The following is a 144179-nucleotide window of genomic DNA, read 5'->3' as shown; positions in this document are numbered from 1 at the left end:
TGAGTGTGAGGTGGTGAGAGTGAAGCAAGGCGGGAGCTCTATTAAGGGTATAATCCCTTTGTAAACTACTTCTTGTTTTGAAGTACTAAATCCATTGAGTGGCTGCTTTCCCGTGGACGTAGCCCACATTGGGTGAACCACGTATGTCGTGTGTACTCTCTCTCTCTCCCTCTACTCTATAATCTCGTGTATGTAAATTTGTCTCTCTCCATTAAGTAATCTACTCAATTATCTATTTAACTACGTTTTATTTCCTAACAATTGGTATCAGAGCAAGGTTTGCTCGTAGCTAAATTATCTCAAGGAATGGATTCCTTGAATTGAGTGGGAGTTATGGCGGAGGAAGGGAAGCTCAAGATTGAGAAGTTCAACGGCAAAAACTACCAACATTGGATGCAGATTGAAGACTATCTCTACTAGAAGGACCTCTATTTGCCACTAGGCGGTCTTGCAAAGAAGCCCACAACGATGGCAGATGAAGCATGGATTGTCCTTGATCGAAAGGCACTGGGAACAATCCGGTTAAGCTTGGCTTCAACGGTGGCCTTCAATGTTTCGGAGATGAAGACCAGGGAGGACTTGATGAAGTCCCTTGACGACTTCTACGAGAAACCATCGGCATCCAATAAGGTATTTCTTATGAAGCGCTTATTCAATCTAAAGATGGCAGAGAATGGTTCAATTGCAGAACACCTAAATGACTTTAATACAAACATAAGTCAACTTCGATCGGTGAAAATCGACTTTGATGATGAAGTGTGAGCTCTTCTTATACTATCATCTCTACCGGATAGTTGGGACAGCCTTGTGATGGCTATAAGTAATTCTATCTCCGGTACAAATACTCTTAAGTTTAATGATGTTGTGGGTGTTCTCCTAAGAGAGGAAATGCGAAGGAGAAGTACAGGAGAATCATCAAGTGCTGCACTATCAGTGGAAACAAGAGGAAGGCCTAAGGAAAGGTTCAAAAACCAAAAGGGTCGTGATCGCTCAAGGCGGAGCAAGTCACGTACAAACTCAGTTCTTGAATGTTGGAACTGCGGCAAGAAGGGCCACGTCAAGAAGGATTGTTGATCCAAGAAGAAGAAGGAGATAGAGTCTCAAGACAACAAGCCAACATCGGAGGCCAATGTGGCAGGTAAAGTAGAGCAGGATGCTCTAATTCTCTCATTAGACATTGTGTCTAATTCCTGGATAGTAGATTCCGGGGCTTCATTCCATGCGACACCACACAAGAAACATTTCCAAGACTACACCAAAGGTAATTTTGGGTATGTATACTTGGGAGATGATGAAGCTTGTGAGATTGTCGGCAAAGATACAGTTTTTGTCAAAACTGCTAACGGAAATGAATGGAAGCTAAAAGATGTTAGGCATGTTCCTTCTCTTCGCAAAAATTTGATCTCTACAAGACAATTGGATGATGAAGGTCACAACATTGCATTCGGACACAAACGGTGGAAGATCTCAAAGGGATCTTTGGTGGTTGCCAAGGGAGAAAAAGTCGGTACACTTTACTTGTGTACTGTTAGCACGCAACCTTCATCTTGTGCAGCAACTACAGAAGTTGACAATGCGGTGTGGCACTACCGACTTGGGCATATGAGTGCCAAAGGAATGCAAATCCTTCAAACAAAGAAGCTTCTACCAGGTTTGAAAGAAGTGGACTTAGAGTTCTGTGAAGATTGTGTTTATGGTAAACAAAAGAGGGTAAAATTTCAAAAATCACGAAATGAAAGAAAAAATAAAAAACTTGAGTTGGTTCATTCTGATGTTTGGGGTCCTGCAAGTACACCATCACTTGGTGGCTCATTGTACTATGTAACATTCATAGACGATGCGACTAGAAAAACATGGGTTTATGTCATGAAGAATAAATCCGATGTATTTTCCATATTTCAAAGGTGGAAAGCCTTTGTGGAGAATGAAACAGGTACCAAGGTTAAATGCCTCAGATCCGACAATGGAGGCGAATATTGCAGCCAAGCTTTTGAAAGATTTTGTGCTAGCAATGGCATTCGGAGGCAAAGGACAACCCCAAGGACACCTCAACAAAATGGGATTTTGGAAAGGATGAACAAGACAATCATGGAGCGAGCACGAAGCATGCGGCTACATGCTGGCCTACCGCTTGAGCTTTGGGCGGAAGCTGTAAGTACGTCTGTGTACTTAATCAATCGGTCACCCTCAACGGCATTGGATGGGGGAGTTCCAGAAGAGGCATGGACAGGTAAACCGGTGAATCATGCATTTCTCAAAGTGTTTGGGTGTGAGGCTTTCATGCACATAGATAGAAGCCTAAGATCAAAGCTAGATGCAAAGTCCAAAAAGTGTTTCTTCATTGGCTATGGAGAAGGTGACTTTGGGTATCGCCTATGGAATCCTGAAGATGGTAAAATCTTAAGGAGTAGGGATGTAATTTTTAACGAACAAAATATGTACAAAGATTACTTGGAAAGAAATCAAACAAAAGAAACAGGTGATGAGTACATGGAGCTTGAGGACGGTGAAGACTCAAGGACTGCAAACGGTTACAATGTGCAACAACGTCAACCAAATAAGGAGCCTCAACCTATTCCCCAAAGATCTATAAGAGCAAGTAGACCTCCAGAAAGGTTTGTTCCTTCCTTCAACCATCTCTTGATCTCAGATTCTAAAGAGCCGGAATCATACGAAGAAGCTATGCAACATGAATCCAAAGAAGAATGGACGAAGAGCATGCAAGTGGAGATGGACTCACTACATTGCAACCAAACATGGGAATTGGTTGCGTTGCCTAAAGGTAAGCGGGCACTTCAAAACAAATGGGTGTACAATGTGAAGGAAGAAGAAGGTGGGAAGAAAAGGTACAAGTCTAGGCTTGTGTTAAAAGGTTTTTCTCAAAAGAAAGGTATTGACTTCAATGAAATATTTTCTCCTGTTGTAAAAATGAACTCAATTAGGCTTGTCTTAAGCCTTGTGGTTGCTCATGATCTAAATCTCGAGCAAATGGATGTAAATACGGCATTCCCTCATGGTGACTTAGAGGAGGAAATCTATATGCTTCAACCAAAGGGGTATGAAGTAAAAGGTAAGGAGAAAATGGTTTGCAGATTAAAGAAGAGATTGTATGGTTTAAAGCAAGCATCAAGAAAATGGTACTTGAAGTTTGATCGATGGATGTTGGATCATGGATTCACAAGATGCAACTCGGATCACTGCGTCTACACGAAGAATTTGGGAGATGGAATTCATCATCCTAATGTTGTATGTTGATGACATGTTGATTGCAAGTGATAACATGTAGGACATCAAAGACCTAAAGAGGAGCTGTCTAAATCTTCTTAGGTGCTGCAAAGAGGATACTTGGTATGAAAATATCAAGGGACATGACGAAGAAGACAATAAAGCTATCTCAAGAAGATTACATCAAGAAGGTACTAGAAAGGTTTGCAATGCAAAATGCAAAACCAGTTTCTACACCTTTGGCTGGTCATTTTAAACTAACGAAGGATATGTGTCCAAAGACACAAGAGGAGATAGACTATATGTCTAAAGTTCCATATGCTGCAGTGGTAGGTTCTCTAATGTATGCTATGGTCTGGACAAGGCCAGACATTGCACATGTAGTGGGAGTTGTGAGTAGGTTCATGGACAACCCAGGTAAAGAGCATTGGCAAGCTATGAAGTGGATACTTAGGTATCTAAAAGGGACAACAACAAATGCTTTGTATTTTGGAGGAACTGATATTTTTCTAGAAGGGTATGCTGATGCAGATATGCAGGTGACAAAGATACTGGAAGGAGCACTACTGGCTATGTGTTCACGGTTGGAGACACAGCAGTAAGCTGGGCTTCAAAGCTGCAGAAAGTGGTTTCACTTTCTACCACGGAAGCAGAGTATGTAGCAATGACGGAGGCAAGCAAAGAAATTCTGTGGCTTCACAGATTCTTAGAAGAGCTTGGATTCAAACAAGACAATTGTGTCTTGTACAGTGATAGCCAAAGCGCTATCCATCTTGCGAAGAACTCAGCCTTTCATTCAAGGAAAAAGCACATTGAGTTGAGATATCACTTCATACGCACTCTTTTGGAAGAGGGACAACTAAAGCTAGGAAAGGTGCATACAAGTGAAAATCCTGCAACATGTTCACAAAGGTGGTCAACAAGGAGAAGTTGAGCTTTTGCTCATCTTCAATCGGCATTCAAGGATAAGAAGCCAGAATGGCAAGCAGTCACAGGTTTGGTTTTGAGATCAATCTCCAAGTGGGAGATTGTTAAGTATGGAGCTTGATTTACCCTTGTAATTTTCTGTGGTGAAAGCGCACATTTGTAAGGCCCCCATTATGAGGAGAAGCCATCGTGCGTGAAGGAAAATCACTCGTCGAAAACCAAAATTTTCATGGCCAAAAATCAGGGGCAACTTTAGGGGCCTCGGGGACGGAAGCCCCCGAGACTTATTTTTCCCCCTCGCCGGAATATTCCTTTTCATCGGAATATTATGGCCGGATGGCGGTAGGAAAGTGGTTGAAAAACAACCGTCGGTTGGCCGTTGGCCAGCCGTTGGCTAGTAGTCAATGGCCAGTGGCCGGTGGTCGGAAGTCAATGGCCATTGGCCGGTGGCCGAATTCAATGGCCGGTGGTTGGATTCAAAAGCGGACTTGTCTTCTCAAGGGCGGCCACACATTGGCGGATTGAAGGGTCCGCCGACTTGGACTTATTTACACAAGGGCGGCTACACATGGCTGCCTCTCATGAGAGAGGGTAGCCCTTTTGGCCTATAAAAGGAGGCCATTTCTACACACATTTGAGAGTGTGAAGTTGATGCAACAAGGTGAGTGTGAGGTGGTGAGAGTGAAGCAAGGCGGGAGCTCCATTAAGGGTATAATCCCTTTGTAAACTACTTCTTGTTTTGAAGTACTAAAGCCATTGAGTGGCTGCTTTCCCGTGGACGTAGCCCACATTGGGTGAACCACGTATATCGTGTGTACTCTCTCTCTCTCTCTCTCTCTCTCTCTCTACTCTATAATCTCGTGTATGTAAATCTGTCTCTCTCCATTAAGTAATCTACTCAATTATCTATTTAGCTACGTCTTATTTCCTAACAAATAGAAAGCCTTCTATTGAGAACATGCGTGTTTTTGGCTGTTTGGCATATGCTTTGGTGCCACAAACACAGCGCAAAAAATTGGATGATAAGGCTATTAAATGTATTTTTTTTTGTTATAGTACTGAAAGAAAAAGTTATAGGTTATATCATTTGCAATCAAAGCGTATTCTAGTTTCAAGGGATGTAGTGTTTGTGGAAGATTCTGTTCAGCCCTTGCTGTCATGTACTAGAGACAATAATGTAAGCTCACAAGACATTTATGACACTTTGTTGCCTCTTTTCAATGGTGGAAATATGAATGTAATTTTCAATGAGGCAAATGTACAGCCTATGGGGGTTTTTAAAAATGTTACAGATCAGCCTATTACTGATGCAGATGTACATGATGTACTTGATGAGGAAAGGGCTGAAAATAAGCAGGCTAGAGGTATGTTAAAATGGCTGGTGCACACTTTGCGTGATAGTAAATTGGATGCACCTTTGTCTAGTCGTACTCGTTCAGGCTCTCTCCATGCATCTTATGCATCAGATTTTTATGCTTTGGCTGTGTCTAGCTTACATGATGTTGAGGAGCCTCTGTCTTTTGATGAAGCACAGAATTGAGAAAATTGGATGGCTGCCATGCAATCAGAATATGATGCACTTATAGAAAATGACACATGGACTTTATGTGATTTGCCTACTGGAAAAAAGGCCATTGGTACAAAGTGGGTTTACAAGTTGAAACCCAAGCCGGAGGGTGAGATCGATCACCATAAGGCTCGACTTGTTGCAAAGGGTTATGCACAATAAAAAGGCATAAATTATGAAGAGACTTTTGCTCCCACTTGTCGTATGACTACTGTGCATTTTCTATGTGCATTGGTAGCTCATTTTGGTTGGGATGTACATCAATCAGACATTGTTACTGCTTTCTTGAATGGTGACATATTTGAGGAAGTTTATGTAACGTAGCCTCGCGGTTTTGTCATAAAAGGACAAGAGGACAAAGTGTGCAGATGTAAGAAGGCTTTGTATGGGTTGAAGCAATCTCCTCGTGCTTGGTATGAGAAAGCTGACACTCATTTGGTCAACCAAGGCTTTTGTAACAGTCCAACAGAAATCACATTGTATGTAAAGTGTGAGGGTGATGTACTTCTCATTGTGGTTCTTTATGTAGATGATTTGCTGATCATTGGACCAAATGAGAGACATATTGCTGAATTTAAGGCTGATTTGAATGCTACTTTCAAAATGAAAGATTTGGGGCTGTTGCATCATTACTTGGGTATACAGTTTAAGCAGTGTGATGGTGGTATTGCCTTGCGTCAGAAAAGTCACATAGAGACATTGCTATGTAAATTTGGATTTGAGGATTGCAAACCTATTGCCACTCCCATGGAAACAGGTTTGAAGTTAAGTCTACATGATGCTGGCGATGTCACTCTTTACCAAAATGCTGTTGGCTGCCTCATTTATGTATGCAACACGAGGTCGGACATTCAGTTTGCAGTCTCATAGGTCAATAGATTTATGCATAGCCCAGAGTCTAAGCATTGGTAGGCTGTCAAGAGGATTTTCCACTACCTTAGTGGCACTTTACATCTTGGCTTGTTTTATCCCAAGGGGGGATCATTGCCGCCAGATTTACATGCTTTTTCGGACTCAGATTGGGCTGGTTGTTTTGACACGCGAGTGTCCACAAGTGGTTTTTGTTTCATGCTTGGCAGTTCATGCATATCATGGTTGAGCAAGAAGCAACCTACTGTGGCCACTTCGAGTTGTGAGGCTGAGTATAGGGCAGTCTTCACAGCTACAGTTGAGTGTGTATGGCTCAGACGCCTTATGGATGATTTGGGTGTTGGACAGGACACTGCCAACACTATCTACACTGACAGTCAGAGCACATTGGTAGTTGCGAGGAACCCAGTTTTTCATGCTCGCACAAAGCACATTGAGGTGCATTACCACTATGTCAGGGAGAGCCTGTCACTCAGCAGAAGAGATCAACTTGGCTTATGTGCCAACAAAGGACAACCTTGTAGATATTTTCACAAAGGCATTGTCTCGTGAGAAGCTTGAAGCTTTCCGCAAAGCTTTGGGCTTACTCCCCTTTGTGGACTGATCATGTCCTCAGGGCATGGCACTTCACTTTACTCATGTGCCAGCTCTTGTTCACCGCATCACTCCAGGGGGGATTTGTTACCATATACATGTGGTAGTGATGTGTGTGAACACATTAGGACCGCCGAGGCATTTTTTCCCTCTTTAGGAGGTTTTTTCCCCCGAGCATTGTATATACGCCCATCACTCTGGGGCTATCTATCATTATATTGCACACTAAGTAATACACTCTATATTGTGTGCCTTGAGCTTCCTTTGTCTTCCCCAAGCTGTGTGCCTTTCTCTGCAACCCTACTTCCAACAAAACAAAGAGAGTAAATCAAGTTTTGGAACAGTATCTCCGTTGTACTATCAATTATCACTAGGATACTTGGGTTGAGCTCCTATCACTAGCAAAATTCTCCTACAATAATAGTTTTCATGCCTCCACCCGCCGTCACACTCCATTCTTTGCTAATTATGGTTTACATCTCAAACAGGATATCCACAGACACGATCAAATCAAGAATCTAGTTGCTATTCATCTTGCACAACAGTTATCTGCAATTCACAAAGAACTTACAATTCATATCAAAGAAGCTCAATCCAAGTATAGGAAAGTGCAAATGTACATCACCTGAAGCATCCAAAATACAAAGAGGGGGATATAGTGTGGCTCCTTCAGCGTGATCTGCGTTCATCTTGTCCCTGACAAAAGCTCAATCATGGAAGGCTTGGCCCATTTAAGATTATCCGTCAAGTCAATCTAGTCACCTATCGACTCCAATTGCCCTCATCCATGAAAATCCATCCGGCCTTTCATGTTTCAGTCCTAGAACCTTGTCACACATCTAACATCCCAAGAAGAGTCCTATAACCACCTCCTCTAGTTGAGATTCAAGGACATGACAAATATGAAGTCAAGAAAGTCCTAGATTCTCGAGTTTTGCATGGTAGGTTACAGTACTTGGTCCATTGGAAAGGCTATGATGTCAGTGAAAGAATCTGGGAACAAGAACACAATCTTCAACATGCACCTCTCAAAGTCCAAGAGTTCCATCAACAACATCCATGGAAGCCCCAGCCAAGGAACACCACCGCTCCTCGTGGAACTCGTTGCTAGAGGAGGGGGTAATGTCATGGATGCTTGAGAGTCATCACTGATGTCATCGCCTGCATCATTGCCTATGTCATTGCCCGCATCATCACTAGAAGACTCTAGAAGGTCTAGAAGGATCTAGAATATTCTAGAAGTATCAAGGAGATTCTAGAAGATTGGAGAAGATTTCGAAAGAATCTAAAAGTTTTTGGAAAGCTCTAGAAAGTTGAAGAAGGATCTAGAAGGTTCTAGAAGAACTGCAAGGAACAAGAAGGTTCTAGAAGCTTGGAGAAGATTTCGGAAGAATCTAGAGGTTTTTGGAAAGCTCTAGAAAATTGAAGAAGGTTCTAGAAGATTCTAACCTCCTCAAGAAGAACCTAGAAAGTTCTAACCTCCTCAAGTAACTTCCTCAAGCACTAGTATAAATAGGGGTCTTGGGCCCTAAGCCCCTCAGTCTTGCCAACCCCAGTTGTGAGGCTCCTATGAGGAAAGCCCTCTTCTAGTTCTTGTGTTATGTTCAAGTCTTGTCCTTGCAATCAAGCCTTGTGTTGTACTCAAGTCATGTAATCCAAGTCCTGTATCTAGCTCTCTTAATAAAGTATTAAGTCTTGTAATCAACATAAGCTTATCATCAAGTCCCAAGTTCTTGTACATTGAGAGTACCTCCTCTTGATCTCTTCTAGCTCTATACGTGCTCATAACACACTCAACATTTTTGCTTCTTGGGTCGCATGTAATTGACCTTCTCATTCTTCTTCTCCGCCTTTGTGTGCATTTTGCCAACCTATAGTTTCCAGCACGATTTCCCATCAAATTTTCAAAAACTTATTTGTTTTTTGATAGTTCCTCGTATTCTACAAGAAATGCTCAAATTTTGCCCCAAGAAGAGTAAAATTGTGATAAAAATAATCCATTAATGTACCCAATCTTTCTCCCATTCATTTTCTATGTTTTCCTTTGCAGCCATTATGTGGGCCACCAACATGCATACTGCTCACTCTCGCTTGTGACATCAAGTATTTTCCCTAGCCCCAATTCATTTTCTAAGAATAAAAATATTCTTTTGGTCTGGGAAGCTTTCAAAGACAACGAACAAGATGAAGCATATTTGCAATAATCTCCCTCCTCCGATCTAAATTCCTACCAATAAGCCCCTTATTGTTTAGTTTGATGCTTCTGAAGAAGTTTGGGGAGGAATTCTGTGTGAATTAAATAATGATACTCCTATCATATGCAGATGGGCTTCCGATCGCTTCAAAGACGCTGAGCTGCACTATCATTCCATTCAACGTGAACTCCTTGCAGGTGTGAATGTAGTCCTATCCTTTGAGTTCCATGCCAAAGCAGAGGCTAGAGGACTTCAAAATTTTTATGTTTGAGGATCTTGGTGTGTGGATATTCATATGGATGAACTCAATCGAACCTGGAGAGTGCCCGCAAAAGTGGACAAGTGTAATACACAAGAAGATTCCAAACTGGTCAATGAGCTCTCGGCTGCAAGACAAAATATACAACCTAGAAGCGACAAACTACAATAGGTGAAACTAGGCAATCGTCTGCTATAGGAGGTGTTGCCCACTTATGTTGGACCCCCCCTGTGATTTTCTTTTTCTAGTGAACTACTGACTATATTCCCTTGTATACGATTATTTACCTCCCATATTTTTCAACAAAGAACGGTTGTATACTTTTGTGGACCCTATCTAGTTAACTATTGATGAATCTCTACATAATTTTGACTTGACAATGTCTTTATGACTTTAAAATTTAATTAAACAGGATTTGCATATCTTTGTGGTCCTACCACATAATCTATTGTAGGTGTAATTGGACTTGAATAAATCAATAGTTGAGCATGACCAAGAGTTGTAGATAGAACACACTTTATTATGTCATAAAGAACAGAAATTGGATAATTCACAGGGTACTTAAAAGATTGACCCTTTCTTAAAAAATAATTAGCAAGGTTTTTTACAAAATGGGTAAAAAAACCCCTCTTGTTATTATATCTCTGTTAAATTTCTTAAAATTTTAAAGATATAAAACCCTTTCTATTGAACTCACATGGTATATTAACATGATAATATAGTGAACCCCCCAAGGTGTAATTGCACTACATTTATGACATAGTTGACCAAAGGACAGAGGTGTGTGAATTTGCTATATGTCAAATGGCATGATGCTGTAGATGTTCTCTTCAACCTCCTCATCCATCCTATATAGATTTGGCTCTCCTGGTATTGGATCCATCTGAAGCTCGATGGTCCACACAAGGTGAGAATACATCAATACACGTGGCCTATCAATAAGAAAATACCTGACATCATCATGAATTCCATCATAATAGTATTAGCATATATATATAAAGAATTACCCCAATTGTCACTTTGTGAACTTCCAATTTTGGTCTTTACCACTATGCACTCGATGACTAAGAAGTACTTCCTCTGTATTAATTAAAAAAACATCTCCCACAAACAAGAAATAGCTTAAGACATCTAGATGCCTTGTATACAAGGGTGCATTCCCCTCATCCTTATCACTTTTGTCACTATCGCTTGATGCTCATACAATTAACGGATGAATAGTGTAGTACTTTCATCTTGGTACGTGTCTCTTGTTCTTACATCTTCTCCATTGCCCATCTATGCATTCGTCACAAAAGCACTAACTTGTGCATGTCCTAAGGCTTATTTAATTCCTTATCCTTTGTCTTACCATTCTTGCTTACTTCGTAGCCCATTTTAGGCCAAGTACAAATACTCTCTCTCTCTCTCTCTCTCTCTCTCTCTCTCTCTCTCTAGGCTAGACAAACAAAATTACTCATCTAGCATTAGATTTTCATTTTTATCACTCTAAAATATCTTTGAGAGATCAAAACGACTCTTTATTATTTTTAAGGTTATTTACACTTGCCAAAAAATATATTTGGTGACACTAATGTTATCTATGACATGAACATTCATGATGCATTCATCTCTTCTATCCAGTTTTGTCATACACATCTTAGAGATTTTTGTCGAGACTGATGACTGGATGAGAAATAGACAACTTTGGTGAATAGACAAGTTTTAACTCATTTTATTATGGCTCTCTAAGAGCTTGCAACGTATTGTAGGCAGCCATATAAATTTTCATACCACAACAAAGGTGATTGATAACACAAAGTTGACTAAGATTATAGTACATTTCCGCAAGCAACAATATTTATAGCTTTAACATTCATAAAAAAATGTTGGTGTGCCATCATCCATGCTCCAAGCTTTCTATTGGAGGTGCCAAAATTAAGAACATTGCGTATAAGCATAAATAGAAATGTCGAGTTGGGAACCTTTACTTTATATAGGGTGTTGTTGGCACTAAAGAATCATTTTATGATGATAGATTGTTTGGATACAAAGATCAAAAGATTCAATATGTCCAATTAATGAACATTAACATATGACATAAACAAATTGAACAAAATAAACATATGACAGAAACAAAATAATCGAGGAACCCAAACTTTATGAGTTCCTTGAAGTGGCCATTTGTATACATCTTTGTAAGCAAGGAGTGAATGAAGTGTCATGGCTCTATTTCTATCTACCTCTGCATAGGGTGAACATAAGAGAGGAATTCGTCCAAGAAAGCAAGTAATTTGACCTTACTGTCCTTGTTTTGAAGGGGGACGATGAAGGAGGAGAGATGAATCATCATGAGTTTCACGAGCAAAATTTGGGATTTTGAAAGGAAAAATTTTAGGGTGTAAATACCAAATTTCCACAAAATGGAGAAAAAATGGCACTTTGGCCTTCTCCTGCTTAGAGAATTGCCTAGAAGAATGGCTAGCAAGTACTCTTTCTTTCTTTATTGCAATGTGTGTGTGTGTTTCTTTCACCAAAAACTGTTCCGATCTCATGCACACATGGCTATGCTGATGCGAGAAGAATATATTTTCTTTGGCAATTTAAGAATTTTGTGTGGCCTTCCATATCTCCTACCAAACATTGTGGCCTCAAACATGTATCAAACTTTCAACAATTGGTGAATTAACTTGTAAACCACCACCTAGAAGTATTCACTCTTCTTTGATATTTTACAAGTCTCGTGCAAGATCAGCTCTAAGTATGGAAATGATCACTCACATAGAAAAAGGAGTAGTGATGACAAACCTTCTATACTATTATAAAAGGGGGACACATGGTAGCTTTTCCTTCAACCGGCTAGCTCTGATGGTGTGTGCCCTGCAACCTAGCTGCTGAGAGAGAGAGAGAGAGAGAGAGAGAGAGAGAGAGAGAGAGAGAGAGAGAGAGAGAGAGAGGCGGTCGAAGGCTGTGGGCAGTACTAGTCTTAATAATTGGTAATGTGTTTCAATCATGTGTGGAGGTGTGTGTGTATACAAGCATGTATGGCTTTGGAGAAAGAGTTTTTGTTAGCACATTTCTAGTCTCTCTCAAGCGTGGTAGATTGGTTATCATGTTTTGTTTTGGAGTAACAGGTCTTGAGTTCAAAGCTAGTCGGATAGATCTATAAAGTCTCTTGGGAATGTTTCTAAGACATTTTCTTCTTCTCTCATTGACTCTCTCTCTCCTCTCTCTCTCTCTCTCTCTCTCTCACACACACACACACACACACACACACACACACACACACCACCACCACCAAATCCCATGGGGTCTCTCTCTCTCTCTCTCTCTCTCTCTCTCTCTCTCTCTCTCTCAACCCCCCCCCCCCCCCCCCCCACACACACACACACACAACACTAAATCCCATGGGGTCTTTAATGAAGGCCTGATGATGGGATTGACAGGCAGGAGCTAAGCGTGCAGATCTCAAGGCGGACGGATGGTAAGCAAACTGTGCACATGGGCGGGGTACTAGGAATTCGAATCCATCACCTAGCCAAAGTGAACTATGTTGGGCAAAAGTAAACTAGAAGTTAGAACAAAAAACGTGAAGTCAAACAAGTCCCTTTAAAATCAAACGGTCGAGTCTACGTCGCATCCCGCACGCTTCACTCCTCGTCGTTGATCCCATGAGGAGGTCTTGAAAAAAGGCCCCGTGGGATTTAGTGTTGAAGCACACACACAAGGAAAGCTATAACTCAACCTACTAGTTAGCATGCAAGGACTTGGCCAATGATGTTAAGCATAGTGTCTATCAATCACATGTTGTACGGGGGAATGCACAATTGCTGTTGGCCACAAAGCAATATAGCATGTGTCAAATTTTCAAGAGAACTAAAGCACATCTTATCTCCCTGGCTCTGCTTCGTCCCTCGCTAGACTTGTATGAACAAGCTATAGTATGGCCCCAGACAGAGTACAAGTGCTGAGCTCATGGGCCAGCATGTTTGGCATGCGGGTCGTTATTGCCCTTAACGAGAAGGGCATCCCCTACGAGTTCCTAGCGCAGGACCTTCAACACAAGAGCAAGCTCTTGCTCGAGTCGAACCCCATCCACAAGAAAGTCCCTGTGCTCATCCACAACGGAAAGCCCCCCCTCTGTGAGTCCCTGATCATAGTGCAGTACATCGACAAAGCTTGGCCCTCTCCTCATGTCTCCTTTCTTCCCAAGGACCCCTCCGACCGCGCCGTTGCCCGCTTCTGGGCCGACTACATCAACAAGGTATACTTCCATTGCCCAATTCTGTGATTGCAAAGTAGTGTATGATCTCCCCATTTTGCCTGTCTTTGCGTGTATGGGCCTGCCAATTGCAACATGTGCAATATCTTGGGTAACTCATGCTGAGAAGGACACCTACACAAGAAGTTTTGGACAAATTTTCACAATAATTTCCACATTGTGACTTACTTCCACATCATGAGCTTCTGTGAGCGAGGCACGGCATACCTAGCTAGGTACGATTGGGGGCGGGGGACTGCCGGCCCGGTGGGGGGGCCGGTGGTCCCCTGCCCCCAATCGTACCTAGCTAGGTATGCATACCTAGCTAAGTACGATTGGGGGCGGGGGATTGCCAGCCCGGTGGGGGGGCCGGGGGCTGGCCGGTGGTCCCCTGCCCCCAATCGTACCTAGCTAGGTATGCGGTGCCTCTCGAGTAGAAGCTCATGATGTTATTCATTGTATGAAAAACACTGGAAAAGACTCCGTTTTCCTACATGAAAAAATTTCGAAATCTTCTTGTGTTAGGGTATCTCTCAACTTTTGAGTGCTCATGCTTGGCACAGTTGGACGATGCCGGAACACAGATCATCAAATACTCACAGGGAGAGCAGAGAGAGCAAGGCAAGAAGGACTTGATAGAGGTGGTGGAGAGACTTGATGGGGCGCTTCGCGACGTGTTTGGCGGAGGACCGTTTTTCGGAGGGCAGAGCATAGGGCTTGTTGACATAGCCTTGGCTCCTTTCCTCTGCTGGTTTGAAGCCTATGAGGCCCTGGGAGAGTTCAAGATCTGGGAAGATGCCAAATGCCCAGAGCTGGCCAAGTGGGCAGAGGCAGTGTGGGAGGTGCCAAGTGTGAAAGAGGCCCTTGCACCCCCTTCAAAGGTGGTGGAGTTTTCACACGTCTTAAGAAAGAGGTTAAATCAGGCAGCTTAATTAGCTCAGTCTCATCGCCTCAAAATCATTTCACTTTAGAGAAAATCAATTTACCTTAGGGATGCCAAATACACTAAGGGTGAAATGTTTTGAGTATGACAAATGTGTGAAGCTTGTTCATGAACGAAATTGTACGGCTGAAAATAAGTCATAATTTGGAAATTTTGTAACATTTAAAAAGTTGGTTTACTATGATGCTAAGCGGCGTAAGGCAATGCTTACGTGCATCGCTCAGTACAGCTAAGCCTTATAAATGTATCTAAACAAACTAGTTTGCCTTGATTGCTTCATTATGTGTGCACCACAGTAAATAAAGAGAAAATAGAGATTCCCTCTACAGATGCTCTCTCTCTCTCTCTCTCTCTCTCTCTCTCTCTCTCTGTCTCTCGCTCGAATGGAGACCGAATCGGGTTAACTAATAGGATTTTTTATTGCACGAGCCATTATACTATCCAAAATGGTAAGAATTTAAAAAGTGCATTATTGTTGTACTTTTCACTTTTTATCATAGGTTGCTCTTGAAGCTTTGTAGCATCTCTCCATCTCTCATCTCATTATGCATCTTGAAGGAGTAATTCTCTACAAAAACCACTACAGACACCACTACATCGTCAGGAAATTTATTCAAACACTCCTTGAACTATTCAGCTTGTAGTTGTGTTTGATAAAATTCCCCAATTTTCTTTGAAGCAAGGAAATAAAACTCATCGGACTAATCTAGAGAACCAGAGGTCTTTTGGAGCTTTTCTTGTATTTGTCTTGTCCACTTCTTGTGTAGGAACCTCCTCAAAAAGCTTCACAATTATCAAAGAGATGCCATCACTGTGTACACTTGGACACAATGAGAGCCTTTCAATGCCACAACTGTTGGCATGTTCTCAAAAGAAATTTTCTAATGTGATAAGCACAATCAATGGGCTTTGGGCACAACATAGACTCCCATAGGTCTATTAAACTTGGAAATGTGGCACTTGATGCTATGCACTATGCTGTTTCACCAAGGGGGCTGCAAACAAGGCACCTACAAAAGCATGACTTTCCATGCAGTCCTTGGTGCATGTAATTGAAGGATTCCTTAAGGTAGACAATTTGAGCATGGTATCCACAACAACAAGTGTTGCAACCGTTTAGCTTGGATGTAAAGTATGGCTTTAGACCCTCAATGCATATGAGGGAGATCCCTATGTTAGGATGAGTCTCCTGGAACCGCATGTGGAAGTCTCTCTATAAACACAATAAGACACATCTGGGTACCTCTGACATGATTTTGGAAGTAATTGAAAGCCTCAGAAGCGCGCGGAAGCACACAGAGTCAATCAGAAGCACACATAACTAATTGGCAGCATTTGAAGGAGCATGGGAGTAATCGGAATCACTTTAGAGCACTTCAAATACTCAAAATCATTTGTAGAAGCACTTAGAGTCTTTCTAAAGCACCTAGAGAGTAATTAGAAGCACTCAAAGATACTTAGAAGCACATATAGTCACATACAAGTCACACATAAGCACTTGAAAGAAATAAGAATCACTTGGAAGAACTAGAAAACCCTTGAAGTAGTTTGAAGCACTTGGAGCACTTGACCGACTCAGAATCATCCATCAGCATCTGGGATCACTAGTGACCTCTTGAAAGCACTCATTAGTATCCTGAAGCATGCCTTTGGAAGCATTTGAGAGCACTGAGAAGCATTTATAAGCACTTGACAGATGTGGAAAGCACTAAGAATCATTCTGAAATACGAATATACTTAAAGCACTCTAAGCCACTTGAAAGCACTTACAATCGCTCAAAGTCACTTAGAAGCACATAGAGTCCTTCACAAGCACTTAAAAGTAATTAGAATCACTTGGAAGCACTAGAAAGCACTACAAAGCATGCGGAAGCAATCGGAAGCATTGTAAAAAGCACTTGGAATCTCTTTGAAGCACTTGCCCGATTCAGAATCACCCATGAGCACATACAAGCACCTGGGATCACTTATGACCTCTTGAAAGCACCTATAGGTATTCGAAAGCAAGCCTTTAATTGCACCTGAGAGAACTTAGAAGCATTTATAAGCATTTTAAAGCACTTGACAGATGTGAAAAGCACTCAGAAGCATTTTGAAATATGAGTATACTTAAAGCACTTGGAGGCACTCGAAAGCACTTACAAGCTCTTAAAGGGAAAAAATATTTTGCATTTGGGGTGCTCTTTTGGAGAAGAAGAGAGGCCGTAGAGGAGGCCTCACAGAGGAGCTCTCGAGGCTTCTTTTGGAGGAGGCGAGAGAGCTCTCAAGGACTGTTTTTGGCAAAAGGCGAGCTCAACGAGGAGCTATGACGGGGTCTCTCAAGGGCTTTTGGAGCATGATTTGAAGCCAATGGAGGTGTATTTAAGGACATTTTTGGCCGTGCTCTCAGCAAGGAGAGATGCATGATGGTGAAGCCAGAAGTGCCCAATCTTTTGCGCTTGATGTTGCCATACCAAACCGTTTGTAGTCGAGGTTTCATGGTGTTTGTAGATAAGTTTTCTTGCCATAATTGATGCAAACAAAGTCAGATTCTTGTGCCGTTTCTTCCCCTTTCCCCCCTTCTTCTCTTTGCTCTATTACAATCATCTGGTGCTTGAGATGTGCGTGCCTCCTTGGGCCTCTATGTGTGTGAGAGAGAAAGAGAGAGCGGTGTGTGCTGCGGCACGGCGTAAAAGGGCAAAAATTGGTGTGGTTTTCTATCGATTGTGTGATTTTTGAAGGTGAATTCTAGTGGATTGGGGTGTAGATGTTATCTTGGGCTATAGAGAGGCAGACTGTTTGGGTTTTGAATGTGTTCCCCTTTCCCCCTATCCAATGTTGTCTAGTCCTTTTTTTTTTGAAAAGTGGCTCTTGTAGCAGCAATGTGTATAATGCATCAAACTTGAAAACTTATGGATTTCCTTGGTTCATAAGTCTCCAAGTACTATCGAAAGTCTGGTAAGAATATGGCAAAGCATCAAGAATAGTCTGCACAAGGGAACTGTTAGAAATGACATTGCCCGTAGAAATAAATTGCTCCTTGATATCCTTGACACCAGCTAGGAAAGTGTCCATCTCATCTTCCTCATTCATAATCTTAAACTCCATCTCTTAACGTAGCAATGCAATTTTAGCCTCATTGCGACTTGCATAAAAACTAGCTAGAATATCCCAAGCTTGTTTTGCAGATTCTGTTGAATGATTATGAGGAGTAATAGTGCGCTTCACAGACAACACAATGAAAGCATGAGCATGTGCATCTTTTACATCCCAAGAAGCTTGCTCAACCGTAGGCAAAACAGCTCTTGCAGCAACAATCCTACCACCAAAACCTGCAGCATTCTCAACATCGCCTACATCCTTAGAACGAGGACGTACATCTATGCCCTGCACAATATTCCAAATGCCCTTTGACACAAGGACATGTTGCATCGTATAAGCCCACATAGGGTAATTGTCCCCATCCTCAGCAACAAACATCTTGAACACATCTGTGTTGTTGTCATCCATACAAATATTGCACTTGATGTGAAAACATGACTACCCAAAAAGAGGAGAAACAAAGCGATAAAAACACGTGCTATCTAGCACAAACTGTAGAAGACTGTAAGGGACCTGTTATGAAAAAAATGGCACTAATAAAAATTATGCACAAAATGACAAAATTGCCTATGCACCATTGACTATAGTGGAAATGGTTGGGATTTCATGCCAAATTTTGAAATTTTTTGCTAAATTTAGAGATTTACGGCAATGTGGTCAAGATTTGAGGTCCAAATGACTTGAAACTCTAGGGTTAGGTTATCCTTGATGTTTGGGATCAATTGATATGGTCTTTGCTGGTATAGCATGTAGGGGGTCATGGATTGCGATCCATGTTCAACAACATCTTGGGATGAAATTTTGGGGCTTGTTCCTGTAGTCTATCCTAACACACTGGTGAAGTTCTTTTCAAATTTGGACAAGTTTATCTCTATTTTTTCCAGTTTCCCAATTTATGCTCTAATTTGGTCCGACCTACTATAAGTGGGTTTGAATGGCACTTTAGATCCTTGATAGTGATCAATCTGTCTAACGTTTGACTTTGTTGATGATTTGGAATTGAAGTTGTACCCCAATCACAATTTCCTGATGAGTTGTATTTGATTTGAAGTTTGTTTGGACCCTTTAGGCTCTCTGGCAAGTTGGAGTCCATTCTCAAGCAATTTTGATCATTCTTTTGGTCAACCAAGTTATTAAAACTCTCCTTTAGTGTTTCAATTTGTTCAAAATCACAATATCCACTCTGACTTTGCTCACTTTGACATAGAAGGTCCTTTACAACAACCACAATTTGATACATTTTCCTACTTTAAATCATAGCAACCCTTTTGCACTAAAATTATGGTCAATCTGCTAATTAATATATATATATATATATATATATATATATATATATATATATATATATATATATATATATTGTGAGAGAACTACTACTTAGCCTCTGTTTGTGTCTTTGCCTCTCTTTATCTTCGTGCATTGGCAACACAAGTGCTCTTGCCCTCTCTTTCTCTCTTGAGGACTTACGGAAGTGTTTGAAAAAAGCCTAGGTTTAGTGTAATTCCACCAACAAATTTTGAGAGTTACTGTTAGGTTTTGAATTTGAAGGTGAAAACCTACAAAATTTAAAGAAATTTAGTGTAAAAACCTTTCAATATAGTCAATCTATCTTTTGTCCCAATGCTAGTGTGAATCACCCCAATGTGAGTCATCCCTTCTTGGCTTTGGTTGACCACCATGAACGGTTGAATTTTGTACTCGAACCTTTCTCTCTGCTGCAAGATCTCTCTCTCTCTCTCTCTAGTGTTGAGAGCATTATTGGTCAGCCTCTCTTTGTCTCTTTGCCTCCCTCTCTCTATCTTTGTGCACTGGCAACACAAAGTTCTCTCGCCATCTCTTTCTCACTTGAGTACTTGCACTAGTGCTTGAAAAACAATCTAGGTCTAGTGTAATTCAACCTACAAATTTGACATTTACCCTGCTAAATTTCAAATTTGAAGGGGAGAAAACCTACAAAGTTTAGGGAAATTTAGTGTTAAAACCTTTCAATATAGTCAATTCAACTATGGCGGCAATTCTTGTGCTAATCACCCTAGTACCTCAATGGTGCTAAATTTTAAATTTGAAGGTGAGAAAACCTACAAAATTTAGAGAAATTTAGTGTAAAAGCCTTTCAATATAGTCAATTTAACTATTGCCCTGCTGCTTTGATGCTTGTGCTAATCACCCTGATGGTGCCACTAAATTAATCTAAATTTCAACGTGAGAAAAACTACAATATTCATAGAAATTTAGTGTAAAAACCTTAAATATAGGCAATTTAATTATTGCCCCGATGCTTGTCCCAATCACTCTGATGGGAGCCATCCCTTCCTGGTCAGCCGCCATGAACCATCGACTATCATTGAATGCAACTTTGAACCTTTCTCTCTAATGTCCATGCGAGCAAGATTTTGGCGGGAGTTTTTTGCCCCTCTCCCTCTCTCTATCTCCATGTACCAACAACACAAGTGCTCTTGCTCTCTCTTTCTCTCTTGTGTAAAAACCATTTAGTATAGTCAATTACCTATAAAAAATCTTATATGCAGGTTTTTGAAGTTTTTGGAAAAATGATTCCAAGCTCTCACTCTCTTTCTCTCTTGTGTAAAAACCTTCAAAAAATTACCAAAATACCCCTCTAATTTGTGGAAATTCCCAAAATGCACCTCAAATTTCAAGAATCCCCTAAATACCCTTGTATCTATTTTGATTAGATTGTTCAAGATTTTCTAATATTTATTCCTTTTCTACATTTGAGATCCATTTTTAGTGCTTAGCATGTAATTTGTCACAAATTACCTCGTTAAAAAAGGCAATTAGGTCTAAAAATAATGACATAGAATACATAATCAACTCACAGCGATTAGCAATTAGCAATCCCTCTCTCCGAGTAGATTCTCTTGACTGATGGATATGAGCTGTTGCTATGGAAAAAACTAGTTCTTGACGGTCAGCCATATTAGGATAGATACACCCGAGAGCAAATAAGCTGGGTATAGTAACGCAGGAAAAGTTACTCCATACCAATACTATGGACTTTGTTGTGTAAAAATGTCATCTATCTTATAGAACCGCCTTTTGACTTCAAGACAAAATTGGAAATAATAAATGATTACTTCAAATCACCGTTTTTGTGTAGAGTAACTCACACCGGTAAGATCGGGGCATGGATACTGTACCCTAGTGGAGTACTGTATGACATAAAACTCAGTATAGGTTCTGTAGTATGGATAACGGGTTGTGTATCATCAACCTGGGGGTTTGGTACAATAATCACATAATGGATTTCAGACCATATATCGACCATGTGAGCGGTGTTTTATCGGTTGCCAGGGTGTAATTGAGGAGAAGGGGACTGGACCTTGCATTTAACTTAATAAAAATCTCAGCTTTATACACAATAAGATCTTTATACACAATAGTGTACTATGTAGCGTTTAAACTCTTCTCTCCATTTAGTAGTCGTGCTTCCTGCAGCATGCTACCGCAGGTGGGCTAGGGTTTGGTCGGCATGAGACAGTAGCAGCGAATGTGGTGCGACACTATCTTGAGCATCCGTATCTCTAGCTGATGAAAATCCCTGAGTATATGGCCCGTATGGGCAACCTCGAGTGGCGGAAGCCTATCCGAGTCTGGCGTATTGTCTTCTGGTGGACATCAACATATATAAAAGCCTCTTAAAAGTGAGTATTCATACTCATTTAGCATTGTGCTTTGTATTCACTTGTGTGAGCATTTTATACTGTGTGTGTTAGAACCTATTTTACTATTGTATGCTCAACATGCCAAAAAATAATGGGAAGGACATCGTGGAGGCATCTACGTCTCCTAATCTATAGGTCAAACAGAAAATATTTCTTGCTCTAGAGACTGTCAATTGATATTATGAAGCTATGCTGAAAAAAAGTTTTGAATGGCTTTGAAAAACCAGTAATATAGATTTTTTTAAAGAAAAAATGTTCCAAAAACTATTCTTACTGGTCTATGAGAGAAATATGAGTGGGAGTATATGTCTGCTCTGGGACAAATGGGAAATTGTAATTCTCTTTGACTAATGTGTTTGTTTTTGTAAAATAAACAAAAAATATATATATAACCTGGTTCTGGAAACAGACTCTTACTGGTTAGGGGAAGAAGTGTGAATGGCTCAGTTAAACTGAGAACTACCTAGTTTTTTTCAATGATGGTAGTAATATGTCTGGTTTCCGTAAAATGTGTTGTAAAACTGGTTTTTTGAGGAAAAATCTGTAATTTTAAAAAAGAAAAAAGAAAAATGGGGATACTACCAGGTATGAGTGATTATGGCTGCTGAGAAAAGAGGATGGTATGGTACTTAAAGGAAAGGATTTGTATATATGGGTGATGATGGTATGTTCTATTAAAAAGCTACTCAATAGATGTAATGTACTCTTGAAAGGGATACTGCAGATCCGGAAAAAAACCAGAATTTCACAAAAAATGAGCTGTAGTGATCTTATAAGATTTAAAAGATATTTTGTTTTATTGTAACACTACATTGCTGAGGTCCTTTGAGTAAGAGGACAATCCCTAGACTGATTCACTTTCTAGTTCTGGTGCCTATTCTATTGAATCCGCTGAAGATTATTCTGAGGGCACTAAATACAGGTTTCGGAAATGGTGTCGTGTCTTCTAATATTAGGTAGGTAGTAAGTGGTATCACATACCCACTTGTAGGAGTAAATATTGTTTTTGCAAATTGACTTAACCTTTTTTACCATATTACATCACCTACTAGTAAGATTGAACTGTTTTTTAGAGCAGATGCCTATCTCACTGAATCGGCTAAAAGTTATTTTGTATTTACTAAGTACTAGCTTCTGATATGTTTTCCTTTCTCTGATTTTTTATAGAGCTAAGAGTGGCAACACATACGGGATTGATTAAAAAAAAGTTGGTTTCAAATTTACTTGATCTTTTTTACATCACATACTATGAAGATTAGTGATAGTGTTCGGTGACTTATCATTACTTCAACATAGTGACTGAGTTCTGAAGGTCTTGGTTGGTTTGACCCTCGGCTATTCAATAAAATTTTCTTGTCATCATCTGCTCGCCTCCTAATTTCACTCAAGTATATATGAACTGATCCTTATCTACCATCTTGCAGTATATACAAAAAAGCTATTAGAAGTTGGTTTAAAGGATCTTGGTATTATAAGGAAAGTCATATATTTTCCTTTAGCTGATCTTTGCTGGTTAATCTTTTGTCGTATCTTTCCCGGACAAGGTCTGAGTTGGATCTAGGGACTGACTCGTCTAGGGTTTTATGATATGAAAAACAGTTTATAACTGGCTTGGGCTACAGTATGTCAGACATGACATAATAAACATAGACATTTCTTGAGAAATAAAGTTTTTTTTACATTTTTAAAAAAAGGGGGGATCTCAGGTTTATAAATTTGTTAATTCTTAGAAGTTTCTTTGAAGATATCTCAGTGTGCTTATAAAAGGGTTCTTGAAGTAGGATCTGTTCCAAAAGATTGTTTTTTTTCTATACTTCAAACCACAAGGATGAGGTGGTCCTTAATAGAACTATGATCTGGCTTGAGATTAACTATGCCTACCGCTATAGAGTGAAATTCTCTCCAGTCAGATAAAAAAAGAAGTTTTCTTTTTCCTTAAAACTTAAGTGTAGAAAAGAAAGTTTTTTTTTATAAAAATATATATATATAATCGAGGAATAACCAGATACATAGCTGCTTTAAGGGTTTTCACTTTCCTTTATCAGATTGGCAAAAATGCCAAGGAACTTTTTTTCAAAAAAGAACAATATACTAGTTAAGAACTATGTGTTTTTTTAAGGTGACATGGATAACAACTGGGATGCCCAACATCACCTGCGTACAGTCACGTTCTAACGAATAAATTTCTTGTGGCTATGGGTGCAGGTGAGGGCTACCTTCCTTGATTAAAATGTCCAGTTCTTAACAAATGGTGGATCTCTTAGTGTGACACAAAATTTCCCAGACTTTGGGTTTATGGATTCTTGAGCTGTATTTTGTTATCTTCATTACCTTTGTACAAAATTTATTTTCAACTGTAAATAAATTATTGTGCAATGCCACTGTACTTTTCTAGAATTGTTAGTCTGTGAACACTTAGTGTTCGTTTGCATGTATATATATAGATTTAGAACTGCTACACACACACACACACACACACACACACACACACACACACACACAACCGACTCGACTAATGTCAAGTTACCAACCTTCAAGAGTCCAGGGCCAGGATGTCTCTCTCTCTCTCTCTCTCTCTCGCTCTCTCTCTCACACACACACACACACACACACACACACACACACACACACACACACACACACACACACTCATGTGCATTGTGTCTACTGCCAATCATCTCTCTCTCTCTCTCTCTCTCTCTCTCTCTCTCTCTCTCTCTCTCTCTCTCAAACGTTATGTATGGCTGAAAATTATGACACCAAAAAGAGCACCCATTTTTGTAGCCGGTTGCTACATTCCTCATCATGATTCCCCCTTTGATGCTTGCATGGATAGAGATCATCCATTTTTTGATTTAGAAGAGGACATTGCTTATTTCAAAGGTGAAGGTGATGTTATTGTATCTGCGGATATGAATGCTCGCACAAAAACATTGCAACATGATACTCAACCATTTGATATGCCATACAATTCAAGGGATGGAGGAAGTTCACTTGTATGATCGTTCTTCAATGGATGAGAAAGAGTTGGATCACTATGGAAAGTTACTTTTACACATGTGTAATAGCACGGGTATGCTCATTGCCAATGGTGTATCTTTGTGGAGTGGAACCAATGGATTTACACGTAGGAGACATAATGGGGACAATGTGATTGACTATATGCTACTCTGTAAAGCCATCATGTATCACATAAAGAGTTTTATGTTTGGCCACTAAACCTCCGAATCCGACCATCACACCTTATGTATTGACCTTTCATATGGAGAAGCAACTAAGCGTGATAATCTCAGCCAAAGGAAAGAAAAATTATCACTATGTATGGATTTCAAACATGCACCAATGTACATTGAAATGGTTGAGCAAAAATGATGGATGAAGAAGCTTCAATATGATGCACCATTGGAAACTAAATGGGAAGCTTTCAAGAAGTTTGTTTGTTCTTGTGCCGAAGAATGCTTTGCTATAAATCATCTCCATGGTATCAACAAAGATAGATCACGCAAAAGGTGGTTTGATAAAGAATGTCAAGATACTCAAAAGTCCTTGATAAAGATTGATGCAACTATGGACAAAGAAAACTATCAAAGTCATTTGCATACATACAAGGCATTGATTCAAAACAAGAGAAGAAGATGGGAAGTACAACTTTTTCAAGTCCAAGAAAAGGCACATGCATGTGGAAGATTTTGGAGAAACTTGAGCGGCAAGCGGGTTGAGAAATTTGGTACATTGACTCTTGTGGATATGTACACACATTGTAGGAAATTATAGGAGCAAGCAAATGCTAAAAAAATACCATTTTATGGTTCACTCCCATGTATGCCCTCTTTTTTTACTATTGAGGATGTATGCGGTGGGCTTGAAAAGATGGCCACTCGTAAAGCGGGAGATCTTCATGGTATCAAGGCGGAGATGATCAAATGGACGGGAGATTTTACCCATGAGGGGTTCATCCTTGCACTTCAACATGGTATGCCTTATGATTGTACTAATTGGGTTAAGCCTTTGCATAAAGGAGGGGATGTAAAGAATGTAAACAACTACCAGACTATAATGATTGGGTTTCTTATGGAAAATTTGTCTAGGTGCATAATGGAGATGAAATTGAGTGATTGGGCTGAAGATAATGACAAGATGATCAATGGTGCTATGGCATCAATGGAAACCCGCTTCTTCGTGTTCTCATGGAGGAAAGTTGGTTGAAATGAAAGCGATAGTATTGTTGTTTTGTGGACTTTAAGAAATCCTTTGATATGATTCCACATAACAATTTGTGGAGAAGGATGGAAGAACTCCAAGTACCAAGTGAGTTTATGCTTGCGGTTTCTCGAATCTATGAGAAGGTGGTTTGTCAATTGCGCATGGAAAGAGAAATTTTAAAAAAAATTGTACGCGCTATTGGGGTTAAACAAGGATGTCTGTTGTCACCAACTATCTTTGGTGTATTCATTGATCAATTGGAACAAATGGTACTTGACTTTATGCAAGAAGAAGGCATTGAAGAGGTCAGTATTTGCAATGCGGTAATCATGATTTTTTGTTGTATGCGGATGATGTAGTGCTTCTAGCACACACTTTAGAAGATGCACTAAAGCTTATGGTTGTCCTTGAGAACTTTTTCTTGCATAGTGGGTTGATTGTGAATGAATCCAGAACAAAGGTTATGCTTGTGAAAACCAACCATAAGGAGAAGCCATGCATATTTACAACTATGAGACACTTGAAGTTGTTCAGAGCTTTAAGTACCTTGGCCTTGAGGTTCCATCCAATCACAAGTGGCATGAATGTGCTATGCGTCGTTTGGAAGTAGAAAAGAGAGCATATTATGCATTTGAGAACATGTGTAATGTGGGAAGCATCAAGTGTTGGGTTCTCAAGAAGTATCTTTTTGATGCATTGGTGACACGAGTTCTTCTTTATGGAGTTGAAGTGTGGGGCGGGAGCATCTCAAAGTCTACTTGGAAAGATTTTGAGAATGTCCAAAAGATTTTTCTTACAAAATTTCCCCAAGTGAAGACACAAACACCATATATGCTCTTACTTCTTGAGTCAGGATGTCTTCCAATTGAGGTTATGGGCATGGAAAGGGTTGTGGAGTACATGATAAAGATGTGTCAAAACCCCTCACATCGACTTCCTACAATTGCATGGGAAGCAAGAAAAAAAGTTCAAACGATGCATATAAGCAAAATCTTGAGCACGGGATGGATGTGAGACATAAAGAAGTGGTTTGGGGGATGGGATGCATTACACTTGCTACATGATGCTTCAATTGACTCCCAAGTGAATGATGCTTTTCTACAACGCCAATGTATTACGGCTTGAGAGAAATCTAGTGGGTCACGCTTCATACATTACACCACCGAGATTGCCTCCAACTACAAAATCATGATCTTTGCTGAAAGAGGAAATCGTACTCACACTTACATGCTTGAGCCTATTCCCTTGTCTCGACGATACGCACTATTGCAGCCATTCGGCTTAGCTCCCATTTCCTTCGATCCAAGATAGGTCGTTGGGGCAATGGAGAAGAGTCAAATCAATTGTGCACATTATGCTCACTGCAAGTTCGAGAGTTTGAGTACCACTCACTACTAGAGTGCTTAGCTTTTGGTCACATCCGAACTTGCTTCTCTCACATTTTCAGCCACAACTTAGACCTACACACTTTCCTCTCCCAGCCAAAGTGTGGGCTCTCCATTGCGACTCTCACAGTTTTGGAGCATCGAGAGTCACTCATTAGCCATACACATACTACATTTGGTCCCGCAAGGCTTGGCATCTCCGTCTCCTGCGAAGCGAGACTTATGAATTCACATGTAACTTTGGTCCCATAGGTCATATTTGACCTCCGAGGATGGTAATAAAATATCTCTCTCTCTCTCTCTCTCTCTCTCTCTCTCTCTCTCTCTCTCTCTCTCTCTCTCTCTCTCTCTCTCTCTCTCTCTCTCTCATACCCTCCCTCGTCTCCTCGCTGTCCAGCATTTCATGTTATTCTTTACCTTTCAAGCTCACACTATGACACATTAAAAACCCTAGGCGGCCTTTCCCACCCCGAGCCTACGGATAGCCCACCTCCGGGTCTTCTAAACAACAGAGATGGCCACTCGAGCTTCATCCCGCAGCAAGCTCACTTTTGCAGGAGTTGTAGCAACACCCTTGAATCAGGAAAATGTCGTCGGCCTTCAAAATGAAGTCAGACAGCTTCGCAAGGAGAATGAGGAGCTCAAGCTAAGACTTGCCACGATCGAGACACGGCTTGCTGCAATGGAAAACTGCAAGAAAGAAGAGATGGAAGTCAAGTTCAACAAAACAAAGGCGGAAGTGGAGACCATACTCACGAAGGAGGTCAAAAATCAAGTGCACGAAGTAATCTTTCGCAAGGTCAAGGACCGTGTGACATCCACACTATGCGAGCGACAACAACAAGAGGACATCTCCCTCAATGTCCACATCGGCGAGCTCCCAAGTGACTGGAAAGGGGAGGGAGATCACAAGTTTCACAAGTACTTTGCCCGTATCCAAGCAGTAACCCCTTTGGTACAATGGGATCCAACAACAATCACCTTTCTTAAACATGAGCATCGCACCAATCATGCAATCCTAACTTTTAAGACCAAGGCGGATCGAACCGAACTCCTCGAACAATCAAAATTTGGTTTGCAGAATATCTCACACCCGCCCAACTCAAAAAAAAAAAGGAAAAACTCCAGAAGATGCTAGAAGCACGCACATTAGGGAAATGGGCAGTCTATCGAGGAGATAAAGCCATTATCCAGGAGTTTCGAACTCCCAAGCTGCCCCCCCCCCCCCCCCCGACCTTCCCCTTCTTAGTTCTTAGTTTTGTTCATTTCAACCTTTCCTTTTCCTTTGACACCTCTTTAGACCCTCAGTCCTTAACTGAGATGTATCTCATGATCCCCCCTGTTTAGAAGATCCCCTTTGTAATGTTTTGATTTCGGTCCCATGGGTCATATTTGACCTCCACGGATGATAATTCAATCAATCAATCTATCTCTCTCTCTCTCTCTCTCTCTCTCTCTATATATATATATATATATATATATATATATATATATATATATATATATATACACACACACACACACACACACACACACACACACACACACACACACACATATAGCGCGTAGGCTGTGTGGCATTGAGCGTGCAAACTCCAATCGTATCTCTCTCTCTCTCTCTCTCTCTCTCTCTCTCTCTCTCTCTCTTTGGAATACGGGAATTGGCATTGACGAGCTTACCAATGACTCCGATGTGATACTTCTTATCAAAACAAGGGGGCATGATGTGCAACAAATTCTTGGATTTGACAAATACGATGTGCATTCTTTGATGTGGCTCAAAAATGCAAAGCAATGTAGAGGCCAAGGAGGCATAGCATGTTTGACCAAAAAGGGTTTGAAAGATGTTTCCATTGTCAAAGAAGATAAGTATAAATGCTACTTATGGCTGAAAATCAGTCCACCAAATGGTCAAGTCATGTTTGTGGCTGGTTGCTACATTCCTCACTATGACTCCAACTTTTATGCTCGCTTGGATATGGATAGAGATCAGCCCTTTGTTGAACTAGAGAAAGACATTGCTCATTACAAGGACCAGGGTGAAGTCATTGTCTTTGGAGACATGAACGCTCGCACAAATACGTATTTGGTGGATGCAGGCATATAAAGGTGTATGCACACCAAACCTTGTAAACACTCTATTGTTTCGAAGAAAGCCATGTAATTCAGCCTAGGATGAGTTTTAACCATGATGTAACTAGACAATACCCTCTTTACTTCTCTGAGTCTACACCCTTGTAAGAGGCAGGATGGTCATGGGAAAGCCCCCTTAACTTTTAAAGTCAAAACCCTTAGTTTGGAGAAAAGAATTATCATTAGTTTGAAGAATAAAAAACGTGCATTGGGGAGGCCTCTAAATGCTTCAACTTTTATTCTTATTTTCTCTTGAGCTGGTAATCAGAATTCATTTCCGAATAGCACATTGCGTTCCTTGTCTCTTGCTCTACACTCTAAGTGTAATCATTTTCAATTCTGCTATGGTTCGCAATGCATTGTTTGTGAGCTAAATGCATTGATTTGGAGGTTAAGATGGTTGTTTTTTGATGTTTTGACCATGAATAAGTGTTTCTATCCTTAAGGAAGACCTTTCCAAGTACTTCTGTTTCAGTTTTTGCACATTTTTTGTGATGGATCGTGATTTATGTACCTTCCCAAATGGTGACAGAACTTGGTAGGATTGAGCCCATGTTGTGATACATGTCCTTAAGTTTCGTGGCGTTCTGGATTCGTTTGGATGTCGAAAAGGCGTGATGACCTAGAGTGGTGAGATTGAACGCATACTGATTGTCTAACTAGGAAGTGGTTGATTTTCTTTTGTCATAGAACGAGTAGCCCCTGAGTTCACTTTTGTGAGATTGACACCCTCATTAAGTCTTCGTGTGCCCCATCGCGAGTCGGTTCCTGGAGAGATGTTGGGACGTAGAAAAAAGAGGAGCAACACTGAAGAGCGCGCCACACCAAAGAAAAAAGCTAAGTTTGCATCCGAGCCTCGAGAGCCTACTCTAGGAGGTAAAAAATCCAAGGAGCCTTCATCTGCTTGGAAAAAGACTAACCTCCAAGCACCCAACCTTAAACCTCCCAAACCAAAGTCCCGCAAGAAACTTCTGTAGCCCCTATTAACCTTTTGTGCTTTGTAGCCTCTTTGTAATTTGGTCTTTGTACCCTCATTTAATGATAATGAAACGACGGCTTTATTTTTTGTTCACTAGTTGTTTATTTCTCATTGATTGTCTATTTATTGTACTCATATTGTTCATTGACTGTCTATTTATTGTACTCGTATTGTTCTTTCCAACATCATCATGAGCATTTTCAAGTAGAGCTTATTTTTTCTCCAGTGTCTCCCTCCAAGTGGACTGTTGTTGCCATAGAAGTTCAGGAAATCAATGAAATGGAAATCAATAGCCTGGAAGGTATACTTTTCAAGTGTATTTTGAAAAGGTTAATATGTCAGTCTGATTGAGGTTTTTAAGGCATGGTACTTGTCTATGGCAGAACTTAGCTGGATTGGAGATGTTCAAGAACGCAATGAGAAGGTTGAAGACATAGCAGCTAAGAAGGATGCAGAGCAGGATGCAGATGTAGCACTAGATAAAGTAGAGGAAGACCAAGAACCAGCAGTTTGCCCCAAAATTGAGGAGATTTTGCCAAACTGCCCTGGATGGGGATATCTTGTTTTGAATTTTTGCAAGATCAAAAAGCTCATCATCCTTGATCTCGATGGACTATTCGTGAAACGAGATGTAAGAAAATGTGATCCAAAGACTCGAAAACTTAAACACCCTCCACGTCCAGCTTCCGACAGAGTTAAACTAAAAAGAGTGGACGAGAAGTTGTGGATCTACTACCGTAGAGATTTTGAGCAATTTGTTTGGGATTTGAGGCAAATAGCAGATGCAATGATTTGGAGCACTTTTACTGCTGCTAACATTGAGCTAATCCTCAGTACATGTTGGCCAGACATATGGGAACATATGACTTATTACTTTAGGGATCTCTTCTCAAACTAGCAATGTGAGAAGTGGTCGTATTTTGAAGAGATTGCTGGAGCTCCAAGAGACCTTGCAGGTGAACTTGTGTCTTTCAAGTCCCTTTACCATGTCTGGAACAAGTTTCCAGAATATGACTCCTCTCGGACATTGCTGGTAGATGACTCCAGACATAAAAATATGCGCAATGTCTGGGACAACTGTATATGTCCACCCACCTTTGATCCTCTTGATGAAGACCAAGACCCTGATTACCTCACGCGCACACTGTTTCCATGGCTGTGCAGATGGACACTAACCCCCAATTCCCAGGAGTATACAAAGGCAAACCCCATCAGCAACCCCAAAGATGAACTTTTGAGTCTAGTCTTTGAGCAATTTGTTATAAATGGAGATGAATGAGATTGTACATTTGTAATTTAAGAAATGTTATATATTGTACATTCTTGGTGGATATGTAGATGTTTCTGGATAATTGTTGTAATATAATTTTTGTAATATACAGAAGTTTTGGCACTTTACATGTCTCTGCACTATACATGTCTCTACACTTCTGAATGTCTCAGAACCAATTTTTAGTGGTGCTAAACCCCTAAAATGTGGTTAAATTTTATTGTGTTATTGCAACACTTTTTATGGAATTGCAACACCATTTAATGGTGGTGATGTTCAGGGGGAGTGGTGAAGCATTCTTAACCACTTTTTAGTGGTGCTAAACCACTTTAGCAACCACTAAAAAGTGGTAAATTTTTATTGAGTTTTTTTGGAACTACAACACTTTTTAGTGGTGATGTTTGGGGGGGGAGGGGGGAGTGGTGAAGCATTCTCAAAAACCAACATGTCAATTTCATCGTACGTTTACACCAATTCCATCTTGTTCAATCTTTCACTAGATGATAAAAAATCAGATTTGATTTACAATTCAAAGGGCATGCTATTCTATATTGCCTCATGGTTTTCATTGGAAAGTTCGAACACTTCTCCTATGCCATCGAGCACTACAGGCTCCATAGGGAACTTTATTGCCCTTATCAAGTGGGAGTATATGAAAACTACTGGCTTGTTATCCCACAGCTCATACAAGTTTGCTTGTAGGGATTTATACCAATGGCCCGTGACCATATAAGTATGCTTCTCTATCTTGTTGCCCCATGCATCAATTTGCTCGTTAGTTGTTAGGCCCTTAGCTACTACACACTTCAAAATGTAGAAGTCAACAGCCTCCTCATTATTCTCTTCAGAATTGACAGCAAAATTGTCTCTAGGTGTGAGAGCATCGCTTAAGGAGTCATAATGATCTGCATAAGTGGCACCATGGAACTCCTCATCATCTGAGTCTCCGTATGACTAGGAATCATTAGCAAGTGGCTCCAAAGTGTGATATTGCCATGTCTCCACATGTGATCTGTTCATACACCTTCTCCAATGGCCAAGCCTGCAAGGAAAACAAAAGCACGACAACCGTTTTGATCGCAATGCACAAGTGTTGTTCTCAGAATACCCATTCACACAGTGCATTTCTCTTGAGCCCTTCAATGGTTTGCAGACCCATTGATGGGATCGCTAAACATCGCCTAGCTTGACCTCCCAGAACACCCTATTGACCTCCCTCTTTTGCTTGTCGTACATAGCAGTTGCTCTAGTACTGAGATGCATTCTCAAAAAAGAGACAACTTCAACTGCACAAGTCAACCGCACGCTATTTTTCTTCAATTTCTCATGAGTTAGAGCCCTTTTAATGACAGCCCCAGCCCCATCATGTTCCCCCTTTCCATGTCTTGAGCAAAAAAAATTCCAATTCATTTCCATGCCAGTAAGGCTCCAATATCTAGCAACAAAGTAAAACGGTCGCTTTACTTTAAATTGTGAAGCTGTGCCATCTGACCAAACCCAATGCTTTTAAAAGATTAGCCCTTGAACTCTCAACCATTGAGCATGTAAGAGAAAAGCATGCTGCACAAATAAGGTTTATTGTTGTTTATCATCTGAGACAAAAAAGTGCATGGTCTTCTTTATTGCACTTGATGCGATGCGGAAATAAGTAATCAGGACAAAGATAGTGACCTGCTTAGTGTACCAATGCATTGACTGGATCTCATTTTGCTCCTTGAAGGAGTAGTTCTCTTCAAAGTCAATGACGGAGACAACCACATCATCTGGAAACAAAGAAATGCAGTCCTTGAATTGTTGTGCTTGCCACCTAAATATAAAATTGTGAGTGACATACTTCTTCAAGTGGTCTTGGTACACTCGCAAAAGTTCTCTAGGCAGCATTTTCTTGTGGACAATTTCTTTCACAGTGCTCTTTCTAGCTTCATTGTTTAATCCAGTAGCACCCACTATATTTTCAAAAAACTTCATAGATACTTGCTTACTTTGCTCAACTTCTTCTCTTGGACAGATCTGAATATTACCTACACTGCATGCATTGCATGTTCCCATTAAGCATTGGTAGCTATGGAAACTATGTTCTGCAAGTATAGGGCAGAGTATAGACTCCAACAGTGAAGTGGTACTCATACTTGCATTTTTGTATGCAAGACATCCATGGTTGACAACTTCATCATGATGAAGGCATATAGGGCAGCTGTACATGCAGCAAGAACCATGAAGATCAAAACTTCGAGTCCGCATGTGATTTACTGCCTCTTTAAGGAAAATCATTTGTACATGCACAATACAACAGCAGGCGTAGTGATCCCTCAATTTTCGGACAAAGAACGGTTTCATAGACTCGAAGCAACGTTGCGAAATCTACATGCTTTGTCTTGAATCTTAAATAAAGCTCCACCTGCAATATACATGTATACAAATGTTAAAAATAAACTTAGCATTCAAAACTGGTTAAATTGTTTCAAAACATTAAAAAGTGATTCTATATCACTAAAAACTGGTGTGCACCACTAAAAACTAGTAATGATACATTCAGTAGTATTGTTTTACCTATGAAAATAATGCACCACAAATACAAATTAGTGTAGAAACTAGTAACCATACAAAAAGGTAGAATATTAAGAGGTTTTGTGAGGACAACTTAATAGTGGTGAGAAACCGCATTCAGTGTAACTAAAAAGTGGTTTGGCACGACTTAAAAGTGAATTCAAACCACTTGTTGACGGTGATGAACCGCCAATAAAAAATGGTGTGCACTGCTTGAATATGGTGGGCAACGATTAAAAAGTGGTGAGTAAGGACATGAAAGTTCTGGGGAAGTTCAGAACTAGCACTTAAAAAGTAGCTGGGAGGGACAAAATACTAGGCGATAGACTAGCATTAGCACTAGATAGTAGTCCAACACAACTTGAAAGTGGAGGAGCTCTTGTGAAAAGTGTTTGATGACCACTTTAGAGTTGTGAGCGACTAGTTCAAAGTGGCCAGTCACCAATTAAAATCTAGCACTTAAAAAGTAGTTGGGAGGGACAAAATACTAGGCGACAGACCAGCATCAGAACTAGATAGTGGTCCAACACAACTTGGAAGTGGAGGAGCTCTTGTGAAAAGTGCTTGATGACCACTTGAGAGTGGTGAGCAACTAGCTCAAAGTGGGCAGTCACCACTTGAACGCGGATTCTGGTCACTTGAATGCAGTTTCTGGCCACTTGAAAGCGGGAACTTGCCGCTTGATTGCAGTGACAAGGTTTTAGCTACCACTTGAAAGTGGTGTCTCGCCACTTGGGAGTGGTGCCTCATCACTTGCATGGAGTGATGAGGCACATGAAAGTGGTGTCTCATCACTTGAGGACCACTTGAAATTAGTGAGCAACTACTTCAAAGTGGGCAGTCACCACTTGAACGCTGATTCTGGTCACTTGAATGCAGTGTCTGGCCACTTGAAAGCGGGAGCTTGCCGCTTGATTGCAGTGACAAGGTTTAAGCTACCACTTGAAAGTGGTATCTCACCACTTGATGACCACTTGAGAATGGTGAGAAACTAGTTCAAAGTGGGTAGTCACCACTTGAACGCGGATTCTGGTCATTGGAATGCGGTGTTTGGCCACTTGAAAGTGGTGTCTCACCACTTGGGAGTGGTGTCTCACCACTTGCATGGAGTGATGACTAACGTAGTGACTTTGCACATGAAAGTGGTGTCTCACCACTTGATGACCACTTGAGAGTGGTGAGAAACTAGTTCAAAGTGGGCAGTCACCACTTTAACGCGTTTTTTGGTCACTTGAATGCGGTGTTTGGCCACTTGAAAGCGGGAACTTTTCGCTTGATTGCAGTGACAAGGTTTTAGTTACTACTTGAAAGTGGTGTCACACCACTTGGGAGTGGTGCCTCACCACTTTCATGGAGTGATGGACTGACGTAGTGACTTAGCACATGAAAGTGGCTTCTCACCACTTGAATGCGATCAGACACCACGTGAAAGTGGTTTTTATACGTGTAAGTGTTGTGTGCACCGCTTCATTGTGGTGTGATAGCACTTGTAAGTGTTTACTAACAAAATGTGTTCAAACTCCACTAATATGGTTTTGGTTACCATCATAATGTGGTGGGCACCATTCGTGTAGCAGCTCTACTATAACTATTGCACCATGACTAAAAGCTGCTACATCACTTGGAAAAAGTGAGCTGCACCACCAAAAACGTTTGCACCTGTAACACCCCTACGAGTTTTTAAAACACGTCTGTTAGCATTGGGTAAACAAGACTTTTTACTGGGTGAACACCAGTTTGTAGGGTTAACGGTGAAGCGTTGGTGCATTTCTAGTAAAAACTGTTTCTTAGACATTAAAACCTGCTGCAAAACATTAAAAACTGGTTCAAACACACTAAAAAGTGGTGTGGAAACACAAGTAAAAGTGCTTCAAAAACATTTAGAACTATTGATCAAATTTTAGAAGTGGTTCAGATACAATTAGAGACCAGTATAGTAATGTTTCACAACTCTTTAATGTTGTATTACCACTAGAAAGTGGTGCAAAACACCAAAACAAGCTGTAGCACTAATAAAAAAAAGTATAGAAACATAATGTTGTGACAGTAATGAGTTGTAGCACCAATAAAAAGTGGTATAGAAACATAATGTTGTAGCAGGAATATGAGTTGTAGCACCAATAAAAAGTGCTAAAAAAATATATCAATTACTTGAGGCTCCTTAAGAAGGTGCATTGGATGCTTTACATATGAACATCTAGCTAGTCTCTTACTACAAACATCTTTCTTGTTGGGGGACACCCTCGTCTCATCCGTCCAAAATTAAAAGACTATGTCTTTAACAGTTTGAGTGATGTGAGTTCTCCGTGCATCATCTCTATGACACGCAGATTGTTGGAATTAGGGTTGCAGAGAAACACACACAGCTTGGAGAAGACGAAGGAAGCTCAAGGCACACAATAGAGAGTGTGTTACTTAGTGTGCAATGGAAAGATAGATAGCCCTAGAGTGATGGGCGTATATACAATGCACGGGGGAAAAAACCTCCTAAAGAGGGAAAAAATGCCCCGGCGGTCCTAGTGTGTTCACACACATCACTACCACATGTATATGGTAACAAATCCCCCCTGGAGTGATGCGGTGAACGAGAGCTGGCACATGAGTAAAGGGAAGTGCCATGCCCTAAGGACAGGATCAGTCCACAAAGGGGAGTAAGCCCAAAGCTTTGCGGAAAGCTTCAAGCTTCTCACGAGACAATGCCTTTGTGAAAAGATCTGCAAGGTTGTCCTGTGTTGGCACATAAGCCAAGCTGATCTCTCCTGCTGAGAGCCTCTCCCTGACATAGTGGTAATGCACCTCAATGTGCTTTGTGCGAGCATGAAAAACTGGGTTCCTCGCAACTGCCAATGCGCTCTGACTGTCAGTGTAGATAGTGTTGGCAGTGTCCTGTCCAACACCCAAGTCAGCCATAAGGCGTCTGAGCCATACACACTCAACCGTAGCTGTGAAGACTGCCTTGTACTCAGCCTCACAACTCGAAGTGGCCACAATAGGTTGCTTCTTGCTCAACCATGATATACATGAACTGCCAAGCATGAAGCAAAAACCACTTGTGGACACTCGCGTGTCAAAACAACCAGCCCAATCTGAGTCCGAAAAAGCATGTAAGTCTGGCGGCAATGATCCCCCCTTGGGATAAAACAAGCCAAGATGTAAAGTGCCACTAAGGTAGCGGAAAATCCTCTTGACAGCCTGCCAATGCTTAGACCCTGGGCTATGCATAAATCTGCTGACCTGCGAGACTGCAAACTGAATATCTGGCCTTGTGTTGCATACATAAATGAGGCAGCCAACAGCAGTTTGGTAAAGAGTGACATCAGCAGGATCGCCAGCATCATGTAGACTCAACTTCAAACCTGTTTCCATGGGAGTGGCAATAGGTTTGCAATCCTCAAGTCCAAACTTACATAGCAATGTCTCTATGTAACTTTTCTGACACAAGGCAATACCACCATCACACTGCTTAAACTGTATACCCAAGTAATGATGCAACAGCCCCAAATCTTTCATCTTGAAAGTAGCATTCAAATCAGCCTTAAATTCAGCAATATGTCTCTCATTTGGTCCAGTGATCAGCAAATCATCAACATAAAGAACCACAATGAGAAATACATCATCCTCACGCTTTACATACAATGTGCTTTCTGTTGGACTGTTACGAAAGCCTCGTTTAACCAAATGAGTGTCAGCTTTCTCATACCAAGCACGAGGAGATTGCTTCAACCCATACAAAGCCTTCTTACATTTGCACACTTTGTCCTCTTGTCCTTTTATGACAAAACCGCGAGGCTGCGTTACATAAACTTCCTCAAATATGTCACCATTCAAGAAAGAAGTAACAATGTCTGATTGATGTACATCCCAACCAAAATGAGCTGCCAATGCACATAGAAAACACACAGTAGTCATACGACAAGTGGGAGCAAAAGTCTCTTCATAATCTATGCCTTTTTGTTGTGCATAACCCTTTGCAACAAGTCGAGCTTTATGGCGATCGATCTCACCATCCGGCTTGCGTTTCAACTTGTAAACCCACTTCGTACCAATGGCCTTTTTGCCAGGAGGAAAATCACATAAAGTCCATGTGTCATTCTCTATAAGTGCATCATATTCTGATTTCATGGCAGCAATCCAATTTTCTGAATTCTGTGCTTCATCAAAAGACAGAGGCTCCTCAACATCATGTAAGCTAGACACAGCCAAAGCATAACAATCTGATGCATAAGATGCATGGCGAGAGCCTGAACGAGTACGACTAGATAAAGGTGCATCCAATTTACTGTCACGCAAAGTGTGCACCAGCCATTTTGGCATACCTCTAGCCTGCTCATTTTCAGCCCTTTCCTCATCAAGTACATCATGTACATCTGCATCAGTAATAGGCTGTTCTAAAACATTTTCAGAAACCCCCATAGGCTGTACATTTGCCTCATTGGAACTTACATTCGTATTTCCACCACTGAAAAGAGGCAACAAAGTGTCATAAATGTCCTGTGAGCTTACATTACTGTCTCTAGTACATGACAACAAGGGTTGAACAGAATCTTCCACAAACACTACATCCCGTGAAACCAAAATACGTTTTGTTTGCGGATGATACAACCTGTAACCTTTGCTTTCAGCACTATAACCAACAAAAATACATTTGACAGCCTTATCATCCAATTTTCTGCGCTGCACTTGTGGCACCAAAGCATATGCCAAACAGCCAAAAACACGCATGTGCTCAATAGAAGGTTTTCTATCATGCCATGCTTCATATGGAGTAATAGACTGCAAAGCTTTCGTAGGACACCTGTTAAGTACATAAGTGGCACACATGATGGCCTCAAGCCAAAAAGAATGCGGCAAAGCTTGACTTTTGACCATACATCGTGCCATTCCCGTTAGTGACCTGTTTTTCCTCTCAGCAACACCATTTTGCTGAGGTGTATAAGGCACTGTACATTGGTGTTTTATCCCACGACTAGCCAGAAATGCATTAAATTCATGAGACATATACTCCCCCCCTCGATCGGAACGGAGGGTGCCCATAGTACATTTCGAGACATTTTCAGCCATAGCCAAAAATTGTTTGAAGCACATAAAAACTTCGGACTTTGCTTTAAGCGGAAATACCCATGCATGCCTGGAGTAATCATCAATGAAAGTCACGAAGTACAGGTAATTGCCCAAGGACGGAGTTTGCATGGGCCCACAAACATCACTATGCACAAGCTGCAACCTGCATGTGGCCCTAACTGAACCATCCTTTGGAAACTTAGAACGCTGCATTTTACCCAGAATACAGCCTTCACAAACATGTTTGATAGGTGCTTCAAGAGGCGGCAAAGAAGCAACCATATCAGATTTCTGCAAACGCAGCAAACTGGCAAAATTCAGATGACCAAAACGTGCATGCCAAAGTTTTGCATCTGAAATAGCCCTTGAATCTGCAACAGCATTTGCAAAATTTTGTCCACACTTGTCATACAAAGTGAGCTTATACAGCCCACGGCACAAAAGCCCAGATGCAACAATTTCATCACCAAAACTGAGATCATGAACTGTACATCTGTCATCCACAAATTTGACTACAAGTCCAAGTCTAGCAAGTGCGGATACAGACAATAGATTCTTCTTGATCCCAGGTACATAAAGTGCATCAACAAGTGTGAAGGAACTGCCATTAGCAGCAGTGAGCACAATCTTTCCAACTCCCTGAACTGGATAAGAGGCGTTGTTGGCACAAGTGACTGAATTCCCATGAGGGACAGACTCGAGAGAGGTAAACAATTCACGATGTGAGGTAATGTGCTTTGTAGCACCACTGTCGAAATACCACACATGTGAATCTGTAGCAACTGACAAGCATGCATCATGGACAACAGGATTGTAAGTGCACTCTGCGCTAAAAGCCCATTCTGCATCAACATCAGCATCAAAATCTCCTTTCACAGAAGACTCAACAATGGCTGCATTTGTAGTGGAACCAGCATTTGCAGTGGAACCACCCTCTTTCTTCTTAGCCTCTTTGGCCTTCAACTTAGGACACGACTTGATCAAGTGATCATTGGCTTTACAATAATGGCAACGCATCTTCTTTTTGCCCTTATCACCAGAATTGCCAGACGAAGTGCTGCCAGCAGAAGCATTAGGAACAGAATTTTTGCCACTCGCAGCAGAACCATAAGAAGTGGCTGCATTACTGTTACCACCCTTTCTTTGAGAAGCAATAAAAGCCTGTTCAACTGCACGCTGCCTAGTCCTGTTTTTTCTAGAAAGTGACTCTTGCAACAGCAATGTGCATAATGCATCAAACTTGACAACTTCAGGATTTCCTTGGGTCATCAGTCTCCAAGTACTAGCAAAAGTCTGGTAGGAATCTGGTAAGGCATCAAGAACAGTCTGCACAAGGGAACTGTCAGAAATGACTTCACCTGCAGAAATGAGTTGCTCATTGATATCCTTGACACTAGCAAGGAAAGTGTCTATATCATCTTCCTCATGCATAATCTTCGACTCTAGCTCTTTACGCAGCAAAGCAATTTTAGCCTCATTGCGGCTTGCATAAAGACCTGCTAGAATATCCCAAGCCTGTTTTGCAGATTTTGCTGAACGGATGTGAGGAATAATGGTGCGCTTCACAGACAACGCAATCAATGCATGAGCCTGCGCATCCTTAACATCCCAACGAGCTTGTTCTGCTGTAGGCAAAACAACTCTAACAGCTGCAATCCTTGCAGCAAGACCTGCAACATCCTCAATATCGCCTACATCTTCAGAACCAGGACGTACATCAATGCCCTGCACAATGTTCCAGACACCTTTTGACACAAGAACGTGTTGCATCATATAAGCCCACATAGGGTAGTTGTCCCCATCCAACCTGTCCTCAGCAGCAAACATCTTGAACACATCTGTGTTGTTGTTGTCAGCCATGGTAAATGCTGCACCTGATGTGAAAACTGCCCGAAAATAGGAGAAATGGAGCGGGAACAACTTGTGCTATATAGCACAAACCGTAGAAGACTATAAGGCACCTGTTATGCAGAAAACGGCACTGACAGAAAATCAGCACAAAATGACGAAATAACCTGTGCAGTACTGCCCGTAGTGGAACGGAGGCCGAAATGAGCCCAAATCAAAATTCTGAGCAGACCAAGCTCTTCGAGATCTCCCAAAAGATTTGTCGACCTGCGAACGCTTGCCAAAGCTCACTGAAATCGGAGAAAGTGAGCAGGCGTGTGCTGGAGCAGCTGGCGACTAAGCCCGGGAGGACGTGACCTGCTCTGATACCAACTGTTGGAATTAGGGTTGCAGAGAAACACACACAGCTTGGAGAAGACGAAGGAAGCTCAAGGCACACAATAGAGAGTGTGTTACTTAGTGTGCAATGGAAAGATAGATAGCCCTAGAGTGATGGGCGTATATACAATGCACGGGGGAAAAAACCTCCTAAAGAGGGAAAAAATGCCCCGGCGGTCCTAGTGTGTTCACACACATCACTACCACATGTATATGGTAACACAGATGCAGAGAACGAACCATCGGATTCACTTGACACTATTAAGTGATGTTTGGATGAATATAAGTTTCTTTGGTGGATCCCCATAAGCTTGGAAACTTGCGGTATGCTCATGTCAGTGTTTTGCTCCTTGCTTCCACCATTCACCAACATCAACATTGCTGATTTCTTCACAAAAAACTTGTCTGAAGATCTTGGGACCTTCACATGATTCAAAGTGTTGCGGATGTTTCTCAGCATAATTGCTTCCAACTCTTTGGATTTACTCTGCATAGAAAGGAAGCAAGTGCATCCATTCCCATGGTTAATGTATCAAAGTGTTGTACCATAGATTGACATATCCTTCGTTTCTTTCTTTCATCTATCTCCCCCGTATTGCTTTCCGTCACAAAGTTGACCGTTGCCTTACGTTGCTTTTGTTTCTGAGCATCCCAATATTCCCTCATTAATTTTCTGTGCTGAAGTTGAGCTTCTCTACTCAATGACGATGAGCTGATAGACAGTTCTTCACTGTGCTCCATTGTTGCAGTACTTTCAAAGGATTGCTCTACAAGAAATACAGTACAAATCATAACTACACGCTATACTTTTAAATAATACATGGCACTTCTTGCACTAATTAGCAAGATACTAACAAAGCATAATAAGTGTTTACATACCTCAAGAATCATCAAGTAGAAGAGGAACCGATAGAGATAGAGTTCGTGAGAGAGAGAGAGAAAGAGTGCTGAGAGAGAGAGAGATGAGTGCGAGCTCAGACACAAGAGGAGCCATGCTTAGAGAGAGAAAGAGACAGAGAGAGAGGGGGCTGAGCGATACAGAAAGCTCAGAAGAGACAAAGAAAACTCAAAGCAGAGAGAAATATGTAATTCAAGCCACGGTAGCCCAATAACAATTGGACTACTTGGGCTTTGTATAAGATTGAACGCTATTCTTGAAACATGCTGCTTCAATGTTACTTCTATGGGGCGAGTTTCATACCTGACATCCCCTGAAGAGACGGGATGACCATCAATGACTTCTACAGTTGCTAGATTAGACTTCTCCACAAGTGGTATGCCTTGTTCTTTTGCAAATTCTTTGTCCATGAAGCACGTCGTTGCGCCTGAATCTAGTAATGCTTCACAATCCATGTGCCTACCCGGCATATGGATCTTGACTGGTAGCATAAAACTTGAAGTGGAATCAACGGGGAGCAAGAGACCTTTTTTTGCTTGTCTTTTGTCCAACCGGTTGGTCTCTATTGGGGTTGGACGTCCATGTTTTCCAAACACGTTGAGGCCATTGCACCATGAACCTTCATCCTTCTCTTCCTTGGACACTGTTGAACTATCTGCCCCTGCTCTCCGTAGTACATACATAAGCCATTAACATGTCACCTTTGCTTCTCCTGGGCTGAGAGAGAGGTTGAAATCGTCGACAAGCATAACATAAACTTGAAGAAAGCTTTAACTATCCCAAGCCTCAGGTCCAAGACCTCAAACACCTTCGAAGGTGGAGAGATCTAGCAGGGAATGAGGGTAGAGAAGAGGAAGAAGAAACATTTCATAGGAGAAAGAATTAGTTCCTCACTTATCATAACTCTTCTTGCTAGAATATATAATAGCATAGTAATGAAGATGGAGAAGATGGGAAGCTCAAGCACTGAAGCATGGCTCTTGGGTTGGATTTACACTCCATAGCCAAGAGTGTTGGTGTAGGCTCTCAACTTCTCAAGGAGATTGGAGAAGGAGATGGAGCTCTTGCACTTTGCATAGCACATAATGAGAGTGTTTTTGAGTGTGTGTGTGTGTGAGAGAGAGAGAGAGTATACCCCATAAGAAACCCCCTAGCTTTCTTGGGTCGACCCCCCTTATAGCTCATGCTTGAAGCTCATTGGACCCCTCCAGGCCTAGCCAAGCACAAGCAATATGTTGAGATGTCGAGCTCTACATCTTGAGCTGGCATCCACTACGGGTCTTGGCCGCTTAGGGCATTTACTCACTGGCACGTTAGGTGACCGACACGGAGGATCTCTGCCAGTGATTCTACAGCTGGACTACACTTTTAGTGCCAGCCTAGTATGCTTCTAGCGAGTTCACACTTAGTGACCGCATGTACATATGTGCTACTTTTTAGCTTTAACACTTAGTCATTTTTGTACTCTCTTTTCTGTGAAGAAGAAGAAGAAGCTTTCCATCTTTCTGTGCTTTGTGCTTGTCTTGTGTAGCTCTCTTGCATCCTCATTCTTTACATGGTATCAGAGCCTGGTGTAGGCAAGAGAGGCTAAGAGAGCAAGAGCATCACAATCCCTTCGTTCGCAATCCACGACCAGATGCCTTTATGAAGAGGTCTCCAAAGTTTCTAAAGAGATATCCAAAGTGCAGTGCATAGAGATTTACTGTACAAGTACAGTGGTTGTATGTACGCTTGATTGTGGACACTTGTTGAGTGTAGAAAGCGTTACAGGTACCACGATAGCAGGTTCAATAGATTTGCAGGTTTTTGCAGATTGCAGCTATTTTGTCTTAGTGCTTCAAGATGTCTGACGGTTTCAGTCAGATTGTTACTGAGAAGCTTGAGAAAAGTAACTACCTTGCATGGAAGTTCAGAATAACTAATTTCCTAAAAGGAAAAGGTTATTGGGACTATGTAGAAGGAGACAATGAAAAGGAACCAGAGATTCCGGAGGCAAATGCTACAGCAGAACAAAGAAAAGCTTTGAGGGACTGGCAGCAAGGCCAGAGCAAAGTGATGTATTGGCTTTCTATGAGCATCACAGATGGCATGATGGGCTATCTACAGGATGCTGAAACCCCCGCCATTGCATGGAAAAACTTAGGCAGAGTGTTCGAGGTGAATACCAAGGCCAGGAAGCTTCAACTAAAGTCGGAGCTAAATCAGGTTAAGAGGAACAACCTCTCAATCAATGATTATGCCTTGAAGATCAAGAGTATCATTGAGGCTCTTGGATCTATTAAAGTCTCACTGGAAGACGATGACATTGTCCGTGCATGCTTGGATGGCCTAGGAGATGAGTATGTACATTTCAGGTCTTCCATGAATACAAGAGACGACATCCCCATGTTCCAAGATTTGATTTCTATGCTTATTCTTGAGGAGAAGAACCTTGACACATCTTCTTCTCATGGCAGAAATAATTCTGAACAGGCCTTCTATTCTAACTCCAACAGAGGTAGAGGTAGAGGTCATGGTCGAGGCCCAAGGGGTTGCAGGGGCCAATTTCTAGAAGGTCAATCAAATCAAAACAATACAAGTGGCAGGGGAAACTAGTCTCAAGGCAGGGGGAGTCAAAGAGGTCGTGGTGCAAGATCAAGCAGGCAGCAACATACTCCAGATAGCAGAGAATGTTGGACTTGTGGTGAAAGAGGTCACATGTCACGTGACTGTCCAAAGGGAAAAGCAAGTGGAAAGAGAGAACAGGGCAACTATGCATCTACTAGTAGAGATGCAGATGACAACAAAAACGAGCGCATGCAGCATGTAATGAATACAATGACTGCAGAGAATTCCACCCAAGATGATGTTTGGTATGTGGATTCAGGTGCCTCTAATCACATGACGTCTCGTGGAGAGTGGTTTAGAGATATGAGCAAACCAGATGTGTCAGGCTATGTGCAGACAGGAGATGACACAGCTCACCCCATTGCTCATGTAGGGGACATACCCCTAAATACAAAGAGTGGGAAATCAAAGTACTTAGCAGATGTACTTCATGTCCCAAACATTACAAAGAATCTTGTTTCTGTTGGACAAATGGTTGAGCAGGGTTTGCAGGTTCGCTTCAATCCGAATGGCTGTTATGTAGAAGATTTCCAGAATGGCTGTAAGCTCATCACAGAGGGCAAATGTGTGGGCAGAATGTTTACGCTGAATGTAGACATGCCTGAGGTAAAAGCTGCATTATTTACACAGGGCACATGTGTTGTGGCTGATGTTGACATTTGGCACAAACGCATTGGCCATGTCAATGAGCAAAGATTGCGCAGCATGCAATCAAAACAGATTGTAAAAGGTTTGCCCAAATTCAAGGTGGTAGGAATGCATAAAGTGTGTGCAACATGCCAGTTTGGAAAACAGTCAAAGGGCTCATTTCCACATGAGCGCAATGTATGTAAAAATCCACTTGAGGTGGTGCACACAAATGTTTGGGGTCCAACTGATACTGCAAGTATACATGGTTGCAGGTATTATGTCTCTTTCATTGATGACCATACAAGAAAAGTATGGGTCTACTTCATGCGTAACAAAAGTGAAGTGTTTGGTCACTTCAGGACTTCAAAGTCATGATTGAGAAGGAGACAGATATGCAAATCAAGACATTGAGGTCAGATGGAGGGGGAGAGTACTTCTCCAATGATTTTTCAGATTTTCTGCGAATGCATGGTATACGCAGGCAGTTTACATGCAGATATACTCCACAACAGAATGGGGTCGCAGAAAGGAAAAACAGGCACATTGCAGAGGTTGCACGTGCATTGATGAATGAGAAGCACATGCCTCATCATTTTTGGGCTGAAGCTGTAAATACAGCTGTGTACATTATGAACAGGACACCTACAGCTGCGGTGCATGATGTAACGCCTGAGGAAAAGTTTACAGGTACAAAGCCTGATTTGGCACACTTGAAAGTGTTTGGATGCATAGCTTACGTGCATGTACCAGATGAGTTGCGTAGGAAATTGGATCCTAAAGCAGAGAAATGTATTCTTGTGGGATATTCCCTTGAACAAAAGGGGTACAGGTGCTACAATCCTACTACACGAGAATTACGAGTGAGCAGAGATGTAGTCTTTGATGAGATGAGCAGCTGGTACAGTAATGCACATGGCACTATTGGGGCTGATGTAAAAGATGATGTGGTCGTACAAAATGTGAGGCCACAGTAACAGGTTTTGAGTGGACCACAAGAGTCCTCTTCTGACCGACTCTCGACTAATTCCTAAAGAGGTCTCTACCCAATGTCTAAGCTACAACCTTCAGGAGTGTATAAGAGGAGATTTCCTACAACGCTTCCAAGAGCCAAATACCCATCAAACATTCTCGAAACGCCACAGAACTTGAAGGAGACCCTACTAACACCAATAGGTTGCTCTCCCTAAGGTCCGTGAACCAAAATCCCAACCCTAAACACGTGGTGCAAAATCACATAGGATGTCTGGCCAAAATCTGCAGGTCGTCATTTCCAAAAACTAAAGTGCCTAATGTATAGCTCTACTCGATGAGAACGCGTGGATATGCTGAAATGTAAAAACGGACAACGTATGCTCACCGAATCACCAGACGAAGCTCGTGGGTCGAGCTCGCAAAACCAGACCGTACGCCTGCAATGTAGGTATTGATGCATAGCTCTCGTCAGGGGCAACATGCTGCACTTCTCCGCACTCGATTCCGACCACCGGTGCGCGCGTAGCCTCAAGATGAAACTCTCACTCTCTCTCGTACACAGTACGCTCACTCAGAGACAAAACGTTTTTAAAAATGACAAAGGTTCTTCCATTAAGGTCAAAAGTGGTATAAATACCTTACAATCTCAAACCCTAATGTTCCAATTTAACCATCTACTCAATCTAAATGTCAAAAATGGGATACAATCGGGAAGCTTCTGTAAGCCCCAATATTTACAAAGGTGAAATGTCGGTTTTTCTCAAAGAATAGTTACAAAAAATAATATTCCGTCGAGCTCCGTAGGGTGTGTCTAGCTGCTAACACTCCCCCCCTCCTTGTTCATGTCGTCCTCGACATGGCAGTTGAGTTGCTTCTTCAGTGTAGGCTTTCTCTCATCTTGAGAAGGGACTCATATCTCGCATGCTGAGCCAGTAGTGTCAGGCCGAATATATATGTGCTGATTGTGAAGAAGCCGGTGTAGAAGGGTTCTTCAAAGGCCTGGAGGTGATACAAAGGCAAAAACATGATTCTCTGATATAATGCATGTATCACCTCCTGGGAAGGCTGAGCAGACAGATCGTATGCACATCTGTATGTATCTTGAAAGAAAAGATAATGTCTGTCACCTGGCCTGGTTTGAAGGTTTTGAAGACTGCCAAATTTAGGGTTTTACATATCTTTCTCATCATGATGCAAGATAGGTTAGGCGAGCCAGTGAACAATTTGATGGCGCCCGTTAGGGTTTTCACCATGTATTTCTCACTTATTCTCTCGCTTGCCTTCAAGCCTGGCAGATTTGGGTAATTGAGCCAAGTGGGTTGGCTTCTCTACAATAGCTCGTGGGCTTTCCATGTCCTCATCCTTGGTAGAGGACAAAAACTGTTGTTATCTCTGATCACTTTAGGTGCCTCTACCAGATGGATTAGATATTGCGGATATTTTGTGAGCCATGCCTTTCTCCACCTGGGCTGCAAATCCACTATCAGCTTGACCCCTTCAGGTTTGGAGATATCTGCTTTGTACATTGGCACTGTTGACTCCTCTTTTATTCATTTGTTGATCGTAGCAGCTTCATACTTTAGCAGAGGATATGGGAGGGAGGTATGTAGCCATTCATGCCAAAGGGTATTGGCATCTATCTTCTGAATTGTCATCGATTTAAACACCCTCTGCTCCCACTCCAATGCTTCTCTGGCTGTGTCTTTTAGTGCCGCTTCTATGGCCTTATATAGCTTTTCTTCTTCTTCTTGTGTTAGATCCTGGGGCTCTTGTGAGGGTCCCACAAGGATTTACTCTTGCATGGTGGTGTCCACTGGATCTAACACATTCTCTATGTCAATCCCCTCCATTGCGGTTGGCTCGGTGCTAAACTGTTGCTCTTCCGTTTGCTGGGCCTCTCAGCTCTTCTATCTGCTTCTGAAGTGTCTTCTTTTCCTCTTCGGCTTGCTCTCCCATGTTTACTAGGATGTCATTTAGATTTGCATTTATTTTCTCTACCTCCTCGAGCTTTCTCTTGATGGCTTCTAGCGCATTCTTCATGGCCTGATTTTCTTCTTCTAGGCGGTTTTGCATTACCATAGATCCCTCGGCCAGCATCAGCCTTTGCCTCTTCTCTAGTGTTAACTCCTTTTGGAGCTCCTTCATTTTTTATTTATATAGCTCATTCTCTGAAGTGGTGCCAGTCGAGAGCTAGTAGCTCTGACTCTAGCAGGAGATGCCCTCAGCCTTTGGATGGTTTGGTCTTTGACTTTAATCTGATCTTTCAGCTCGATCACTTCATCCTGGCTCGCTTCATGCTCTATCGCTGCCTTTTCTTTGGCATTCCTCAGGGTTTCCACTTCTTTGGACTCTTCAGCAAGTTGTAGAGTCAGGTTGTCCCTTTATCTCTCTGCATCTGTTAATGACTTGCTGATTTTCTTGTATTCTTCTTCAGCTCTTTGAAGCTTGTTTTTTGCTGCCTGATTTTGCCGTTCCATCTCCTGGAATCTTTGTAATGCCGCGTCCAGACTGGCTTGCAGCTTTGTTTGTTTCTCTATATGATCTTGGCCCTATTTTTGTCGTGTGTCGACTTCAGCCTTGATCTCAACTTCATTGGTTTTGAGATTAGCAATCTCACTCTCCGTGGCCATTGATCTTGCCCTGAGCCCGGTTAGCTTTTGCATCACCACATCCCAATCATTGGTAGGTGGTTGTAGGTCCACCGTATCGGTGGCCATCTCTTTCAATTCCACTAATCGAAGGCTCTGCATCTGTTCTTTTGGCCTTGTGCTTGCCAGCTCAAATGCTACCGTAGCTGCCTCTTCTCTAGAGTAACCCGCAGCTTGTAGATCAAGAAATATTTTGCAATTCTCTCTTCTGGATCTAGCTTTTCCACTTTTGGTTCAGCTTCTTCTTTCTGCTCTTTCTCTTGGCTCTTTTCTTGCTTGGAATCTTCTTGTTCATCCTCCTTTTGTTGGGTTTGTGGAGGGCTAAGAGGAGGTGGTGATGGCGGTGGGCTGGACTCCCTGCTTGACGGTGGAGTTGCTGGCTTCTTCTTGAAGTCCCGGTCCACCTTGGTCTTTCTCTCTCTTTCTTGGCCTTCCTGCTCTTCTAGAATCTGCCGTCGTACTTTGTCCACTTCTTCTTCTGTAAATGGGATATTAGGTATATTCTCTGTCGTAGCATCTAAAATCTCAAAATTTTTGATGTAGTCTTCAAACCGATCTCTGTGCACCGTTCGAGATGATCCCGACATGGCTTCAAGGGACGGCTTCCACAACTCACTCAAATATCCATTGATTGCTCTCTTGGCTCTGAAGCTTTCCATTAGTCGTTCTAGCCGTGCTGCTTTCTATGACTTGGTCTCTTTGATCGGCACTTGTAGACTTTCTTTCTTTCCTTTCTTCGACTATGGCGGCTCTTCTAGCATGGTTTCTAACCGGCGCTTCAAACGTGTGGCTACTCTGGGTGCCTTGGGAGGTTCTTCTTCTTTATTTTCTTTCAGCTTTAGCCAATCATTCTGTGAAGGAGGTTCATGCCAATTTCCTTTGGCGTGCAATGCTCCATAGACCACTTTTGTTATTAGCTCACCAGGTACAATGTAGGTGGGGTTTTTGTTTCCCATCTTCACCAGGTTCTCATGGATATAAGCAGCATAATTTATCACTTTTGGATTCCTCTTCTGCATTGCCCAGGTGAAGGTGGTGGCAATGGCTCCAGGTGGCATCTTGTACATTTGTGGCCGCTTTGTACACATGTGGAAGTATTGGTTGTAGAGTTGGCTCATGATAGCCACTTTTGGGTTTGCAATATCTTCAAAAGTGTAGTTGTTCTTCTTTTCTGAGTACACCTTGACTTCATCTCGCCTCTTTGTCACACTATCCCCCTTGTTGGAGATGTCGAGTGTGGCTACCACCATCCTCTCTCTAATGAAAATCATGGTATCTGGCTTGCCTTGCAGATCGGTGACTCGGGGCCACTCCATCTTCTTTGATTGTAGTTACAAATTCCCACACTCTTTTGATGTCAATTCCTGCTGGCAAAGCTTCAAAGTAGTTATGTAGATCAAGCTTTTCCAGGTAATCTCCCATCTTGCTTCTGAAAAATTCATTGAGCTCCCGTGGTATCATGGGTAGCTCCACTGCATTTCCTTCAGGATCTTTGAGCACGCCTTGGTAGATCTTCAAATCATTGGACTCTAGAAAATCATCTTGAATCCATGTGCTGGTTGGCTTCAGGGTTCCTTCTGGGATCACAAATGGCTCTACTTCTTCAAGTAGTTTTTAATTGTCATCCTCTTCTTCTTTGCAGGTGATTTTGCGGCTGCCATGGATCTTGTTGCACTCAGTAGTCCGAAGTTAGTGTTTTTTCCATATCAGCTCTAATAAACTGAGTTCTAACTATCCAAATGACTTGACAATTGAAAATAAAATTTAAAGGAACTAGGGAAACTCTCCATTTTCCCACAACATCTTTCTGGCCAAAAATTATCATTTAGACATCCTACGCATAGGATGCCTATCTTGCCTGTTTTTGGGAAAACTTGGTATGGTGGTGGCCCTTGACCTGTGCAACATGGCTATGTGATTGGAATTGGGTTGGGAATCAAAAAGTGCATTTTTGGGCAGATTCAGGCTTTAGGCTCACAAATTGGGTAGGATGTCCTCAACAGGTAGAAAATGATATTCAAATGGGTTGAAAGTTGATATACAGGCTCCTTGCACCATGTTAATGGCCCCTATGAAGTCAGTTCTTGCACAGTAGGTCAAAATCATAATGGAGACATCCTATGCGTAGGATGTCTATTTCATCAAATGACTTGGAGTTGGTTTTGTGGATAGCTCTTGGCATGTGGAACATGGCCCTGCTCTTGGATTTTGATTTGGACAAGAATTGGTGTTGGTAAGAGCATGTGTAGTGTTTTTAGGCTCAAAAAGTGCATCTTGGAGATGTTGGGGGCCAAATGTGATGAGAATGGCTTGAAACTTGATATATGAGCTTAGGAAGGTGTTATAAGGAGATGTGGAACTGAAAAATGCCAGTTGGGGGCCAAATTGGTCATTTAGACATCCTACGTGTAGGATGTCTATTTTTCACATATGACCCCATAGATAGCTTGGCAATGTGCTCATGAGTATATTGTGCAAGTTACATATGATTTGGACAAGTTTTGGTAGTTGTATGGCCCATTATAGCCTCTATCATTAGGAGAAATATGGACCTTGCATGGGCCTTGTAAGGAATCCTAATTTTTAGGAATTAAGGCTAATGGTGTGTAGGGTTAAGGGGACAAGGGCATTCAAGAAGCTAGTTTTGAGTAGGCTTTTCTAGCCTTTTTTTAGACACATGTAGGATGTGGACCTAGGAGGTCACCTTCTCTCTCTACCTTTTTGAAAGTGAAGGGAGTAAAGAGGTGTGGCCACATCATCAAGAACGTGGATCACTAAGAGCCAAAATTTACTTATTTTTGACTTAAAACTCCCCCCCAACATATATCCATATCAAAAAAGTATTTTTGTACCTTTTTTTAAACTTACAAGCACTAAAAGTCCAATTTTTCAAAAAAAAAACTCCCCCCAAAAAAAAACCTTTGTTCTCTCTTCCTCCTCTCTCCTTTCTCCCTCTCCTCTCCCTCCCTACCCCCTTCTCTCCTCCTCCTCCCCTCTCTCTCCCTCTCCCCCACTGTCCCCTTCTCTCCTCCCATGTTCCTCCCTCTCCCTCCCTGCCCCGTTCTCTCCTCCTTCTCCACTCTCTCTCTCTCTCTCTCTCCCCCACTACCCCCTTGTCTCCTCCCATGTTCCTCTCTCTCCCTCCCCCCTCTCTCTTTTCATCCTTTGCTTCCTCACACAACAGCTACCATGGTGCTCAAGGACATCACAAATCATATGCATACATATTTGCTTGTTCGCAACGTTTGCACCGAAGGCCGCACATGAGGGTGATCAGAGGTCATCCCAGGAACGTGGTACCACCGGTGAGATGAATGTTCATGGTTCTTCAATATCTTGCCAATACCATCACATATTTGAATAAAACACCCCTTTATGCAAGGTAACAATATACTTCTTACTTTTGATTGTGTTCTTCTTATCATAGACTTTGAACTCTAAGGTGTTGCCTCTACTTGTTTTATAGTGCTTAGCACAAAGGTTGCTTTTATGCAAAAATAGTGAAAGGCTGCAGGTTAGAGAGGCCAAGTGTCACCACCTTTCCTCTAAAACAGTCTTCTTTGTTACATCTTGCAGGTAGGTGCTTCAAATCCATGCTTATTAGGGATGGTAATCTCATCCTAATGTATATTTTAGGATTGTTTATTTCTAGTTAGATAGAAATACTTGCAAATTTGTACAACATATACTTAACAAGTGTCTTTATTATACACCTTGCAAATGTTGAATTCATACAAGTTTTTGTTACAAGGTGACCTCTTGCTATGCTAGTTGAGTGGCATTGTTTGCAAGAATGGATCAAGGAGCTGGAATAATATGAAGCTTTTACGGTGGCACAAAGCTCTCCTCTGCGGCAATGTGGCTCCCACTACACCAAAAATCATTATGCTAACATGGAGAGATCCCTAGTAGGACAATGCAAAAAATTTTCATCAACAGCAACACACCCTTTCCTAACATGAGGGCACTCCTACCAAAGATATTTTTATGTGATAGGTCACCCCATGAGCATACCATGTCATGGAATGGATGTAAGAACTATGACCGCACTACTCCTTGGAAGTTGTCCACAGATGTATGCTTATCAAAGTTAATGAGAAGAAATTTGGACTTTTTTGTTTGTTGATGTGTAAGAGCACTCTAGGTCTACCATATTTTAGATTGTTTGATAAGTTAAATAAGATTTGTATTCATTTAAAGTGTAAGTTTGTTTTTGTTTGGTAAGATTGTACATGAGAAGACATGATAAAGTATAAGAGATCTTGACGGAATAAACCTCGATTAGATTCCTACCATGCATTTGTGACACCAGACCTCTCCTTGAACCCTTTGATTTCTATTGTTGTGGGAAGTCCAAGGGTAGTCTATTTTCAAATTTTTAGCAATAACTTTTTTTTAAAGGAAATTTTGGTTATTTTAAAGTTTGTACACAGTGTAGGAGTTCATTCTGATTGTTTTCCTTCAGTTTCAATTTTTGATTGAGGGCACTCCTTGGAAGCCACTTTTGAAGGTGTTAGGGTGAGATTTTGAGAAAGTTTTGTATGTAGGAAATACAGTCCTTAACACAATAAAAAACATTGGCTGTTTGAGTATTTTCAGATTCCATGGTTTAATGCTCGTTCGAGCCCGTAGATTCCATGTGGCCTTGTGGCCCCTCTTGTTGAGGGTCCCTGGGACCCTAAAATGACAAGTATATGCTTTTTTTAATGCATGGCCATGAGATAGAACTGGGCAGCTTAATGTGTTCATTGCAAGCCCCCCCCCCCCCATTGGCAGATACCTAAACCTTGTATCATGCTTATCAAAACCATTTTTTACTTCCTTGTGTCCATCCCCTGTTCTTGGAAATATCTTGGCCCCTATTTGTCCCTGGATGGCCATTCTGCACGCCGTTGTGGTCCCTCTTGTTGAGGGTCCCTGGGGCTTCAAAATGAAAAATAGGGGCTTTGTTTTAATGTATGGCCATGAGATAGAGGTGTAGTGTTTGTTGTCCGGAGTATTCACAATGTAAAATTTTCATATATCATGTGCGTTCACCACAATGGATTGAAAGTAGCCCTTATAGGTCTTACCTACACATGTTTCTGTAACTTTACAAGAATATAAATTCCCTTCTGTTGAACGCATGTGTTATGTTACATATACTTTAGTGAACTCCCAAGGTCAAAGGCCTCACAAATTTTGTGCACTCAGAACATTTAGCACTAGAAATCAACCAAACAAGGAGCCAATGTTTACTTCCTTGTGTTCACCTCGTGTTCTTGGGAATGTTTTGGTTAAGCCATTTCTTTGGTATTTGAAACCACATGTGACCCCTATTGTTATAGTATCCAACCAAAGGTTTCTTGTTTAGCAGTTATATAGGTTCGAGTGATACATATCTTCTATGTTAATTGTTACCATATACATGTGGTAGTGATGTGTGTGAACACACTAGGACCGCCGGGGCATTTTTTCTCTCTTTAGGAGTTTTTTTCCCCCGTGCATTGTATATACGCCCATCACTCTAGGGCTATCCATCTTTCCATTGCACACTAAGAAACACACTCTCAATTGTGTGCCTTGAGCTTCCTTCATCTTCTCCAAGCTGTGTGTGTTTCTCTGCAACCCTAATTCCAACAATTGGTATCAGAGCAGGTCACGTCCTGCCGGGCTTAGTCGCCAGCTACTCCAGCACACGCGTGCTCACTTTCTCCGATTTCAATGAGCTTTGGCGAGCGTTCGCAGGTCGAAAATTTTTTTGGGCAAGCTCAAAGAGCTTGGTCTGCTCAGAATTTTGATTTGGGCTCATTTCGGCCTCCGTTTCCACTATAGGCAGTACTGCACACACTATTTCGTCATTTTGTGCAGAATTTCTGTCAGTGCCGTTTTCTGCATAACAGGTGCCTTATAGTCTTCTACGGTTTGTGCTATATAGCACAGGTTGTTCCCGCTCCATTTCTCCTATTTTCGGGCAGTTTTCACATCAGGTGCAACATTTACCATGGCTGATAACAACAACACAGATGTGTTCAAGATGTTTGCTGTTGAGGACAGGTTGGATGGGGACAGCTACCCTATGTGGGCTTATATGATGCAAGATGTTCTTGTGTCAAAGGGTGTCTGGAACATTGTGAAGGGCATTGATGTACGTCATGGTTCTGAGGATGTAGGCGATGTTGAGGATGTTGCAGGTCTTGCTGCAAGGATTGCAGCTCTTAGAGTTGTTTTGCCTACGGCAGAACAAGCTCGTTGGGATGTTAAGGATGCACAGGCTCATGCATTGATTGCGTTGTCTATGAAGCGCACCATTGTTCCTCACATCCGTTCAACGAAATCTGCAAAACAGGCTTGGGATATTCTAGCAGGTCTTTATGCAAAGCCGCAATGAGGCTAAAATTGCTTTGCTGCGTAAAGAGCTAGAGTCGAAGATTATGCATGAGGAAGATGATATGGACACTTTCCTTGCTAGTATCAAGGATATCAATGAGTAGCTTATTTTTGCAGGTGAAGTCATTTCAAATAGTTCCCTTGTGCAGACTGTTCTTGATGCCTTACCAGATTCCTACCAAACCTTTGCTAGTACTTGGAGACTTATGACCCAAGGAAATCCTGAAGTTTTCAAGTTTGATGCATTATGCACATTGTTGTTGCAAGATTCACATTCTAGAAAAAACAGGACCAGGCAGCGTGCAGTTGAACAGGCTTTTATTGCTTCTCAAAGAAAGGGTGGTAATAGTAATGCAGCCACTTCTTATGGTTCTGCTGCGAGTAGCAAAAATTATGTTCAAAATGCTTCTGTTGGCAGCAATTCGTCTGGAAATTCTGGTGATAAGGGCAAAAAGAAGATGCGTTGCCATTATTGTAAAGCCAATGATCACTTGATCAAGTCGTGTCCTAAGTTGAAGGCCAAAGAGGCTAAGAAGAAAGAGGGTGGTTCCACTGCAAATGCTAGTTCCACTACAAATGCAGCCATTGTTGAGTCTTCTGTGAAAGGAGACTGTAATGCTGATGTTGATGTAGAATGGGCTTTTAGCGCACAATGCACTTACAATCCTGTTGTCCATGATGCATGCTTGTTAGTTGCTGTAGATTCACATGTGTGGTATTTCGACAGTGGTGCTACAAAGCACATTACCTCACATCGTGAATTTTTTACCTCTCTTGAGTCTGGGAATTCAGTCACTTGTGCCAACAACGCCTCTTACCCAGTTCAAGGAGTTGGAAAGATTGTGCTCACTGCTGCTAATGGTAGTTCCTTCACACTTGTGAGCTGCCAATGCACATAGAAAACGTACATTAGTCATAGGACAAGTGGGAGCAAAAGTCTCTTCATAGTCTATGCTTTTTTGCTATGCATAACCTTTTGCAACAAATCCAGCCTTATGGCGATCGATCTCACCATCCGGCTTGCATTTCAACTTGTAAACCCACTTCGTACCAATGGCCTTTTTTCCAGGAGGCAAATCACATAAAGTCCATGTGTCATTTTCTATAAGTGCATCATATTCTGATTGCATGGCAGCCATCCAATTTTCTGAATTCTGTGCTTCATCAAAAGATAGAGGCTCCTCAACATCATGTAAACTAGACACAGCCAAAGAATAACAATCTGATGCATAAGATGCATGGCGAGAGCCTGAACGAGTACGACTAGACAAAGGTGCATCCAATTTACTGTCACGCAAAGTGTACATCAGCCATTTTGGCATACCTCTAGCCTGCTCATTTTCAGCCCTTTCCTCATCAAGTACATCATGTACATCTACATCAGTAATAGGCTGATCTAGAACATTTTCAGAAACCCCCATAGGCTGTACATTTGCCTCATTGGAACTTACATTCGTATTTCCACCACTGAAAAGAGGCAACAAAGTGTCATAAATGTCTTGTGAGCTTACATTACTGTCTCTGGTACATGACAGCAAGGGCTGAATAGAATCTTCCACAAACACTACATCCCGTGAAACCAGAATACGTTTTGTTTGCGGATGATACAACCTGTAACCTTTGATTTAAGCACTATAACCAACAAAAATACATTTGACAGCCTTATCATCCAATTTTCTGCGCTGCACTTGTGGCACCAAAGCATATGCCAAACAACCAAAAACACGCATGTGCTCAATAGAAGGCTTTCTATCATGCCATGCTTCATATGGAGTAATAGACTGCAAAGCTTTCGTAGAACACCTGTTAAGTACATAAGTGGCACACATAATGGCCTCAAGCCAAAAAGAATGCGGAAAAGCTTGACTTTTGACCATACATAGTGCCATTTCCGTCAGTGACCTGTTTTTCCTCTCAGCAACACCATTTTGCTGCGGTGTATAAGGCACTGTACATTGGTGTTTTATCCCACGACTAGCCAGAAATGCATTAAATTCATGAGACATATACTCCCCCCCTCGATCAAAACAGAGGGTGCCCATAGTACATTTCGAGACATTTTCAGCCATAGCCAGAAATTGTTTGAAGCACATAAAAACTTCGAATTTCGCTTTAAGCGGAAATACCCATGCATGCATGGAGTAGTCATCAATGAAAGTCACGAAGTACAGGTAATTGCCCAAGGACGGAGTTTGCATGGGCCCACAAACATCACTATGCACAAGCTGCAACCTGCATTTGGCCCGATCTAAACCATCCTTTGGAAATTTAGAACGCTGCATCTTACCCAAAATACAGCCTTCACAAACATGTTTGACAGGTGCTTCAAGAGGCGGCAAAGAAGTAACCATATCAGATTTTTGCAAACGCAGCAAACTGGCAAAATTCAGATGACCAAAACGTGCATGCCAAAGTTTTGCATCTAAAATAGCCCTTGAATATGCAACAGCATTTGTAAAATTTTGTCCACACTTGTCATACAAAGTGAGCATATACAACCCACGGCACAAAAGGCCAGATGCAACAATTTCATCACCAAAACTGAGATCATGAACTGTACATCTGTCATCCACAAATTTGACTACAAGTCCAAGTCTAGCAAGTGCGGATACAGACAAGAGATTCTTCTCGATCCCAGGTACATAAAGTGCATCAATCAGACATTGTTACTGCTTTCTTGAATGGTGACATATTTGAGGAAGTTTATGTAACGCAGCCTTGCGGTTTTTTCATAAAAGGACAAGAGGCCAAAGTGTGCAAATGTAACAAGGCTTTGTATGGGTTGAAGCAATCTCCTCGTGCTTGGTATGAGAAAGCTGACACTCATTTGGTCAATCAAGGCTTTCGTAACAGTCCAACAGAAAGCACATTGTATGTAAAGCGTGAGGGTGATGTACTTCTCATTGTGGTTCTTTATGTTGATAATTTGCTGATCACTGGACCAAATGAGAGACATATTGATGAATTTAAGGCTGATTAGAATGCTACTTTCAAAATGAAAGATTTGGGGTGTTGCATCATTATTTGGGTATACAGTTTAAGCAGTGTGATGGTGGTATTGCCTTGTGTCAGAAAAGTTACATAGAGACATTGCTATGTAAGTTTGGACTTGAGGATTGCAAACCTATTGCCACTCCCATGGAAACAGGTTTGAAGTTGAGTCTACATGATGCTCGCGATCTTGCTGATGTCACTCTTTATCAAACTGTTGTTGACTGCCTCATTTATGTATGCAACACGAGGCCGGATATTCAGTTTGCAGTCTCACAGGTCAGCAAATTTATGCATAGCCCAGGGTCTAAGCATTGGCAGGCTGTCAAGAGGATTTTCCGCTACCTTAGTGGCACTTTACATCTTGGCTTGTTTTATCCCAAGGGGGGATCATTGCCGTCAGACTTACATGCTTTTTCGGACTCAGATTGGGCTGGTTGTTTTGACACGCGAGTGTCCACAAGTGGTTTTTGTTTCATGCTTGGCAGTTCATGTATATCATGGTTGAGCAAGAAGAAACCTACTGTGGCCACTTCGAGTTGTGAGGCCGAGTACAGGGCAGTCTTCACAGCTACGGTTGAGTGTGTATGGCTTAGATGCCTTATGGCTGATTTGGGTGTTGGACAGGACACTGCCAACACTATCTACATTGACAGTTAGAGCGCATTGGCAGTTGCGAGGAACCCAGTTTTTCATGCTCGCACAAAGCACTTTGAGGTGCATTACCACTATGTCAGGTAGAGGCTCTCAGCAGGAGAGATTAGCTTGGCTTATGTGCCAACACAGGACAACCTTGCAGATCTTTTCACAAAGGCATTGTCTCGTGAGAAGCTTGAAGCTTTCCGCAAAGCTTTGGGATTACTCCCCTTTGTGGACTGGTCATGTCCTCAGGGCATGGCACTTCCCTTTACTCATGTGCCAGCTCTCGTTCACCGCATCACTCCAAGGGGGATTTGTTACCATATACATGTGGTAGTGATGTGTGTGAACACACTAGGACCGCCGGGGCATTTTTTCCCTCTTTAGGAGGTTTTTCCCCCCATGCATTGTATATACGCCCATCACTCTAGGGCTATTCATCTTTCCATTGCACACTAAGAAACACACTCTCAATTGTGTGCCTTGAGCTTCCTTCGTCTTCTCCAAGCTGTGTGTGTTTCTCTGCAACCCTAATTCCAACATTAACAATGCATGTATCTATAATTTATGTTTACACTTTCTCTATCCAAATGAGCTACATAGTAAAAATCAAATCCACAATTCAACAATTAAGTTCACAAGGTGATAGCTGTTGGTATGATCTTTAGCAATACCAAATAAATAGCTACCAACGGCGAATGAATAGGGATATTTAAGAAGGTTTGATACCAAAAACTTTTCAACACTACTCAAAAAGGTGGAAACTCAAAGGCTTTATAATATATATGATGAAACAAGAATCAATAATAAGTCACCCCCATATATCTACACCTCCATCTCAAGTTGTCATTTCTCTAAGTCAAGCTTGGCATAGGCATAGTATGGAAACAATAACATTTTGGAAAGCAAGAATTTAGCTTTCTCAACTTTTGAAATGTTGCTATTGATATATATTCAACATCCCCAAACGAGGACATCTTGACAAAGGTTATGATCCACTTTAATAAGAATAACCATTAGTGATTAAACTTTCAAATCAAAATATTGCATGAATTTCTTCATGGTGGAATGATTAGACTTGAGTCTTCAAACATCTTACAGGCAAATCAGAAAATCCATAAAAATCAACAATATTTCTCAAATCTGTATGAAACTCCAGTAATCTAAATTAAATACCCTCACTCAGTGCGACACCATTTAACAAAAAGAAATATTTATATTGCATTTATAGAGGAATCCAGTCTCATAAAAATAATTACAAACGGAGACAATGTTGTTGTTGTTAGGCTTCTCTTACAAGTATTTGTCTTTCTCATCTAGAGATTCATATACACGAGTATTTGTGTGTCTATGACACTAGGGAAGATAGTAGTACTATAGGGATGGCTTTTCTAAGAGCTCCTAGAGAGTACCTATTGGTTCAAGATTCTACAAAAATCCTACTATTCTTATCAAAATCTTTTAACATGGTAGTGAAAGGTTCCTCACGGAACAAAAATAGGGTGATTTCCATCTCTGCACATGGTTGCTTGCTCATGTACTCTCAAAACAAGTTGACTCTATAAGTAAACAACAGATTATGTGAGCACAAAGTTATAAAGTACAAAATGATATCATTATGATAATCTAATGACAACTATACAAAGAATAAATTATAAGAAAAATCTTTGATGACTCCATAGATAACACAACTTACTTACATTGTGAGACTCAATCACATGCTACAAAACTATAGATGGCGCACCAAAGCCATCAACAAAATAGCACCACCCAATGTTATGAGGTGTGAAGCCTAAACATTGAAAGCCATAAAGAGGTTAATTCCCTCCAGCAGGATAAACTTAAAGATGGAGATGATCTTAAGCTCTGAATGTAAGCTACAAGGGTAGTTTTCTCACCATTCTATCTTTATGTTGGAGATGAATCCTTGCAATTCCCATGCACTATTCACACCTCCTATTCTTGTGGTATGCAAGTCATGTGAGTTGATGCTTTTTCCACCTTCGGGAGTAGAGGTTTCCATGTAGTGCGAGTGAATGAAAGTAGAAGGAGTAGAATCTTGTTTCATGTTGTAATGGAGGTGAGAGAAAGAAGAGGAGCTAGCTTGGTGTGGAACTATGTGGTGGACAAGGGGAAGATGAGATGGGGGAGAAGCTTTCTTGGTACTACAATGGAGATGGGAGAAAGCTAGTAGAGAGATAATGTTTGACTATAGGGGGTGCATGTGGTTGTTGCAGCCATGGAGAGCTTGGAAAAGGGTTCGTAGAGAGAGAAAATCACTTTTTAGCTATAGAATAGGTTTGGAAAGACTTTGGAGGGTGGAAAATGATGTTTTGAATTTTTTGGAAATTTTTAATTTTTTTGAATTTTTTAGTGCACGTTTTGACTTTTGGAGGTCAAAAATGCTTTTTTGACCATGAAATAGGTTAGGGGACCTTTTAAGGAGGGAAAACTTGAAATTTGAAATTTTTTGAAAATTTGAAATTTTTTGTGTATTTTTAAATCTAGGCCAAAAAGTGGGGGAAAAGAGGTCAAAGTGGTCCCTCCCCCCCCCCCCCCCCCCCCCCCCCCCTTTCCCCTAGCCACCTCCCTTACCTTCTCACTAGGTAAGAGGCCATTAAGAGGTGTAAGGCTACCTTGTCCCCCTACTTTTTTGAGGGTATAGAGTGTGTCCACCACCCTCTTCCTATTGGCTGACCTCTAATTAACCTTAATCCCAAAGGGCCCGTAGAGGGTTCATATTTTTCCTAATGTGCTCTGACTTTGCGTTTTTTAATGTGTATGAGCTCAATTTTTGCCCAAATGTGATGAAACTTGGTGGCTAGCTTGTACAGGTTATTCAGAAGTTGTGTGTGATAAGAGATGTTGAGTTTGGTGTCCAAATTTGGCCTTGAGACATCCTACGTTGTCGAGAAATTTGCGGTCTTGCCAGGAAAGCACCGGGCTTATGGCTGTGAGAGTTTGTGAGAGAACTCAACAAAAACTATATGAAGGAGTTAAACCATAGATGCCATGAAGACTAGGGTTTGGAAAGAAGTGCAATCAAAGAAGACTCACCCTTTCTCTCTTGCACTCACACACACACAAAGAAAGAACGCAAAAGAGAATGTCAAAACAATACGAAGATGAAAACATCAAGGCTATGGTCATATCGTATCATGGGTAATATGAAAGGGTTAATGGATGAGTTAATGGCATTCAATCTTGGCTGACCAAATAGGCTACGAATTGTTCTTTGGAATTGTAGTTTTGTGCTTACCATAATATATATATTTTGTCTAGTGATTGGGATTAATTGGGTGTACAAATCCTCTTGGTTCATAGCAAGATAACTACGCTTACATCAAAAGAAAAATTATAGTCTATGAGAGGTAGTATGATGGGATCCGGTGATAGAAGTATTTCATTGAGCCTTTCAGGGCCGAAGAGAAACACTATACGTTGTTGAAAGTGTATTTTAGGGCTAATCCATACGTTAATTCTAATAGATCGTACAGAGTGAAAGCGATAGAAATGATCAATGTGGGTTATTCATCTAGGATAGTATGTGAGAAATGTAGATATGAGAGAAGTGAAGAGATGAGAAGTTTCCCTCCCAAGCCCTATTCTTGCCCGTAGGCAATAAGGATACTACGGGGAGAGATGTACCTGTAGCAAAGAGAACCTAGAGAGGATGAATGAATGAGAGAGATAGGTTTGGTTAAGGAGGTGAGATTAGATACATATATATATGTTGGATTAGAGATGAAAATGAAAACAACAAGAAATCAAGAAAACATCAATGTAGAACATATCTTACTTGAAACCCTTCGGCACCATTATTGATGGAGAGAGAAGAAGAGTGGATAATTCCACTTTGATTGATACTCCAAGTACAACACCTTATTTGATTAGAGTTGATCCTCCAAGGATGGCGTACAAGAATGGCTAGTTTTCCTCTAGGAGAAAGTGTAGGCTTGGGCTTATGTTAATGGGGCTAAGTACAATTAGGCATTACTACTCACTCCCTCAAGAATTCCTCTCATCAATGGCTTGAATGCTTGAGTTCCTTCCAAGGAAGAAGAGGTCCCCTTTTATAGGTGAAGGGAACCCACAAGGGTTTACACAAGAAGAGAGGAGCCAGTGTGAACAGGAATTGGAAAAGTTGGAAATGAGCTGTCCCTGCATGATGTGGGCAGACTGGGGTCCAGTATTTTGATCATATCTCCTCAACCGTAGCTCCAAATAAAAAAATAAAAATATGGGCAGAAACTTCAGCTCATTAACTACGATTTTCATTTTAAAATAATTCTCCAATTCGGATTGGAACCTTGTGTAAAAAATTCATCAAAATAGGGTCCATTTATGGCAGCAAAAGTCTTCATGTGGTCTCCTTAGCCTTGACTTTCATTTAATTCCCAAGGACACCTCATGCCATATGAAAGCATGACATTTCTCCTTGACAAAGTTTTGTAACCATGCTTGCAATAATGCATTAAAATAAGTGTATCTTTGAAATCATGCCACCTAGTGTCCCACTAGGATTTGATTCTCTCCTAGTAGCTATTTAAAAAGAAATATAAGAAAAGTATAAAAAATACATAGAATATATATATATTGGAGTTTACCCTAGATATAGGATCTAGCTAGGGTGTGAGATGATAATGAAATAGTAGAAATAAAGAATCAATGCTTTTTGCCCCAAGTTAAAGAGGCGGAGCTATTGACACTTTTCCCATAGTATTTTTTGATGGTAAAGTAAGAATACATTACCCTTGAGATAAATAATAAGATGAGATAGAAAGCTTATTTTTATACTTACATATGCATATGTACATTATAGGAAATATAATTATGTATCTAAAAAGTTACAAGATATCTATTGTAGCATGTGTTCCCACTATGTACATGTCACAACACGACATCCACCCCCTCTAAACCTGCACATCCTCCGGTATGTGCCACATTGTCTCTTTGTAAGATTAGACCTCTTGTACATCTTCCTTATCTTCATCTTCACTGGATGATTCCAGAGCTTCATTTTCACTTTGATCTTCACCTGTGTTTTGCTCTTCTTCCTCATCAGCATTTTCTGGATCATTGTCTCCTCTTCTCTTAAACATTTTGATCCTTTTTCCTGCAATGGGAATCTTTACTTCTGTACCATCTAGTTCAGACAAGCTGTAAGTAGCATTTTCATGCACATGCTTTACAACATACGGTCCAAACCATCTTTTTGAGAACTTACGCATGACTGTATGCTGGTTATCAAGGCTACTATCATACACTAAAACCCAGTCACCTTTGTCAATTGCTTTGCTCCTGAGCCGATGTCGCTTATCAAAGTAGTCCTTGTTTTTCAATCTTGCATTTTTGAGTCGTTCTTTTGCAGCCTCAATGTCTCCAGGTCTTCTCTCTAGTTGCCTTATGCGCAATGCAAGGAGATCTTCCCTACTAAGCTCCTCTTGCCATGGTAGTACATTCCATGTGGGAATTGTATCCTCAATCGGCATCACTGGCTTTTGACCATGCATTAGCTCCGCAGGCATGTAGCCAGTTACTGAGCTATGTGTTGTACGATCAGCCCATAAAGCGTATGGTAACAGTTTTGGCCACTCACCAACTCTTCCTTCGCAAGCCTTGGCCAAAGCTTTGATGATAGGAGTGTGCCCTCTTTCACTCTTTCCATTGCCTTCAGGGTTGTAAGCTGTAGTAAGAGAAAGCTTGATTCCTAATCTAGAAAAGAACTCCCTTGCTTCTTCGGCATCCAGTTCACCTCTGTCTGCAGTGATCTTTCCCACACAACCATAACGGCAAATCACCTCATCAAGAAGGAATTTGCACACAGCTTCTGTGGTTTTAGCTCTTAATGCTCTTCCTTTAACCTGATTAGTTAGGTCCTCTCGTGCAAGAACCAAGTACCTCATCTGCCAGAGTCCTAAAGGCATCGTGACTAGATCCACAACCCATTTATAGTGCATGGCTAGTGGATATGTAGGGTGAAATCCATCACGGTGTCGAACATTTGAATACATTTGACAAGTTACACATGACTCTACAAACTGAGATACATCTTTATACATACCCTTCCACAAGTATTTTTCTTTCAACTTGGAGAAGGTTGCCCACACACCCCTGTGTCCAGCCCATAGACTCTCATGAAACTCTTGCATGAGCTTTACTTGAGTCTCTTTTTTACATATAACCCTTTGTGGTGTAGCACCCTTTTGCTTAGGATGCTTCCACAAGTAACCATCCCTTAAAAAGTACCCATATGCTTTCCTGCGTATCCTCTTGAATTCTTGTTCAGACCAATCATCCTGTTTTGTTAGAGTACTCAAGTAGCTTCCAATAAGAAGCCAATCACCTTCATAAAGATCTTTCAAGAACAATTCAAGTGAATTAGTCATGCAGACATTGTTACCTTTGACATGAGAGATAGAATAGAATTTTGTGCCTACATCATCTCCCTCATCAATCATTTGTGACTCATCTTCATACCTTGCCCTTGATAGCATATCTGCCACTGTATTGTCTTTACCTGCAATGTGCTTAAACTCGGGATTTAAGGACTTAATGTAGGCAATCCACCGCAACATAGCAATGTCTGGTGTTGAGCAGCTTGTAATCATCCCAAGAAGTGGTAGACAATCTGTTTCTACAACCACACATGCACCAATTAGGTACTCTTTTCCACTTTTCAAGGCTGTAACCATACCCCATAACTCTCTCTTTATCTGTGGATAGTTTCTTTGGCGAGCACTTAGTACCTTTGCTCCAAATCTTACCACATACCTATGTCCTTCTTTGTCATCTTGCCCTATTGCCCATCCAATCCCTGTAGGACTGGTATCTACTGTCACAATCACTGGCCTTTGACACTCATAGTCTACCTTTCTCAAAGTCGTTGCTGACTGGAGTAACTCCTTTAGCTTTTTCATGGATTTTACATGTGCTTCTGTCCATTTAAACTTTTGATTCTTTCTAAGCAGCTGATAAAGAGGATCAGCTACATGTGCATAATGTGGAATCCAAATAACATAGAAGACACATGCTCCCAGAAACCTTCTAACCTCAGTGATGCTAGTGCATGTTTCTTTCATTCTTTGGATGGCATCTACCTTTGATGGACAAGGTTTCCTACCATATGGCCCGCACATGTGCCCCACAATGAGCACTTCTTTGACACCAAACATAGACTTTTTCCCTGACAATGTAAGATTCACTTCTTCCAACCTAGACAAAATTTTATCACAATCATTTATGTGATTTGCCACAAACCTGCGACATCCCTTGAGATCCAAAGCTTCATCTTTGTCACTTTCTTCACATCCTTTGATAGGCAAATCATCAATGAAAGGCATTGTGATTTGAGGAATAAAGTCACGTAAGACCTTATTCATCCCATTCATCATATGTGCAACCGAGTTGGTTGCTCCCTGTGGCAAGGTACACATCCTTACCAAACCCAAAGGTGTCCTCATGGTTGTCAAGTCTCTGCTTTCGATTGCAAGCTGAAATTGATCATACCCTGAGTAGAGATCCCCCATTGAGTAGATTGCCCTCCCTGCAAACGCCTCTGCAAATTCATCCACAATTGGACCTGTTCCTATATTTCTAATTGTCACCTTGTTCACTGGTTGCATATCTTGGATGAAGCGTAGAGAACCATTCTTCTTTGGAATTGTGAACCACCTGTTTGAGTATGGAGCACAAGAAGGCTCCAAGATTCCCATTTTGATTTTCTCATTCAGTAGCTCTACTAACTTTGGCAAATGAGCCTTTGGAACCGGAATAGGCCGCAGATTCCAAGGCACATGAGGTATTGTGAAAATTACCATAGGAGCTACAATATAAGGATCAACACATCCTATCTCATGTGGCTCAAATGCAAAAGTCTTACCATGCTTTGAAAGCATTTCTTTGAAGCACTTTGTCTCCTCCTGTGTTAGAAAATCCTCGCAACCAATCTGCAACTCTTGAAAAGACTCCTTTGTGAAGGTATGCCCGATCTTTTTAGGATTCCGCATACTTGGTTGTAAAGAAGCCTGTTCAATCTTTTCCCTGTTGTTGGGTGGTAAGGGTGAAGCTACTGGTTTCACCTTCTTTGCTACACTCTTGTAATTAGTTTCAACATGGACTTCTGGGCCTACTGTTTGGCTTTCTTTAAAGGCTTCTATTACTTGATACATTTCCATAGAGCAAACTTCCACAACTTCATTTTCAAGATGCAAACTAGACCTCATTATAGCATCAAGCTCACCCATAGTATCTACAAAAGAAACTTGTTCACACAAACCCAAAACATTTTCAGTAGGCTCTAGCAACCCACTCTTTTTCATGCCTATTTGTACATTATGCACATATTGCTTCTCACATCTCTTCAAATCTTCAAGTTTTGTAAAACATATTGATCCATTCTTTGTTACCAAGGAGCTCGTTGAAAATGCTTCACCTATTTTTGGATCAGGCGAGACCCTTTTTCTTTCTGTACCATTGCAATCCCGCTTTACAATGGTACTTGGCCAAAACCCATCATTTCTCTATGATCATGAAACTCTTTGCTCACCTTTGGTAGAGGATGTTCTCTGAGGTTGTCACGATTTCTTTCATGGTTTACACAAACTGTGAGGAATTGGACAGCACGTTTACCATCTTTGCTACGTATCCTAGCATATGCTGAACCATCGTCCATTACCTTTGTTTCCATTCGAACTCCCACAATGTAGGGCTGTCCAAGGATGAGATGATATGAAGATGTATCCTGTACAAAGAAGTTTTGGTCAATCTTTACATCACCTATTGTTACCTTCACACCTGGACATGCTTCATACAATTCACCGGATGAATTGTTTGCCACTTTTACCATCCAGCCATGATCTGTGTCCATCGGCCATTTGCACTTGTTGTAGAGACTCTTTGACATTATGTTTATTTCTGAACCATGGTCAATCAAGGCAACAAATGGCTCTTCAAGATCACCTACCTTGACCAAAGTTTCTGTAGTAGCCCTTGCCCAATGACTTCGTGAATAGTAACTCCTGGGAATATCTTCAACTTCTTCATCATCATTTGAGAAATACACTTGCTTCACTCTCCCACTAGATTGGTAGCATCCTACCACAGCTCCATCATTCTCCTTATTTTGCAGTTGCATCCCTTGTGTCTTTGAGGTTTCCCCTTCAACCTGTGGACGAGAAACTTCAGCAAGGGTTTGCCTCTTTCTCTTGATGATGTCAATGATCTCCTCATGGAATTCACGCTTTGCAATGCCAAGAACTTCTCCCAGAGTAAACTCAATCTGGCTATTCAAGATCCTTTCCTCCAAGACTTTCTTTAAATCTGTAGCAACCTCAATATCAGATTGTAGTTTATAAGTTGGGCCTTTTGTCTTACCTTTCGTTGGCTCTTTCTTCTTTCCTGTTGTAGACTCCTCCATGAGTACTTCAGGTGGAGATGCTCCTTGTGTTGAGGGTGTTTGAGAAGGCATTGAGTCGCTTCTTCCCCCACTTCTAGAAGCTCTTTTTGATGGTCCTTCATCAGCATTCTCACGTCTGCGCTTCTCTTCTACAATTGCCTCATTTTGTTGGCATTTCGTAATGTAGGCATGCACTGACAATGAGTCCACTGGATCATTCCATCCTGTTTCTAGACGTATGCAATCACCTGCTTCATGTATAATCTCTTTTGTAAGCTTTTCCTTTTTAGCTAATTGCATGACATTTGGCCAAATTTGACCATGATGGTCACTCACCTCTTCATCACAAAAATGTTCAATTTTTACTCCATAAGTAGCTGCCTCAACTGAAGAGGTGGCATGCTTGGTTGCCATATCTTCAACTAAGGTTTGCATTTCCCCCTTCCCAAAGTTAGTTCTCAAGGGTAGACCTGTCTCTCTTAAGTGGATTTTACCATCCTTAAAAAAGACAACATCTTTTGACAAAGCATCACTAAAATCATCACAATCCCTTCTTACATGGTTTGTACTATCACACCAAATACATCTATTAACAAACCCTTCTTTGGGCTGTTGTCTTTGCCTACGAAGTGGCCCTGATGGTTGGCCTTTTTCTTCAAGCTTTGCAAACTTCACCTTCAAGTCACGCATTCCCTTCACAAGCTCATCTAGCATGGACTCATCAAACTTAGGAGCGATAAAAGTAGGCTTTACCATTTTGTCAGAAGTTGAGGTGGAAGGACTTGTAGTGTTTACTACCATCTTGTCCCTTCTTCTTTGTCGTTTGGCAAGCAGTGAGACAGCACCTTCAACCTCATTCCAGTCGGTCTTTAGTCCTTGCTCAGCATCTTTATCTTCAAGAAGAAGCTCCAAATTTTCTTGAAACTCTTTACCTGCAGCTTGTAAGAAAAGATCTGTCTTCTCTGCATCTAGTGTGGCCCTTTCTGTCCTAGTGAGTTGTGCATAGCGCCGCTCAAATTCCCTAAGTAGCTCTGTTATTGATAGTCCTTGCTTTGGCTTGACTACCCATTCTAAGAATGTCCTTTTGGTCACTCTCTCCGAGTCCTCCATGAAATATTCCTCCTTTAAAGCTACTTTGAGTTCTTCCCAATTTCTCCCATGCCCATATTTAATTGCCCTAACATGCTCCCTAATTTCTGGAGCAACAACTAGCTCAAAGCTTTGAATCATCTCACCTTCTGACACGAGATGCAGCTCCATCTCCTTCACATACTCGCGTAAGTACTTGGTTACATCTTTGCCATTGAACTGATCCATTCTGTTGACGACCACTTGTGTGGCCTTTGTTGCTGAAATCTCCCTTCTTTCAGTAGCATGTTGTTGTTGCATGAACATTGCAAATGCTTGAAACATTTGCATTGTTGCTGGGTCAAAATGCATACCCTGTTGCTCAACATGATCACCCATGGTTACCCACAAACTCTCACCCTAGCAGTTTCGCGTCGGGTTCACCAAAAATATGTCGAGAAATTTGCGGTCTTGCCAGGAAAGCACCGGGCTTATGGCTGTGAGAGTTTGTGAGAGAACTCAACAAAAACTATATGAAGGAGTTAAACCATAGATTCCATGAAGACTAGGGTTTGGAAAGAAGTGCAATCAAAGAAGACTCACCCTTTCTCTCTTGCACTCACACACACACAAAGAAAGAACGCAAAAGAGAATGTCAAAACAATACGAAGATGAAAACATCAAGGCTATGGTCATATCGTATCATGGGTAATATGAAAGGGTTAATGGATGAGTTAATGGCATTCAATCTTGGCTGACCAAATAGGCTACAAATTGTTCTTTGGAATTGTAGTTTTGTGCTTACCATAATATATATATTTTGTCTAGTGATTGTGATTAATTGTGTGTACAAATCCTCTTGGTTCATAGCAAGATAACTACGCTTACATCAAAAGAAAAATTATAGTCTATGAGAGGTAGTATGATGGGATCCGGTGATAGAAGTATTTCATTGAGCCTTTCAGGGCCGAAGAGAAACACTATACGTTGTTGAAAGTGTATTTTACGGCTAATCCATACGTTAATTCTAATAGATCGTACAGAGTGAAAGCGATAGAAATGATCATCATGTGGGTTATTCATCTAGGATAGTATGTGAGAAATGTAGATATGAGAGAAGTGAAGAGATGAGAAGTTTCCTCCCAAGCCCTATTCTTGCCCGTAGGCAATAAAGATACTACGGGGAGAGATGTACCTGTAGCAAAGAGAACCTAGAGAGGATGAATGAATGAGAGAGATAGGTTTGGTTAAGGAGGTGAGATTAGATACATATATATATGTTGGATTAGAGATGAAAATGAAAACAACAAGAAATCAAGAAAACATCAATGTAGAACATATCTTACTTGAAACCCTTCGGCACCATTATTGATGGAGAGAGAAGAAGAGTGGATAATTCCACTTTGATTGATACTCCAAGTACAACACCTTTTTTGATTAGAGTTGATCTTCCAAGGATGGCGTACAAGAATGGCTAGTTTTCCTCTAGGAGAAAGTGTAGGCTTGGGCTTATGTTAATGGGGCTAAGTACAATTAGGCATTACTACTCACTCCCTCAAGAATTCCTCTCATCAATGGCTTGAATGCTTGAGTTACTTCCAAGGAAGAAGAGGTCCCCTTTTATAGGTGAAGGGAACCCACAAGGGTTTACACAAGAAGAGAGGAGCCAGTGTGAACAGGAATTGGAAAAGTTGGAAATGAGCTGTCCCTGCATGATGTGTGCAGACTGGGGTCCAGTATTTTGATCATATCTCCTCAACCGTAGCTCCAAATAAAAAAATAAAAATATGGGCAGAAACTTCAGCTCATTAACTACGATTTTCATTTTAAAATAATTCTCCAATTCGGATTGGAACCTTGTGTAAAAAATTCATCAAAATAGGGTCCATTTATGGCAGCAAAAGTCTTCATGTGGTCTCCTTAGCTTTGACTTTCATTTAATTCCCAAGGACACCTCATGCCATATGAAAGCATGAAATTTCTCCTTGACAAAGTTTTGTAACCATGCTTGCAATAATGCATTAAAATAAGTGTATCTTTGAAATCATGCCACCTAGTGTCCCACTAGGATTTGATTCTCTCCTAGTAGCTATTTAAAAAGAAATATAAGAAAAGTATAAAAAATACATAGAATATATATATATTGGAGTTTACCCTAGATATAGGATCTAGCTAGGGTGTGAGATGATAATGAAATAGTAGAAATAAAGAATCAATGCTTTTTGCCCCAAGTTAAAGAGGCGGAGCTATTGACACTTTTCCCATAGTATTTTTTGATGGTAAAGTAAGAATACATTACCCTTGAGATAAATAATAAGATGAGATAGAAAGCTTATTTTTATACTGACATATGCATATGTACATTATAGTAAATATAATTATGTATCTAAAAAGTTACAAGATATCTCTTGTAGCATGTGTTCCCACTATGTACATGTCAGAGCACGACAACGTGTAGGATGTCTTCTGATGAAATTTATATAGTGAGTGCTACTGGTGCCTGCCGTGAGCCCCCCTGAGTCCCTTTTAAGCCCTATTTTAACAAAAAAGTCAAAAAGATAGAAAGAAACTCCCTGTGTGGATTTCAGAGCCTTCGAGCCGTTTTCTGACTTTTGGAGTGCTTTTCGGCGATGAAACTTCTTGATGGTGGTCTTCATAGCTTCCCGGTCCCTTTGGGATCCTTGCCATATGGTTTTTGTCAACTTTGGCTTCACCGGAGCTTCATGTGGCAAATTGTCACTCTAGAAGCACCCGTGGTTGCGTTTTCATGTTGTCGATGACTTGTGGTGGTCTACCACCATAGGACTTGGTTGTTGATGGTCTAGGAAAGCCGCTCGTGAAGTTTGGTGGCAAGCGGACATGCGGTTTGGCCGCGAGAGCTATTTGACGCTTTGTGTGTCTGATGCCGTTTCTAAAGTTTAGTGCCGCTTCGGGCCATCTTATGGCCATGTGGGCCATATAGACTTGTCGAGCATGTCGAGATGCTCCTACCCATGAGTCTTGGTAGCATTTGGACGTCTTTCCGCCGATTTCCCATTTGGTGGCCTTTTACGTGGCTCTAGAATTTAGGGTTTTTTCCGATGGTTTTTCACCACCTTTGGGCATTCAAAAGTGGTCTCCTATGCTAGGGTAAGCCGCCGATGAAGTCTCATTGCTTTTGGGTTAGCCGTTAGGAACTTCTACTTGTAGGTCTCTAGTGGCCTCTTCCCTTGTGAATCCTACGCTAGTTTTCATGACAAAACGACAAACATGCACGAGAGCTCAAGGTGGTAAGCCTACCTCTCATGTCTGGAGCTTGTCGGGTGGTCGTGCGCGTCGTAGAAGCCACTGGAAGTCCCGTTCGCTCCAAGTGGCAAGAGCTCTCTTCTCAAAAGGCAATAGTAGAAATGAGCTTAAAATGAAGTGAAAAAATCTTATAATAGGGTCCCCGAACCACTTTCCATGAAATTTGACATGTGCTCCCAACTTCTTGCGAGATGCGGTTTAGGTCAAAAATTTCTCGATTTGGACTCCATTTGCCCAGTTTTCGATAAATTTGACGTTTCGGTCAAAATCTGGCCAAAACACGCTTTCCGCTCCACTCACATAATTGCACCCCCATTGTACCATAGGTTGTCCTATAGTCATTGGTTATCCCCATATTTTTTTTTCATTATGACCGTTTTTCTCCTGCTTTTTGTATTTTTGAAGTTTTTCTGCCGATAATTAGTAAAATTAAAAAGAAAATAGCATATTAAACCCAGAAAATCCCCAAAAATCATAATAACTCAAAACATCACCGCAAAATACTATATATACTCACATGCAATTTTTATGGCCGGATTTCTGTGTTTTACCAATATTTTGCCCGAAAAATGGCTATTTTTACTTATATACGTATACACACCTAGGGGCTTGATTTGGCATTTGGTCCCATATACTTGTAGATTCATGTTTTATAAGAGCATATGTACTTGGGTTAGTCCAAAAAATTTTGCAATCAAACGAAAACCGTTTAAAATAATAAAAAAACATACCCTTTTTTTGCTCTTTTTGCCATTGGGTCCGCATTTGAGAATGCCTCCCCCCCTCCTAGCCAGAGTCCTCCCGGACGACAAGGTATCGCCTTGGTGTATGTGCAGTGCATGAGTTAAAAAATTGTGCTCATGCTTGGCCATGTAATGTGGCCCTATATAATGTATCGGTCAATGCATGGAAAAAATTAATGTTGTGCAAGAGGAGGGTATAAGCAAAATGCTTATTGGCATTCACCGTCGAGGTTTCCTGTTTGGTGTTGATTTGGTCGGTAGATTTTCTTTGCAAGTAAAAGTTGTAACTCTACCGCTCGTTGTTTGATTGTCTTTCTTGCGTGGTTTGCCGCTACTGTCGATATGGCCATAGTTGTCTCCTTGGAGAGAATGGTCACGGTGGAATTGGCCATAGTCTTTTCCTCTTTTGCTTTCCATTTCTAGATTTTTTTGGGAGGTTTCTGTAGGTTTATTGTTGCTACTGCCGCAGTTGTCATTGTTTTGCTGTGCTGATTGGCACCCACATAAATCGGTTTGCCTGTTTCATATGTAGTGTGTGTCTGCCTTTCGATGTTTCTTGTACTGAAGGGAGTTCCTGGTGCTTTGGTTTCGGAATCCAAATGCGAGTTGCATTTAAGTTATTACTGAGCATTATCTTTGGGATCCATATCTTTTTTATTCCCTTGGTTTTTGGTTGAACTGTCTATTTTTGTTGACTTCTTCTGATGTATTGTGATTTGTCTGCCATGTCACCTCTATCCTTCCGCACCCATACTTGTTTGTCGTGTGTTGCGAACCTTGATCTTTGCACTATGGTCGGTGTTGTTTTATGCTTGTAGTGAACATGGTTGGCAGTCTTCTGTTTGGTCGCCATGGGTATCATGTTGTTCTTTAGTAGTACCCATCCTTTTGGTTCTTTCTCCAGTGATTGTGTTGCTGACAGCTGATTCTTCTGGGGTTGCTGAGCAAAGGCTACCACCTGTTGTTCTTGTGCATGCTGAATTTTTATTGCATCCGGATTCCAATCTATCTGCACATTATACCCTTTTTGCCAAGGTTGTCCCAACAACATGGGGTGTTGTGTGCTTTCATCCCCAACCACATAAAACTTGTGTGGGTAAATATATTGATGTATTTGTACATGCAATATAATCCAGCCCAATGTTTTTAGTGAATGTGATGTACTACCTTCCCGCACTTGTGGAGTAGGATGTAGTTGATCTTTGGGCTTGAGTTGTTTGTATAATCTGTAAGAGATTAGATTTGCTTGAGCTCCAGAATCAAGCAATTCCGTTGATTCAACTTGATTGCTACCCACTTTGACTACAATTATTGGCTCCACTGTGTCTTCATCAAAATTCTTTAGTCGAATAGCATTTATTCGCAATGGTGATCCACATTGTTGTTGTTGTTGTCATAGAAGCCTTCTTTTTGCAATGCGTTCTTTTGCTTCTGCTTGGGCCTCTTCTTGTATCCTCTATTTCTCCTTCATCCGTTGTTTTTCTTGATGGATTTGTTGAAGCATATCCTGTGTTAGTGGTAAATGATACTTTTTTAATCGACATCCACTAATCTAATTTGGCATTTCTTCACCCGCTAATGTAGCAAGCTTGACAGCTCCACTTTGTGATAAGTCACTAATCACAAAGGGTCCCATCCCTCGCTTTTTAAGTTTCTTGGCATGTTTCTTCAAAGTATAAACAAGTACATAATCACCTGTTTTGAACTCTTTCGTGCACACATGCTTGTCAAAGACTTTTTTTTTCTTCTCTTTTTAGCATAGATCGAAGCTACAACTCTCGATTGTAGTTCATCTAGCTTTTCAAGATCATCCACTTTTGAAGAGAGCTCATGTCCTGTCCATTCTAAGCGTTTTGCTACTCGTAGAGTTGGAATTAAAAACTCTATGGGTAATATAGCGTTTAGACCAAACACCATGTTGTACGGTGTTGTTCCTATTGATGTTTTGTAAGCTACCCTGTATGCCCATAGTGTTGAGTGTAACTGTTGATCCCAGTATGTTCTTGACTCTGATACAATTTTAGTCAGAACAGTGCACAATGTTTTATTTGTGGCCTCAGCTTGTCCATTTGTTTGTGGATGATATGGAGCAGATTTTCTATGTATGACCATGAATTCCTCTAGTAGATATTCAATGACTTCATTAAGAAAATGTGTTCCTCCATCACTGACAATTTCTATTGGTAATCCGTATCGTACAAAGACATTCTCATACAAAAATTATGCAGTGGTTCTTGTGTCTGCTTTTTGTGTTTCCTTGGCTTCCGCCCATTTTGTGAGATAGACTGTATCCAATGATATATTGCGTATGGGTGTGATATGAAGGGGGCAAAATAGTGTTACCATATACATGTGGTAGTGATGTGTGTGAACACACTAGGACCGCCGGGGCATTTTTTCCCTCTTTAGGAGGTTTTTTCCCCCGTGTATACGCCCATCACTCTAGGGCTATCCATCTTTCCATTGCACACTAAGAAACACACTCTCAATTGTGTGCCTTGAGCTTCCTTCGTCTTCTCCAAGCTGTGTGTGTTTCTCTACAACCCTAATTCCAACAAATAGGCCCCATAAAATGAATGCCCCATTTTTCAAATTCCCTTGCTCCCATCATTGGTCGTAGTGGCATCTCATCTCTCTTTATCGTCACTTTAGTGCGCTGAAGTGCGTCACAACACTTTACAAACTCCTCAGCATCCATATACAATGTAGGCCACCATATTCATGCGGTTAAGACAATTTTTGCCGTCTTATCACCTGAAAAATGGCCTCCACTTATTCCTCCATGTGCATGTTCTAGAATCAGCAGGTATTCACTTTCACTTGCACAGATTCTAAGTTGATTATCCTTTCCTCGCTTATAGAGTTGATTCCCAATTAAATTAAGTCGCGAGCCTCTAGCTCTATAGCCCTTTTTTGTGCTTTTGATATGTTTTTAGAAAATGTCCTTGTGGTTAAGAAATCAATGATATATTGACTCCATGCAAGTGCAATGTTTACCTGAAACAATGTTTCATGATCCACTGGTCATTTGGCACTACATATAGTACAATTGTTAACATAAGCATGTGTGTCAGCATACATAGTTGGCCAATAAATCCCTAATTGTTTCAGTTGCTCGTGTGTTTTCATTGTTGAACAATGAAATGCACAATCCTGGATGTGTGCTTCTTCAGATAACACTCAAATTCCTCCGGATTTATACATAATCGTAGAATTTGGTCCGATCCTAGATGATACAATCGTCCTACAATCAACTAGAAGTTTTTTGTTTGTCGAATTGTTTGTTGTTTGGATCTGTCTTCCTTGTTATCAAATCTACCTCCAAAGGAAAGAATACTAACAATTTCCTGAGACCATCTGGGTATCATTTCAATATTGAAAAGATACACATCAGGTATGTCATCATCTACTCCTTCAGGAGCTTCCCCGTTTTGCAACCTTGAAAGATGATCCGCCCGTAGATGAGTTTTACCCCTTTTGACCACCACTTTGAAATCAAACTCTAGCAATATAATAAACCAACGTACTATTCTACCAGTATTGCATGGTTTATTTACCAGATACAAAAGAGCTTGATGATCTGTGAAGAACACAAATTTATTTGCAAGCAAATAATGCCGAAATTTCTTTACAACATAAATCATTCCTAACCCCTCTCTTTCAGTGGTGGTTGTGTAGTTCTTCTCTACACTATCTAGTTGTCGGCTTGCATAACAAACTGGAAAATCCAGTGTTCCGTCTCCAGGTTGAGCCAGAATACTCCCAATTGCATATGCAGAAGCATCAATGTGGACATGGAATATCTTTTTCCAATCTGGTGCTTTAAGTACAGGGGCTAATACAAGGTTTTCCTTAAGCTTTTGGAATAAAGTTTCACACTCCTCAGTCCAGTCGAAACTGAGTAACAAATGATACAGAGGTTGTGCAATGACTGTATACATATATATGAATCTTTGATAATATCCGCATTGTCCCATGAAGGATTGCACTTGTTTCGCATTAGTAGGCCTGGGCAAGTCTACTATGACTTTGATTTTGTCTACGTCAGTGGTTATGCCATTTCTTGCGACAATATGTCCTAAGATGCGGCCTTGCCTAACCATAAAAATGCACTTTTTTGGGTTGAGACAAATTCGATATGTTCTGCAGTTCTCAAATACCTTTTGTAAATGGACAATATGTTCCTCTCATAGAAGAGAGTGTACACAAAGATCATCCATATATATTTCTAAGAAGATTCTCAGGTATTCTTTGAACGAATGCGTCATTAACCTTTGAAAGATAGCTGGTGCATTGGTTAAGCCAAAAGGCATATATTGCCCATTCTGTGGCAAACGTTGTTTTGTGTTGATCCTCTATTGCAATTGCTAGTTGATTATACCCTGAAAACCCATCTAGAAAGAAATAATCCCGTTTCCCAGTCACCCTCTCAAGTACATGTTCTGTGATCGGCAAGGGATATTTATCCCTTATGGTGGCTGCATTTACCTTTTTGAGGTTCACACATACTCGCATTTTTCCGTTCTTTTTGGGGACAACCACAATGGGTGACACCCAATCTGTATGTTCAATTTCGTAGATGAATTCAGCATCCATCAGCTTGTCAATCTCCTCTTTGATTCGTTTAGCAAATGTGTCATTATATGTGTAAGGACGCTGCTTGCTAGGTTTGGCATCTGATTTCAACGGTATTGTCTGTTGGCATATCAATGGATCAACTCCTTTGAGGTCTTTGTAGGACCATGCAAACACATCTTTATACTTCTTGAGAAGTTGTGTTAGCAGTTCTTCTTCTTTAGGCTCTAAATCAGCTGTGATATAGACCGGCTGGAGCTTTTCATCTGGTTCAGTAAGGTCTATCCGTTTTGCATTTTCCGACCCATCATAAGATTCTTGGTTTATTCTTTCCCTGATTGGTGGTGTCATTATGATTTTTCTATCCTGGATTATGAATTTTTGATAGCGGATGGTACATTCATGTTTCCTTTTTCTGACTCCTCCTTACCATCACTTTCTCCCTCAGCAGTCCATACCTCTCGTAATGACCGTTTTAGTTCTTGGCATTTCTTTTTACGCCCCAATTTGATCCACTCTGGGTCTTTTGCTTTTTCTTATTTTGATTGTTGAGATTTTTTTGATTTTGTTTCTGTTTTGGCTTTCCATACTTGTTTTATTTCCTCTTGCGTTCATTCCCTTTGAACTTTTGAGAATCTGCCTGATATTTGGTCTTTTACACAATCCTCTGCTTTGGCAAGCATTAGATAGTGAGTTTTATCTTTTATCCTAGGAATCAGGTTCTCCCTCATTTTGTTTTCTGCTCGTTTTTTCCTATAGCGTTCCTGGCGTCTAGGGTGCTGATTGGCAAAATCATAAAACTTGATATTCGCTGTTTTCTCCCCACGCTCGCTTGAGGTGTCTGAAAACTCGTTGTCTGCATCGTTATTTACCTCCAGATTCTCAGAGGAGTTATAAAACTCTTCTTGTTTTGGTGGTTCTACACTCTCATCTCATGCTGGTATAAGGCTTACCATGTAATAGGGTAGCACATCATAGCCATCCTTATCGCAAAATTTTGTCGTTGGGCTATCTGTAATGGTACAAACATCCAATGCTGCTAGTATGTGTTCCCATTCCAGAGGTTCTAAGGCATCTTTGGGAAAAGGTTCTGAAATATAATCCTTGTCCTCAATAGCTCTTTCTAAGACGCATTCCTCTCTTTTTAAGCTCCCACAATGTGAAGCTCCGCACATCCATAGCTCTTTTTTTTGCCCTGACCATGCTGGGAGTTCGGACCCTGCCAATGTAGGTGAATCAAACTCTTCTACTCGTGTCTGGTTAACATCTTTCTAATTGTGGTCTTTTAGGTGTATTTTGGTTGTAGTCTCACCATGTCTGAGGTATATGTGGTCGTAACCCCAATCTTGGACCATCTTTAATTGTCTCATGAACAGTCTTCCCAAGATGATCTCATAATTGTTCTTTTTGTCGAAATCGACTATTGCAAACGTATGCTCATACTCGATTCCACACGAGGTGACAATTACTTTTTCTAAGAGTCCGAGAGGCTTTTCCATGAACCCATCTACCAATTGCAATTTCATTCTGGTAGCTCTCAAAGCCGGTTTTCCCCATTTTTTCCAGATTTCCTTGGTGGCGATAGCGACTCCTGCTCCACCGTCAAGAATAGCTTTGGAAACTAGTCCTTGGAATTCTACTGGTAGGGTGGTATTTCCATCTTCTCCCTCGCAATACTCTCTAACCTTGTTTAAAGGTACTGGCCTAGTGTTTAGTTGAGGCTTGTCCAATTCTCTGATCCCTTCTTGAAGCTTCAAGGTGGGGTCTTTTACTCCAAATTTTTCTAAGCATTTGCCTACAGTGGTCCACATGTTTGGTCGTAGCCTTAGAAGTTCGGCTAATGTGATTGTGCATGCCACAGGGGTGGACAATAACTCAATCAACCCTTGTGAATCCATAACTCTATTAGAAGAAAGTCTTTGAGATAGGATTACTCTCACCTTAGACTTGGTTTCATACTCCCCTAGGTAAGAGGGTAGAGTTTTTAACGAGTCTGGTTGGCTGTGCCCCGAACTAATTGATCCCTGGTCTCCCCCTTGTGAATGCATATCAAAGTTCATTTGTGATCTGCCTCAAATTCTTCAATAAGAGGTAAGATATCATTTTTCTCTTTTCTTGTGCTATTCATTTGGTAACTCACCCTATTAGCTTCGTTGGCATCACGGATTTGCTTCCACAGAATCATCTAGACCGTTACAATCCTTACCCATTTCTACCAATTTTTTAGGTCGAAAACCATCAATTGTCCCATCTATTGTATTTGGCACTATGATAGGTTCTCCCCTAGACTCAGAGGCAGTTGTGAGTCTCTCCTTCATGTCTATTTGTTTCTCTAAATTTGGTTTGATAGGGGTTGGAGCTGGTGCAAGTTGGTACTTCGTGCCAACTTGCAAGTTTACCAAGCGGGTTTTCTATCAAGGATTGAGATGTTTCAATCATATTTCGACACATTCCCAACCTCTGTTTTTCTATTTCTGCATATAGATAAGTCATCCATCTTTGCTCTTGGGTTTGGTTGTTTTTTAGTCTGGCTTCGTAGGCTTTTAAAAGTGCGTCTAACTGCTCATTTACCTTTTCTACCACCAATACTGATCCTCCTGATCCTGTACTTTTGGGTTTGGCTATTTCCTTAAGTACTATGGTTGCCGCAGTGTGTGAGCTTAGGCTAGCTAGATCCTCTAACCGCTCTAATCTATCCTTTGTGTGTTTTAACTCCTCGGATAGAGCTATTTGCTCTCGTTCTCTCCTGAATTTCATACGCGCCTTTCTAAATTTCCAAGTGCTTCTCTGATTTTTCATTTTTGAACTTGGGGCATCGGTTTTTGGCTCTTCAATTATGGGTTCATTCGTCATTCTTTGAGCTTGGGCTCGTGTCACTGTCTGAATAGGTATTATTGTCTCGTTTTCTGACCCTCCACTGGAAGACACTGCTTCCAGCATGTTCAAGGTAGTTTTGCCTCCTTTGCTTGGGTTTTTAGGGCAATCAGGAATCAAATGAGTAATTCCACACTGGGTGCAATATGCGTTGACTCTAATGATTTCATCATGAGGACAGTCTCTTAGCCAATGGTCTCCACCACACTTGTAGCAAGGTCCCTTAGGCTGTTGAGATTCTCCTTGAGCTCCTCTTTGTTGGTATGCATGTCTCTGCCCACCCATGCCTCTGTTGGCTATGAATAAAAATGTTCGTTCATCCAAGCTATATCTTCCTTCTCCTGTTGCCTGTGCAACTGTTGGTGGTCCTGCACTTCCCATCATGCTCCATGGTTCTGGCGTTGGGGGTTCTTCCGATGGATAATAGGCAGGATTTGCAGCATATCCATTGGGATCTTCATAATATGCATGCATAGGCACCAAAGTCTTCTCTTCTGGTTCGGTTATGGTTGGTGTGTATCTTATGTCAAAACTGGTCATAATCCTGGTAGGGGTGGTTTCTGCCCCAACACTGGTTGTGGTCTTTCTACACCTACAGGTCCTGGTAGGTTTCCTGCTTGATATCTAGGCATCGGTGGAAGTTGAGGAGATGCTACCTGAGATTGGGGAGCATAAGGTCTTTCTCTCACATATCCCTTTTTATAATAACATTTCTCCGTCCCATGGTTTGTCCATTTTTGTTCAATAGCACACCACTTTGGCTGTTTAGGCAAAGTATCTTGTAGTTTTGAGCACCACTAAGGAAGCTATACGGTTAGCTCGTCTAGTGGAGACTTTGGCGTTTATTAGTATCCAGTGCTACACTGTGATAGTCAGAGTGCTATATCTTTAACAAAAAACCCATGCTTCATTCCAAGTCAAAATGGAAAGAAGTTAGATATCATGTGATTCGGGACATTTTGGCTACTGAGCGCATTGAGCTAGCCAAAATTCATACTGACAACAACCCAATAGATGCTCTTACTAAGAGCCTAGTCGCCTCTCCATACTCTCTAGCTCTCCTCCCACCGCTTCTACCACTCAAACTCTTACTCTCTACACCACAACTCAACTAATACCTAAAACTACCTAAGTCTACCTAAGTCAAAGGATCTAGGCCAGACACTCGCTCCCTAGACTCCTCCTAAGACCTAGAGAATCCTCCACCCTCTGATTCTCTGGCAAGCCAGAGAATCCCTATGCTCAAGGACTAGTCTCGGTCACCTACCTAGGGTTTTTGTCCCCGGCAACGGCGCCAATGTTGGCGGATACGCCACGACGGATGTCAGCACAACGAGAACTCACCTAATAATATTTGTCAGCTAAGGACGAAGCTCGACCCGACCGCAGGTGCGTGGAAGCAAGCATAGGGTTTCAATCTACACTTGACTGACTCTCGGCTAATTCCTACAGAGGTCTCTACCCAATGTCTAAGCTACATCCTTCAGGAGTGCATAAGAGGAGATTTCCTACAACGCTTCCAAGAGCCAAATACCCATCAAACGTTCTCAAAACGCCACAGAACTTGAAGGAGACCCTACTAACACCAATAGATCGCTCTCCCTAAGGTCTATGAACCAAAATCCCAACCCTAAACACCTGGTGCAAAATCACATAGGATGTCTGGCCGAAATCTGCTGGTCGTCGTTTCCAAAAACTAAAGTGCCTAATGTATAGCTCTACTCGATGCAAACGCGTGGATATGCTGAAATGCAAAAATAGACAATGTATGCTCACTGAATCACCAAATAAAGCTCGTGGGTCGAGCTCGCAAAACCAAACCGTACGCCTGCAATGTAGGTATTGGCGTGTAGCTCTCGTTGGGGACAACACGATGTACTTCTTCACACTCGATTCCGACCACCGGTGCGCGCGTAGCGTCAAGATGAAACTCTCACTCTCTCTTGTACACAGTACACTCACTCACAGACAGAGCTTTTTTAAAAATGACAAAGGTTCTTCCATTAAGGTCAAAAGTGGTATAAATACCTTACAATCTCAAAACCTAATGTTCCAATTTAACCATCTACTCAATCTAAATGTTGAAAATGGGATACAATCCGGAAGCTTCTGTAATCCCCAATATTTACAAAGGTGAAATATCGGTTTTTTTCAAAGAATAGTTACAAAAAATAATACTCCGCCGAGCTCTGTGGGGTGTGGCCAGCTGCTGCTAACACGATGGTTGTCACATATTTAGGTCCCCCTGCTCTTCTAATCAGACACTTATAAACACCAGCAATATATTCACTAGTTTTTTCTTTCAGGGATATATCGATCGCTTCAAGAAAAATGGCACCTCTTGGACAAATCAACATCACATTAATCAATGGTTTCTTATGGCAATTTGTCCAACCATCTAGAGCAATTATGCATCCATACGTCGGCACAAAATCAAGAGTTGTGCACTGTACAATATTCTCTGATGTTGTTTTTACTTTATCTAAATATTCTATACGCATCTTATTATAATCAGGAACCACAAAACCCTTCTTCGCCGTGGTCATTAAAGCATCTTTGAAGATAAGACTTCGAATGACATTAAAAGGAATTCCACATGCAACAAATTCTTGAGTCCACTTAAGGTAGAGTTCAAGCAGCCATTGTTTCCCAAATGCCTTTTGCAAAGTAGGATCACTTAGTGTAAATTCTCCTCTAGTCCATGCTTCACTTCGGCTTATGTTGAAAGGTCAACCTTTCAATACTGATTCCACAAAGATTCCATAAAGATCCCTCAAAGATTCTCTAAAGATTCCAAATAAAGATGCTGATGAAGTGATGAAGACGAAGATGGATGCTGTAATGTGAAGATACAAGCTCATGGACATCATCAAATATCCCGTTATTATCATTTTGAGCCATTACGACCACTTTTGTAATGTTTACGGGAACTTCATATTTTAAGACAGCAATTGTATTGAGACCACAGATGCTTGTTGGATGAGCAAAGCCAGCTCACGGTGTTGTAATTAAGCTCTATAGAAGCCTAGGGACAAATAAGGTCATTTTGGTCGGACATTAGGTTTTCTAAGGCTTAGTATATAAGCCAAAACCTAAAGCTTTGTAAGGAGACTTCTAATAATCTGATCTTCTGTGTCGTTGGGAGACTGCGAAAGAGTGAGAGAGTGTGTGCGCGCTACAGGAGCTACGGTGGTCGAAATCACAAATGGAGAGCAGCAGTGTGTTGCCCACGAGGAGAGCTACGCGTTGATGCTTACATCACGCGCATTCGTCTGTGTTTTGGCAGATTCACCCGCGAGATACTTTTGGAGTTTCAGTGAGTAACTGTTGTCCGTTTTTGCATTTCAGCATATCCAAGCGATCAGAGCGAGTAGAGCTACACATTAGGCACTTTAGTTTTCGAAAACGTCGACCTGCAAAAACCGGCCAGACATCCTATGCGTTTTCTGCACGGAGGGTATTGAGTAGGTTTTTTTGGTCACGGACCTTAGGGAGAGTGGCCTATTGGTGTTGATAGGATATCCCTCAAGTTTCATAACGTTTTGAGAACGTCTAATGGGCTTTTGGCTTGTGGTAGCATCATAGGAGACTCTCACATTCACAGAACCGATGGCATATCTCTGTAGGAAGTAGTCATTAGTCGGTCGAGTAGAGGGTGACACCCTTTGCTTGCTTCCACGCGCCTGCAGGTCGAGCTTCGTCCTCAGTTGACATTATATGTTAGGTGAGTTCTCGCTATGCTGACGTCCGTCGCGGCGTATCCGTCCAACATTGGCGCCGTTGCCAGGGACGAGAGCCCTAAGTAGGTGACCGAGACTAGTCCTTGAGGATAGAGGTCCCTCTGGCTTGCCAGAGTAATATTTTACATTTAGATAGGATGAGAGGGTGGTGGACTCTCTAGGTCTTAGGAGGAGTGTAGGGAGCGTGTGTCTGCTGGCCTGGATCTTCCGTCTTAGGTAGTACTAGGTAGTAGTAGGTTGTGGTGTAGAGAGTAGCAGTTGGAGTGGTAAATGTGGTGGTAGGTTGACTTGAGAGTTCGTGTGAGGCCAGGAAGCAACCAAGACATCAAAATCACCATCTCACATTGATCAGTAGGAGTAGGGTAAGTAGGATATCTTGATTGTTGATCTAGAATACTTTATGCATGTCTTATTTGCTGTTAGGCTCATCAGAGAAGTGGAAAACGATAAGTAGGAAAGACTGTAAGTTGTGTTTGGAAGCTGATTTGAAGTCCAAAAGTTTCTGTGATTATTGTTGAGAGCTCTACAGAGCATAGGGAATACTATTGCCAGAAAAAAATTGCATTTTAAGATAGTAGACATCCTATGCGTAGGATGTCTCCAGGGAACTTTTGGCAAGGAATTTGGGGAAATTGAGGTTACCAGTGGGTTCAGAGGGTAGGTTTTACCCTAGTAACATATTGACTTGAGTGTTTTTCCCTATTTTTTGTTGACCAAAAGCCAAAAGGCGGAGTTAGAAAACGTAAAATTGCAGAAAAGGCTTAAATTGAGTGATCTTTGCATGTTTTTGCAATTGTGAAGTATACTTGCACTTGCTGAGAGCATAAGGAAGCATCAGGGACACTTCAGTCTCAAAAAATCAGCAGTCGCATAGGATGTCTACAGGGTGATCTGGTGGAAATTTTGAAAATCTAAGGTTACCAGTGTGTTTAGAAGGTAGGTTTTACCCTGTTTTCACCTGAAAAGTGGAAATTTGACCATATCTTGACAGGATAAGGCCAGATAGACTGAAATTGCCAGACATCCTACCCAAATTGTGCCCAAGGCATAATTTTTGAGACCAAACCATAGGGTGACTTCATGTGCATGTTATACATGATGTTTTGAGTGCATGTGAGAGTTTTCAACTCATTTGGGTGAGAAAATTGGGTTTTAAGCAGACTTTAGCATTTTTGACTGAAAAAGGCAAGAATAGCTAGTTTTGGGCTCTTTTGACCTCCAAACTCAAATCTAAGCATACCAGTGGGTTGCTGAAGACTAGGGGAATCTTTGGTCCAAGTTTGGGTTCATTCTGGGCAAAAAGACATCCTACGCGGTCTACTGCATGATTCTGAGACCAAAATTCTTGTGTGACCATACCATGCTGTCATATAGCCTTAGATAAGCCTCCTAGGCAAATTTGGTCCAATTTGGAGTTGATTTGACTTGGGAATTCATCAGAACAGACATCAGGCTTTTGGAACAGATTCTTGATCATTTGACCAACCTATAGGTGTCAGAATCAAAAAGTAAAAATAGATGTGAGCTTAGCATATCAAGGGGAAGCTATAGTGCAAGTTTGAGCTGAAATAGAGCAAAAAGACATCCTACGCGTAGGATGTCTCCAGGGTCATAAAGTGGTCAAAATTCTACTTTGGCCATATAGGGAGTTTCCCAGTGTCTCAAGGATTCCAGAACTTTTTTCAAAAGTGAATTTGGACCTTGTTTGGCCTATCTACCAAGCAAAGACAAGAATTGTCAAACATTGGAGTGCACTAGAAGCTTATGCAGCCCAAATCTTGACCTATTGGCATCCAAATTCAAATTCTAAGCATACCATTGGGTTGCTGAGCACTAGGAGAATCTTGGGATCAAGTTTGGACAAAATCTGAGCAGTTAGACATCCTACGTGTAGCATATCTCCAGCTTGATTTAGGACTCCAAACTAACCTATGAGCACACCACTGTGATCAGCACATCAAGGAGAAGCTGGGGTGAAAATTTCAATTCATTCTGAGCAAAAATACATCCTACGCGTAGGATGTGTCAAGGCCATGCTTAGGTCCAAATGAAATTCTGAGCATAACATTGTGTTGCTGGACTTAAGAGGAGTCTCTGGACCAAATTTTGTTAAATTCTGAGCATATAGGATGTCTCTAGGCTAGTTTTAGGTTCCAGCTGTCATTTTGACCATACAAGAGTGTTCACAGTGTCAAAGAGATCCCAAATCTTCTTTTCATTTTGACCATTCTAAACTGCAATTCATTGTTTTGGCCATAACTTTCACAAACGGTATCGGATCGGAAAAGTTTTTATATCAAAACCTAGCTTGAGAGTGACACTATAGATCTTATAGCAGAACTTGAACTAAATGCGTGCCTACCGCAACCATTTAGTTCAACTTTAAAAAAAACCGTCGTTTATGGCCTCAAAATGCATCCGGAAGTCAGGGGTGTCTAAACAGATAGTTCGAAAGAATTGTGAGAAAACGGTCACGGTTTTTGAAGACTGCTAAGTTAGCAGATTGAAATTATCTTTTGGGAAAACCATTGGTCACCCGCTGGAAGGTGCTCAAGGAACAAGTGTGGCCGTCAAAGGTACATCAAGGATTTCTTCATTCATTGTGAAAAAGTTTGCCAGCTAAATAGAATTTTGCAGATTGTGTGCTAAAGTGAACACAGGTTAGCTCGACTCAAGAATCGCTACAAAGGGAGCAGTCGTTGTAGTATAGTGGTAAGTTGCATAACTTATCATAGTGCTTCCACTAGATCGAGGCCTGCTAAAAAGCTCTAGGAAAAGCAAGGAGCCAGACAAGACAGTATTAGTCTTGGCAAGCAAGGGAGCTAAGAAGTTCAAGCAGTGCAAGCAAAGCCCAATTCAGAAAACTCAGAGATTAAGACATCCACAAAAGCAGAAGAACCTCAAGCGAAAAAGACCGACACAAGGGTGCTAATAATTTTTATTAGCATTAAGGCAAGCAATTAGAGCTATCACTGAACAGGTACAACAAGGGAGTCAAGACGAAAGCAATGGCGTCTCAAAGGAATCAGACTAGTTAGGAAGAAGCTTCAAGTACATCCACAGAAATTACAAGAGAGCAAATTCGGATCTATCTGATTGGATACTACAAAGGACTGCCATGCTATGAGGATGACAATCGGAATTTGTACATCAAGACAAAGAAAGATACAGAGGAAACTTAGACATCTCAGTATGTGGAAGTTGAAACAACAAAGAATGTACTACACCCACATCCAGATTTCATGAAAGACTGTCTGGGATCAATTTACATGAGGCACGAAAAATACATCGACAATGAGATAGAAATGTTGTACAAGCATCAACTTACAGAACTCTACGCATATCCTCCAAGTATTTTTCTGTACAAAGCACAAGATGGAAAACAGAAATTTGGTACCCTCTATGGAGATGAAGACGGTCGATACTACAGAGCTGTCACAAGTCATGAAGTTTCTGTAGAAAAAAATCATTACTTTACAGCAGAAGCGTTTGGCTCAAGAGGAGAAGACTACTTGTCTAAAGGTGGTAGTGTATACCATCTCTTCATGGGTTTACCTCTAACTACGGACCTGTAAGAATTGAAACCTACGGCTATCACTACACAAACCAGTGACACACCACATGACATACAACAAGGCACAACACAAGACACAACATGGAAAGACACAACACAAGTCTCGTGCACTGCACGAGCACAAGAGGTACTAGCTATGAAGATAGCCCAACTTCAAAAAGAACTAGCTTGGTCTCAAGAGCTACTTAACAAAGCACAAGAAGTCATATCATCAGGCATTAAACAGATTCCAACATCAGATATGAAACCCTCTCGGATGGTGGGAGTTCAAACTCAACAAAGAGACCCTATATCTTCAAGACCGGGATTAAGAAGTCCAGTTTTACAAGAAGCAGTGTCCTTTTCAGGAGTCCAAGTGGAATTTCAAGAAGCATTGGAAGATGCCAAGCCGGAGGAGATACCACTGGAAATTCACCATGCCCAATGTAAAAGGTCAGGTCAAGATGTCATTGTGGTTGACAAATACGATAGGCACTATGAAATAGCCAATGTGAGAAATATGGATGGGTTTAGCAATTGTGGGCAACTTGTAAGTCACATACTTGGACCCCGTCCAAAAGCACCATCAAGGGAAATGGAAAACAAAGATTCGGTTCAATCTTCACCCTCGGTGCAGAAATCGCCAAAATCAACTCGGAAACATATCCCTAAGGCTATGCAGAAGCCCCACGTCAAAGACCATATACTGATAGAAGAATTAGCATCACAACTGCTAGAAAGCATGGATAGTGATTTGATCTTGTATGCAAGCAATAATGGAAGCTATTTTCAGCTTCTCAAGGACAAGACGATGAAGGATAAAGAGACAAAGCCAGTGGATACACCTAAGTCAGTCGTAATCTACAGGTTCATGCATGCAAAGAAGAGGTCATATCTATATCTAGATACCACTGGAAACCATTATCAGCAGTATTATGGAAAGCTGCCTCGTCCAAAGGGTGCACATGTTGAGATAACAACATATTGCGACCAATGTGCCATTGGTCATTTAGTGAAGGACTGCCCAGTAAAGCTCTACATGGAAAAGAAGAAGCAACAAGCCAAAAGCAAAGTTCAGACAGTGACAACAAGGGAACAGAAGAAAGAATCCCCAACAAGATCTCCGGAAAAGAAGCAGATCTTGTCGCAGAGCACAAAAGATAGGCTCAAGACACAGTTTCTTGAAGTCAAGGGTGTCAACGAAATTATCATAGAGAATCAAGCTTTCAAAAAAGATCAATTGAATCAGCTAATTCAAGATCGTTTAAGGAACCTCAGTGAGGATAAGTCAGAGCATCCACAAGGTGATGAAGATGAAGCTTGTAGTTCAAGGTTCGAGAGAAAAAGAAGCCAAGATTTTGACGATAGTGAGCCAACACAAGAAGAGGTGGCATAGGTAACAAAAATTCTTAGTGCCAAGTCACAAGTGGAAGACATGCAAATAGAGTCAATGGATGAAGCTGAAAGTCTACCAAATAAATTTTCTATTGTGGACTCTTCATTGGTGATTGAACAAATCAAAGAGTATGAGAAGCTAAAAGAAGATGTAACTGAAGACATACAATGCACAGAAGAACAGAAAATGACTGAGTCCAAGATTAACTACCAAGGACAAGCAATATAGGATATGAATGAATATTTTCGAGAAGAGACTCTATAAAAACCCATGGAACAATGGAAACCAAAGGCCACGGCGACCATTGCATCAGAAGAAGAGAGTAAACCTCAACATCCTGCTACACAAGCTTCAAAACATTTCCAAGAAGAAAAGTCACCATTGAATGACCTTCAAGTGCTAGAAGAAGTAAATAGTGACAGAGAGCTTCTAAAATCAAGAATCAAGGCGTCACAGTCAGAAACTAGCAATGAACACCAACAAGCAGCTACAACAGAAGATAGTAAGCACTTGGGACATGCTATAACCAGTCAAATGACAAAGAAGTTCAACATACAAGAGGATGACAAAGCTTCCAAGGCACAAAATCCAAGACAAGTACCAAAAGCAAAGAGGAAATCAGTTACTTGGCAGCCAACAAGAAGATTAAATTCTCGTTGGATGTGTATGAGAAACTGAAATTCAACTTTACAGCAGAGATAGATTGCACTGCCACGACTAATGTCATGTCTTATGGAATATGGTTTCTTCTAGGTAAGCCAGAACTGTTTGAAATTCAGGTACGTGTTCCTATATCACATGGAATAGCCGTCACAAGTTTAGGGATTGCGAAAGCTACCCTTAAACTACGGTCAAATATAATCAAAGACAAATTCCTAGTGGTGGATTCCTCCAAAATGAATACACATTTGATTTTGTCCAAGCACTGGGCAAAAAAATTGGCAGAAGAACCTGGATTTTCAACAGTGGTCATCACGACTAGCTCTCAAGAAATCCAGCCTACTACTGCTCCAAGATTATCGGCTTTCGACAAAGGAAAAGACAAAATGAGCCCACAAATGTCCTACCAACAGAAGCAGCCCCTTAAATCAGAGTCTTCAATCCAGCCCCAAAAGTTCAAGACATAGCTTCGACATCAACTGACCACATGCTTCCACATGAAAGACAAACTCCAAAGAAAATCTTTCAACCAAAATACCCTACACTGTGCGATCATCGTCGACAAAAATCTTCAAAGGTCTACATCAAAGATGAAGAAATCAAGGTCAAGGACCCAATATGGGTAAATGAGCCTAGCCAATTGACGAAAGGTAAACACATGGGATGGATAGCCTCCCACTACAGCTTAGCAGAGCAAGGCTATTATGAGGGTCAAAAGAAACTTTGGTTACCAAAACCACAAACCTCGGCTTATGTGGTGGATAAAGTTTTCAAAAAGCGTCCCCAAAAGCAACAAAGATCATATTTATATCGCCAAAGGAGAGCAACCAACAAGGCTCGCCAAAGGGATGCAGGAAATCTCAAATCCAACTGGCCTTCATACCAACATAGGACTTCATCGATAAATAATCCCAAAAATGGCACTCTTGTACATCTCAATACGACATCAAAAACATCATGGGAAGTGCCATCTACAATTCTTCAAGCACAAGGTTACTATCAAGGAAATCGGAGAATCTGGCTACCAAAGATGCCAGGTAAACATTCTTCAAGAAAACGACTTCAGCTTGAAAATAATCGCAATTTCACGGAAGGCAAAATCAAGGACAATGTCACAGTCAAGGCAAAGGATATCTGCAAAGACACGCTAATCACACGATGCAGATACAAATGGGTACCAAAAGAACAACAAATAACGAAGAAGATTGAAGTCATCTCTAGCTCTCAAGAAATGTCAAGACATGATAGACAAAGTGTTACGGGGAATGGAGCGAGCCAATCTTCTCAACCAAGGGACCAAAAACAACAAAAAGAAATTTTGACAACCAAGGTCACCCAGGTATGGCAAAAGAAACCAATATTGCCAGTATGGTCCTTTACAAATCCTCTCTTCGAGGATGGGAGTTTTGAATTTCAAAACCTATTCTTGGCCGAAAGCTCCCGAGAGTAAGTCAAGTCGCCATAAAAATAATGGCATAAGAGTCCAGAGTCCGGCAGCTGAGCCACTAAATGAGCAAGCATTAGACCCAAGCTTCATGTCTTAATATTCTTTGTGGTCTATGAGTCTAGATATTTAGATTAAAGCTCAAGCTGGAGAGTTGAGCATACATAAAGTCATGTCACTCATGCTGGAAGAGGTGAGCATAAGAGTCAAAGTCTACTATTTTAAATGGTGGAGTGGCGGAGTAGTCCAGAAAACACTCATGCACATGAACACAGTGAGGAGAGTGAAAAAAACCTCGTCGACAAAAACCCTTCTTGTGAGTAACGATAGCTCTTGAAGTCAAATATATTTTTGCTACTCTAGCTACGTTCACTCCTAGAAGCACCCATTCAAACTCCTCTCACACCGCACATTGTTTCCCATGCATCTATCTGTGCAAGCATATATAATGCCCCATCATTGGACATTTGCATTTGACACGATTTGTGTTCCACCTATGCACTTACACAACAAAATGACGACGACGAAGTGGTAACACGTTTCATAAGCATTTGTTCAACAACAATGACTCTGACTTCAAGCTACTAACACTTATCCACTGTATATCCAGTAATAGTAGCCATATGGCCATAAGTACTTTAACTCAACAAAACTCGGTTACATCAAACATAAGTACATATATCCTCACAGCTAATGGTGACTAAAGGCATTTTTTTTCCCACTGGGTTTTTCCCTCTAGTCCTATCCCGGTATCCAAGACCTTCATTTTGTAATATACGCCACATTTTATTTTTATTATTTTATTTTTCTTATTAAAACACAGAAAAGTAGACCAACGACATCCTCAAACAACTGCATGCTCATCAACTACAGGATCAAAGGGGAGCGAACTAGAAAAAATTCAAAAAGGCTTCAAGTTTACAGGTACACATGCAGGATGACACCCAAAGAACAAACACTACAGAGCTGCCATGATAAAGCCGTGCTGCAACAACAAGCCCCACTCAACCTATTCACCCTACAACAACCAATCGGAGGGGGAGAGCTATGGCTTCAACTACACTACATGTACAAGAAAAAGGTAACTCTACAACATACAAAGTATCTGGTAGAAGGAACTGCAACAACAAAAGATTCAACCAACACCAAAACATGAACCACTCGCCAAGGCAACTGCAGACATAGGGTCTTATTGGGGACGAAAAGATTTCGGAGGGGGAGAGTGTTGAAAGGTCAACCTTTCAGCATTGCTTCCACAAAGATTCCATAAATATCCCTCAAAGATTATCTAAAGATTCCAAATAAAGATGCTCACGAAGTGATGAAGATGAAGATGGATGCTGTAATGTGAAGATACAAGCTCATGGACATCATCAAATATCCCGTTATTATCATTTTGAGCCATTACAGCCACTTTTGTAATGTTTACGGGAACTTCATATTTTAAGACAGCAATTGTATTGAGACCACAGATGCTTGTTGGATGAGCAAAGCCAGCTCACGGTGTTGTAATTAAGCTCTATAGAAGCCTAGGGACAAATAAGGTCATTTTGGTCGGACATTAGGTTTTCTAAGGCTTAGTATATAAGCCAAAACCTAAAGCTTTGTAAGGAGACTTCTAATAATCTGATCTTCTGTGTCGTTGGGAGACTGCGAGAGAGTGAGAGAGTGTGTGCGCGCTACAGGAGCTACGGTGGTCGAAATCACAAATGGAGAGCAGCAGTGTGTTGCCCACGAGGAGAGCTACGCGTTGATGCTTACATCACGCGCATTCGTCTGTGTTTTGGCAGATTCACCCGCGAGATACTTTTGGAGTAGAGCTACACATTAGGCACTTTAGTTTTCGGAAACGTTGACCTGCAAAAACCGGCCAGACATCCTACGTGTTTTCTGCACGGAGGGTATTGAGTAGGTTTTTTTGGTCACGGACCTTAGGGAGAGTGGCCTATTGGTGTTGATACGATATCCCTCAAGTTTCTTAACGTTTCGAGAACGTCTAATGGGCTTTTGGCTTGTGGTAGCATCATAGGAGACTCTCACATTCACAGAACCGATGACATGTAGAGTTGATATCTCTGTAGGAAGTAGTCATTAGTCGGTCGAGTAGAGGTTGACACCCTTTGCTTGCTTCCACGCGCCTGCGGGTCGAGCTTCGTCCTCAATTGACATTATATGTTAGGTGAGTTCTTGCTATGCTGACGTCCGTCGCGGCATACCCGTCCAACAGCTTATGTTAGCAGTAGAGCTTCCGGTAGGATTAGAGCTACAATTCCCAGCAAAGGATGAATGACACCATCCTTGACCTGAAGTAGGGGTCGAGTGAGGGTTTTGATCATTCTTGAGTGTCATCTTGATGTCCCTAGCCATAGATGGAGCCATCATTTTGAGACCTCCCTTTTTTTTGCCCTCAAGAACTCTCTTTGCCTTGAGCGCCCCCTCGGGAAATTTTTCAGCAATATGTCTTGGGGGGTTTTGGCAAGTTGCCACGTTTCCAGGAATTTTGAAAACATGTTTTTTTATACTTTGCTCCCAATGTTGGTGATGGGCGTCGTCGGTGGATGCATCCTCTTGCTATTTTCCCTCAACCAACCCTCCCGCTGACTCAAAACCTCACCATGTACCATGCACCATATGGTGCTCGTACTCCACGTTACATCCCTAATGCCAAGAGCCAGGTTTGTAGTTGTCAAGACCATCACTTGTAAGTATCTCCATCGCCAATAAAGGGTGTAATATTGTCTTGATATTTTGAGTCCATTCTCGATTTTGGTATTCTAGGATTACAGGATGTTTCGCTTCTTGTACGTCACCCTACTGGTGCTCCATCATGTGCAATCTCTCCCACCGATGAATGTGCCCTGTTCCAAGCTTTCTACATACCTCTCTTGTCCACGTGAACGGTTATCACACCACCATTTCATGTTGATTACCTAGACAGAATTTCACGTTTGCTACCCTAGGCTATGTATGTTTGCATCCTAGCCGCATTTATGCTAGGTGGTGCCCCCTTCCTATCCATAGGATCACTCCCACCTCGAGATGATGCTTGGGATGTTCAGGTTGTGTGTGGTGTAGAGGTCACCCCATATGGCATGTCATTTCCGGCCATCATTTTCTTGGCACCCCCACCGAGGATCCTTTCATGAAACCCTCTAGTTTACAAGATTGAAACTCCTAAACTTTTGTGGATGGATGAATGGCTAGCAGGCTTCGCTAACTGGATGACAAAAGAAGAAGAACTCCAAGCACAACTAGACAAACTCCGCATCTCCATCGAAGCTTGAGTGCCAGGCGTAATGGTAATCGATCTGCAGTGGGAAAGTCAACCAACATGCCAAACTCAGTGGGTATACATAGGCCGGGTGCAAAGAAGAAGAAGGAGAAGGTCGAAACCATGTCCGCAACCCACAACCAACCCACAACAACAAGATGGAGGGAGCTCTGCACAATAGAGAATCAACAATGTTCTACTTCGAGAATCAAGTAACTCAAGCCACCGAGGTAATTATCACAGTCAGTTTCCAAGTCGCACCTGATGCTGCAGCACAGATAACGAAAGCATTTTCTCATGCTCTCACTAGATAGACTAGGGATCTACTGAATTTGTTTCAGGAAAGAACACCACCTTTGCCCACAAGCTTGGACAGTTACTAAGCACCTCTAAGCATCACATGAATCAGTACAACCTACCGCAAGACAGATCACACATACCAACATGAGTACAATCAATCAAGGTAATATTGGACTTGAAGACTCACTACCAGCACGTCATCGACACCATGCTGGGTGGGGAGCGGTTTTTTGAGGTTCTGGCATCAGATTAGCCATTTTTCTTACCTTTGGTACAAGGCAATGTACCGTTTGAAGTTTTGATCTATGTCCCAGTATAAGAGGGTATACATGCCTCCTTGTAAAGGGATTTTTTTTTTTTTACAAGCCAAGCAGTGTGTCTTTCTAGATCTCTCTCAGTATTCATGGCAAGTGTAGCATTTCCAACATTTAAAGGAAAGAAGGGGGAGGATTTGGTAAGAGACTTCCTAGATGACTTTGAGGTAGCATGTGTAGTGAGAAACCAAGATACGGATGAATCCATCTCATGAAGCTAGAATCTAGATCGTGGTACAATGCACTTCCACAAGCAACCAAGGATGACTAGGAGCCTTTAAAAACCACTTTTAAGAGGCGCTTTGGAGGAGGTACCACTTCAGAGAAGTTGTGGGACAAGTTGAGAGACTTGAAACAGGAGGGTCTTTTGGAATATGCCACTTATGAGTCCAAATTTGTGGATTTGTGGGAAGAGTGGGTTGAGTCACTGGAAAGGGGGGCAGCTGCACCCGATTTCCTAAAGAAGGACCGGCATTCGGGCCAATTTGGATGAAAAAAGGGTTGTGTAAGGATCTAAAAAATGGCAACCTGAAAAAGACCATGAAGATCTTACCAAAACTATACAACATGGGTACTCATTGGATAGAGCTCGTCAAGTGCCACCCATGGACCTTTTGAGCACTACATTTGGACTTCATATGCAAAAGTTATGGCTCAAATAGTGCAAAATATTCCAAAAGCAAGTGAAGGAGATCTTGAAAGGTGTACAAAAGTGCCATACTTTTGGAGATGTGGCTCCTCCTTGACCCTTAGATCAAGAATAGAGAAACCCTAAAGATCCCTTATTTCATCCAAATTGGCCCTAATGGTTTACGCATGGCTTATGGACCGCTTCTCAAGGAGAAGGTGAAGGGTAGATTCCCGGCTACGTATGAGTTAGCCGTTGAGATTTCTTGCCTTAAGGACAAGAAGCTGCAAATGAAAGCCAAAGAAACTGAGTCAACAGAAGCAGGAACATTGCACCAACCAACATCCATGACAACCACCATTCCACCACCACCACTGACTTTTGGGGTAAGAGATGACCAACAAGATATGTTCGCCCATATTACTGACCAACTGCAGAATTTGTCTGTCCACTTGATACTGCAAGGAAGAAATCAAGAAAGAGATCAAGACCTAGGAAGAGAACAAAACAGGGAGTATCACTGCTACAACTGAGGAGAAGATGGTCATGGTATGTACTACTGTCCCAAACCACGACAAAACTATAATAGAGGAGGTAGGAGGAACTAATTGTCACCCCCTAGAGAAAGAACACCCCCACCCCGAGCACCAGCCCCACGAACACAAATTCTACGCCCACCTCAGGCACCATCACAAGCATCCATTCCACCTCTTCCACCAACACCACCACTTGATCGCCCTGTAAACATCATAAGGCTAGAGGAGAAAGGAATGGCTATAGTAGTGGATCCACCCAGAGAAAAGGAGAGGGACAAGGGTAAAGAGAAGGTAGCCTTTTTAGAACCATTTTAAGCCATGACTGTGAAAAGAGCTAGGAGGGAGAAAGCCACAGAATCAAATGATGAGAGAAGCATGAGAGGGGAGACTAGCACGAGGCCACCCAGGCCACGAGAGAAATTGGGCATTACCAACTTCTAGTTAGGGGAAAGTTCTAAACCCTATGATCTAACATTGGATGTGGCAGAGCAAGGACCAAAGATTACATGGAAATAGCTGCTACATCTCGCACCAAAGGTAAGGTGGCAATGGTCCAAAATGGTGAGTACAAGACTCTCCAAAGCAAAGTTAGCCAGAGCAATTTTGAGTTGCAACATGAATGACATCCTTCCAACTATCGACGTCAACATAAAAGGGAAGAGAATTGGAAATACCTACATTGATGGAGGTGCACAAATCTGTGTGATGAGCAAAGCTATGATGCGTCAGTTAGGGCTTGAGGTTTACAGGCCTTCTCCATGCAAGGCAAAGATGGCAAACAATGCAAAGGTAAAGTGTGTAGGTGTGGTAAGTGCTGTGAAGATAAAAGCTTTCAACACCGAGGTAGAGGTAGATGTTTTTGTAATGCGTACTAAGGGGGAGGGCCATCCACTAATCTTGGGAAGGCCATGGTTGATGGCCATGAAGGCAAAACAGGACTGGGGCACTGGCCTTCTACGGATGACCGGTAAGAAAGGGGAGACAATCTACTACGACATGAAGATTGGCAAGCAGAAGCAAATGAATCTGGAAACATCAGTAGATGAGACCACTAGCGAGTCTTCCACTTCTGAGGAGGAGACCACATCCACCGATGAAAGTGACAGCTCCATTGATGTGATGGGCATCATCATAAAGGAGACACAAAGGGTAAGCACAACTGGTAATCCATCACTAGAAGGGCAACACAATGAAGAAGAGAGCAAATCACCTGGCCTATGGGAAAGTAGGTTGAAGGGTATGTTTTCCACGGAATTAACACTTGAGGAGAAAGATAGTTTTTTGCAGACGTTGATGGGACAACTATGAAAGAATGAGAGGCATTATAGTGGTGGAACATCATATTAAGCTGAAGGAAGGGGTAGAACCTGTGGTGCAAAAGCTACGCCGCTGGGCGTCATACAAGAAAAGGCACTCTTGGATGAGGCAAGGAAGTTGATGGAAGCAAGATTCATCTATCTTGTAGAAAACTCAGAGTGGGTGTCACCCGTAGTAGTGACGCCTAGAAAAAAATGGTAAGTGGAGGGTCTACGTTGACTACAAACCCCTAAATGCAGCGACAAAGAGAGATCACTTTCCTCTCCCTTTCTTGGATGAAATTTTGAATGAAGTAGCGGGTTTTGAATTCTACACCGTGTGTGATGGTTATTCTAGATATTTTCAAATATGCATGGCCTTGGAAGACCAGCTAAAAACCACTTTTATCACGCCATGGGGTTTTTTGCATATAGAGTTATGCCATTTGGTCTCACAAATGCACTTGCCACATTTCAAAGATATGTCACATATGTCTTTCTCCATCACCATTGATGGCCCACAAGTAGGGCAAGCATTGTGGCCCGATGTGGACAACCGTGCACTCATATCACATCGTTAGAAAAAAGATTCAAACTCCAAATTGTAAATTAGAGAGAAGAATGAATATAATGTTGGAATTAGGGTTGCAGAGAAACGTACAAAGCTTCGAGAAGACGAAGGAAGCTCAAGGCACACATTAGAGAGTGTATTACTTAGTGTGCAATGAAAGATAGATATCCCTAGAGTGATGGGCGTATATACAATGCTCGGGAGAAAAAACCTCCTAAAGAGGGAAAAAATGCCCCAAAGGTCCTAGTGTGTTCAAACATCCAGCCCAATCTGAGCTCGAAAAAGCATGTAAGTTTGGCGGCAATGATCCCCCCTTGGGATAAAACAAGCCAAGATGTAAAGTGCCACTAAGGTAGGGGAAAATCCTCTTGACAGCCTGCCAATGCTTAGACCCTGGGCTATGCATAAATCTGCTAACCTGTGAGACTGCAAACTGGATATCTGGCCTCGTGCTGCATACATAAATGAGGCAGCCAACAACATTTTGATAAAGAGTGACATCAACAGGATCGCCATCATCATGTAGACTCAACTTCAAACACGTTTCCATGGGAGTGGAAATAGGTTTGCAATCCTCAAGTCCAAACTTACATAGTAATGTCTTTATGTAACTTTTTTGACACAAGGAAATACCACCATCACACTACTTAAACTGCATACCCAAGTAATGATGCAACAACCCCAAATATTTCATCTTGAAAATAGCATTCAAATCAGTCTAAAATTCAGAAATATATCTCTCATTTGGTCCAATGATTAGCAAATCATCGACATAAAGAACCACAATGCGAAGTACATCACCCTCACGCTTTACATACAATGTTCTTTCTGTTGGAATGTTACGAAAGCCTTGTTTGACCAAATGAGTGTCAGCTTTCTCATACCAAGTACGAGGAGATTGCTTCAACCCATACAAAGACTTCTTACATCTGCACACTTTGTCCTCTTGTCCTTTTATGACAAAACCGTGAGGCTAAGTTACATAAACTTACTCAAATATGTCACAATTCAAGGAAGCAGTAACAATGTCTGATTGATGTACATCCCAACCAAAATGAGCTGCCAATGCACATAGAAAACGCACAGTAGTCATATGACAAGTGGGAGCCAAAGTCTCTGCATAATCTATGCCTTTTTGTTGTGCATAACCCTTTGCAACACGTCAAGCCTTATGGCAATCGATCTCACCATCTGGCTTGCATTTCAACTTGTAAACCCACTTCGTACTAATGGCCTTTTTACCAGGAGGCAAATCACATAAAGTCCATGTGTCATTTTCTATAAGTGCATCATATTTTGATTGCATGGAAGCCATCCAATTTTCTGAATTCTATGCTTCATCAAAAGATAGAGGATCCTCAATATCATGTAAGCTAGACACTGCCAAAGCATAACAATCTGATGCATAAGATGCATGGCTAGATCCTAAATGAGTATGACTAGACAAAGGTGCATCCAATTTACTGTCACGCAAAGTGTGCACCAGCCATTTTGGCATACCTCTAGCCTGCCCGTTTTCAGCCCTTTCCTCATCAAGTACATCATGTACATTTGCATCAATAATAGGCTGATCTGTAACATTTTCAGAAACCCTCATAGGCTGTACCTTTGCCTCATTGGAGCTTACATTTGTATTACCACCACTGAAAAGAGGCAACAAAGTGTCATAAATGTCCTATGATCTTACATTATTGTCTCTAATACATGACAGCAAGGGCTGAACAGAATCTTCCACAAACACTACATCCCGTGAAACCAGAGTAATCTTTGTTTGCGGATGATACAACCTGTAACCTTTTCTTTCAGCATTATAACCAACAAAAATACATTTGAAACCCTTATCATCCAATTGTTTGCGTTGTGTTTGTGGCACCAAAGCATATGCCAAACAACCAAAAATACACATGTGCTCAATAGAAGGCTTTCTATCATGCCATGCTTCATATGGAGTAATAGACTGCAAAGCTTTTGTAGGACACCTGTTTAGTACATAAGTGGCACACATGATGGACTCAAGCCAAAAAGAATGCGGCAAAGCTTGACTTTTGACCATACATCGTGCCATTTTCGTAAGTGACCTGTTTTTCCTCTCTGCAATACCATTTTGCTGAGGTGTATAAGGCACTATACATTGGTGTTTTATCCCGTGATTAGCCTAGAATGCATTAAATTCATAAGACGTATACTCCCCTCCTCGATCGGAACGGAGGGTGCCCATAGTACATTTCAAGACATTTTTAGCCATAGCCAAAAAAAATTTGAAGCACATAAAAACTTCGGAATTTTCTTTAAGCGGAAATACCCATGCATGCGTGGAGTAATCATCAATGAAAGTCACGAAGTAAAGGTAATTGCCCAAGGACGGATTTTGCATGGGCCCACAAACATCACTATACACAAGTTGCAACCTGCATGTGGCCCGAACTCAACCATCCTTTGGAAACTTAGAACGCTGCATCTTACCCAAAATACAGCCTTCACGAGCATGTTTGACAGGTGCTTCAAGAGGCAGAAAAGAAGCAACCATATCAGATTTTTGCAAACTAGCAAAATTCAGATGACCAAAACGTGCATGCCAAAGTTTTGCATCTGAAATAGCCCTTGAATCTGCAACTGCATTTGTAAAATTTTGTCCACACTTGTCATACAAAGTGAGCTTATATAGCCCATGTCACAAAAGGCCATATGCAACAATTTCATCACCAAAACTGAGATCATGAACTGTACATCTGTCATCCATAAACTTGACTACAAGTCCAAGTCTAGCAAGTGCGGACACACACAAAATATTCTTCTTGATCCCAGGTACATAAAGTGCACCAAAAAGTATGAAAGAACCACCATTAGCAGCAGTAAGCACAATCTTTCCAACTCCCTGAACCAGATAAGAGGCATTGTTGGCACAAGTGACTGAATTCCCATGAGGGACAGACTCGAGAGAGGTGAACAATTCACAATGTGAGGTAATGTGCTTTGTAGCACCACTATCAAAATACCACACATGTGAATCTACAGCAACAAGCATGCATCATGGAAAGCAGGATTGTAAGTGCACTCTACGGTAAAAGCCCATTCTGCATCAACATCAGCAACACAGTTTCCTTTCACAGAAGACTCAACAATGGCTGCATTTGTAGTGGAACAAGCATTTGCAGTGGAACCACCCTCTCTCTTCTTAGCCTCTTTTGCCTTCAACTTAGGACACTTCTTGATCAAGTGATCATTAGATTTATAATAATGGCAACACATCTTCTTATTGCCTTTATCACCAGAGTTACCGCCTTGGGATGTACCAAAGTCCACTTTGCCACCATACTTTACTCTATAGTAGCACCCATGTGTGTCTATGAGTGTCCTTGTCCTCTACGTCTAGAGAGACACAATTTGAAATTGGAGACTTTGTCTACCTTGCACTAGCAAAACAAGTAAAGCCACAGGATCCCCCGTCACTCCGTCTCTCACGATGCTCGCTGCCTGAGACCAATGTCAACACGTGCTGCCAGAGGAAGTTTGTCCACCAGTTATGGACTATAGATGATGCTTGAGTGAAGCAGAAGTCAAATGGAATGTCATGTGGCTGTGTAATGGAAGGGAAATATGTCAGTAAGAAGGGACCATATAAGGAGGTGCCATCGGTGTGAGGCTCTAGACATAGGGAGTCCCTCCTTGGGTCCCCCATGGTGTGGTCTATTGAGAAAGATTGTAGGCCATAAGCTCTTGTGCAGTGTAGCAACCAAACAATCCCTCCATCGATGGAGGTACTCGTCTCACAAAGAGAGTGCACACTGGAGGTCTAGATCTACCAGCGGTGGAGAAACCTAGGTAGGTGGGCCGGAACCTCCATAGGCATAAGAGGGCCATGTCTACTCAAGACTCGGGTCCAATGCAGGCGATGTCTGCCCTGGATGAGGGACCATCTAGGACGTGAACCAACCAAACAAAGAATGACTATGTTTCTCCCAAGGAGGAGGTCCCTTGTCTGATATCCATGTTAAAGGTAGGTAAGTATTAGGACATCTTACACACATATATCGTATTAGACCTAAGTAGGGGCTAGTAGTGCCAATAGTCTAATGGCATCTCTTTAGACATTATCAATCTCAATTGTGGTAAAACCAGTTGCGATAATCCATACATGAATGGACCATAGACTGCAATGCCATGATTAAAAAGGGACTATACCCAAGAGGAAGCGTTAAACCATCGGGTGTTATGCTCACTTTCTTAGTATCTATATACATGCACATACACACATATATACATTTACACGTGCATACATGTCTACACATAAATACGCACATATATACACACATATATTCATCCATACACACACATACACATGGATGTATACAAATTTATACGAGCTCTTGGACAAATCTATCTCCCTCCCTCTCTACTCTCTCTCTCTCTCTCTCTCTCTCTCTCTCCCTCTTTCTTTACTCTATCTCTCTTTCTATTTTCCTCTGTCTCTCTCTCTCTCTCTCTCTTTTTCTATCTCTTTCTCTCTATGTCCTTCTCCTCTCTCTATTTTCTCCTCTCCCTCCCTCCCTCTCTCCCTATGTGTCTGTGTGTGTGTGTGTGTGTGTGTGTTTCTCCCTTTCTCTATCTCCCCCCCCCCCCCCCCCTCTCTCTCTCTCTCTCTTTCTCTCTCTCTCTCTCTATATATATATATATATATATATATCCCTCCCTCTATCTTTCTCTCTATTTTTATCTATCTCTCTTTTTCTTGTAAAGTTCTTTTGTTTAATCTTTTAACTTTTTTGGTCCTTATTTTTAAAAAAACATTTACATATATTTTAAAATAGGGCATTTTTAACTCTAATATAGCACAAACTTAACATTAAACATACAAAAGAAAAAGGCTTTCATTTCTTTTTCTATCTACTTGAACACTAGCTTAACATTGTGCATTAAATCTACATTGATCTCTCTTTCTCTCTCTCTCTCTCTCTCTCTCTCTCTCTCTCTCTCTCTCTCTCATTTTGCTCTTTTCTTAATCACACACCAAACAAGAAAACACCTACAAGCAAATCACATGCTCACAACAAGCACTCAAGCAATGCAAGTGAGGGCAAGGAAGCAAACATCATCTAGAAATATGCAAGAGGTATGAGTTTTTTTCATCTATTTATTCTAATGTATGTTGTGAATTTAAGATAATAGGGTGGCAAGGGTGAGTTGGTAAAGAAGCTTACCTCTTGCTCTATGTCCATGGTTCTATCTTCTTGCCGTGGTCTTGTGTAGAGCTTTTGTACGATTGATTCTTCTTGCAATTCCATGCCTTCTTCTCATGGTCCACCCTTAACTCTCCAACAATGATGATGTAGCACTCCACCAAAGAGAGAGAGAGAGAGAGAGAGAGAGAGAGAGAGAGAGAGAGCAAGGGAGAGCTTGAGAGGGAAAGATGAGAGGGGGAGGCAACATGTGCAATGGTGAAAATGCTTCAGTGTGGCATACTTTGCTAAGTTTCTTTTTGTGATAACCACTAGTTACTATCACGGATATTATCATGGATATTATTGCAAATATTATTGCGTCTAAGAAAATCCAACATTCAAAAAAGTATCCGATTGCAATCCCCAATCTAATTTTCCACCCCCTTTAGTACCTTTTTTGATTATTTTTTAGCTTCTCTTTCTTTTCTTACTCATTGCATTTTTAAAATTATATTTTTAGTACTATTTTTAATTTTTTAAAGTTTTGCTCTATTCTTTTACTCATTATACTTTATTTAAACGTATTTTTATTGAAAATCTAGCTAACACCTAATGTACTAATTGGTCTTTTTTTTGGCGCACATGTGATTTTTAACAAATTTCTTACATTAAGATGTCTATCTTTCATGCGTGTGTAGGAAAATTGGGATAATTGTGGCCCTTCAAAACGGCCCCAAACGTGATCGATGGCTTAAGGACAAACTCCCTTGTCCTTGCGCCAAGTGCAAACATGCAATCCCTCGCTTGAGGCGCATTACTTTGGATCATGTGGAGAACAAAGGGCTTTGTCGACCTCAAAAAAGCACTCGAGTAGATGAGAGAACCCCCCCCCCCCCCCGCTTGAGGATGCCCCCCATTGGTTTGTGTTCGGTGGTGGTGCTCAGGAACGCAAGGCTGAAAGACAATGACAAGAGAAATTAGGCAAAGGCATGACATATGGTGACCCTCCCACTAGCTCTACTTTGAGATCTCTTCCACATGCATCTCATGAACACTTGATCTTGATGAGTTATTGGCTCATGAAGGTAGCATGTACGAAGAAGATTGTAGACCATGCACTCAATGGGTAGCAGCAAACATAGGACATGTTGCTGTTGAGTGCCCGAACACCTCTTTACAAGGGTGCATAGTACTCGGTGCTCCGGGCATCGTTGGAAGTCGTCATCTTGCAAGAAAAAATCTGATTGGAGCAATGTAAGTGTAGATGCACTCCTTGGAAAACGTCTATATATGGATTTTATGCATGGAACTCCCTTCATCGTGTGAAACTGCATTTGTATTGATAATCATTTTTGTTGTAGTTTGATGGAAAAATGCTTCCAAAAGATCACCACATGCCACCGGGTTGCTAACTAGCTGGATCATATGTCACTGCACTTGGCATGGAGTATGAGCTCATCAATGCGTGCATCAATGATTTCATACTACACAGTAATGGGCACACGTATGCTACCTCATGTCCCATGTGAAAGGAAGCATGCTACAAGATCAAAGTGAGTGGGGTGGGGGCTCACCTATCCTGCAAGGTATTGAGACATTTTCTACTAATCCCTTGCATTCAACTCGTGTTTAAAAGCAGGTCTATGATGGAGCTTCTCACATGGCACACCAACCACCACTCAAATGATGGAATGATGCAAGTATCTACCGATTCACCTACTACATGGAGGCACATAGAGACTTAGTAGCTAAAGTTTATGCTAGAGCCTTGACACTTGAGACTTGGGTTGGCAAGCGACAATGTCAATCCCTTTGTCACCAAGTCCACTTCACGGAGTACTTGGCCTGTGGTGATCATCAACTACAATATTCAACCATGGGAGACAACTAAGAAGAGGAATTTACTTCTTTATTTTCTTGTGCCAGGGAAGTACAAGATATCAATAGTGATGTCTACTTTGAGCCCCTCATCAAGAAGTTGGAGGAGTTATGGAGAGGCATCCCCATTGTACAGTGTCTCACTTACAAAGGAGAGGAGAGAAGACATTGTGAGGGGAATCCTTATGTGGACTATGCACGACTATCTTGGGCTTGGAGAAATTTTTGGTATGTTATATGTTACCATATACATGTGGTAGTGATGTGTATGAACACACTAGGACCGCTGGGGAATTTTTTCCCTCTTTAGGAGGTTTTTTCCCCCGAGCATTGTATATACATCCATCACTCTAGGGCTATCTATCTTTCCATTTCACACTAAGTAATACGCTCTCTATTGTGTGCCTTGAGCTTCCTTCGTCTTCTCCAACTTGTGTGCGTTTCTCTGCAACCCTAATTCCAACAATTGGTATCAGAGCAGGTTACGTCCTCTCGAGCTTAGTCGTCAGCTGTTCCAGCACACGCCTGCTCACTTTCTCCGACTACAGTGAGGTTTGGCTCATTTCGGCCTTCGTTTCCACTACAAGTAGTACTGCACAGGCTATTTCGTCATTTTGTGCAAAAAAAAATTAGTGCCATTTTCTGCATAACAGATGCCTTACATTCTTCTATGGTTTGTGCTATATAGCAGGTGTTGTTCCCGCTCTGTTTCTCCTATTTGCGGGCAGTTTTCACATCAAGTGCAACATTTACCATGGCTGACAACAACACAGATGTCTTCAAGATGTTTGCTGCTAAGGACAGGTTGGATGGGGACAATTACCCTATGTGGGCCTATATGATGCAACACGTTTCTTGTGTCAAAGGGCGTCTGGAATATTGTGCAGGGCATTGATGTACGTCCTGGTTCTGAGGATTTAGGCGATGTTGAGGATGTTGTAGGTCTTGCTGCAAGGATTGCTGCTATTAGAGTTGTTTTGCCTATAGCAGAACAAGCTCGTTGGGATGTAAAGGATGTGCAGGCTCATGCATTGATTGCGTTTTCTGTGAAGCGCACCATTGTTCCTCACATCCGTTCAACAAAATCTGCAAAACAGGCTTGGGATATTTTGGCTGCTCTTTATGCAAGTCGCAATGAGGCTAAAATTGCTTTGCTGCGTAAAGAGTTGGAGTCAAAGATTATGGATGAGGAAGATGATAAGGACACTTTCCTTGCTAGTGTCAAGGATATCAATGAGCAACTTATTTATGCAGGTGAAGTCATTTCAGAGAGTTCCCTTGTGCAGACTGTCCTTGATGCCTTACCAGATTCTTACCAGACTTTTGCTAGTACTTGGAGACTTATGACCCAAGGAAATCCAGAAGTTGTCAAGTTTGATGCATTATGCACATTGCTGTTGCAAGAGTCACTTTCCAGAAAAAAGAGGACTAGACAGTGTGTAGTTGAATAGGCTTTTATTTCTTCTCAAAGAAAGGGTGGTAACAGTAATGCAGCCACTTCTTATGGTTCTGCTGCGAGTGGCAAAATTTATGTTCCCAATTCTGTTGGCAGAACGTCTTATCCACTCGATGTTGGTATAGACAAAGTGTTTTGACCCAGAAGGTGGCATGGGCCGATATGTGTAGGTTAGCAAAAGCTTGGCAAAAGGTTGGAGCAGCTAGGGGGATCATGGGCTGATAGGCAGCAGTGGAGGTGTATGTCTGATGCAGTTTACAGGACAAGAAGGGCTCCATAAGAGGCTAATTTTAGTAGCAGGTGAAGGAGATGCGAGACGCAATTTTTGGGTCCAAGAATGTAGAGTTTGAAGTGCTGAAGGAGAAGGTCCAAACGTCTCATCAAACCGAGCTATGGAGCCCAAGTTATTGAAGGTTGAAGGTTAAATGTGTTGCAAATTCTTGCCGAACAGGGCAGCTGGGGACAATTGGTCCAAGTGGAAGTCAAGGTACATGTGTGTAGTGCTCAATTTATGGAGCCTACCCATCTTTTCAGATTGCAGATCAGAGCTATGGTGTGCATTTTATGGCCAGCTGAAGTTTGCCGGGAGGCTAGGTTGGTGCCCACCTGACCACATAGGAGGTGTGCCATCTAGCATCTTTTGAGCCTCAACAAAGTTCTAGAGCATGGTATGCATCATGCAGAGCTAGAATGAGTTGACTGCACGTCCAAACGGAGCTCGGAGTGGAAAGATATGGAAGCCGAAAGATTGGGTGCCTTTTTCAAGTTGATTGCAGATGAAACATTGGCATTTTTACGGCCTTGGTTTGAGGGCTTGGATAATTGTGAAATGCAGTGAGGGTGGATGAGTTTGAGGTTAATCTCATGAAGTTGCAACCGGGCTTTGAGGATTGGGGACCAGAGTTCCGAGCCATATATAGCAAGGTTTGCAGCTGAAGGGGATTTCTTGCACCAAATGGACTTTATTTTTTTTAAAGGAGGAGTTTGGAGGGTGACCCTCATAAGGGCACCACGTGGCAGGTCGAATAGACCAACATGTTCCATTTGAGGACAGGGTGATGATGTATAAGCTCCCATTAAGCATGTGAAGGGAGGTGAGCTCTTTGGCGTGCAGCGATGGCATGCCCTTGGGGCGGTGCGCTGGCAGAGCTGGGAGCTTTCCGGTGTGGATTTTGGTGGCGAGGGGCGGCGCCAGGGGCGCGCACCCATGAGGTGGTGGTTGAACGGTGATGTGCAGGTGATGCATCACATGGCATCCAGTTAGGCACCCGTGCCCACGCCCATGAGGCACTCTTTTGTTTGAGGTTGAAGGGGTACCCCCCCCCCCCCTCCCCCCATAGCGACATCGCTATTGCTCATGGAGGGGAGGGGTCCCGCAAAAGATAGAGAGAGAGAGAGATAGAATGAGCCCGGGACCATGTCAAGGGGAGGGTCTCACGGCCAATGGACAGCTAGTAAGAGAGAGAGAGTTCAAAAGCTTCAAGGAGCTGGCCAAGAGGCCTATCCTGCCCATGGGAGGTAAGAAGGAGTTCAAACGTCTAAAAGTCAATCAAGAAGGAGAGAGCCTATCCAAGAGGTATCCATAAGAGCAAATACAAGGTTGGAAAATTGAGCGGACAAAGCATAGAGGCACCATGCAGATACCAAACACGAAGAAAGTTCCAAGTGGTTGCCATACAAGAACAATTCTAAGTGAAGCTTCAGTTGATTGCACGAGCTAGATAGCTCCTTGTTTTTTCCTTTTTAGCCTTAGCCAAGTATTATAAAAGGAGGTAGAGGTTCATTTTTTGGGGTCTTTTGACCAAGAGGCTTTTTTTGCCAGAGAGAGTGATTGGAGTTTTTCAAGCCTGTGTATTGCAAGTTTGCCATTGGAGATGCATACTTGACTGTACTATCTCCCTATGCAATAATACCAAATATTTTCCCCTACTTCTTATGTTGCTTCTCCCCATCCCCCTCCTTTTCTCTTGCTCTTTGTGTACTTGCCGGTGTTTGCAGAGGGTTTGCCTGCAGCTTGAAGGGTGTCATCAAGAGGGCAAAATTGGGGTGTCTTGTGAGAAAAAAAGGGTGAGTCAAGCAGTGTGGGTGCGTTAGTGCTATAAGGTGTTTTTTTGCAAGGTGGGAGGCGGTTGTTCTGTATGCTAAAGTGGAATTGTTAGTGCAAATTAGCCAATTTGAAGGTGTTATTAGAGAGGTTAGGGGTGCTGTGGAATCCCTAATCTATAAAGAGGCAAACATTTTGTGTGCTGGGTGTGTTCCCTATTCCCTCTCTCCAACGTGTAAGAATTATAAAATTCAAAGACCAACATCCCGATCATGCATGCTACGTTGAGGAAGCGTTGCATGCTCAATTTCCAAATGCCCCCAACGAGCATTTTTTAGCACATTGGTTGGAGGGCTATATATACATTTTTTTGAAAAATAAGCAATCAAGTGTATGGCACGTAGAAGCCATCCAGGTTGCAAAATCCACAGTGGAGCTATCATAGTGGCAACATGGTAGATACAAAGTGGACATGGACAATGCAAGAAAAGAACAAACAAGCTACAATGGGTTCATCCTATAGTCAACACCATGATGCTCAGGCCATACAAACTCCCACACACTATGATACAGGAGGCAAGGAAACTTGGAAGGAAAAATTTGTAAATTGGAGCCTAAATCGGTTTAAAAAAAATAATTAGTTTATGAATTCTTTTGTTACGGAGAAAAATATTACTCTAGGTTCTCTAACTAGAGAGATGGTCAAGTATTGAGAGTGCCACATAGAATTTGATACTTGGCAATGGTTATTGGAGAACCATCACATCTCTCATGAGCAATTTGGCTCAGCAGTCGGATCTCTATAGGTGGTAAGTTTGGACAAATCATATTGTATTAATTGAAGTGAGTAATTAGTTGTCCTAATTTGGTCTTGATTAATGTAGATTCAAGGTGATCAAATGTATGTACTTGTGACTAGGACAGGGAGGAGGAGGAGGATGAGGATGAGGACTTGGACAAATAGATAAATTTTTATAGTCTTCTTCTACAAGTGCAAATGTGGCACAAAAAAAACTCTATAAGCACATGTATATAAAACTCAACTAAGATTTTGATCTTATTGTAAGTTTTTTAATTATTGATTTTTTGTACTTTAAATTATCAAGGGAAGGTATATTCAAAGTCTATTGTTTATTTTCTCTATACACTTTTCAAAATGCAAATGATTTTTCATATGTTTTATGCAGGTCAAAAAATAAAGGTTCTCATTTGGGCCATCCAAAATTGAGTGGCCCAAATGAGCACCTTTATTTTTGAAAGGCCGTATAACAGTAATATCCACGATAATAGGCACGACAATAGATGCGATAATAGTCGCGGATATATATCTGCAACTATTACCACGTCTATTGCTAGCAAACCATTGCTGAGCCTATTGCTGCCTCCATTACCACCAACACAATGTTTTCTCTCTCCATTTCATTTGTTAACTCGTAGTAATAATAGTGGTTCTTAATTTTTCCTCTTATAGTAGTGAATTTTTTGTAAATTGAACAATATATTCAAGTATAACGATGGGTATATATAGGGCTATGGGTTTTTTCCATCCATGGTTAGGGACCCTTGTTTGAGAAGGGCTATTAAACTTATAGTTTGAGGCGGTCCGGGACGGGCAACGAGAGAGGTGACCTCTAAACACCCCTCAAGGCTCCCGTGCTGCTCAATTGGGATTGGGGCAACCACAAGCACAACGAAACAACAACCCCACAGCCAAAACCCAACTACACAAGGGGCACCACCTAGTTTAAAAGCGAACTAGGATGCAAAAAAAAGGAGAATCGTTAGAGCAACCCAAAATCAAGTAAGGACTCTACACTAACCCTAACACCAATGGAATACTCTCACGCACTAAAACACAAGAGAGAGAGAGAGAGAGAGAGAGAGAGAGAGAGAGAGAGGGTGTACAACTTAGCTTCAACCTTATGATTTGCACAAGAAGGCACCTAGAGCTTGCGGATTCAAGTGACATGATTTGGTTATAGCATCACTAGCACATTGTCTTAGGGCTATGGGAGCCCTCTCACCATCCACCCTTTTACAATGGTAGCCAACAAAAAATAGCCAATGAATCACAAGGACAAGCAACAAAACAACAACCTTCAATGAAACAAGTCACCTTATGAAGTTGAATGAGTTTGCCAAGCCAAATTGGAGGAGAAGCATGAGCCTTTGGACATGAAATTGCACCCAAAACTACCAATTCATTGATGTTGGGGTAGATACAACAATGGTAGAAAGAATATCTTCTACTCGCACTCACTCAACTAGCTCAAGCTTTTCTATGCACCAAAGTGATGGTGTATAGAAAGATTTCTCTCTCCTTACAACCAAGATAGAACTGGAGTGTACTACGCTCAATCTAGTGTACAATGGTGTAGAGATGACTTTTACAAGGAGAGATGGGTTCTATTTATAGGTTTTTGGAATCTTTTATTAGGATTAGTTCTAATCAATTTTATTGACAAAATAAGAGATTAAGAAATATTTTGATTCTTTAAATGGGAGTGGGTCTTCCTTATCCCTTAAGCCACATGGATGTGGGCTCAAAGGGAAGAATTATTGAGAGTGAAATGAGAGAGAGGTGAGTAACGTGGAGGTGCCTACTCTAGTAGATAGTAGAGGGTGCAATTTACAAGAAGGGTTAGTTGTTAGTGATCACTAAAAAATTTTAGTGGCATATTTACAAAAGTGATGATGAATTGATTGTCGAGGAACCAAGGGTGAATGAGGTGGATGAGCTCTTGAGATTGGTGAAACCTCCAAGAATTATGGACTCACCCTTATGAAAATGACCGCCGGTTCTTCTTCTTCTACTACTTATGCTTCTTGCGCCGCCTTCACGGTTGATCTCCACGATGAAGATGAGGATTATTGATGAAAAAATTCTGATGTGTAGAGGTTATGCAAGGATAAAGTGCTAAAAATTCATGCCTTTTAGAGGAGTTAACATGAAATTGTAATTTGGGGGTAGTAGAGAGCGGTATGAGAGCATATGTGTATGTAGAAGGCTATGGTGGTAAGAGGGGAAGGAGAGATGGTGAACAAGGTGAGAGGGGCATGGAAATTTGTCAATTTGAAAGGATGATGGAGAGATATGAGTGTGTATGTGGGTGGGAGTGTGAAAATGTGAGAGAAGAGTGAGAGGATCCTTGTGTGCATAGAATGGACAGACTACACCAAAAAACTCACCAGAATTCGTGCTTTTCTCCAAAAATGCTGAAATGTTTATGTAAAACAATTCAGCTTATGAGCTACATTTTTTATGTTGACAACTTTTGCTGATTCGGATGATAGAAGGGTGCCAAAATTTGCCCAAAAAGCTATGTATTGTGGGACTACAAAGGTGCTTATGTGGGACCCTTTTTGGTTGAATTCTCCTTATATATCCAAAGGTGAGCCCCCAATGAGCCATGCCATGACCTAAGGAATCCAAGTGGCCCTTGCTACATGCATGGATGATGAATTTTGAAGAATAAAAAACAATTGTACATGATAGACCTAGTGCTTAGATTTTTCCTAGCCCTTGTCTTTATGAGCACATGGTGTATGGAAAAAAATGTGCATGACCCATGAAGGAATATCATGATAGGAGTATTTTATTTTGTTTTTGGGTGAAAGAGGGAAATATGCAAGTGACAAAATATCGAATGAAAGTGAGTGATAGTGTAGAAACAAATTCGACTTCCATGAGGGTGCGGGATGAAATGCATGGGTTTATTTTGTAAAAATAAATAAATATATTATACACGAATAGGACCATAATATATATATATTTTTTTTATTTTTTTTTTTTAACCTAACCTAATGACTAGCTCCATGAAGATTTTTTAGAAAATATGGAAAAGAGTCCTAACACACACATGCCTATGTACAATGCAAGAGCAAGCTTAACCATCATGCTAAGGTGTTTTTATTGTGTGAAGTGGACAAAATTTTTGAGAGCCAAAAAATGGCTATCATTCAGCCCTCCCCCTGGATGATGGTATATTCATGTATCATCATTCGGCGCACATTGGAATGCTAATTGCGGGTGGTTATGTAGTGCTTCGTCCATCATTCCTTTGTCCCTTGTTACTTTTTCATCCTGATGTTTCACATATGAAGAGCATGCTTTTGCTTGATGGGAGAGACAGAAATAGTAGCAGCATACCTCCCTAGACTTCTCCTTGCATTTTTGGTTCTTTAAGTCGTTTGGAAGGAGGAGGCTTAAATATGGCTTTAGTCGGTATCCATTTACCTTCTTAGCATGCTCCTTTCCATCCAAATCCATGAGCTGATAGTAGCTAGAGTTGAAGGTCTTCTTGACAATGTATGGTCCCTGCCATCTAGTCTCAAATTTGGCATCAAACCGATTATCAAGTCGATTGTCATACCTTAGTACAAGGTCTCCCTCTTTGATACCTTTGTCTCTGACCTTTTTGTCGAGCTTGTCCTTTATTTGTGTAACCTTTCTTTTATAGCACTCATAAGACGCCTCCCGTTTCCATTCTAGTTCTGTTAGGGTGAGAAGGCAATCTTCCCATGCTGCTTCTTCTCATTGTGACACCTTTCCATGAAGTCACATTGTTGGAATGTTGAACTCGATGGGTTGCAAATCTTCTTGACCATAGACTAGGTGGAAGGGTGTGAACTCTGTCGCTTCCTTGTAGGTAGTCCGATCGGTCCACAATGCTCCATCCAAGAAGTCATCCCATAGCTTTGTCTTGTTCTTTACCATCTTTCGGATGATTCTTGCAATGATGCCATTAGCCTTCTCTACCAAACCATCTGACTGAGGATAGTAGGGTGTGCTATGCTGATGTAGAATGTGAAGCTCATCACAAACTTCTGTGAGCAAGCCCTTCCTAAATCTTGGACCATTATCAGAAACAATCTCCAAAGGTGTGCCAAATTTGCAACAAATGTGAGTGTCCACAAACTTGCTAACTGTACTCTCATTCACTCTTGCCACACTTTGAGCTTCTACCCACCTAGTCATGTAGTCTATGGCCACCAAGATATACAATTTTCCCTTTTTAGTCCTAGGTAATGGACCCATAGCATCAATGCCCCATTTTTCAAACGGACCATTTGCAAGGGCTAACTCACGTGGACCATGTAACATACGCTTGTTTCCATTAATCTGACAATTGTGGCAACTTTTGCACCAATGTTGAACATCAATGTGCAAGCTTGGCCAAACATACCCGACAAGCAAAATATTTTTTGCAGTGAGCTCTTGTGCAAAATGACCACCACACGTTTCCTCATGCAAGCCTTCAAGAATAGCTGGAATCTCCTTGGTTGTCGGTATTCTCCTGCAAACTTGATCTTTTCCCCTTTGGTAGAGGGCGCCTTCCAAAAACAAATATGAACTCTCCTTCTTAATGAGCCTTCGCTTTTGAGATTTTTTGAAGCCCTCTGGAAACTCGCCTTCTAAAATGTAGCTCACAATGGGAGCCAATGACTCCATCCCCTGGTACCATGGTTGCTTAATCACTGTTGCTGCCATGATGACTTGCACTTCACTTTCAACACATGCAACTGCTTTTTGGGCAAGCAAATCAGCATCTTCATTTTGTTTCCTAGGAACATGATACAATTGTACTTTTTCAAATTGATTGAAGAGTTTATAGATGGCATGAACCTTTTGCCTTAGCCTTTCATTATTACAAGCCCAAATACCTAGAATTTGCTTCACAATGAGAAGTGCATCCCCTTTTACCATGAGACGACGTATCTTTTGAGCAACACACATCTTATGTAGGATAGCACGTGTGAACAACATGGAGGTATCTTATTTATATTTTATTTACATAATCTATTTTACATAGGGGATTTGATTTTTGAAGGAGTTTTATTTATAAAAAGGGTTTTTTATTTTCCAAAATCCCAAAACTATAGAAAGTGACGATGTAACCCTTTGAACAAAGTTTCTCTATGCCCTTCAAACAAAAAGCAGACCCAAAATGTTTGGTTCCTTGGGTAGACGTATTTAATATAACTACTCATATTTGTGAGTCTTGCCAAAATTTAAAAAGGATTTTCTCTTTATTTCAACCACTTTGCATTATCAACAAGAACACAACCGCTGCATAAGTCATGGAGAATGAAAGTTGTCATGTGTAAATTGGTGATAATTCAGAGTTGTAACACTTCGAGCATACTTTTTTCAAACCACGTCAAGCATACTTAACGTGAGATCAACATTTTTAGCCCCTTGCAAAAAGTATGGAGTTTAAGAGAAATGTGGAGTTTAAGAGCCAACTCAATTGTGTTTACATGATTCTAGTTTTCTCTTAAACTAGTCTTTACAAGATAAGAGCCACAAATGTGCTTACACGATTCAAATCGTCATATCTTGTGCAAATCCAAGGCATGACACAACTCTTAGCCCAAAATTGTAGTCTTTTTAGGTTTGGTTTTACTGGGAGAAACCTTTAGTGTGACCTTAATAGTTCCTATGATGAAAACATACTGGGTATTTAATACACAATCCCCTCCCCCACTGGCTCCCCCCCCCCCCCCCCCCCCCCCCCCCTCTCTCTCTCTCTCTCTCTCTCTCTCTCTCTCTCTCTCTCTCTCTCTCTCTCGCACACACGCATTTATTACCTCTCTTTTACACCTGATATGCAAGGCAATTGGGACAAAGATGAATTTGGTAAGATCTTTGTTCTTCATTCATACCAACTTATATTCTTTGCATGTGTAAGGAAGTCTCCTAAAATTGTATGTGTAGTGTGCCAAAAAAAGTATTTAAATGCATTTTCTTTTTGTGTAGGAGTAACATGCAACATAGTTGATCTTTTTCTTGGTAAGTATCCTTGCGTGTGTTTTTTAAATTGACATTGTTTTTCCAATCAATGATATGTTTGCAACACCATGTCTTCCTATAGACTAATCACATGATTTAGAATTTCCTTTCAATGTTATTCTCTTGCAACATTATTTTAATGCTAGGTTTGTTATAGTAGCACCAAGTGAACTTCAAGTAATGGTTGATTATTTCCACAGCTAATGCCAATTGCACCATTTGGACTGCTTCCACTATCTTCAGTTTTGGAGGTGATATTTTTAGAGGTAGCTCCTTTATCTTATCCTATTATGTTTGATCTTTGTGTGTGTGTGTGTGTGTGTGTGTGTGAGAGAGAGAGAGAGAGAGAGAGAGAGAGAGAGAGAGAGATTCTCTTTTGCAAAGCTGAAATCTTTCTCTACAAGTTGAGGCCATTAACAAATGGTTGCAAAAAAAATGTAGCGTCAATAGGCTGAGAGGTAGAATGTTTTCCACAACAAAAGGGTTGTCATGATGAGGAAAATAGTTCTAAGTCCTTATTTTGAGCATTACTCTAGGCTCCTATTTTTAAGACATACAATCTTCCCAAGCCTAAAACCACCATCGAGTGTGACATCATGGGCAACTTTGATATAGATGGTGATGAAGCCAGGTATCGTGGGACTATTGAAAGGATAGTAAAGGTCAATTTTAGAACCTTTCATACCTTCCTCTTTGAGTGCAAGTGGTTTCAAAATGTGTCTAAATGTCATGAGAATGGCCTCTACATGGTGGACTCTAGTGTGCATCACACAAGGAGGTATGACAATTTAGTTTTTTCATGCATTTGTGATAGGTGAGTGATTACCTTCTTTACCCTTATTCTCTTGTAACATCAATTATACCAATGTTACTCACTTTGAATTTTTCTTCTATAGATCATCTATATCCTAGCAATCCACCAACCAAAAATTTGGTTCATAGTTCCCATAACACCTTGGGGGAGAACCATTTTTTCCACTAATGAAGTGGAGACCATCTTCGACCCTCTTCCACCTACTACTTTGGATGAGGGGGAGATAGAGGAGAGAGATATTGATGATTTAAGTGCCACGGCCGCCAGTCTTAGTGAGGGCAATTTCCGTAGAATCTTCTTCTTCTTCTTCTTCTTCTTCTTTTGCTTCATACGTCATGATAAGTGGTCTACAATGCAGAGAAGAGAAAATATAGCATAAGGGAAACTAATACAATGGTCTATTGTGCACCACTAGTACAGTGAGTTGGATCAATAAGTGTGCCATAACTCCGATAGGTAGGCCAAGTCAGTGTATTGAATTGTAGTATCATTGGTGAGGACATGTGTATCCACTAAGGTGAACAATATGTAACTCAATATTAGCCCTATAGAAGAGTACATGATCCAAAGTAGCACTCACATAGTAATGTGCATGTCTTACTACATCTAATGTGGCTTCTTGGTGGGAGACCAAATAAGCTAGCTCAAAAATCTAGCTATGTAATTCATGTCTCTATGTGGGATAGGCAAATAGATCAAGCTACCCACAATATTCATGTACATGGTACTAGGCTCAAGTAATTGACTTTCATCATTTTCCAAAGTCAATTTTTTTATTCAAGGGAATTACAATAGGCTTACCATAATCCTCTTGCAATAGGCTTACCATAAGCCCTACCATACTTTGTCAACATGTTCAAAGCATACTCCCTTTTTGACATCCATGTACCCTCTTGTGTAAAAATAATATCAATTCCCAAAAAGTATTTCATCTCAGATTTGTGCATAAGTACATAGAGCCTATACGCCCTCTATTTCGACCACATTATCACTCAATAATCAAGTCATCCACATAGATGCAAACAATCACGATTCTTGTAATATTATTTCACACATACAAAGAATGATTTTCTCCAGATATCCAAAAACCCAAAGAGATGAGGAATTCCACAATCCTCTCACACAAAGCTTTAGGTGCCTACTTCAACCCATATAATAATTTCTTTAACATGCATATGAAGTTATATAAACTTATATTCACATAACCGTGTGGCTACATCTTATACATAACCTCCTCAAAGTTTCCTTTTAGAAAAGAATTCTTTTAAACCATTTGTTTCAAGACCCACATCCATTGCAATAAATACATGAATGGTATCCATCTTGGCTACAAGATTGAACTTCTCCTCATAATCAATCCCATATATGTGTGGAACCCTTGGACACAAGCCTTGCTTTGTACCTAATGTCACTGCCATCAAAATTATGTTTTATCTTCTAAACCCATTTACATCCAATTATGGCACCCACTTCCATGTTCCATTTTCATCAATGGCATCCATTTCTTCATCCATATATTGCCACCATTTTGCATCTTTAATGGAATTCTCAAAACAATTGGGTTCTATCTCAGATGTAATCTTTGCCATATATGCAAGATGCGGAGCCACATAATTGTGATAAGTCAATCTCTACATAGGATTTCTTATATCTTGAGTCTATGTGGTTTTAGGATATCTTCTAAGTGACTCTTTCCCTACTTGCATCCTTTGTGTATATGGAATCTTCACAAAATGGCTTGCACTCAAATTTGGCAGCTTAGAGGCATCATAAAAACAATTTTTGCTTTTCTTAATACATTTGAAGAGTTAGCAAGACTAACTCTTTCACAAAGCCTACCATTCTATGGATTCTCACCATGTCTTGAACTAGATGACCCTTGTGGCCCACTCAGAACCTATGATTGTGCACCTATATTTTTTGTGGACACATTCTCTTACACCAATCCCTAAAACATCCTTCACATTAGGATACCAACTCTCCTTTTCATAAAAAATACATCTTCTCTCACCCTTATTTTATCTATGATAGGATTATAACACTTACACCCTTTTTGCTCAAGGAAATAACCAATGATTAGCACACATTTTTCAACTTTTTGGTCAAGCTTGCTTCTCAACTCATCTAGCACACACACATAAACATTACAACCAAAGACTTAAAAATCCAACACATCAAGATTTTCACCACATTGAACTTCTCTCGGAGGTGTCATATCAAGCACTACAATAGTAGGGATCCTATAAGCATCTGTAGCAATAATGATCCTCGACCCAATAACAATGTGCTTGTTATTTTTCTCTACAAAATTGTTTTGTTGTAGAGTATACTTTCATGAGTATTACCTTTGAATTCCAAGCTTTCAAAAAATTGTTGAACTCATTTGAGAAGTATTCTCCCCTCTGTCTAACCTCATGCACTTTACATGTTTCCTAGTTTCTTTTCCAACCATAGCCTTGAAATTTTGAAAGTGCATAAACACTTGACTTTTTTGCTTCATGAAATAGATCCATGCCCTCCTTGTATGTTCATGAATGAAGCTCTCATAGTATGTGCATCCACATAGATGTAGTCTATTGGACCCTATATATTTATTTATGATGATTCCAATTCATGCTTGTTGACATGCTTATCATTAGGAAAGGATACTTTTTTTGCTTCCCAAAATGACAAGCTTCACAATTTTTTTGCATTTTAGCAGCTTTAAATTCTAGGAAACTTGTAACCATACCCTTATTTTGCATTGTCTTCAGTCGTTATAGATTCCCATGGCTAATTGGCTTGTGCCAGATTTCTATATCTGCAACAACTGTTGTACTTTGTGAAAACATGATTGCATTCCCCTTAGGAAAATTTATATCTAAAGTAAACATTTTTTCCACCTTATTTCCTTTTCAAATCAACCTTTTTTTCTTCTTATACTCTTTAATATAGAAACCAATAGAGTTAAAATTGACCTACAAACCCTGATCCCATCTACTCAACAAAAACCAAATCCTTCATAATACTAGGTACATGCAATACATCAATCAGGTAATTTACATTACCATCTATCATAGAGAATGGTACATTTTTTTAATGCATAATGAGATGTGTAGTATCATTCATAGTTTCTACATAACCAAGACTCTACAAAGGTTGCATTTCCTTGAACCACTCACTATGACTAGTCATGTGATTTGATGCACATGAATCCACATACCAAAAATTATCACAATACTTTGTCATCTTTGCAAACATAGTATTTAACATGTGTTTTACCACAAATTTTTAGGCCAAGGGCTAGGCTAAGGGTCAGGACTCACATGTAGTTAACACTAGGTTGGTAATGGGACACTTTTATGTCCTGGGACACTTTTATGTCCTGTTAAGTGACCATTTTCCTTGAATTATGTGAAGAGTTTCAAAATGGATTTTGAGGTGCTATCTGTCTAGAAAGTTGTCTCATGAGCTGAAAAAAACTCGACATTTTTTTGGAATATCAATTCCATCTTTAACCTTGTCCTTGCACAACATTTAACAACCTAAACTGTGTGAAAAAACGGGTCATGTTTTTGGCTTTTTTCAACTTTTTGCAACTATACCACTCTAGAATTCATATTTGTGAGGTCTATAATGCTAGAGAACTGTCTTTAGTAGTCCTCAACATGTTCTGATGCTTCTAGGGAGAAATAAATGTTGAAGTTGTAAGTTATGACCAAATTACAAAAATTATCAAATCCTGTTTTTTAGCCAATTTTAGCTCTTCTATGACTTTTTTGATGGCTTTCATGATATCCAAATGCAGTTTTGATTTTCTATGTCACATATTGTAACATAAAGCTAATATTCCTTGAGTTTTGGGGCACCTAATACCCTATTTTGCATAGTAGACAACGATGGTTGATTTTTTCAATTATAGAAGAAAATGAAACATTCTAGTATATCAAGTATTGCTTTGTCAATATTGTTAGTTTCTTGTGACAACTACATGCATTTTGTAGGTAGTAAGCATATCTAGTCATAAGGATCAAATTTGGCTAGATATTGAATAGTTTCTATGGGATTCTACAACTCATAATGTTGAACCCAGTTTTTTCATGTTTGCTGTATTTAGCACTTCATCTTTGTCCCCAAGATTCCCCTTGGTAAGAGATGTATTATTCCTTTGACATGATCCATGGCTCATTATGAACCTAAAGGACAATAGGGAACTGAGAAAACATGCATATATTGTTTGTATTGAGCGTGGCTATAGAAACTTTGATGATAGGTTTGCAGAATGGTAAAAATTCAACTTTTTTGTACCTATTTTTTTTGGCAAAACAAAAAATAGTGAGTGAGAAGCAATCATATGTTCCGATAACCAACCCATTGAAGTTAACTAGGGAATTTATCTCAAGTCCTACAAAAATCCCTAATCTTATTTTTATGCAAAAAAAGGTAAGAAATGACTGTTTTGATGAAAATGTACTGGTCCGTCAACTTTGGAGGCTTGGTGTGACCAAAAGATGAGAAATTTTACAAGTTTCTTATTTTTTCCATGTGTAGTAGGCCTTGAACCATAACGTCATGAAAGGATTTTACAAAATGAGTGGATCTACTATGGTTTTGGAGGTTTTTTTCAAAACCCTGAAAGGACACTTTTATGTCCTGTTAGGTTACCAACCTAGTGTTAAGGGGTCTCTACAAAGCGAGCCAAGGTCCTATATATAAGAATGGTTGGGTGCCTATGAGTATGTGGTTATTCCCTCATCCTCACACTGGTATCAAAACTCAAGAAAGGAGAGAGGTTGTGGCTTTTGCATGGATAAATTGCATGGTCTCTCTCTCTCTCTCTCTCTCTCTCTCTCTCTCTCTCTCTCTCTCTCTCTCTCTCTCTCTCTCTCTCTCTCTCTCTCTCTCCCCCCCCCCCCCCCCCAACAAAAAAGGTTCGATGGCAGGATCAAAGCAATTTTAAGATGCTACCCTTGTAGACTTGAGCGGGGTGTGGCCACATGGGTATGCACCCTTACACACAAAAGGGTGGTGTGAATGACTTGCATCAACAGAGAAGTGGATGGGCTTGCTGAGCCTCGTCACTATCTCACATGGGGTCAACCAAGAGGGATCTAGGGTCCAAATTTGGGCAGTGAGACGGCTTTTATCTCGGGCGTCCTATCACACAGTGAACTAGGGGTGAACTCAAGGTGAATTAGGGGTGCACTTGGGGCAAAAATGGCACCCCAATCTCACCCCTATTTCACCCACCTCATAGGTTGTGGATCAAACCCTAGACCTCTTGATTTCCACACAGATGACCTACCACCATGCTAGCACGTGTCATTGCCCATGTTGGCATGGCACATGATCACACCCTAGTTTACTCATCCTTAGTTCACCCACCCCTTATTTGCCCTAGTACACCCCTAGTTCATTGCATGATGCAACGACTCATATTAAAACCGCCTCGCCCTTCCAAATTTGGGCCCTGTATCCCCTCTGATGCATATGGTCGTGCCATATACTGACAAGGCTTGCCAAGTTTGCAGAGCCCTGATGAGAAATTCACATCTTTATGCCATAGGGAGAGGAGTTGTCTATCTTGAATAGCCTTTATATTTTGGCATATGAGGCTAGTTTGCAATTGCATCTCATCTACATTTTTTTTGAATGCTTGAATTCTTACGAGTGAATGTATCCACTCTGATGGACTAAGGCACTCTTTTCCATACAATTCTTGAAAAGGGAAAATCCCAATTGCACATTGGAATAATGAATTATATACAAATTCTACGAAATATAAGTATATGGTCTGTTTATTTTGTCCATGCATACAATATTGTTGCATCATATTTTTGATAATCTGAATGGTTCTCTTTGTTCATTTATTTGAGGATGATAAGTAGTACTCAAGGTCAATCGTGTTCTTATGGCTAAGAACAAAGCTTTCCAAACATTCAAAGTGAACTTTGCATCATGATCTAAAATTATGCAATGATGTAAGCCAGGATACATAAAGACACCTTTCATGAAAAGTTAAGCTATAACTTTAGTTATAAATGAGTTGTCCATATTTATTTTTTAGTTTAATAAATAGTGGATCCTACTGAGAAATGAATCTTGAGGTATTACCTTGTGAAATTATTCAATCAAACTGAGGTAGTAATTTCTCCTACTGTACTCCTTATTATTTAGGCATCGGAAATTATTTTTTCTCTTCTCAATTATAATCAATCCCAAAATCAAATTTACATAATAATTCTATCCATATTCTTTGTCAGCCTAATTTAACATATTCTTTATCGCCTATTTAAATTAGACTGAGTGTATGTCCACTTGAGGCTCTCATGATCTGTGTGTAGCTCAAATTTCCTTCCAAGGAGATAGTGTCAGCATACCTTGAGAGCATGTACAACACCTAATAGCATTAGGGACTTTGACTTTCTCTCTCTTGTCCAAAACGGGTGCATGATAAGACTTTTACAAATGAAATCAAAACTTGATAGACCTTTTGGATCTAGAATGTACTCATCAAGATCTATCCATTGATGTAAAGCATGCCATCATATTCTTTATATTCTAGACGATTCCATTTTTTTGATGCGACAAATTCTTCTTATGAATGGAATCTCTCCCTATATTTTAGATTCAGTGGGGAGGCCATAACTTCTACAAATAAACTCCAAATTTTGCATTGTCTGGGGATTTAGAACATACTTTCTAAGATTCTTCTAGTGATATGCTGGCTAATAAGGTTTTGACAAAGCATTTATCTACTTCATTGGGTTTCCCACTTTGAACAGGAGAGACAAAGTCAGACCTCCTTATAGGGCCCCTTTGAGAGTCTATATTTTCCCTAATGTTTTCAATTATGGGTGGCATAATTTAACTTATGAATGCATAACTTTCAAGATTCATAAGCCACCAATCTTCCTTCTTGGGGCAAAACTTTACGAATCACTTGACCACTTGTATCAATGAGAATAGTGAGCATCTTTGTGGAATCTAGAAGTTGTAAAATAGAAGCATTCACCAAATCTTCTTTGAGTCTCTCAAAGCTAGCTTGAAGACAACCAATCTAGATAAATACTTTAGTATTTTGAAGGATATTGGTCAATGGTGCCTCTATCTTAGCATAACCTTCATAAAGGTACGATACCTCTTGTCAACCCAAGAAATTTGTGTACTTCTTTGATAGATTTGGATGTAGGCTAACTTACAACAACTTCAATATGTCATTCTTAGAAAAAATAAATCCGAAGTATTCAAATATGCTCAATTGCATGATCAACATCACGATTAGGTGGTAACTTTGAAAGTTCTACAAGAAACACATCGTCAAATTTGATAGACTCCTTAGGTTTAAGTGTTTCCAACTTCTTCTCTACTAGGTTAAGCTTTACATTATACGCCATTTCATTCTTTCTATAGATTTTCAGTAACTTAGTAAAGTTCACAAGCTGAAATTTAGGCTTCCCTTGCTTTTTGGTAGTTGTAAACGTAGAGTTGTGCTTATTTACAAAAGTCAATGAAGTGTGTTTACAATGTAAGTGGACATCATTTACCTTAATCCCATCTATTCCTAAAATTTTGTCATAGGTTTCTATGGGTAAGATCTTAAAATGAACATAAGTTTTATGAACATCCAAAGAAAGATTCAAGTCACCCACTAAAGTAGAAGATTTACCTTTCCTACTTGTAGCTAATTCCACTATAAGATCGGTATCATGATGTTTAGTTAGAATAAGGTTTCTAATGTATCTAGGAGGGATAAAAGAACGTGGGAGAATGCAATGGAGGGAGCTTTTTGAGAGAGCTTTCTAGTGAGATTTTTTAAATCATTTTTATTATATTTCATTTTACTAAAAATGATCACTTGAGACTAGTACACACATGAGCTTTTGGGAGAGAGCCATTTTTCAATTTTATTCTCTTTTAAGAGAGGAAATTTGAATGAAAAGAGTTGATTCAAATGTGCCTCATGGAGAAGGGATAGAGAACAAAGTGTGTAAAAAGGGCTTCTTTCACTCTGCAAGTCCAATACCTCCCTCTCTCTCTCTCTCTCTCTTCCCCCTCCCCCCCCACACACACATGCATTCTTACTTAAAGTCAATTGTGCACACAGAGGGAGGTGGTCTCTCTGTCTCTCTTTGATCTCTCTCCTCCCCCTCTCTCACAAGTCAACAAATCACCTCCCCCTCTCTTAATAAATCTCTCTACTTGATTATTGATAACCATCTCCCACTTTCTTTTTATCTATCTCTTGCCACCTTTCTCACTATACTCACAAGATGTTCCACTCTTTCTCTTTGATCTCTCTTCTATATCACACTCTCTTCCCCCCACTCTCTCCCACATACTTATTTTCTCCACCAAAAGCTAATCAGAATTTGTCTAGGCGACACCATTCACTTTAAATATGATGAAATATCTCAATATTTTTCAAAAAGTAATTACAAATAGAATTAGACCACCTGGCCTTGGTGTTCTTAGGATACAATAATTATGGTGAACTCATTAGCTTTTACTAAATGGTACAACAACAATTGAACACTCAAAGTAGATCCTCATTGGTTGGCTTGCTTTGATGCATAAACTATGGTAACAATGGCGTGGTGAGTGCAAGAGAGGGAAGGAGATGAGAAGAACACAAAAGGTGTTTGGTGGAGCTATTGAAAGTGGAAAATTTCTATTCTCCTTATTGTTCTATATAAGAAAACAACATAGATGGGTAGTCGGCCATTGCCTGATGGGCACTTGGCCTAAAACCCAACAACCTCCCACTTGAAGACCAACATCGCCCAAGTGGCTAAAGAATGTAGGGGCTATTATGGAAAATTGTACAAAATGTGAAACATGACCATAGCTTCACCCTATGCCCATCATCTTTATGCAATGTGAGAACCGCTTTGAGGCTAAGCTCTTTGTTAGAGTATCCATTGGGTTTTCATCTGTGTGAACTTTGACTAACTCAATGCATTTGCTAGCCAAAATATCCTATAGCACATGATACTTGACCTCTATGTGTTTCCACTTGGAGTGAAACACGGGGTTCTAACTATCCTCACAATGTAGCACTGGAGTGTGATGTATACCAAGGTCTCCCACTAGACAAGATAACCACATAGCTTCCTTAATGGAACTAGAAACTACAACATACTCTACCTCAAAGGTGAAAGACGAAGTGCAATTATGGATACATGATCTCCAAGAAAGTGCCTCTCCAGCAACAAACAAGAAAACGTAGTCAGATGTGGATCACCTAATGTCCACACAACCCGCATAATTCGAATCAGTGTATCCAACTATGGATGTATCACTGTTCCCAAGTGTAAGCACTTGCTAGCTAAGCCCTTGATGAATTTTAAGATGTGCTTCACTGCTTCCCAATTCTTTTTGCCTCGATTTTCCATAAACCTATTGACCACTCCCACTGTATATGTAATGTCTAGACATGTGCTAACCAAGGCCAACATGAGTCTGTCAACTGTCAAAGAATACAACACCTTTGCCATCTTTGTCTTTTCAACATTCAATTTGGGAGAATCATGCTTGCTAAGTTTTTTGTATGCAACCATTGGGGTACTCAATGATTTCCCCCTTGAATATTAAAAAGTTACAATACCTTGTGAATATACTCTTTTCTGTAAAAGTTCCAGTATACCATGTTTGTGATCTCTCTTGATACACTTACCAAGAAAGTGATGTGAATCACTCAAACCTTTCATAGAAAACTTCTTGCTTAAGACATCCTTGAGAAGTGCAATCGCATCTTTTGACTTCCTAACTATGAGCATATCATCCACATACAAAATCACAATGCTGAGGGAACCATCATACAACCTCTTTGTGTACAAGCAGTGATCCTCTTGGCTCTGTACATAACCCTAAGAATAAATGAAAAGATTTCATTGAAATCCATGCCTTTCGTTTGCTTGAACCCTGTTGCAACTAATCTTGCCTTATACTTATGCTCAGAATCATCTGTGATATACTTTATCTTGTACACTCATTTACATGGAAATGTGTGTTTACCCACAAGTTACTCTCTCAATTCCCAATTTTCATTTGCTAAGATCAAGCTATACTCAAATTGCATAGCCTCTTCTCACTTCACGCTATCGTCCATTTGAATGGCCTCTTTGTAGTAAACCAAAATTAGTGACTAGCAAGTAGTCTAATCCTGGCTCAAAACGCTCAGGTGCACAAGATGTACGAGTAGATCTTCAAAGTGCTTGACTGCTAGATTCCGCTCTATTTAGAGAAACATGTGTGTGTGCTAGTGGAAGGTGCATCAGTAGCACATCCAACATTCTTTGTAAAACTGGTGGTGAGGCAACATCCTCAAACCGTACTCAATGTCTTTCGTTGGATTTCTCTGCATCTTAGACTCGTTGAATATCATTTGTGAGCTATGTATAACCTTCTTAGGTTTTGAGTGCCCGAGATGATATCCCATCTCTCCGTCCACACCATATCCAATGAAGATGCATTTGTGTGATTTAGGGTCTAGCTTTTGCCTAAGCGCTTTTGGCACATGTGAGAATCCCTTGCATCTAAATACACATAACCTATCATAATCGGGCTCTTTGCCCGTCCACATCTCCTACCGAACCTTGTAGTTTAGTGGTGTACTAGGTGACCGATCGATCAAATAAGTAGCCGGTGTAATAGCTTCTCCTCAAAATTCTTGAGGTAAGTTGGCCGTAAACATATAGAAGTGACTCGTTCTTGAATGGTCCTATTCATTCTCTCAGCCGCATCTTTTTGAGCGGGTGTGTAATGCATGGTAAATTTTCTTCTAATGCCTCTTTTTATTGCAACTCAGAGGAGATGCACTTGCCTCCATTGTCACTTTGCAAAGCTTTAAGCTTTCTACCCAATTGGTTCTCTACCAATGCAATGTCTAATGGATGCAAGAGGCCTCCTGCCTTCACGTGCTCTGCTTTATTAACTTGACATTTTTGGCAATGCCAGACACAGTCTTGAACATAGCCATGTAAACTTGGCCAATATAATTTTCATCTTGCGAGAGCACAAGTCTTATTAATGCATGGATGCCCTACACTTGGACTATCCTAACATCCATAAAGGATCTGGCATTGAATATCCATGCTCATCGGTACACACACTCTCCCCTTGTGGAGTTAGTACCCATTATTGATGGAAAAATTCTTCCATCTAGATGCAGTCCATCACTCAATAGAGGAGAACTACGTGCGGTGGTTAACGACACACTACTAGTAATGGAGTGAGAAGGATCCCTCATTTTCACATGGCTCCACAATTTGGAGTATGCATCATCATGCTCATATCTGCCCTTAAGAGAATCCAAAAACTCACTTCAAATTTCCATGAACAAAGAGAGTTGATCTCAGGAATACGACTAAGAGCGTCAGCTACCACGTTGTATCATCCTTTACAATATCGAAGATTTGCGTCATACTCCTAAAGAATCTCAACCCGCCTTGCCTTTTGACTCTTCAAGGCAGTTTGCTGAGTAAATCATTTTATGCTTTAATGGTCAAAAACAATCTCAAACTAAGCTCCATACAAATAACTCTGCCAAGTCTTCAAGAAAAACATTATTGCATGGAACTCGCATTCATAGGAGATTAAAGTTGTTGTTCTGAATCAAACTTCTTTCTTTCGAATGAAATTGGCCTTTCCTCTTGTAGAATAATTGCTCCAATAGCATGGTTACTGGCATCCATTTCTAAAATGAATGGCTTCAAAGGATCCACAATAGCTATGATAGGATTTGTATCTAATGCGTCCGTGAGAGCATCCCACTGAAAGGTTTCCCCCTTGGATTTCAGCTGGTTTGTCATCAACACAACAATGTGAGCATAGTTTTTAACAACCCTTCAATAAAAACCTTTAAATTATCCACAATAGATAGAATAGGAGATCTAGCTAATGCGTCATTGAGAGCATCAAAACTTTGCTCCTGAGCGGCACCCCACTAAAAGGTTGCCCCGTTGGCTTTCAGCTGGTCCGTCATCAACAACAATGTGAGCATGGTTTTTAATGAACCTTCAATAAAAAGCCACAAATTCCAAGAAAATCTATAAGTATTCTATATTTTTGGGATAAGGCCACCTCCAAATGGCATCCTCTTTGTATTGATTGATGTGCAACCCATCAAATGAGATGGCATGTCCTAGATAGTGAATTTATTCCTTCATAAAATCACACTTTGACTCTTTCACATATAACTTGTTTGGTCGTAGCAATTCAAACACCTGCTTTAGATGTTGCAAGTTCTCTTCTTCAAAGACACTACACATGAGAATGTCATTGAGAAAGCCGATAACAAACTTGTCCAAATAAGATCTCAAGACATTATCCATGAGCGTCATGAAAGTCCCAAGCCTCAGTCCCAAGTCTTAAACACCTTCGAAGGTGGAGAGAGCTAGCGGGGAATGAGGGTAGGGAAGATGAAGAAGAATCATTCATTCATAAAGACCATATTAGGTAAAGTGGGAAAATCCCAATTCCCAGGTTGGACAACTTTCAATATATCATGTACAAAATATAGAGATTTTGTCAAAAATTTGAGTTTCCTTAAGGTCTCATTCCACTTTATGCACATACAATACACAATGAAAACAACTAAAATACCATGGTTTCAATCAATTGGATTATTAGGAGACGAGTATTGCATCCATTATCGTTGTCTATGTTCTACTATCCTACATACAACTTATCTCAACATGGAGAGCTTGGTTTCTAGGTCCACCACTTGTCCAAGTTAATGTAAAAGTGACTCAAGGTTCACAACTTGTGAAAGCAAGGATCCATTGAGGAATACAATCCACTTGGCTATTTTTCCTTAATTTATTGCATGTGACATTCAAGCAAGGTCCACTTCTAATCTATAACTTCTTAATTTGAGGCATGGGGCATACATAAAATATGTAGCATATGCTCTATTGCCTCATAGGAAGGTTGGTTTCAAGGTGCACTTATCCATGCTAGCCTATCTTGGAGAAATGATGGAGCTTGCTTCTCTCCTTGTTTCAATGGAGACTAGCTTGGACAAGTGGTGGACCTTTGCTTCTCTCTATGTTTCAATAGAGTTAGCTTGGACAAGTGGTGATCTTGGAACAAAACCCCCATGTAAAACATATCATGGGTATTCCAAGTGATTAGAAAGATTACCATTTAAGATATAACCTTATAGGTTGGACAAATGGAGCTTGGCTTGGAGAAATGGTGGACCTTTGATTCTCTCCATGTTTCAATGGAGCCTATCTTGGAGAAAGGGTGGAGCTTGCTTTTGTCCATGTTTCGATGGAGCCTAGCTTGAACAGTTGGTGGACCTTTGCTTCTCTCTATGTTTCAATAGAGTTAGCTTAGACACGTGGTGGATCTTCAAACTAAGCCAACTACTATCAATGTTTCCTAGCTTGGACAAGTGGTGGAGTGTTTCTCTACTCCATGTTTCAATGGATCTTAGCTTGAACAAGTGTTGGACCTTAAAACAAAAACCCCATGTACAACATAGAATGGATTTTCTAGATTTCAATGGAGTCTAGATTTAACAAATGGTGGAGCTTGTTTTCATCCATGTTTCAATGAAACTAGCTTGGACAAGTGGTGGAACTTGTAACAAACCCCCCCATGTACAACATATCATTGATTTTCTAAGTGATAAGAAGGAATACCATTCAAGATATCAACTTATAGCCTAGATAAGTAGTTGACTTTAAAACCAAATTCATCATAATACAATGAAATACAGGTTAGCCAATTCCTAAATCTTGAGACCAAACCTCCCATGCTATTAGAGATAATATATTGGATAAGTGGTGGACCTTCTATTATTTTCCCATGCCTAGTTTAGACTACCGGTACACTTTGCAGCTATAAAGGTTGGACGAGTTGTGGAGCCTTGTTTCTATCCATGTTTTAATGGATCCTAGCTTGGACAAGTGGTGGAACTTGGAAAAAAGCTTCCATGTACAACATATATGAGGTTTTCCATGTTTTAATGGAACCTATCTTGGACAAATGGTGAATCTTGCTTCTCTCCATGTTGATTTTGGAACTACCTTAGACAAGTGGTGGAGCTTTGCTTTTCTACTCTTCATAATACAATGAAGTATAGGTTGGTTACATGGTGAATCTTAAGGCCAAACCTCCCATTTTACTAGAGATGATAGGTTGGACAAGTGGATCAACCTTCTATCATTTCTCCATGACTATATTGGACAATTAGTAGACCTAACATCTCTCTATGTTGTCTAGAGATAAGCTTGGACAAGTGATGGACCCTGCTTCTCTCTTCCCTTGGTTTACTAGTTTGAAGACTCAGTATATATACTTTCTTAGATCTAGCTTGAACAAGTGGTGGACCTTGTATCCACAATATTAATTCATTACAAAAAAGTATATGAAAAAATAACATAGGAATCTTGGTTTGAAGGTCAAGCAATTAGGTTCCAAATGCACATAATGATATATTTTCCACCCATAATAAAAGAAATTTAAATATGTTATTACCAAATTGACAAAGGTAACGTCCAAGAATTCTAGCTTTGCATCTTGTCAGATCTAAATCTTCATCAAGGCGACATGCATGTATACATCAAATTTCAAGCCATTCAAGAATACATGCACTTAGATTCCATAGTTTTGTTTTCAAAGTCTTTTAGGTTCTAAAACTCTTTCACGTAAAGTATGTAATGACAAAATTCTTGAAGCAAACATTTGTGCCCAAGAAAAAGATCCCTCTCACATATTTAAAGTCCATGAATTCTCTGATCCATACTTACAAGTTTTATTTTGACATCAAACATCAATTCTCTCATAGTTACAAATAAATGCAACCTCGATATGAATTGACAAAAAATGAATTTCTTTTACTATATGACCCAACATAGGCCCCAATCAAATAAAAAATGAGTCTCCAAAAATTTGGGTGCACTCTAGCAATACATCAGAGTCCCCTTACAATAGAATGCACTCCAATAGTACATTGAAGTCCCCTTAGAGTAGGGTGCACTCCATTCAAGTGTTCATAAAATTGACACACCTTTGTTTTTTTATAAAAAAGACTATATCTAATTATACAAATGTTGAAAGATACACACTAGAATAAAAAAAGCATCTTATGGCCATATTTATTCAATTCTTTCGTGTTGACAAGTACACACCAATGACATAATTTGTCTCAGAATCACTATACTGATTTACAATTGTGTTGTATGTATAGACTCACTTATCTCTTGCATACAACCATCCTACCAACCATGGAATTATGGTTCTCTGCAAGAAGTTTTGAAGTTGCTCGGAAGTTTGCCTCCACATCTTTGGAAATATAAGATATGTCCCTGGCATGTTCCACATCACCCTATATGGAGTGTCATAAAAAATTAAGGTATTGTTTGCATCCAAATCCTCAAATATCTTCCAAATATCACTCAAATTTTTGTGATAAACCCTTGTAAATCCTAACATAATATTTGGATTTTGGCAATTTTTGTTACTCATAAACACCTTGAACTTGGTATACTGCTCAGGAAAACATTTTCATTAGGAGAAATATGAACCTTGCATGGGCCTTGTAAGGAATCCTAATTTTTAGGGATTAAGGCTAATGTTGTGTGGGGTTTAGGGGGCAAGGGCATTGAAGAAGGTAGTTTTGAGTAGGCTTTTCTAGCCTTTTTTTTAGACAAATGTAGGATGTGGACCTAAAAGGTTGCTTTCTCTCTCTAGCCTTTTTTAAAGTGAAGGAAGCATAGGGGTGTGTCCACATCAGCAATTCCGTGGGTCAAAAAGAGTCAAAATTTGACTTTTTTTTAAAAAAATCATTTTTATTTGTTTTTTACTTAAAACTCTCTCCCAACATATATACATATCCAAAAATCATTTTTTGACCCATTTTTTAACCCACAAGCTTAGAAAGTCCATTTTTTCAAAAATCTTTTCCCCCAAAAAGTAATAAACATTTTGTTCTCTCATCCTCCTCCCTCCTCTCTCCCTCTCTGCCCCTACCTTCCTCCTCCTCCCCAATCTCTCCCTCCCCTCCCTCCCTCCTTCTCTCCTCCCATCCTGCTCGGCCTCTCTACCCTTCCCCCTCTATCTTTTCATCATTTGCTTCCTCACACAACAGCTTCCATGGTGCTCACGGACATCACAAATGGTTTGCTTCCACCACCACGTACTCCGCACACCAAAAGCATACATATTCGCTTACCCACGGCATTTGCACCGAAGACCACTAGTGAAGGTGATCAAAGGTCATCACAGGAACGTCGCACCGCTTGTGAGACCAATGTTGACATTTGGGTGGATGGCCATTTGTACCCTTACGATCCTATAAGCCGCTTCCATCCACCGTTTAATAGCCTTTCCACATTTCTTCAATTTCTTGGGAGGGGAGAAGCAGGATTTTTAGGCTATTGCAAGCGGCTGTGTATGGGTGCAGGTGCTTCTTTGCATATGTGGATGCACGAATGTCAAGCTCTTCACCTCAAGACGACGGCATTACAAGAGAGTGTTGCCTCTTCGGAGAGGGTAGTTAAAAGTCTTGAACAACAAATGCAAGAAAAGGAGTCCCACATCCAGAAGCTTACCAACACCATCACATACTTGAAAGAAACACCCCTTGGTGCAAGGGAACGCAAACGCCCGTATTCATCCATTGAAACTCTTGCACATTCCGGAGGAGCACGCAAACGACGAGTTACAGCCACAAGGTGATTTGGTCTTTACTTGCATGCTGCATTCTTACTTCACGCTATTTTCTAACATTTATGTATATTTGTTGCTAGAAACTTCATCCAGGAGGCATGCGGTGGAACAAGCCAAGATAATTGAGTCAACCTTCTCACTAGTTGTCTCAATACCGAGGACGTTATTTCTATCTTACAATCACCTGGAGGTAAGCACATTAAGGATGCAGTCACCAAGGACCTTATGCGTAAATTAAGAAATGTGGTTAATGATGATGACGTTCAACAAGCTTGTGATGAAGCTGGAATCAACACCAAAGCCTATCAGGCTATTTTTCAACTCCTAAAGGATGCCCTCAAAGAACATGGCATTGTGGAAAACCTATTTCCCGTTCCTCACAAGGTCAAGCTCGCAAAGAAGGCCACAAATGAAGATGTGTTCTCCCGCATTGGGACATACCTACACATTGAGGACACAATGCCAACTTCCCTTTATGCTTCGTGCGCAACAAAGACAAGGGGAAAAGGTAAGAAACAATCCATAAGACCTTCGAATAAGGGCTTTCCTTACACAATGTGGAACAATATTTTCGTGGATCTTAGAAGGCTTCAAGAAGCCATGCTTAGATTTTACGAGTTACCTGAAGAAGGTGACACACTTTACTTTTTTCTTTGGTATTATTCTTTTCATAGAAGCTGAAGTTTACGGTCTTAGCACTATTTATTTTGTAGTGCTTGGCACAAAAGTCGCTTTTGTGCTGAAACTCGATGAGTGTCAAATAGTGAAAGGCCAAAGGTTAGAGAGGCTAAGTGTCACTCTAATGAACGAGGCCCTTCTGCAAACCAAGCGAAGGGATTCAGTCGAGCCATATCCCACCCTATCTTTTAGCGTGCAATCAGAGAAAGACATTTGGTGGTTGGGTGCTATTGAGGTGCCCAAAGAGACCAATGGAGTACTTTCGTGGATTTTTGAGAGAACTCCATGGATCACAGAAGTAATACACTTCCAAATTGCAGGTCAGAAGTTGGAGATTGAGGGCTTTGGTAGTTATGATGTGGAGTGGCACTTAGGTGGGGATTTGAAGACCATAAAGTGTTTGCTTGGATGCAAACAAGGGGCTTCTTCTCTCATGCCTTGTCCATTTTGCACTCGAGGGTACAAACCTAATGGACAAAAATCACATAAGAGCACTGCAAAGACCAGTTACATGCTTCCATGGCAAGGGCATGGAGAACAAGGGTTAGATTGTCATGATGTCGGAGATGAAGGTAGAGAATGGGAAGCGTCTATTCTGAGATGTCCCATGCTCAATGCCCCAGACCGTGATCAAAAGGACCACACTTGGAATCCAATCTTTCGATTTCCTCTATCGAATGTACATTTTTGTACATTACACGCATTCATGCGTATTTTTGATAGGCTATTGAAGCTCCACATTGACTATGCTTTCACAATGAAACCGTTGGAAAAGTCCCAGGAAGCGATCGAAAGAGTGGAGGTACTCTTGAATTCCATTGGCTGTCATGGTGGAAATGTGTCTATAGTTGCTGCAAAGAACACAGGGGAGGCCCATGAAATTGCTCAACAAGTGTCAATGAGTGGACAAAAAGCTACACACTTTTTGAAGAAAGTTTCCCAAGGAAATCCAAGTCGATATGATGCTCAAAGCAGCTCCAACCAGCAGGCAGGTAACCTTTGGGAGCTTTGGAAGGAGTTATGCAAAGCTACTACTGACAATGATTCAAATGGCGAGCTTGCAAACAAGCGCAAGCAAGTTTGGGCCCATTTTGATAAAATGGTCAAGCTTATGAGCCTTAACAGCACAACAGAAGAACAACGGAAATCATTTCAAGAAGCTTTGGCGGATTTTACCAAGGTCTTCACCCTTTCTTGGGGTGAAAATAACATCACACATTACATGGTAAGTCATTCATGGTGTATTCATTACAAGGGATTGTTTTTATTTACTAATGTGGATCGTTTGCTCATGTATGGATCGCTTGAAATTTTTAGCACTCAAGGCATGGAGAAGTCCCATTATCGAGCAAGGGGAGTGTACTTCAAAAATACTCGACATGGTGGTGGAATGGTGCAATCCAATTATTTGGAGGAGATGTTCAACTGGTTTTTTCGCACAACATTTGCTCGTAAGCTCACAATGGAGCGTGCGCGACAATCCAAGATTGCTATTGAAGTGCGCAAATGGAGTCGTCAAGAGCATAGCAACAAGTGGAAAATGTCGCAAGGTCCCACCAAGCATGCTGCATGGCGGCGATGCAAAGTGCGACAAGGATCAAAGTGGATACTGCGCGAGTCACTAAACGTGAACGCAGGGTCCAACTCTTAGCGACATGTTTATTTAAAAAATAATACTTCTTTTAAAAAAATTAGTGTGAACAGGGCCCTTTTTAAATGGGCCCTTATAAATATTGCATGCTCTCATAAATCACTCATTTCTTAAGAACAGGTGAGCTCTTACCAACGAAATGGCGCGCACCAAACAAACGGCGAAAGAGCATCCGCCTGCCAACAAAAACACCCTCCAAGGATGTGAGAAGCCGTCATGGCTTAAAGGCACAAGAAAACGGCCACGAATACCTGGCCGTTCCACGAACTTTTCTGGTAGTGGGCATGGTGGTAGGGCACGAGAGTCATCAAGGACTGTTGAATCTCCACCTCCTCAAGATATAACACCTAGAAAGAGAATGAAGCAACGTGCCTAGCGTTGGAGAGAAGCAGAGGGCCAACAAACATCAGAGTCCAATAGGGAGCAGCCCTCGCGCTCCCAATCACAAGCAGGACCATCCAGGACTCGGGTGGTCAATACAGACACCGAATCAGAGAGTGAGCCACCATGGTTGCGAGAAAACATACCGCGTACACACCGGGTGGCCGTTGGGGGGAAGACATTGCCTCAAGGCAAGGGAGCTCTCCCCACACGACAAGATCGGCAACCAAGGGAAGAGGAAGAATCAGAACAGGCTGCAAAACCAGCCCCTAAGCATGTAAACAGACGCAAGTCTAAGTTTTTCAAGAAGCCTTCACGCCGCCCGCCAGCAAATGTGCAAGTGCCCCCAAGACAACCGCAGCGACGCCGAAAAATAGCAAGGGCATTTGCAGAAATCCGCCACTACCAGAAGACGACGGAGCTCTTGATTCGACGCGCTCCCTTTGCTCGCACTGTGAAGGAAGTGCTTCAAAGCTATAGAAATCAGTATAGAATGCAAGCAATAGCGCTAGAGGCTATTCAAGAAGCTGCAGAGGCCCACATCATTTCAGTGTTGGAAGATACCAACCTATGTGCCATTCATGCAAAGCGAGTAACAATACAGCCAAAAGATATGCAGCTTGCATGACGATTGCGACGAGACTTCGAGCATTAGCCGAAGTTACCCCTCTTTTTGTATTGCACACCCTTATCTTTGTAATGATTTGACTTTCCAATGACAATATGATCAACAGTTGTGTCTACTCTGTCTATTATCTTTGTAATTTCAAGTTCTGTATGTAATTGTAGTCAATTTCAGTAAATTTGTGCATTTTAAGTAACCTTAGGGGTAGATAAGCCTACAAGGGGCAGAAAATGTTGGGATTAAAGCCCAAGTGGCCTCTTATGCGGATATGGCCGGCCGCCCGCCTAACTCACTTTCCTCTGACTCTTTGTATATACTAACATATTCTTTGTGAATACTAAGGATTTGGGAGATAACCCTTCTAACAGATCTCTGCGTACTGTACTGTGTAAGCTCACTGTGTGTGTGTGTGAGAGAGAGAGTCGACCCACGCTCCGCTCCGCGACTTCATTGGTATCAGAGCTTGGAAGATCTCCAAAGGTTCGATGACTGTAGCACATGGCAGCAAGTCAGGAACTCTGTACACTTTACATGTTTCAGAGGTTAAAAACCATGTAATTAATGTGATTGAGCAGCCAAGTGTGTCACTGTGGCATCGTAGGTTGGGACATATGTCAAAAAGAGGAATGGAAATACTTTCTCATTATGGTTATTTGCCTGGCTTTTCATTTCAAGATTTCGAGTTTTGTGAGCATTGTGTTTATGGTAAGCAAACACAGGAACCGCACAGATCAAAGAGGAATCGTAGGGACGAACGGTTAGCTCTTGTACACAGTGACCTATGCGGACCAATGCCTAGTTTGTCACTAGGGGGAGCAGCGTACTTTTGTACATTCATAGATGACTATTCTCGCAAAGTATGGGTTTACTTCTTGAAGCACAAGGATGAGGTGCTTAAGGTCTTTAAGACATTCTTGCAGCTGGTGGAGAATCAGAGTGGTCAGAAGCTGAAGTGCTTGAGAACTGACAATGGTGGAGAGTACGTTTCCAAAGCTTTTCGAGACTTTTGTGAAGCAAAAGGGATTAAGCGGGAACTTACTGCACCATATAATCCTTCACAGAATGGGGTTGCAGAACGTATGAATAGGACCATACAAGAGAAGGTCAGAAGCATGTTGTCAAATGCTGAGTTGCCTGATGGATTTTGGGCGGAAGCAGTGGCTACAGCAGTCCATTTGATCAACAGGTCTCCTAGTAGGGTTCTGGATAAGAGTGCAGTGGCCGAGATGCTATGGACAGGCAAGGCACCTTCGTATAAGCATCTCAGAGTCTTTGGTTGTGAAGCTTATAGCCATATTCCTAAGGAGTTCAGAAATAAGTTAGAACCAAAGAGCAAGAAGTGTATATTTCTTGGCTACGGAGAATCGGGCGAGATGGGTTACCGGCTTTGGGATCCTGAGTCCAGAAAGCTTATTCGTAGCAATGATGTGCATTTCAATGAAGCCAAGTTTCACTCTAAGCCAGAGAAGACAGAGGAGATCAGAAGAGTTGTCTTCAGGGAAGATGGACCTAGTGCTAGCACATCAAGACAGCATGGTCAGGCTCAGGAACAGCCTATAGTGGCTAGAGAGGCAGAATCAGTTGTGGTGAGACGTTCTGAGCGTGTCTCCAAACCACCTGATCGTTATGTGCCATCTCTAAATTATGTCATGCTCACAGATTGCGGAGAACCATCTTGTTACAAGGAAGCATTACAAGTGGTTGACTCGAAAAAATGGCAGTTGGCCATGCAGTCAGAGATGACAGCTCTGCATAAAAACCAGACATGGAAGTTGGTTAAATTACCACAGGGCAAAAAGGCTCTACCTTGTAAATGGGTTTACAGGTATAAGATCACCGCTCATGATAGTCAGCCAAAGTACAAAGCAAGGCTTGTTGCCAAGGGCTTTAAGCAAGAACAAGGCATTGACTTTGATGAAGTCTTCTCTCCAGTGGTCAAGATGACTACATTGAGATGCTTTCTTGCATTGGTTGCTATATTGGATTTGGTGTTGCACCAAATGGATGTCAAGACAGCGTTCTTGCATGGTGATTTAGATGTGGAAATTTACATGCAGCAGCCAGAAGGGTTTGTTGAGAAAGGCATGGAACATTTGGTATGCCAGTTGTTAAAGAGTCTTTATGGCTTAAAACAATCACCGAGGGCATGGTACCATAAGTTCCACCAGTTTATGCTTTCTCAAGGCTACAAACGTAGTGAGTTCGATCACTGTCTATATACAAAGAAGGCTAAGGATGGCAGTTGGCTGATCCTTATTTTGTATGTGGATGACATGTTGATTGCCGGCAAACACTTGGAAGAAATTTCAGCTTTGAAGTCAAAGATGGCAAAATCGTTTGACATGAAAGACCTGGGTGAGGCAAGTCATATACTTGGTATGCGCATTGAGAGAGACAGATCAAAGAAGTTGATTTGGTTATCTCAAACAGAGTATATTAACAAGGTTTTGCAACGTTTCAATATGGAGAAGGGAAAGGCATTGAGTGTTCCATTGCCACCATATGTGAAACTTAGCAAACAAGATTGTCCTGTGTCTGAGGAAGAAAAGGCTGAAATGGATAAGATTCCATATGCGTCTGCAGTGGGTAGTTTGATGTATGCAATGATTGCTACACGTCCGGATATTGCATTTGCAGTGGGAGTGGTTAGCAGATATATGTCAAATCCCGGCAAGAAACATTGGGAGGCAGTGAAAGGTATCATGAGATACTTAAAACATACAAAGAGTATGCGCATATGCTATGGTAGTCAGGATTTGAGTGTCAGAGGATACACTGACTCAGATTATGCAGGAGACTTGGATAAGAGGAGATCTACATCAGGCTATGTCTTTACATTGGCTGGAGGTGCCATATCATGGCGATCTCGATTACAAGATTGTGTTACGCAGTCTACTACAGAAGCTGAGTATGTTGCAGCAAATGAGGCATGCAAAGAAGCTATTTGGCTTGGTAGATTGGTTGCAGACTTGGGAATCAATGCAGATATGCCAGAGTTATATTGTGATAGTCAAAGTGCTATACAATTGGCAAAGAATCCAGTGTTCCATTCGAAGACTAAGCATATTGATGTGAAGTATCACTTCATTAGGGAAGTACTTGAAGACAAGCAGATACAACTGCTGAAGATCCACACCAAGGACAATCCTGCTGATCTACTCACAAAGGGACTTCCAGGAGAGGGCTTTGTGCATTGTCGTGAGTTATTGGGCATTGGATAGATGGCAGCCATGTAAATCTTTGTACATTCATGTTCATAGATTTACAGTTACTTAAAGTGCCACATTGGACTTTAAGTGGGAGGTTGTTGGGATTAAAGCCCAAGTGGCCTCTTATGCGGATATGGCCGGCCGCCCGCCTAACTCACTTTCCTCTGACTCTTTGTATATACTAACATATTCTTTGTGAATACTAAGGATTTGGGAGATAACCCTTCTAACAGATCTCTGCGTACTGTACTGTGTAAGCTCACTGTGTGTGTGTGTGAGAGAGAGAGTCGACCCACGCTCCGCTCCGCGACTTCAGAAAAAGGCCTGGCCACAAGGGCGCGCAAATGGCCCATCCAAAACTGATGGATGGGCCATTTGCGCGCCCTTGTGGCCAGGCCTTTTTTTGCCCCTTGTAGCCTTATCTACCCCCAAGGGTACTTAAAATAACCAAATTTACTAAAACCTATTGGTTTTGCATCAATATTTTATATGGATCCTTATGGACACCTTTTTTTGGTCATTTCAAGCTTTGAATTCCTTATAGGATATCAAAACTAATAGCATATTGTGAAACCAAGTGTCCAATGTAATTTGACTTTTTGGTGCAAGGGTGTAGTAGGTAGAGCAAGTGATAGTTTGCTGGAAACTTCATTTTATAATTGATTTGAGCTTTTCAAGTGTCCTTGAGTGTGAACATATACTGAAATTGCCATAAAAAGGTTGCATTTAAATGAATGATGCAAAACCAATCCATTGCAATAAATTTGTGCTTTTTAAGTACCCTAGGGGGTAGATTGGCCTATAAGGGGCAAAAAAATGCCTGGCCACAAGGGCGCGCAAATGGCCCATCCAAAACTGATGGATGGGCCATTTGCGCGCCCTTGTGGCCAGGCCTTTTTTAGCCCCTTATAGGCCAATCTACCCCCTAGGGTACTTAAAAAGCACAAATTTATTGCAATGGATTGGTTTTGCATCAATATTTTATATGGATCCTTATGGACACCTTTTTTTTGGTCATTTCAAGCTTTGAATTCCTTATAAGATATCAAAACAAATAACATATTGGGAAACCAAGTGTCCAATGTAATTTGACTTTTTGGTGCAAGGGTGTAGTAGGTAGAACTAAAGCAAGTGATAGTTTGCTGGAAACTTCATTTCATAATTGATTTGAGCTTTTCTAGTGTCCTTGAGTGTGAACATATACTGGAATTGCCATAAAAAGGTTGCATTTAAATGAATGCTACAAAACCAATCCATTGCAATAAATTTGTGCTTTTTAAGTACCCTAGGGGTTAGATTAGCCTGTAAGCTGCAAAAAATGCCTGGCCACAAGGGCGCGCAAATGGCCCATCCAAAACTGATGGATGGGCCATTTGCGCGCCCTTGTGGCCAGGCATTTTTTGCAGCTTATAGGCTTATCTAACCCCCTAGGGTACTTAAAAATCACAATTATACTCAATTTATCTTCAATTACATACCTTGAAATAACAAAGTCAAAAAACAATTCATATCACCAATTAAAACAATTTTCAAGATTGACAAATCAGATTGAAAATAATTTGCAATATAGAGAGAAAATTTCAAATATTTTTTATTCCTTCTAGCACGGTGATTTTACATCATGTATCTGAGGAGTTCAGAATTTTTTTGACCATTTCCTGGCACCTATTTTGCGCGTAAGGCAACTCCCCAGTCAAGAGGGACTGCGCTATGGCATTTGGGTCAGTTGAGCCAATGGAAGCATGTATCCCTATCTGGGCAAGCACTTTACCACGAAAGCCAGTGCCAAACGCTGTGCATACAAGGGATCTACGCACTAGGAACACTTGATGCGCAGTTTGAGCAATGGTACTCAAACACAAAAACTTGCTCAAAGCTTTTAACGACCAAGTCATAAAATGGGCTTGGGGAGTAAATTCATTATGGATAATGGCCACATCGCCAGGGGGAGTTGTCCGAGGTAATGCGCAAGGGAAGCTTGAGGTCCAAAGCCCGTCCGCTTGCCACCCGTTCTTGCAGCAAAAGCATCAACCTCCACAACATCCTGTCATAAACCGATGAAGGTTGAGAAAAAAGACAACGAAGGATAAAATAGTAACATGAAAATTAGGTACAGTTTACCTCCTGCTCCTTGTCATCCTCCTCCCTGTTGCCCTTTGCATCCAAGTCAATGGTCCCATGCACCACAGATACAAGCTTTGGATCATCAGATGGGAGGTTGCATAATGGCATAGGCATCCTAGCAGCCTCAACCTTGGCTTGCGTGGCTTGGAAATCTTCATCAGCCACGTGCAACTGCTCTACTGCCAGGACCTCCGCACATACAACTGCAATAGTGTCAGCAACAGAGTGCCCATCTGGCAAGAGCTTGCTTTCTAGGGCATCTGGCGTATTGTCTAAGGGACATTTGCTGCTGTTGCATAGCACGCTCAAGCATTCATCCATGCGCAGGCCAAATGCTTTTTCCAAATCATGCAGGAACACAAACTCCTCCCTATCCACTAACACTGAGGAGAAGCGGCTAATTTCTACCTCTGGGATAGCCACATCCGTCAGTGATAGTGGCACTGGAGTGTCACTAGGGCCAGCCGCAACTATGGATTTCTCAACCACTTCCTCAAGACCCCTAGGGTACTCCAGCTGGTGTGCTTTTCCTTCCGCTGCAGGGTTCATGGGGATAACCTGTTGCTCCTTGGTGTCCTTGATAAAGGACCCAACTTGAAGGTGTGGTAAGCGGAGCTCCTCCAAATCAGGTTCCTCGCTCACCAAGAAGATAAATGTTGCGAGCCGAGAAAGGTACTCCACCCCCAACTTGCGCTTCTTGAGCGCTGACACCCCAGGGGCTTGCTCATCCAAGTAATGGCCTGCATTGGTTGCAATTTCTTGGAGTCATTGTAACCGCTTGGCGAATGGACGATCACCTTTGTGTATATAGCGCAAAAGATCGCAAGGCACCCAGATCCCTGTATGTGGGGGGATAGATACAGAATATTTTATGATGTGCTCCTCCATGAACGCAGAAATCTCCTCAAATGCATCCATGTAAAGGGCAACTGTGGCGTCAAGGTCGGGGAGACGAGTAAAAAAGGTGTGGAGGTCCAACTTCCCTTTGTATTTGGTGTCCTCGAGGAAGAGGATGAAGCGTGACAAAGGGGTGGATGTGGGTACCGATGTAGAGGCTGTGGCAGCATCCATGTTTAGCCTGGGGTGTGGATAGAGAGTGGAGGAGCTCAGGAGTTGCAAAAGTGAAAATAGTGAATGAGTTAGGTGGCCCCCCTTTTATAATGTACCCTTTTTTTAAGACATTAAAAAAAAAAGGCACTTTCACCAAAAAATGATTTGTCATCCCAATGCAAAAAATTATATTCAAAGGCATGATTTGCCGAAGCAAATCATGTTGATTACACCGGGGATCAATATGAAAATTGCAAGAGTTACAAAGTTATAAGATCGATAGCATAGTTCCATCTATCCCCCAGTCCTCCTCGACCTTCAATTTGTCTTCCATTCTCTTCCCAATCTGCGGATATTCATAACAATAAGCATCTAATGATCGACAAACCATGATGTATTGAAAATGTGGTGGAAGGATTCTCACCTTGTGACCTTGTAAACGAAATTGTTCTTGTTGAAGGGCCTCAAAACCCATAATAACCAAATGTTCTCGAACATTACTGAGAGTCCAATGCTTGTTCACTTGGACTGCCTCCAAAGCATCGTTGGGCATCTTCACTGCAATGTCAAATCTTGCAATAGCGCCGTCTACACTCTGTAAGGGAGTCCACACTCCAAGCTTGCACATCCAACGATCATAGTGAAATCGTATGTACAAGGAGGTGCGGGATTTCAAATAGCGCATTCCAATACCTGAAGCTCCAACCTTACAACGGTACCGGTCCCCGTTGTGCATGCCCTCCACAAAACCCCAGTCCTCTTCTAAAAGCCTTCCTAATTCCTCGTAATGCGCATCTTTACATACAAGCATTGTGGTAGTCTCCACAAATCCAAACTCTTTAAAAATGTGCACAAAACAATGA

The 144179-nt window shown here is 41.1% G+C and overlaps 1 protein-coding gene across 1 annotated transcript; it reads left to right on the top strand.

Moving 5' to 3' along the window:
- Positions 1–13502: 13502 nt before the first annotated feature.
- Positions 13503–15146, top strand: LOC147421925 (putative glutathione S-transferase parC). The gene is made up of 2 exons (XM_086503415.1): positions 13503–13880; positions 14441–15146. Exons 1-2 carry the CDS (start codon positions 13560–13562, stop codon positions 14807–14809), a joined length of 690 nt encoding a protein of 229 aa, XP_086359541.1. The 5' UTR covers positions 13503–13559; the 3' UTR covers positions 14810–15146.
- Positions 15147–144179: the final 129033 nt, after the last annotated feature.

The sequence above is a fragment of the Adiantum capillus-veneris genome, chromosome 27, assembly GCF_014529385.1.
Source record: "Adiantum capillus-veneris isolate H3 chromosome 27, ASM1452938v2, whole genome shotgun sequence".
Classification (NCBI taxonomy): domain Eukaryota; kingdom Viridiplantae; phylum Streptophyta; class Polypodiopsida; order Polypodiales; family Pteridaceae; genus Adiantum; species Adiantum capillus-veneris.
Note: the sequence above shows the minus strand (reverse complement) of the source record. Positions and strands in the feature narration are given on the sequence as shown.

Excerpts from the sequence above, each read along its gene's own strand:
- LOC147421925 (XM_086503415.1), top strand. The coding sequence starts at position 13,560 with ATGGCCCCAGACAGAGTACAAGTGCTGAGCTCATGGGCCAGCATGTTT. Across the intron at positions 13,881-14,440 it reads GGGCCGACTACATCAACAAG|TTGGACGATGCCGGAACACA; the intron begins GTATACTTCCAT and ends TGCTTGGCACAG.